Source organism: Leptidea sinapis, chromosome 42 (assembly GCF_905404315.1).
Source record: "Leptidea sinapis chromosome 42, ilLepSina1.1, whole genome shotgun sequence".
Classification (NCBI taxonomy): domain Eukaryota; kingdom Metazoa; phylum Arthropoda; class Insecta; order Lepidoptera; family Pieridae; genus Leptidea; species Leptidea sinapis.
The window spans coordinates 2,650,919-2,767,612 of NC_066306.1; the positions used below are offsets into that span (position 1 = coordinate 2,650,919).

At 37.1% G+C, this 116,694-nt stretch overlaps 4 protein-coding genes across 6 annotated transcripts; 2 read left to right on the plus strand and 2 right to left on the minus strand.

The window, feature by feature from the left end:
* Window positions 1-8,932: 8,932 nt before the first annotated feature.
* LOC126976761 (zinc finger protein 271-like) lies at window positions 8,933-33,693 on the plus strand. Its single transcript, XM_050825326.1, has 13 exons — window positions 8,933-9,196; window positions 10,237-10,371; window positions 11,600-12,079; window positions 14,263-14,396; window positions 14,969-15,266; window positions 15,896-16,029; window positions 17,089-17,163; window positions 24,583-24,712; window positions 25,785-25,921; window positions 27,657-27,747; window positions 30,452-30,565; window positions 30,831-30,944; window positions 32,032-33,693. Exons 1-13 carry the CDS (start codon window positions 9,086-9,088, stop codon window positions 32,266-32,268), a joined length of 2,190 nt encoding a protein of 729 aa, XP_050681283.1. The 5' UTR covers window positions 8,933-9,085; the 3' UTR covers window positions 32,269-33,693.
* Window positions 33,694-35,958: 2,265 nt separating this feature from the next.
* LOC126976828 (sideroflexin-1-3) lies at window positions 35,959-68,615 on the minus strand. Of its 2 annotated transcripts, none has more exons than XM_050825453.1 (9): window positions 68,460-68,615; window positions 62,464-62,617; window positions 58,791-58,945; window positions 57,212-57,329; window positions 56,105-56,180; window positions 45,023-45,108; window positions 41,785-41,915; window positions 40,955-41,139; window positions 35,959-38,153 (listed from the first exon to the last, which is right to left on the minus strand). In XM_050825453.1, exons 2-9 carry the CDS (start codon window positions 62,613-62,615, stop codon window positions 38,094-38,096), a joined length of 963 nt encoding a protein of 320 aa, XP_050681410.1. In that variant the 5' UTR covers window positions 62,616-62,617; window positions 68,460-68,615; the 3' UTR covers window positions 35,959-38,093. The 2 variants fall into 2 exon arrangements, with proteins under 2 accessions (XP_050681410.1, XP_050681409.1); XM_050825452.1 differs by having other exon boundaries at window positions 68,456-68,615.
* A 340-nt stretch (window positions 68,616-68,955) lies between these two features.
* On the plus strand, window positions 68,956-92,604 carry LOC126976812 (isocitrate dehydrogenase [NAD] subunit beta, mitochondrial). 2 transcript variants are annotated; one of them, XM_050825421.1, is made up of 9 exons: window positions 68,956-69,124; window positions 70,096-70,185; window positions 73,475-73,567; window positions 74,437-74,553; window positions 81,561-81,768; window positions 87,484-87,647; window positions 89,316-89,525; window positions 91,194-91,330; window positions 92,012-92,604. In XM_050825421.1, exons 1-9 carry the CDS (start codon window positions 69,083-69,085, stop codon window positions 92,109-92,111), a joined length of 1,161 nt encoding a protein of 386 aa, XP_050681378.1. In that variant the 5' UTR covers window positions 68,956-69,082; the 3' UTR covers window positions 92,112-92,604. The 2 variants fall into 2 exon arrangements, with proteins under 2 accessions (XP_050681378.1, XP_050681379.1); XM_050825422.1 differs by having other exon boundaries at window positions 70,096-70,152.
* Window positions 92,605-95,516: 2,912 nt separating this feature from the next.
* On the minus strand, window positions 95,517-108,749 carry LOC126976840 (uncharacterized). Its single transcript, XM_050825467.1, has 4 exons — window positions 108,391-108,749; window positions 102,260-102,515; window positions 100,790-100,909; window positions 95,517-96,606 (listed from the first exon to the last, which is right to left on the minus strand). Exons 1-4 carry the CDS (start codon window positions 108,591-108,593, stop codon window positions 96,514-96,516), a joined length of 672 nt encoding a protein of 223 aa, XP_050681424.1. The 5' UTR covers window positions 108,594-108,749; the 3' UTR covers window positions 95,517-96,513.
* Between the last annotated feature and the right edge of the window lie 7,945 nt (window positions 108,750-116,694).

Sequence of the window (116,694 nt, forward strand, 5' to 3'; positions counted from 1 at the left end):
CAATTTTTTAAGGAGTTATCATTCAGGTTGATTATATTTTATTATTATTAACTGACACTAAAAAGTAAAAAAACTACGTTTAAAAACACCCGCTTTCAATAACTGAAAAAGTATAAAAAAGTTATAGATGATAGTCAAGCGAATAACAAATCTTCGTCCACCGGTAGGATGCAAAAAATAACACATCTCATCCCAGTATGTTGACCTATGGTGCCACACACTGCAGAAGCCTAAAAAGAAGTCGTGGACAGATCTCCCCGCAAGATCGATGGTACGTGAGCCCAGTCATTTGGCGTGCTTTGCGTTGAAATCGACTAGAATCATGATATCTGCAGTGGGGATCTGCTCCAACACAGAATCTGTAGCCATTTGGATGTGCGCAAAGAGCCAGTTAATCTCTGGGTAATCACAATATGCGAACTATATAGTCATGCGTAGATTCGCGGTAAGTGTAGCCAGAGAACGAATAGGTCCTTTCCTTCAAGGGTACTCAGTACCTCCACCCTAATGTAAACGCACACACCAGCCCGTGGTAAAAAGGAGTGTTCCAGTTTATACCCCTGGTAGCAGAGATAAGATGTACCAGCCAGAGAGGATATTACCTGTATCTGGGTTAAAACGAGTAGGACCGGATCCTCCGCCTCCATATGGAAGTGGCAGGCATTTATAATTTAGAATAGAATAAAAATTTATTGATAACAAACCACCACCACACAAGTATTAAATAACAAACCAGAATGAGTAATAAATATTTAGAACTAACTAATAAAACCAATTACATAACACAATTTATTACTAAAAACGAAAAAGCAGGGACAGTACCTGCGGCAGTGAAAGTCATCAAATGGAGCTAACTCAGTAATAAGTTGCAATGGCCATGGCGTGGCGCCAATGCAGCATTGGTTTTCAGTAGCCCCAACATTATTGAGTCCTGGAGTAGCAGCGACTGGTATTTTTTTTAAAGTATAAATAAATATATACTATATAATAATAATAAATACTGCCTGTATTTATATAATTTCTTTATTTTAAATCTAAAAAAATAAATGAAAATGAACGTAAGAAGAAAATCTAAATGTACGGTTGGAAATTGTAAAAATATGTGGTTATTAATAATAAATGTTAAAAATAATAAAAATTATGGTATAAGATTTATAGGAGGTACAAGCAGTTACACAGGTTTATAAATGTCACTAAGTATGTAATTTTTAGTTTTTAATTTGAAATTTTGAATTGTATTACTTAGTTGAAGTGGAGGTGGTAAATCATTCCAGCACTTGGTGGCTTGATGCCTAAAACTTCCCCGAAACGCAGCAGTGCGGTGGCTGGGAACAGCTAATATACGAAAAGTGGACCTCGTATCCATATTCAAAGCTTTATTCTGTACAAGCCATTCTAACTTTTGATATAAGTATGCTGGTGTTTTCCAAGCAATTACTCCAAAGAGTAATACAGCAAGGTGTAAATGCCTTCTTCGGTCTATTTTTAGCACTTTTGCCTCTTGAGGCATACCTCTATTGAGGTATGCCTCAAAGAGTCCCCGTAGTCACGTTACACTATGGTGTAGGAATATTCCAACAATATCTAGCGCACGCATTCTGCACTCGCTGTATGGCGTTATTAGTTTTAATAAATAGTCACGGGCCAAAAACAGTGTCCATATAATTAAATTTAGAAAGGACGAGAGAATCACACAGTCGTATGCGTGTTTCTAAGTTTAAGTATTGTCTTAATTTAAATAACACCTTAAGACGATAAAGGCAATTTTAAATTCTTAGGTTTATATATTTCTCGAATCGTAGATTTTCAACCATTATTTGACCCAAATTTTATGCTTCATGCACAGGTTAATTTTATTATTATTAATTTTTATATTAAGATTAAGCACGTAAACATCGTCTCTGTTGTTAAAAAGCGTTTTGATTTAAATTCACGGAGTAATTTCAGTATAATTGTGTTTTTTTAAGAAGTTTAACACCCAATACCCAACTACAATTAGTGTGGACAAGCCAATTAACTAATCAACAAAATTTTCAAGAGAAAAACGGAGCGAAAGGTGCATATAATTAAACAGTGAGTATTTGGTTAAACAAGTGCATATATTGGTATTCACTACCGGTATATATTTAAAAGTGAACAGAGATTTACATACAAAAGTGATTTTAAAATATAATTAAGTTAATTATTCTGAATGACTTGCAAATTCTTACATACTTTTATTGCCTACGGTGTCATCTAGCGAAAACACTCGTTACTAGCTTGTTCGCAGAGTGATCGAACCGATTAACGATAATTCAAAGCGAGCTTGATATACATACTACAAGAGGGCGCTGATTAGATCTTTATATTTCACAGTAATCTTCACTTAATATATTTGCTATGGATACCCATCAAAAATGCGCTGGATGCCAAAACAACCTACCTAGAAGAGAATTTTTAAAATGTTTAAGTGTAAGAGTAAGTATGACCTCGACTGTGCGAATATATCAAGTAAGTTTTTCAACATAATGGAGCGAAAAGAACAGTGGTGCTGTCCAGAATGTAATAACAAAAGACCAAAACAGGGCAATATTAACACCCCTGTCCGTAACATAAGCACGTTTGAAGAAAGCTCACAGGATGGCCATACCACTGTTGTTACCAAACAAAAGTTGGACGATAACATCACCCAGCGAACAAAACCGAGGGCACAGCAATCAGCAACAGTTCATACAACTACAACTGGAGACCAGACCAACCTTGAGCAATTGCGGGAGTTCATGATAAGTGAATTGAACCTACATCTTAGTGACTGTTTCACACCCAAATAATACGCATTAGCGACGCAATCTCCTCGCTAACTGACACAATAAGAGAACAAAACGCACGAATACAACATCTAGAAGCGAGAGTCTCGGATTTGGAAAATAGTTCGCCACAAAATATATTGGCTCTCGAAGACACCATAACCCAACTGTCTTCCAAAATATCTGAACAAGAGCAGGCTTTCCTATCCAACGACATTGAGATTGCGGGTTGTCCGGAATCGGATAGCGAAAGCCCAGTCCACATCGCTATGATTGTTGCAAATAAGATAGGTGTAACTCTCGATGAGAGAGACATTGTCAGCGTGGAGAGAGCGGGGCCGAAGCTAGCGAACGGAATGGACCAAAGTCCGCGTCGAGGGCGACCGCTAGTCGTGCGGCTGGCTCGGCGCGGGCTGCGCGACGCCATGCTGCACGGAAGGGCTGCAGCTGCCGGGGCCTGCCGTCGCGGCTCCTGTACCAATTTATATTAACGAGCGTCTAACCAAGCACAATCGGCTTCTCTTCCACAGAGCTCGCATTCTAGCCCGTGAGCTTAAATATAGGTATGTATATTGTATGGACGCGCGAGGGCAAAATATATGTTCGACAAGAGCATTGAAAAGAACGTCACAGACTGTGTCTTGATAATGACCTTATAAGGGTTTTTGGGAAGAAATAATATTTGATCTTTTTTGTCATCTAATAGATATCATGTTACTATGCGTAAATTACTATAATTTTAATATCACATATTTTCACCATAATTTTAATATGATTCATTTCTTGTGTCATTATCAATATCAAGGTAAAACAATTATAAGGGTGTATGCATGCATTGCACTGACTTTACTCGTTCACACGTCAATGTTACTATTATTATGTCTAAACTACATTAATTTTTGTTGTGAACATCAAAGTAAAACAAATAAAACGTTGTATGCATGTGCAATAGCACTGACATTGTTCTATCACACTTCACCCACACTCACATACATACTGCCATACATCCAAACAATGCAACCAGTCACCATCGCACTGTATATCTGTAAAACACGCGCTCAACATACACTTCCCGCTCTGGTTATCGATACACATAGCCGAGCAGCTATAAAACAATACAAGAAAACTTTACATAAGTCACAAACTATTATTATAATTAATTATCAAATTACCTATGGCTAACACACCTAAGAAATGTTTGAAGATAGGACTATTGAACGCTAGATCCCTAAATACCGGTTCGGATGAATTGTTTATAAGCTTCTCAAACTATCAACCTGACATTCTCGCTGTAAACGAAACTTGGCTTAAGGAAGATGAAGCATCAATTGCCCCCTCTGTGCCCAACTACAGTACTCCGTACAGCCCGGAGAGTGTAAGTGTTAATTCCGCGCTAAATGCACTCAGTGAAGCTGTCAATCTAATGGGATATTGCACTTACACCTGTTTGTTTGGTGACTTGAATATCAATTTTTTAAACAGTGCACTACCACATACCAAAGACCTAATATCCTTCTGCTACCAGCATAATCTGCATCAACTAGTTCAAAGACCGACTAGAACTATAGATGTCACAGAAACACTAATTGATATTATTGCTATAATGCTATTGTAACTTTTGTACTTCATCCAGACTTGCACTAAATAACTTATAAAGTTTTACAGTGAATAAAGATTTTTGACTTTGACTTTGACTTATTATTTTAACTGACACCCTGACACACTGATCTGAGTGATCATGCCATGGTTTTAGAGTTCAACATCAAGAAACCCAAATTAAAAAGTAAAAATCTAAACATAAAAGATTTCTGCGTGATATTGATGTTGAATCATTCCTACGCGACTTACACTCAATCCCATGGTACACAATTCATAATTTAGACAGTGTTGATCAAATGATTAAAACTTTTAATATTAATATTATCACTCTGTTTGACTTGCACGCACCTCAAAAAAAATCAATGTATAAGGACTTACCCCGGCCGTGGATTACGGATACAATCAAATTCATGATGAAAATTAGAGAGGAAGCTTTTATAAAAGCACGTGCATCTAAGACAGATTCAGCAAAAAATTACTACCGTACCTTAAAAAATTTTGTAACAGCGTCTAGACATAGAGAAAAAAAAGCATTATTTAACCATTCCATCAATAAAAACATAAACAACCCCGACCTGCTTTGGAGAAACCTGAAAAACACTACACTCATTAATAGTAATCCCGACATTAGTATACCAGATTATTACCTAAACGACCCTGATAAAATCAATGCACACTTTCTTGGTTTGCCCCTAAACGATAGTCATGATATTATTAGAGTCATACAATCCAATACTAGCATAGATCATTGCCAGCAATTTGAACTAAAATTAGCATCAGAAGAAGAGGTACGTACAATTATTAATAATATTAAAACGAACGCCATGAGAATTGATGCACTGAACATTGATATGATTATCCTAACCTTAGATGCAACACTTTCCAAAATAACCCAAATAGTCATCAAAACTTTATCCACCCATACCTTCCCTACTACTTGGAAAAGTGCACTTATAACGCCTATACCCAAAAAAAATACTGTTACAGATTTAAACGATTTGAGACCAATTTCTATTCTACCAGTACTTTCAAAAGTTTTAGAGAAAGTGGTTCTCAACCAAATGACAGTATATTTAGAAAGCCATAATTTTATTCCAAAATATCAGTCTGGGTTTCGTAAAGGTCATGGCACTGAGTCGGCTTTGTTACATATAACCGATGACCAAACTGAGGCCACAGACATGGGATATACCAGTATAATGATACTGCTAGATTACTCCAAAGCATTTGACTGCGTACTCCCGGAACTACTTTTGAAAAAACTCGAACACAATGGTTTCTCTTTTAACACCTTCAATGGTTTCGATCCTTTCTATTGAATAGAGAGCAAAGGGTAGTTACTGAGGGAATGGACGGACAGAAGAGGTACTCGACTGCTATGCCAGTACAGAGAGGTGTTCCCCAAGGCTCCTTATTGAGCCAAACCCTATTCTCCATTTTTACCTCTGACTTACCTTCACAGATTCATCACTGCAAACACCATCTCTATGCAGATGATACACAATTATACTACTCATTCCTTGCTAAGGACGTAAACGAAGCAATTATTAAAATAAATAGTGATCTCAATAACATTTATACCTGGTCAAAAAACAACTGCCTCAAGATAAATCCCTCTAAAACACATGATAATCATCGGAAATAAACATAAAAAAGAAAGTGTGCTGAACTGTCAGAGCAAAATTAAAATAAACAACACTGATATAGCAATAGTCGAGAATGCGCACAATCTTGGACTTATCTTGGACGGTGAGCAAAAGTATGTGCAACATATAAATAATAAAATAAAGACAGCTTTCTTTAAGTTAAAAACTTTATACAAAATAAGGCCTTATATCAATGAGGAACTTCGTCATCGGTTAACTGAAGCTATCGTGTTATCCCACTTTAATTACTGCAGCAGTACTTATGGTCCAAGACTAAATCAAAATATGGAATCAGCTATACAACGGGTGCAAAATGCTTGTATACGTTTTTCTTATAATATTCCCAGACGTGAATTCATAACCCCTTATTTAAATAAGAAAAATATACTTAATATGAAAGCTAGAAGAGAACTACAATACGCATGCTCAATTAAAAAAATAATTTATAGTTAAAAGCCAGAATATCTGTTCGAAAAACTGAATTGGATGAAAGATACACGCAGTTCTACAAAATATTTACAGTACCTAGACACAGAACTTCACACTTTAGAGGTTGTTTTAGATTTCTATCAGCAAGTATATAGAATGATTTGCCTCCCCCCCTCCGAGGGAAAATGAACTAAAACGACAACTTGCTGGTGAAAATTTAAAACACTCTTGCTTGAAAGATTTAAAACTAAAACACTTTTTTTTGAATCTCCATATTATACACACCATACACACACACACACACACATACACACACAAACAAACAAGACTATAGCAAAGAGTAGGGATAGATACTTATGACTATAGTGTGATATATTCTGAATATGTAATATAAATATGTTAGATATAGTAAGAATAAATAGTATGATAGATTTTAAAACATAATTATATGAAACTAAGTATATGTATAATTACAACATTTGAAAGTTTATTTTAAATTTTCTTGGTGATTAAATGTGGACGTGGACTCTAATAGTTCCCTAATAACACCTCAGGGAGGGGGGCGGCTGAAAACCAGCGCTGCTTGGAGTAATGTACGCCGAGCAGCAGAAGCTGAGCCGCTACCTTTTGTTTTCACTTTAATTTGTAATCTGTAGCATGTAAGTTATTCTGTATTTTTTTTTCATTGAAAACAATAAATGTGATTTGATTTTATTTTATTTATTTTAAGATTGTATCGCTTAATTGTGTTTAAGCCATAAGCCACCGAAAATCATATATTTTGTTTTAGCTGGGTTGAGAATTAATGGGTTTTTCTCTGACTACTTATAAATATCGTTCAAGTCGGAATTAATTAAATTTATTGCAATAACTATGTCGTGAGGATTAAAAGATAAATATAGTTGAATGTCGTCTGCATATATTTGATACTTACAGTGCATTATATTTTGCAATGTCCACACTATACAAAATAAATAAAAGAGGGCCTAATTAAAACCCTGTGCAACTCTTCTTTTAATGTTAGTACAATTGGAATAGCGATTTCTACCATCTTCTTCTGTGATTACGACTTTCTGAGTTCTATGACTAAGGTAACTATTAAACCATTGTATAGTATTTTCACTGAGTCCATAGTAGGCAAACATAGTAGGCATTTCATAGCAATAGAGTTAAATTTAAGGTGTCAAAAGCATGAGAATAATCAAGCAATACTAAAATTGTTACTTTACCCATATCCTGAGCTGGCAGTATGTTGTGCACTACATCTAAGAGTGCGGCTGTGGTACCTCTTTTCTTTCTGAATCCGGATTGATGTTCTGGAAAAATTTTATAGGTTTCTAAATAATTAATTAATTGCATAAATACAATTTTTTCAATTATTTTAGAAGGGCAAGGAAGAACACTAACGGGTCGGAGGTCTTTAAAGTCATCGGGGTTGTCTTTTTTGGCACAGAACGGATAATAGCATGACGCCATAAGTTTGGAAATGTGTTAGTTTGGAAGGAGACATTTATCATTTGTGTTAGTACGGATAGTATTTTAGGCATTGTCAGTAGTAACATGTCAAGTGATATATCGTTAATACCAATCGCATGGGATTTAAGTCCATAAAGAGTTTTACGTACTGTATTATCATCAATCTTTTTAAATTCAAGTGTTGTATTACTGTGTCTGCGAAATTCATATTAAGTCAGAGTTGATAATGTCACATGGCCAGTGCCTTGAATTTGAAGGAAGTGGGAATTGATTTTATTTGGATCATTAAGATGATGAGGTAAATTACAAATTTTATGTTTTAGCCTAATGTGGCCCTTAATATGCTCTCACAATATTTTCGGTTTTTTAATGTTGGAATTTATATATGTGTTAAAGTATACTTGTTTTTCATTACGCAGTGCTTGAGGAACATTTCGTTTCAAGTCCTTATAAAACTGTATATGTGCCACATTATTAGTTTTACGCGCTATTTTATACGCTTCACCCCGACTTTTCATGATTAATTTTATATTATACGTTATCCAAGGGTACTGAATATTTCGAGTAAATCGTGTGGTAATGGGTGCATAAAAATGAAACAAAGATATAAAAATATACTAGTAAAATTGAGAACTACATCACTTACGTTATTAATTTAAGTAAAATCGAAGCCCCATGATGTTACAGTTGTCCACAGCGAATGTGGAGTAGGATAATTTGAGCCTCTTAGACTGTTTGTCCTGAGTCAGCACAGGTTTGTCTACTCCAAAGTACGCGGGCTCGGGCATTTTCCAGGGCTGCTTAGTCTGGTATCGTCTGTTTTTAAAATAATAGGCTAATAATATAAAATAAAATGTGAGATTAGTGAAGTGTGAAATAAAAAGCATAAAAATTAATAAACATGAAAAACTTGACTTAAGGGTCTTATTTACCAGGTCATAAGATTTAAAAAAAATTGACTGTTGTTGTCAAACAAAAATTGTTCTATTTCAAATTTCACATCTCAATAATTCTCAATCTCAAATAACTTTTCATTACCTACTGCTAATAAATAATAATGCTATTGGTGTAAATAATCTAAATTAACTGAGTCCTGTATGTGATCTCTTGTGGCATACCAGAGAGTTAATAAACACAAATAATATTACCATGTTCACAGCTCTAGAGGCTTGTTTAGTCTGCTTGAGTACCGATGTTCAAATGGTCAGTGTAAATGTTGGCAAGATAAAGGATCACTACAGCATGATTTCAGGATTAAAGGTATGTTAAATAAATCTTTAATTTGCCCTTTTGTCAAATAATTATAAATCAACCTGTGTTACGAAAATAGGATTAACAATGTGCAATAAAAGATGTTTATAATCATTACGATAAGCTCTTTATTCTTTTTATTATTGTTTTAAAATAATTGTCTTTAAATTATATCTTTAGTGTTAAAAGCTCAGCTATAAGAGTTAGCCTTACCTTCTATATATTTAATTCAGATTAAAAGGACCTAACCAAATGTCTATGTTAAATGAAACATGAGCAGATAATATTACATTATTATCTCCTCATGTTTCAGTTGCTAAACTGTATGGGAAAAAATATTAGATGTTAAAAATTCAATGTCAACAGTTAAACATGCACTCCTTGCAATGTACTTTTCAAAATAGTTGGATCCCACAAACAGAACATAAAATAATTAGAGATTGCAGTTGTGTAATATTTATTATGTTAATATAAAAATATAATATAATAAAGGGTATCTCTTTATGAATGAACTATTTCATATACACAATAAACAAAACATATATAAAATCTTGGGATTCCAAGTTTGCAGAGATATTGATTGATATACCCAAAAAATACAGATAAATTGATATGTCTCCCTCCTACCTTTAGATAGATAAATAGGGGGTCCGGCCCGCACACATATTAGTTAAGCTGTACAGTATCCTCATCATCCATCATCATCATCAGCTGGAAGATGTCCACTGCTGGACTCCAATTTCTACCCCACTGGCAATCTGTCTGTCGAACTATTTGCCCTGCCCATTGCTACTTCAGTTTTGCAATCATTTGGGCTATGGCGACGACTTTGATCCTATGGTTCTCCAAGGGAAACTCCGAGCATAGCCCTCTCCATTGCCTTCTGAGTAACCCTAAGCTTTTTCATCAGCTGTACAGTGAAATATTAACATACTATACACTAATTCACTCATCTACTCTTTTAATAAAGTACAATAATTATATGAGATTAGTTAAGTTGTTTTTAGTGCATTTCTGGAAATATAAATTCATGTACATACTTATTGCAGATTCAACAAGGCAAAGGTTTTCCAGAGTTCCTTTGCATAGGATGTTTGAGTTATATTAAAAAATATATTAAATTTAGGGAAAAATGTCAGAGGGCACACTACACCTTGACCCAAATATTAGAAAAAAATAAAGAGGTGAGCCAATTTTTTTTTTTCATTTAGATTTTAGCGCTTTTGTGGAATATTATGAGGGAGGGTAAATTAGGAGTGAAGCATCAACCTAAAAGAACATAATTTAATATGTGCATAGATTGAATAGGAGGACCCCGAGGTCCTCGGGACAATATCCAAAATTGTCCTGGAGCGGAAGTTCGTTCCAACATTCAGTGAGGATGATATTTAAATATGTGGTGTGTTGTCACTGTGTAATTTGGCAGCAGATATCAGGTGAAATAGCTCTTAAGAACTTTGCTCTTGATAATTTCATTAGAAGACACATAATGAAGCTACATTTATTTATAATTAACAAATTACATAAAAATATCATTATTCTTGTACATATATAAACTCATTCGTAATTATGTAAAAAGAAGCACAAGCATGCAGGTTCTACATAATATGAACAACATGACAAAATTTAAGATTACCCTCAAAATTAACAATAGAAGTATAATACTGCATATGACATGGTGGTCTGTCATTATAATTTGCTGTTATATATCTTTGCGTCCATCTAAATATTTTTGCCAATATTTGTAAGTTTTGTCTGTATAAGGCTTAGACCACATTACGGTTTTTTCCCGAGAGCGGTTAACCACTCTAATCGTGAAACCGCTCGAGACGCTCAAACCCGAAACCACCCATGATTTTTACAATCCATCTTCAGGATTTCAAAAGAACAGTATGTGATGTTGCTTTGATACTAAGAAACGGAAAAAGTAGGCGATAACAAAAATTCGGTCCTTCCACTAACTAGCCGTAGATTTGAGAAAGGTTTCTTCCATAGGAAATATAATATTTTAATGGAAAATCCATTCGGATGTCAGTAGCCGATAACTTCGATAATATTTTTCACAATATAGGACTATACATCACCTTTGGTTAACGCATGGTGCGTGTCTACTCACTAAGTTCTACGACTTACACATTTTGCGGCCGCTTTTTTTTTGCGACAATTTTGTAACATCGGCCGCTTGTATTCGTTTTCTTGTTTCATAAACTCACACGGCTAAAAACCGCTGCGATTTAACCGTAGTGCGACTGCCGTAGACCTAACAGATGTTATGTCAATTTTTTTTTTGTATTTTAAAGTAATGGTGTTTGTATGTTTTATTAATGAATTTAGAGACCTGTTTTGTATATAATATATCTATAAAGTGATAATATTGTACTTGAACATAATAGACAACTCTATATTTTTCAGATAACTAAGCCATTATTAAAAGCAATTGACAGAAAGCGACTGAAAATTATACCACCTTTGTCATATCCAAACCTAAGGGGCTCGAATGTTCATTATGAGAGTGTCCAATTTAAATGGATCAAGGCAGTCCGGTTTCCGCCACAATCAAATGATATACCTGTGATGCATTATAATACTTTTCAAACAAATGATACCATGATGTTAAAGCAAAATGATTTATCTGATGCCCATGAGAATGGCACTTTCGCAGATGAAATCCCTGATAGTATTTTCGATGACTGTTTCGACACAAGTAATGATGCAGATGGTTCGAAATTAGATGAGGAGTATGCAAATACTGTGCCATTGTCAAAGAACGAAGCGATGGCTGCTGTAGAGATATATAAGATGCTAGGCCATGGTAGCTATCAATGTCAAGTTTGCTGTAAAAAGTATGCAGCTGAAGAACAGTTAACCACACATGTGCGAATGCATGATCCAGTAAGTAGGATCAAGTACTTCTTCTCGGTTGATTTTTTTTATGACAATAATGGACGAGATGAGCAGGACGTTCAGCTGATGGTAATTAATACACTCTGTCCATTATAATGCAGTGCTGCACAGGATTCTTAAGGGACAGAAAAATTCTAAGTGGCACTACAACTGCGATTGTCACTTTGAGACATAAAATGTTAAGTCTAATTTGCCTTATTATTTGCTTATACATTACTGCTTCTCGGCAGAAAAAGGTGCCATTTAGGTACCCATAATCTAGCCGGCATCCTGTGCAAAGGAGCTACTGGTCCAAATGCCCTTAGTCGCCTCATACGACACCCTTGGGCCTGAGATTTCCCTATTATTTCTATACCCCGGGGAATCACAGGGCAAATGCTCTTGACAGAGTGGCCACGGTTGTCAATAAGTTCGGTTAAAGGTAGATGTAATGTTTCTCACAATTTTTTTGGCATCCATTAGAGGTTATTCAAGAACATACACATATGTATGGACCGTCTACATCAGATTTATTTTTGTTGCTCTGGAGCATTTTCGACGTTCCACATGATGTAGTGCCTTCCAAGTTACTCTTACTTTGTATTACTTATTTATACGGGATTACACTTGGGCAGATAAACATTGCTTGATATCTATTTCCTTTCTTAGGTAACCTACTAGCTTATACGACAGACATTGTTATAATAAATTAAATGAATTTGTCAATAATAATTCATAACATCAAGATTTATTTCGTAAAATATGCTCAGTGTTGTTATAATGAAATTGTTTCACAGCAGAACGGTCAATAAATTCTCTCATACAAAATATGTCCATACAAAAAAAATATTGACACTAACAATAATTATGGGAAAATAACAAATATTAACCCAAATTGAAATAAAAACTATCGTATCTCTCAAGTTTGACTAAACTGCAGTCCATGAACTAATAAATCTGTTTATTACTTTAGGAGTTCACTGGAAACAAACATCACACTGGATTTTTATATATTAATAAGATAATAATAATGAAACTTGTTTAAATAATATGTCAAGATAGGGTCATATCTTATTATTATTATATTTATCTTGCTGCTAGACGTCAGTTGAAGACAAGCCAGGTTTATTACTTCTATTCTATTCTTCCTACTGTGGCTTCTGTGGAATATATACCACAGATTTGCCAGAATCACGTTAGATTAGACTACCAAGCTTTGAGTATGTGTCTTCTAAGTTTAACGGTAATAATCGGTGTTCAGATTACATAAAGTTTAATTTTCTAATAATATCTGAAACAAATAATATACATGCTTGTAAGACTATAAACGACAAACACAAATAGAAATACTTAAATAATTAATTAATATAAGTACTAAATAATATTTACAACTTAATCTTATTTATTTTAATATATTTACACAAAATATTTACAAAAGGAGTGTAAACTAGGGAGAGGAGACATTTAACGGAGGTTGGACGGGGGACTTCAGCAGGTATATAATTGTGCAGAGAAGATTGCATTAAGGGACAACTAAAGAATAAATGATCCATGTTTCCCTCATCAAGGCCACAATCAAATAGAGAATGATCCCTAATTCTAAGTTTAGGTTTATTACTTTGCCTTACACTCGCGATTTGTATGTCACTTTGTGTTAGTGTGTGTGCATTGATCACAATAAAGTTTAACAACCTCAACTTTTTTCGCCGTTTTTACAGCAAGTTTTCAAGTCTATGTAACCATATAAATCTAAATAATGTATAATATACAATGTTAAAATAATATAGTAATAATATGAAATAAAATACAAGGTGATCATTTTTAACTGAGTATAAGTTTCTTAGTTAAGTATTTCTTAGCACTTTTTGAAATTTGTATTGCATTATTTTTACATTTCTATAAGCTGTAACAATTACACCTGCAGTAATAAAAATTTAACTAAACATAATATTCAAATGTTTTGAGTTTTCTTTAGTGTTAATTTTGCCAATATTTGTCTTCAAACAATTCGACACGTGTTTCGCCTCTACACGAGGCATCCTCAGGACATGTTGACTCGCCAAAATCTCTGTGTGAGTGAGTCTCGTGCCAGATTTAGGCGGATAATTATGGATTTCCGCAAAGTAACGCCTACTTTAATAAATTTTCTTAAACATAATACCTATGTTATTTTTATATTATGTTGATTTTAGGACTTAAGTGGAAACTTTTATTGTGACCTGTGCCAGTGTTTCTATAAAACAGAATTTTTACTCACCAGTCACGTGGAAACTAAACATATGTACAAATATTTATGTACCAAGTGTCAAGAAGTCAGTTTTGACAAGTATGTATAAAACCTTATATTTTTTGTAAATGTTTATAACTTTCATTCTTACGATATTCATTCCTATAACAATAAAAATATTGTTTCGTATAAAAAGATCCTGTACTATATCTTGAGGCGTATATTGGTATCAAGTAGTGGGAACAAATAAATATTGATTTTCAGGAAATAAGCCCAAAAAAAAGTAAAAAAAAATATTAACGTACTCAATTATAAAAGTTTGGACTCCTCTGCCTGCGACCATTTTCATTTTTCCCCGCCCACACACTCATTTCATTCATGTACCCCGCGAAGGTCGTGCGGGCGGCGGCAAACATCTAAAGTTTTGTGTTAATAATAAACATCGGCCGCCTTATTCGTTTGAGCCGCTGCGCCGCGCAGCTGATGCTCGCTATACGCCATTGGACCGAGTTCAGGGCGATGACCTTAGCTTACTGGTAGAATAAATAAGTCAGACGTTCTGAAGATTTTTGAAAACATTTAATGCGAAATGTTCTATTTATCGTTTTAATCTTCATATGCGTGTCAGTTTTCGTACAGGTTTTTTTAACACAGTGTATAAAAACTTACAGAGCAACTGCTAAGAAACATTACCTAGTAGCCCACATTGAAAAGCAAACTGGACCCACGACAAAAGAAGCTAAATGCAGCAAGAAAAGAAATTTGTTAAGGGTTAAGAATAAGAAGAGATTGAAGTTGCCGAAAGATTTTCTTGTCCGTACTCCGATCACACAGGAGGAACAGTACGACTTGATAAGGCAAAGGAAACTGTCCAAGAATTATAAAAAGTCAATGTTTAAATGTGATTATTGCTACAGAGGCTTCAGAGAGGTTGCCACTTATAAGAAGCATATGACAAAACATGACCCGGTAAGATTGTGCATGAGTTGACTACTGTCTTGTGTCTTTCTACGGACAGTTGATTCTATAGCGCACGCGGCGGGATTTGAGTCGTCGGGCTATAAATTATTGTAATCAGTGTCTCGCTCGCATCATCATCGCTCATTTTAACAGTGGTAGGCTCCTTTGCACAGGATGCCGGCTACATTATGGGTACCACAACGGTGCCTATTTCTGCCGCGAAGCAGTAATGTGTAAGCATTATTGTGTTTCGGTCTGAAGGGCGCCGTAGCTAGTGAAATTACTGGGAAAATGAGACTTAACATCTTAGTTTAAAGTGACGAACGCAATTGTAGCGCCGTCTTTTCGAGAATCCTGAGCGGCACTGCATTATAATGGGCAGAGCGTATCAATTACCATCAGCTGAATGCCCTGCTCGTTTCGTCCCTTAGTGCCATAAAAAAACTCATAGGGCTTATGAAGCGTCATAATGATGTGCGTAACAGCATGTATCGATATAGTATTAAATGCATTTTTTACCGATTTAAATAATGTATTAATTATAAAATAACACAATAAAATATAATCTTTAATACATCCATAATCTAAATTTGTACCCCCCCCCCCCCCCCTTTCTACAATAGATGTGTAACTTGCAGGAGGTGTCCGGTAGTTACCAGTGCGACATGTGCAAGATCTACGTGACCTCAACCAGGCAGATGTACAAACACATGTCGCTGGCGCATCTCAACAAGTACTCCTGTCGGATATGCAACTTTGTGTGCTTCTGCAGGTGAGGACACTCATAGTATTACTAGGACTATCATCTATTGTAGATACAATTTTAAAAAATATCGAAATACGCCTAATTTTTAACCGACTTTTAAAAAAGGAGGAGGTTCTCAATTCGTCGGTTTTTTTTGTAATGTTTGTTACCTCAAAACTTTCGACTGTGTGAACCGATTTTGATAATTCTTTTTTTATTTGAAAGCTCGTGTTTCCCGTGTGGTCCCATTGTAATTGTGGTCCAGATCTGACAGTGGCGTCCATGAGAAAACCATAAAAGTCTAAAATTTGCTATACATACGTATAGCAAAAAGTGGATGATAAATTTACGAATAACTCAATATGGCGCCAACCGATTTCGATGATTCTTTTTTTATTGGAAAGGATATACTTCAAAGATAGTTTGGTGAGAGTTCGGTTAGGTTCTGAATACGGAATCTATGACAAAGTAACGGAAGTCTCTCTCAATTCTTAGGAGCAAATTAACTATACTCGGCCGAATCTTTTTTATGATATCCGGATATTTAAGTCATCTATCATAACATAGTTATGGTCAAGTAATTGTCGTAGTCGAATATGATGATCAATGGGACTCCTTAACGACTTACAGTAAGGGTGCGATCTGTGGCAGAATTTCTAACTGTCTGTAATCAAAATGAAAAGCACTTACGTTCATTGCTGCATTGAAAATTTTTGTATATCGACACATATTTAGATAAATTGTTAGTTAGTGTACTTCAAATTCACTAAAAATCAAAAAATAATAAAAAAATTTTAACAAAAAAAAACAACTTTTTGGAGTTAGTGTCCTTCCGCCGCGACAGAAACACAATAATGTTTACAAATTACTACTTCACGGTAGAAATAGGCGCCGTTGTGGTCCCCATAATCTAGCTGGCATCCTCTGCAAGGGAGCCCACTGGTTTCTACGGGAGTAGCTTTGCCTAGTGTATCTGTGTTCTGTAATATTATCTGATAAAATATTTGTGTATAAATAGTAAATAGATAATGAAAATGTAATAAATAAGTTTTATTATTAATTTATATTAATATATCTTTGTTACAGAGGTCAGGCAAAAATGCATTACAGGTGGCACAAGAACGTAACATACCCGTGTCCACACTGTGATCAGAACTTCACGTGAGTATTAACTGTAGCATTCGACCTCGTGCTAACATAATGATGGCGGTACTTAACATTTTAATGGGTATTGGATGGGATTTTATTTATTTATTTATTCAGGAACAAAACAGTCTTTTACAAGAGTGAGTTACAAATATACATATGCTAGAAGACAAAACAGTTCCATAAATTAAATACTTATTATGTTTACAATGGACAAAAATGCAAAACAAAAAACAACAAACAACATAGATATTTTAAACCAAAAGTAAAAAACTACAAAATTACAATGTACAAAACGAAAATTTAGACAGTTATAAGAGTATAGTTAAGAACAGGACATAACAATAATGATTTTATTATTTAGAGTTATTATTTTTTTAAATTGAGTATAGTATCACCTACTATTTTCTTATATTTTTGTATATTGAATGAAAATATATCAATTTCAGTAAGATGTTTATTGTACAAACTACAAGAGCGCCTCACAAATGTATTTCCTGCATAATTGCTTTTATAAGGTGATACATAAAATGTAATCTTAGAACGAGAGGAGATTCGCGGTGTTATAAATTTAATTAGATTTAACAAGGATGCTGAGACAAGCTTACTGTTAATAATTTTAAATACAAAAATTTCTCGAAATAATTTCTTCTGTTAATTAGTGGGGATATTCTGTGCCTTTGTAACGCAGTGGCATAATCGATTTTAGTAAGTTAATCAGTTAATTTTAGCTCATCACCATCATATAAGCCGAAAAACGTCCACAGCTGGACAAAGGCCTTCACAAAATATCTGCACTATGATCGGACCTGCGCTGCCCTCAGCCAACGTATTCCGGCGATGGTGACCAGATCGTCGGTCCATGTGGTGTGTCCGTCAAGCTATGTGCCCTGCCCACCGTTACTTCAGTTTAGTAATCATTTGGGCTATGTCGGTGACTTTGGTCCTCTTCGGATTGGCATCGACGCGACGTTGCCGAATAAAAATTACTGTAGTAAATATTAAACTGTAGTCTTTATCCTCTATACTCTCTACCCTTCTATTAGACACATATTACCACTTTCATTCACACGTGTCTCCCTTCAATTTTTATTAAATACTAACATGGTAGCTACTAACTCTTTTGTTATTATTATTGACACGGGAGTGGGTCAGCGTTTGGAAATAATACTCCGCTTATAGGAACGAGTCTTTATTTGCGTTCACTTTTTCTGAACTTGCACTTCGCCGGTCTGCCGCTTGTCTTGTGCCGCTGTGGGCGGCGGTACCTTCAACGCGTCACACCGCACCGAACACTAAGTCTCTTCTATATTCTTCCTCTTGGAACACTTCCACTTTTCACTACTTCTTCTTTTCTTCTTCTTCTTCTTTACACTTTTGAGTCAGAACTAGAACTGCCGTAGGCCACGCTTAGTACGGCTTATATACCCCGGAATCCGTTCTATTTTCAAAATGATTCTCCCATTCCATCTTTAAATTTAAATTGTACTAGAAAATTCTTTTATCTATTTTTATCCTACTTACCCTTTTTTTTTGTTCGATTTGATCCTGAACTTACTAGAAATTTCCTTTAACTTTACAAAACCCAAAAAAATCCATACACTGGTAGGTATCGAACCCGGGTCTACAGCGTCTAAAGTAAACACTTTTCCGCTGAGCTACGAGTATTGCTGACGGAGCTGTTAAAATTAATAATGTCTTGAAGTCTGACAACTCTCGTCATATACTTCGAAGGGTTGCTACGCAACACTGCCCCCTCCCAAGACATGATCGTCCCGATCATCGTTGCTTCCGTAGTACTTAGCTACCCGATCGACATGTACGATTTTCGGGGGACTTCGAGGGGTACGCTGGATCCTGAGAGTCACATCATTTATCCTTGTGATTACTTTGTATGGTCCCTCCCAACTTGGTTGGAGCTTCGGAGACTTCCCCTTTCGCCTTACAGGATTGTGTAACCAAATCAGGGTTCCCTCTTCAAAACTAGGAGTATTAGCTCTTTGATCGTAGCGGGTCTTCATCCGTTCACTTGCCTTAAACCCAGTTGTTCTAATTTCCTCGTAGATGTCAACCATCTTTTTCCGTAACTCATCCACATATTCTGTTATACTTTTCGGAGTATCCGGTGGACAGCCTGAGAGTAAATCAGCTCGCAATTTCAATTCCCTTCCAAAATTGGCTTACGCAGGAGTCACCGTTATCGTCTCGTGTATTGCGCTTCTATACGACATAAGAAACAGTGGAATGTACTCATCCCAGTTATCCTGATGACTGTCCACTACTTTTGCCAGATGTCGCTCCAATGTTTGGTTAAACCTCTCCACCATCCCGTCCGACTGTGGATGATATGGCGTAGTTCTGGTCTTATGGACTCCCAAGATCTTGCAAACTTCTTGAAATACTTGTGACTCGAAGTTCCGCCCTTGGTCACTGTGCAACTCCAAAGGCACACCGAATCTGCAGAAAACTTCATTCACCAGCTTCGTCGCAACGGTAACTGCTTCTTGATTCGGTAGAGTAAATGCTTCCGGCCACTTCGTGAAATAATCCATCACCACCATTATGTAACGGTTTCCAGATTTGGTGACTGGGAACGGTCCGGCCATATCCAGAGCTACTCTTTCCCACGGAGCCTCAACATTGTACAACTTCATAGCTCCTCTGCTCCGGGTCTGAGGTCCCTTGACAGCAGCACAACTCTTGCATTTTCGGCACCAGCCTTCCACATCATCACGGCAATGCAACCAGTAAAATCGTTCTTTAATTTTTGTGAGAGTTCTTCTTATTCCCAAATGTCCACCTGAAGAACCATCGTGATAAGCTCTCAGGATCTCGTTCACCTTCTCCCTGGGAACGACCAGTTGCAGATGGCAATCCTTTCCTTGCGGGGTTTCCCATTTACGGCAGAGCAACCCGTCATGCATCACCAAACTGTTCCATTGTGCCCAGAGACTCTTGGTAGCCGTACTGTGTCTAGCCACTTCAGACCATTTTGGTTTAAGTGATCCACTTGCTAGCCAATGTAAAAGTGGTTGAAGATCCTTATCATTTTCCTGAGCTCTCCTCATTGCATCGTTGCTCCAGTTCTCGTCGATCGAATCTGTTCTGATCAGCCGGATCATAAAATTCTCTTTCTCCTCCTGACGAATGCAATGTTTACATTCCATCGGACAAGGTCTTCTAGATAACGCATCTGCATTTCCATGACTTTTTCCTCCTCGATGCTCGATTTCAAAGTCATACTCTTGAAGTTGCTCAATCCATCTGGCCACTTGTCCTTCCGGATTCTTGAATTCTAGTAACCACTTCAAGGCGGCATGATCAGTCCTTACGAGGAATTTGCGACCCAACAAGTACTTTTTGAAATGTTGTAATGTCTTCACCACGGCCAGTAACTCCCTACGAGTAACACAGTAGTTTCTCTCCGTCTTTGATAAAGATTTGCTAAAGTATGCAATTACAACTTCTTGATCTCCTCTCTTCTGAGATAGTACTCCTCCAATTCCGGTGTTGCTAGCATCAGCATCCACAATGAATCTTCCCTCTGTGTCAGGATATCCGAGGATAGGTGATTCACATAGTCTTTTCTTCAACTCTAAGAAAGCTTGTTCGCATTCTTCATCCCAGGAAAAGGCTCTTTTCTCCTCCGTCAGTCGATGTAAGGGCTTAGCAACATCGGAAAACCCTTTCACAAAGCGTCGATAATAAGAGCATAGTCCTAGAAATGCTCTCACATGTGTCTTTTCTGTCGGCGTCGGCCAGTCTTTGACAGCACTTATCTTGGCAGGATCCGTCGCAACGCCTTGCTCCGAGATAACGTGCCCCAAGTAATTCACCTGACGTTGAAAGAAGGAACATTTCTTTGAACTCAACTTCAAGTTGGCACCCTGCAGTTTTGTGAGAACTTTTTCGAGCTTCTTAAGATGATCTACAAAACTTCGTCCCATAATGATTATGTCATCCAAGTAGACAAGGCAGGTTTCTCCCAACATACCTGCCAGCACATGCTCCATCAACCTTTCGAAAGTAGCTGGGGCGTTGCATAATCCGAAGGGCATTGTTTTGAACTGCCATAACCCTTTTCCGGTTGAAAAAGCCGTCTTCTCCTTGTCTTTAGGGTCCAGATCGACTTGCCAGTAGCCACTTTTCAAATCAAGAGAACCACGTCATGCCACAAAGTGAATCTAATGTGTCATCGATTCTTGGCAATGGATAACTGTCTTTCTTAGTTACATCGTTCAAACGCCGATAGTCCACACAAAATCTAGTTGATCCATCCTTCTTCTTCACCAGAACCACTGGAGAACACCATGGACTCGATGACGATTCTATCACACCATTTTCTTTCATATCCCGAATCATGTCTTCCACTTCTTTTTCACGTGCAAACGGAATACGTCTTGGTCTTTGCCGTATCGGAACATGTCTCCTGTGTCGATCTCGTGTTTCACCAAACCAGTTCTTCCGATGAGAGCAAAATTCATTGAGAGCAAAATTCAAAGAAATTAACATCTTGACTGTTGCTTCTCAATATATTCTTGATAATGTAATGTATGTTCATAGGCACATAAGTGAATTTGCCAGAAACTGTCATAACCATAATGTTAACACCAGGAACAGACATAAACTGATGATGCCTACTACTCGGCTTAGTCGAGTTAGTAAGTCTTTTGTGGGGCGATGTATATACTTTTACAACAAGATCCCAGAAAGTGTTCAAAACAAAGGTGTTACGTTATTCAAAAGAATTGTTAAAAAACGTTTGTGTGGTAAAGGTTACTATAACATAAATGACTTTCTTAATGATACCACAGATTGGGAATGGAGCGACCGCCCTCAGGCTATTAAATAATAAGTTTTATTGTACAATATTACTTTGTAAATGTTACTTTAATTGTAAAACATATTTTTGATAAAAAAAAAAGCCCGCTGAGTTTGTTGCGCCCATTCTTCTCAGGCCTGAGGCATTCACTTTGGAATGGGTGGTAGTTTTTTTTTTGACTTTCAATAAGTGATTTCACATCCTATTTTGAATAAAAATATTTGAATTTGAATATTTGAATTTGAATTTAATGGCCCCGTCGTTCTTCGAGAACATCCCGGCATAGCGTAGCAGGAAATTTCTCGCTTTTATTAACTGTAGCTTGGTTAGATTGTCCTTACAGCCATCCAGAAGTTTCTGTATGTTCACATCCTGGCTTGCAGCTACGGTCTTCCTCCCTTCTTCACACTTTCTTAACCAAGCTATCTCCTCACAACCTCCTATCACTGTTCCTTTCCTAATGATTTGCTTGTTCTCATGAGGATTAAACACGGGAACCATCGCAATTTGGGAGTTTCCCACAACAGTCCTGGCTGGGATCCATTTCGTGTCCTATGTCTCTCTTTCTATTAAAGCGCATTTACAAGGTCTTCCTCTGTCGTCTCTTGGCAGGACTACCGGGACTAGGGTCTGCGATCTCGGATTTAAAGTAGTGTCTCGTAAGCACAACACTTTCCCAAAAGTTCCGCCTTTTATTGGAATTTCTTCACCTTCATGCTTCAATACACCATGTTTCATGTTAATCGTACACTGATAATTTCGAAGAAAATCCAGCCCAATGATGCAGTCATCTGTGATATCCGCGATTACCACTTTTTGCCAGTACAACGTATTACCGATTTTCATGGCCACGATCTTCTCTCTCTGGACTGGTATGCGCTGGCCGGTAGCTGTTGTGAGTGTTAAGTTTGCATTTTCTCGCATATGTCGTCTTCCGATGCTCTCTAGTCTTCTCTGGCTAACGACTGTACGTGAGGCTCCCGTATCCAAAGTGAAACGGCAAGATTTTCCATTTATCATTCCCTCTATAACTAAAGTGTTTCCGTCACATGTCTGCTTAACGAAGACTTTGGGGCTTTGCTTCTACCAGCCAGCGCCCACCCCACTGCCCTGGCCTTTTCTAGTTTTCCTGCTGCTCCAGCGGTGATGTTGAGACCGCTGCATCCTTGCGTTATGCTCTCACGCCTGGGGCAAGTGCTCCTAATGTGTCCTCGCTCTCTACACCATAGCATACTGGGCTATACTTGCCTTCGGCTGGAATCTGCTGGTACAATTTTGCGGAGTCTCAACGCCCGAGAATCGTGGCGAACCGCTTCCACTTCCAACGCATGTGCCACCGCTTCCTTCAAGCTACTATGATGGCACAGTCGTACGGCTGCTCTTACTTCGGCGTCCCGTATTCCATCGATGAACACTTGGAGCAACATATCTTCTATTGCAGCTGGCGACGACTGATATGCTTTACGCACTAGCTTCTCAGCTTCGACGGACCACTGCTGCAGAGTTTCGTTCTAACAAATGTTCGAATTCCTTAAAGTTTATCGTTACCATAGACTAATATTTTGATTTTTTTACGATGTTAGTGTGAATGAAATATGTTCAAACCTAAACATTATCTGTGCTATGTTGCTGTTAAGTGACAAAAGTCAAAACATAGTTTAGGCGCTAAGGACCATGCCAGACTCTGCACAACCAATTTGGTATCATTTACACATAATGTAAATGTTAAAAAATATGTAATGAATATAATATGACCATTTAAATTGAAAAAATAAATAATACAAAACTTGCGGATAATAAAATGTAAAAAAAAGTAACTCAACCCTTCTCGTCGACTTCCTATTTCTCAGGCGGGTATTTGCATTATTTCTACGCATAAAAAATCAACAAAATGACTTAATTGACTTACTAGTAAAAAAAACCTGTTGAATGGTAAATCACAGATAATTATTTCATTGATATTTATTAAATATGTATATTGTATGGCAAATATAAATATAAATACAACTTGAAACGATATTAGCATCGCCAGCCTAGAAGGTGTCGTTCAGATTATCGTAAAAGTGACGTTTGATTATTTGTGAAGTTCGTTTCGTTTCGAATATTCGTTTCTGACATTTTCAACTAAGAGTAGGTTTACGACCGATAATATCGAAAAATGTTTCGTTCGTTCAATCATCGTTTCGACATTGAATACGATGTAACTAAGAGTAGGATTAGACACGACTAATGCCACGATTTATCGAATATCGATTTTAGGAGCCCCTGACGTTAGCTGAATTGTCGACATCCGGTCGACGAAGCCATTAAATAAAAAAATAAAACGAATGGCTTACTCCTAAAAAAGGAATATTTCTTTACTTATGAGATAAAATTAATTCACAGTCTACCTTATTTTGCAAACAAATTAGTCAACCGAGGTGAGCGGGTGTGGATACTGTGCCACGACTACGTCACATCACTATACTGCGATGCTCCCGCTATTTACACCACGCCCCAACTGCAACTCGCGAGATAACTGTATTTGCCTTCGTTCACCGCAAACAAAAAAGGAATATAAAAGTTTAAAAATTTGTAGATATCCAATGGGTTTATTGACACTAATATTGCAGGAAGCTATCAACGCGGCTGACCCATATAAGAATCAAACATCCGTCCACCAACATCTGCAATGTGTGCGGACACAGTTTCGTGAGTGACACGGGCCTGTACTGCCACAAGAAACTGGTGCATACTAAGGAGGTCTGTATTGAATTACCTGCTCAATAAACCTGGCCTGGCCTCATCGGTTGTCTAGCAACAAGAAAGTACGATACGTCCTATCAATTTTTAGTTGATGTCCACTTGCTACTCTTGCATATCCGCATGTTGTGTAAAGAATATGCGTGTTGATTGGTATACAGGAGAAGAAGTGAAACTTCCTTAAAACATAATATAGTATTTCTACTATTAACAACTTCACAGAAATTGCGTAGATAAGGCTTAAGAATAATTATAAAATACTAGCTGACCCGACAGACGTTGTTCTGTATATTATATATAAATAAAATAATGTTTTTATATGAATTTGTCAATAATATATCATAACATCAAAAATTACTTCGTAAAATATGCACCCTGCTGTCGTAAGGAAATTGTTTCACAGCAGAACTGTCAAACCGTGCGTCAATAAATTCTCTCATAGAAATTATGTATGGACCCTTCAAGGAAAAACAAATTTGTTGTTTTTATTTAATTTAGCAGCATTTTCCTATTTATTTATTCCTTTTAAACCTTCCCTGGACTTCCACAAATAATTCAAGACCAAAATTAGCCAAATCGTTCCAGCCGTTCTCGAGTTTTAGCGAGACTAACGAACAGCAATTCATTTTTATATATATAGATGTACGTATACATAATATTTTTAATTTCTTAGTGTGTTTTTTATTTTACAATTTTTATTTAATTTGTATTTTTGTATTTGTTTTTAGAAATAATAATGTTTACTCGATTTACAGTCATATTTATTTATACTTGCCAATTTTAATAGATTTATATACATTTACTGATACGTACAATCAAAAAGTGAGATTACCCTCAAATAACTATTAAAATAAAACTCACGTGTTGGATTTATCAGACAAAATATATTATCACTCTCACTTTTACTATAAATTCACTTGAATTTGAATTAGTCTTTTTATTTTATCACTTTCAAACAAATATATTGTTCTTTAAGTCACTTTACTGAACATTGATAAAAAAACAAGATGGCGCGTAACCGAAAATCGGCATTGATATAAAATGTCTCTCATACGTCGAATGCGTTTTTCAGGAGATCGAATGGAGCGAGTCACAATGTATCGAGAAGACGAGTCCCCTGTACTGCGAGGCGTGTCAGGTTCAGTTCCGGAACGACACAGCCTTCGCCACGCACTTCGGTAGCTCCAGCAAACATGCTGACACCAATATGTGAGTAACACAACACACATAACATTCATTTGAAGTTTTCGAAGTTATACTTCCTTAAAAAAAGTGTGTGTACTTATGTATGTACACAAGAAGTTGTACTTTTTTGGCATAACAAAGCAAAAAACATTAAAATTATTTATTGTACTATTCTACGTTAATTAATATTGTAAAAGTCTTGCAAAGACGGCTTTGACAATTAATAATTAAATAACGAATACGGCTGTATGGGCTTGAACCCTTTGCCTGTCCTAATAATGGACGAAGAATTTAAAAAATAAATAACGCAATATGCACATTATGAATGATGCAAATATCATAAAATTTTAGGAACCAACTTCACCCTGTTACTTTTGTGTTACAGTGATGCGCGCGCATCTTATAATTACACTCTCATAATTTTTTTATAACGCGCCTACAGAAATATAACTTCAAAAAATGCACACGCACACCGTCACGTAAATTCGACACCCTGACGTTAGCTGGTCAACTAGACCATTTGTATCATAGTTCAACTACCAAGCATCTTGTAACTCAGATGTCTACTGAACCAATCAATGGACGAGAACTAAATTTTTATACAAGTTTAAAAATAATTTATTAATATTTAAATACACGTTAGTTAACTAAATTATGCGGTATAATAATAATTTAGTTATTTATCTGGTTCACCAACACATTATACTCCATTACTGGCCTATAAAAACTAGGATACCGCAGTCGCTCGTCGTACCGCATCGCTGCGGAGTATATTCGAGCGAAGAGAGGTAAACTAAGTCTGTGTACAAAAACAAAACAAAATTAATACAAACAAGATTTGATCAATCGGCTCTATTTTTAAATAAATATAAATAGCGCGTGCTAATTTAGAATAATTTGTAAATCATGTTGTTTGTTTTTAATTATAATAATTGAATCAAGTTGAAATTCAAAAGTCTGTCTCGAAAATAACTTAATTTTTTTTTTAAATTGGTCCAGAAATGGCCCAGAAACAATTTAACCCAGAAATCAATTGGAGTCACCCGGTGGGATCTCCGCTCAATAATAAAACAAGTATTATTTATGGTGTAAACCAAATTACAGGCAAACCGGCATGCATTCTTGAGTTGCTCAAGTGCGGGGTTGAAAGTTTACAACGAAAAATAATTAATGTTAAATTATTGTGCTAATGTAAAAGTGAACAAATGAAAAAATAAAAAACTTAAAATTAAATTTTAGAAATAAATCAAAACAAAGCCTAAGTTATGTTGTTTCAGCACTGATAAATTAATGCATTATATTTTCATGTATTGACAACAAATAACAAAAAAACAACCGACTTCAAATACACTATTCCAAAACATTAGAAATAATATGCACTATAAAATATATAAATATTCCTTGATAATTTTCAATTACATAAAACCAGAGTGAATACAGTTAAAGAAGGAATATAGTGCAAAGTGCTGTCACCATACAATAAATAGACATGTAAAACATTGATATTTAAAGTCAAAGTTAATGTGTGGGAAATTTAAATTAAATGAAGAGCCAAAAGAGCTTCATTTACAAATATATAAAAATAATAAACACCGATTATTACCGTTAAACTTAGAAGACACACACTCAAAGCTTGGTAGTCTAATCTAACGTGATACTGGCAAATCTGTGGTGTGTCTACCACAGAAGACACAGTAGGAGGAATATAATAGAATAGAACACAAAATTGGAATTTTTAATGTTTAAAACTGTTTTTCAGCTCAACAAAACAGACTAGCAGCAGTGCTAAGACGAAGAGACGCGGACGACCTCGAGCTGTGGACACGGTGTACGGGGCCACGTGTGAAATTGTAAGTATCTAGTGTTATGTAGGGTTCCGCAAGTCTATAAGATAAAAGCTTATAGGTTACACATTATATATGCTTTAATCTTTTTTTGTGGGAAATTCGAAATTTCGATTTTGCCGGACCAATCACGATATCCCACCGATGCCTAATTGCCTGAAAACATGGCTACGGCGATATTTACTGAAATTGAAACCTAGCTCGAGATCTCTAAGGCGGTATTTACTTAAATGAAAACCTAGCTAGATCTATTTAACGTCCTCGAAACCCCCTGTATACCAAATTTCATTAAAATCGTTGGTGCCGTTTCTGAGTTTCAAATTATGTATACATATATATACAAGAATTTGCTCGTTTAAAGTTATAATATATATATATATATATATATATATATATATATATATATATATATAGATTAGATCTATGGTTCCTTAAGCTGTTAGATGTATAAGAATGTTTCCATATAATTATACCAGATTATACCTACTATTGTTTGGGACTGTAATAAGGTTTCCCTATAGGAGTTTTTGTTCGTTGGTTTTGGTTTTTGGCTCGTTTAATGAATTAATTTGGAGTTCTTTGTGGACAATAAAGGTCGCCTTTAGGCAGAAAATCGACACCTTCGAAATGTTTCTGTACTGAAGGAGCGGAAAATAGAACGCAATCTGCATGCAAAGAATAGTGCGATACTTTGGCCACAATAATTTGGAGCGTCTTATGGTAACAGGGAATGTAGAAGGAAAGAGACTTAAGAGGCCGGAGTCCCATACGGTGGTCTGACCACATTTCCAAAGAGCTGGAACTGCCAGTGAATGTTGCAATAAATCAAATCAAATCAAATCAAAATCAGTTTATGTCACGGAAATGACACTTATGCATGTCAAAATCACCAAAATCAAAGTCAATACATCAGGAAACGGAACGCAACCAATGGCGACAGCTAGTGGACAAGATCTGAAAGAATCACGATCCTCAGCAGTGAGGGAAACGACTGAGAAGAAGAAGAATGAATGAAATTATGTAGGCACTGCAATCAACCATTCATGAGGGGAGAAGTTAAATGCACTCCACTAACCCTTGAACACTCCCACACTACTTAGGTGGCGGAGGAACAGCAGATCCAACGGTCTTGACTGGTATGGTCTTGCAAAGTTTGGATGAATGATAACGTAGATACCAGCATTGATCGTCCACACTGGTGGAGAGTCATGAAGGTTGTGGTAGACTTGATGACCACAGGATATCATTCGGAGTAAACACGGCTTACAGATGTAATGATAGCGACCACGCCCAAAGAAGATGTAAATATTATGTAATACAGCTTGAGTGAAAATTGAAATTTAGTTTAGTATGAAACGTGCAATCATTTGATATTAGTTTGAAATAGTAGTAATTACAGTACGGCGATTGACGACGAAGTATAATCCGGCTAAGTTTGAAAGCGAACAGTGGCTTAAAACGTAGTGGATTTCGGCTATCGCCGTTTTTTTATAAGATTATAGCCGTCATCTGTCAATCTATCAATGACTGCACGTTTCATACAATCGAGTGAATCGCTTTTCTCTTAGAGAGTTTCGCTAGGCTGCCTCTGCCCGCTTGTCAATCCAAGCGCGGCTTGTGTCATCGGCTAGTGGAGTACGTAATTACCGTCATGATTCCTAATAAAAGGCATAAAGGTATAAAAGGCATTTATTTTCTCAAAATTGATTCCTTTAGAATTCTTTTTGATGTCATTTCTTATACTACTAGATACTACTACCGCTTCGGAAACAAATGGCGCTCTGAGAGAGAAGAAGCGGCGCAAGAAACTCTCCCAGCATTCTTTTTTTTTGCGCTCTTTTCAATAAAAATATACAATATTGTACAGTCGCTATAAAATAATCACAATCTAGTCCCAGGCTGTCCGATCATTTAGATATTCAGCAGTGGAGTAATAGGATTTACGACAGAGCCATTTTTTTATAAAACATTTAAATTTATTTATAGATAATGCCTGAACAGTGGCTGGGACTTTATTGTAGAAGTATATACCTATATATACCCTTAAAGCTATTATGTATTTTATGAAGCCTACTAGAATTAGTTACAAGCAATCCCTTATTTCTAGTGTTATAATAATGAAAATCACTATTAAGAGCAAAAAAACTAATAAGATCAGTAAGTACCGTACAACTATTATTCCGAAGTTTCTCCTTTTCGCTACTAGTATAAATCCGTGTAAGTGTTTGTAATGTGGTAATAACAGGAACATACATAAACTTATAATGCCTACTACTCTAGGAATATTATGAATTAATAACTAAGTAATGTACGATGTGTGTATTAGTAATAGTGTAGATAACTTACAAATTAGGTATAGTTTATATTATAATATAGTCTAAGAGCGTAAACTCGCCAACAAACTGTTGCAACAGTTTGTTGGCGAGATGTAAAATTGAAGTACCAACTGTGTATACTTTTATAATTAAATATATATATATAAAAAAAAGTTGAGTTAGTAAGTGTTTTGTGGGGCGATGTATATAACGAGATGGATGTAACGAGATCCCAGATAATGTTCCCATTCTTCTCAGGTCTGAGGCATTCGTTTTGTTATGGGTGGTAGTTTCTGATAACCAATAAGTGATGCCACATCCTATTTTGAATAAATATATATTATATTGAATTTGAATAATAGTTAGCTAATAAAGCAAGTGTATTATTATTGCAGTGTCAGAAGTACTTGTGTAGCGACAGTCAGGCTCGCAAGCACTACGAGAGTGAACACCCGGGCTCGGAGTACACCAAGCGGTACATGTGTGACATCTGCGGGCACATCACTAAGGTACGTCACTTACTGTTGATACATAACTTATTGTCTTTCTGAAGGGTGCCGGAGATAATGAAATTACTGGGCAAATGGAACTTAACTTATGTCTCAAGGTGATGAGCGCAATTGTAGTGCTGCTAAGAATTTTTGTGTTTTTCAAGAATCCTGAGCGGCACTGCATTATAATGGGCTTGGCGTAACCGAACGTCCTGCTCGTCTCGTCCCTTATTTTCATAAAAACCACAATGAAATTGGTTCCACTGTGCCACGTTTGTTCCAGCAATATGCTAACCTCATGGTACACATGCGGCGCCACACGCAGGAGAAGCCGTACGCGTGTCCGCACTGCGACCGCCGGTTCAGTATGGCCAACAACCGGGACCGCCATCTTGTTGTGAGTCATTATTGGTTTATAGTTATTTGTGCAGCTGTTGTGTAATAAGCGGTATTAAAACACGAATGTGGGATAATAGTGTCACATGAGTGTTTTAGTACATAATTATCAACAGTGGCAGACTTTATCTACACCCATTTTATGTAATGTTGTGCTGAATTTGTGGGTGTAGATGAAATATACGCAAAAGCGAGCTATAATATAAAAGGTATTTTTACCTTAACTTGTTTACAGTGTATACGGATTGATGCATCTCCTGCAGTGCGTTACTCTTTTGAGATTTTTATTAATGAACTAGTGGACCCAACAGACGTTGTCCTGTACACACGTTTTAAATTTGAAAAATCGGTCCAGCCGTTAGGAGGAGTTAATTAACATACACATGAACAGGAGAATTATATTATATGAACGGAATTGAGGATCTAAACGAATCTCAAATTCACTGAAACAAACAAAAAAATCATCAAAATCGGTCCAGCCGTTTAGGAGGTTGTTCAATTGTGAATCTAAACCATCCTCGAATCCCCTTGAACTCACACAAAAAATTTCATCAAAATCGGTCCAGCCGTCTAGGAGGAGTTCAGTGACATACAACGCACACAAGAAATATATATATAAAGATTAATATAATGATAATACATAAAGTTAAAATTTAGAAAAGAAGGACGAACGACCGTACTGGTCACCTGATGTTAAGTGATCACTGTCGACCACAATCTCTTGCAACACCAGAGGAATAACAGGGGCGTTGGCGGCCTTTGAGGAAGGTGTACACGCTTTTTTTGAAGGTCGTATCGTCCCGGAAACACCGCACAAGGAAGCTTATTCACAGCTTTGTAGTACGTGGAAAAGAGTTCCTTGTAAACCGCACTGTGGATGACCGCCACACATCCAGATGGTGGGGATATTATCCTAATTTGTGGCGTGTCGTGGTGGAATTCAGCGGCAGGAATCAGATGAAACAGCTCCCGCGTAGAATTAGCGTGAGTACGTGTGTGTTTAATTCTTAGTATGCAGGTTGAAGCAAACTTTCCTTTGGTAAATATGATAATTGTTTGAGATTGGCGATGGTTTCTGTATTCTGAAGGTACATACTGGTGAGAAGCGCTACGAGTGTCAACATTGCAACCGTCGCTTCACCCAGAGTAGCGCGGTCAAACTGCACATACAAACTGTCCACCTGAAGATACCGTACGCGCCCTGGGACAAGAAGAACAGGAAGCGGAAGAGACAGACGGACAGCGGCACGGTGCTCGAGCAGCAGAAGATAGTGGCCGACCCCATGCAAGACTATATCAACGCGTACATCACTTATAACGAGTGACGTGGCACAGACATTCTACTAGTGGGAGGCTCCTTTGTACAGGATGCCGGCTACATTATAATGATGATATGATATGATAACACAACGGCGCCTATTTCTGCCATGAAGCAGTAATGTGTAAGAATTATTGTGTTTGGGTCACCATAGCTAGTGAAATTACTGGGCAATGAGACTTAACATCTTATATGTCAAGGTGACGAGCGCTATTGTAGTGCCGCTCACAATTTTTTGGCGTTTTTTAAGAATCCTGAGCGGCATTGCATTATAATGGGCAGGGCGTATCAATTACCATCAACTGAACGACCCGCTCGTCTCGTCCCTTATTTTCATGAAAAAATCTCTAATGGCCTTACAAATAAATTTGGCATAAAGTTACTCCTGAGAATAAACCAAGAATATGCAAAATGTTAACTATATCGCTGACAACACTGACAATACAATGATAATTCTGAATTGTAAACATTTTCCTTATTCTTGGTTTATTCTCAGGTGTAATTTTAAACCAATGTTATTTGTCGGGCCGAAGTACTGGATAATAATTACTAATATTTTCTCTGTAGGTTTAATAAAATTATAAGTATATTCTGGCACAACACACCATCATTTCGTAAGTAATAAAACGCTTTTTATCTAGGATGAAGTATTAACTGGATTTACCATACGCGTACATCCAAAAGGGACTAAAACCGGAAAAAAATTTAATAATTAATATATTTACTAGTTATTCCTGATATTGTGGAATTCGAATTATTGTAAGAAATACTTATCTAAAAGTAATTTCAGACGTATTTCTTTTTATCTAAAAATATTACCTACGTATGAAAAAGTATGTTTTCTTATTTATGTTAGTGTTTTTGTATATTAAAATGTTAAGTCAATACAAAACTTGACCACAATATTGCTGTCGTCATTTTTATTCTTAACACTTTGTATATATCGTAATGTCGTAATTGCACGATGTATTATTATGAGGTTGACACATCCAGGTGTATACTTCATCCTAGATCTTTATTGCAGTAAATGTAGTATAACCTATCTCTTCGATTGGATGTGGAATTTTTCGTTATAATCTATTGCTTGTTAGAACATTCCATTGACTTTTTGCGGTTTACTTTAGTATCGGTGCACAATTTCCTTGTAGGTAGTAATCTGTATGATAAGTTTTATATAATGTTAATAAATAAATGTATGTATAAATAATGGTTGGGAGGCTTTTTGCGTTAATATAATAGAGTATATTAAATAATTAAGTATTATTACTAATAATATTTATTAGCGTGTAACGAAACTTAAATAACCGATTATTGTGTATACAAGTATATTTAAATTATTTTTCTGTGCAATTTGCTTCAGAATTATTTTACTGTCTAGATTAACATGTTTATGAAAGAAATTAGAATAATATGGAATGGAATATTATATTGTTGAGAGGTTCAATAATAATTAGTATCAATTATTGTTATTTTGTAATAAACTTTGAGATAAATATTTTTCTTATATTTGCACACAGATGTTTTTTTGAAATGAAGTTACGAAACGAGTAAGACGCTCCGAAAACTTGGTGATAAGATGACATTCACTGTATTTCTGAGCGGCCCCGCGATTACAATCGTCACTTCACTATAGTTTTTTTTTATGAAAAAGAAGACCAAACGAGCCGAGATAGGTGTCACCTGGTGTTAAGTGATCACCTTTAAGGAAGGGGAACGCGCTTTTTTTGAAGGTACCCATACCGTATCCTCCCGGAAACTCCGCACAAGGTAGCTCATTCCACAGCTTGGTTGTACGTGAAAGAAAGTTCCTTGAAAATCGCACTGTGGAGGACCGTCACATATCCAGTAATTATTAGTCACGCCCTTCAATTAAAACATCATCCTGTAGAAAGAAGCTGTCGATGGATATGACGTCACACAGGTCCTGCCGAGTCGTTATTGTTCAGTACAATGACGTTCTATACACATAGCGACATATTTGGCAGTCTGATAGCGGAACGGTAAACTTAAGTTGCTGCTTATTGACCAAGCATATTTTAAACAACTGGAGTGAATGCGGTAATGTATAGATATAGATTGTCTTTCTATACGCTACTTCTATTTTTAGGGTTGGGTAAAGTTTGTCCTAAAATCGGATTTGGCGGGTTACACAAAGGCATTCATTTAAAGGGTTAAAATATTAACGCATCTCTGTAATATATGACTAGAGATAACTTTGATATCGAGCTGAACAAGCTCAAAGAGTGATAGTAAGTGATCATCTCTGCCAAACATCTTGAAACACCAGAGAAGTCAGAAGAGTGTAGTCGTGTTACCTGAATACAAAGATACTGGCGAACCAATAGCTCCTTTGCACAGGATACCAACTAATTTATGGGTACCACCAAAGAGTATAATAATATATAGGGCAAAGAGAGCCCTCTCTACGCATTCTTCTTCTTCAGCGTTACACTCTTGTCAGAGTGGTCGTGGTCGTCACGTCGAGGTTAGTGGCCTGTTTCACAATGCGACGCCACTCGTCGCGAACTGCTGCTCTTCTCGTGCTGCATGCAGAGTACCGTTGACAGCTTGCCTCATCGGTCCGTCCACCTCATCGGGGACCTGCCTCGCGGTCTAGTGCCCTCGACTTTACCCTGCACTATTAAGCGTTCTATGGAGTCGCTTCCACGTCGCGATACATGCCCGAAGAAAGTGAGAATGCGAGCTTGTACGGTAGTGGACAGTCTCTGTTCGATGCCGAGCTCCCGAAGAATGGACTCATTGGTTCGGAGATCGGTCCACGATATACCGAGCATTCTTCTCCAGCACCACATCTCAAGAGCATTGATCTTTTTCTTCTCACTTTCTCGTAGGGTCCATGTCTCAGCAGCGTAGAGGAATATGGGGAATATGAGAGCCCTTACAAGTCGCATCTACGCATTATCTACTCTACGCATTATGAGCTGTCTATTTGAAAACTAGCGCCATCTGGAGATTGGCCCCGGAAATAACTGTATATAAGCTCGATATTATTAAATTCATTTTTAATGTTGTGACGCAATTAAATAACTAACTCTACATTTTAATGTAGATATTACAATTTTTTACCATGTTGAAATTGCGAGTAGTTAGTTATTTGATTTTGCCACAACATAGAACAAAAAGGATAGATTTAGCAGTGTAAATATGCAAAATGGAACACGAGAGCGACATTCATGCGCTAACGCTAGAAGTAGCCGCCATTTTATGACCAGTGGGCAGTGACACAACTAAAGAAAGTTGAAAGGTTAAAAAGCTTTCATTTTCGGGCCAACTAACAGATGGCACTACAGTCTTCTGAAAACGTCACTATAAGGCGTCTGTCCCACCCCTGGGTACGACAACGGCACCTATTTCTGCTGTGAAGCAATAATGTGTAAACATTGTGTTTCCATCTGAAGGGCGCCGTAGCTAGTGAAATTACTGGGCACATGAGACTTAACACCTTATGTCTCAAGGTGACGAGCGCAAGTACCGCTCAGAATTTTTCAAGAATCCTGAGCCGCACTGTATTGTAATGGGCAGGGCGTATCAATTACCATCAGCTGAACGTCCTGCTCGTCTCGTCCCTTACTGCCATAAAAAAGAAAATGAAAGTTTAATGAAACCAATATTTTATTTATATTTTGTCGTACATTAATAACCTATGACATGTAAGGTTATGAAATAAAATCCAAGATGTATTATAAACATTTTATTGCAGATTCTCACAACTCTTAACATTGCAACAAAAACACAACACGATTATTGTCACCGTTACTTCCCATCAAATAGAAACTTCAATCAACTTTTTAATAAACAACAATCACTCTAACGACAACAATTATATTACTAGATTTATAAATAATTCTTTTACCGACTCGTCAGGTGGAAATACTTCGAAACAAGCCGTTACACTAATTTAAAACACATACAATATATTGTACATAAGCCAGACGTCGATATGAATTATGAATATCCAACATTCACTTTCAAATGTAAGAAGGGTTTAGTAATAAAAAAAATTGAAATGGACGAAATAAAAATAGAAATGAAATACGTATACGTATACTTTTTATATTATATAAATATTTAAACTCTTCATTAATGAATAGAACAGTAAAAGAGAACCTTTTATTTGGACTCCATTAGACCATTATTTCGGTATGCTCGACGATGCAACGGTAATGTCGCTATAACATAAAGGTCGCACCCCACTCATACCACACAGCTACGTGTCTATCGCATGGTTCTACTTCGAATTGCGATGATCGCCTGCAGCCCACATCTTTTCGAATCAAACTCACTCGGTAGCAGTACCGATCAAATATTTTCTTTATTAATTATGTTACATTAATTCTTAAAGAACACAATCTTTACAAATAAACTTAACCACGTTTAAAATAAATAAACAAAGATACCTTTATTTTATTGTTCATTTATAACCCGCGGAAACGTTAATATAAAAAAAATTGGTTGCCTGTAAAGTCGGTTCGTGGACGATAATTTTACGTCATAAGAAAACAACTTTTATACGATCGTTTATAAGAGTCATAATAATTTTTTAATCAAAATTGTACCATAACCTATTATTACTTCACTCGCTGACCAATGCTATTCCTTTTAATAATCAACGAAAAAGATCCCTCACAAGCCGAACGTTTAGATCAAGGAACTTATTTGATCTATGGTTTAGGCTGATCGCGCCTCTCTATCGCTTGTGCCGCGCTCTCGCTTGCACGCTCGGCTCAGGGGGAACAGTTTTTCGTACAGACGGCGTTCATCGATTTATATGACGTTATTATAAATCATAGGTATGTACAGAAGACTCACGCGCTACGAAAGACACGTTTGTCCCCAGTGCTGACCAAAATGACGATTTCGCGAGTAACCTTCCAACATTAATTTGATAAGCTAAAGAGATAAATAACCCTCCCCTAGCCTAAAACTCTTTTAATAGTCAACAATTAATTTAACAAATATTTCTTCTTCTGTAGCTGGAATCAGCTCTAGTGCGGGACAGCCCTATTATTGTCATCATTTATTTGTTTATTCAATATTTACGAAGTTCTGTTGAAGACTAAAACTAAAAATTATAAACAATTTAATAGTGAACCATAATTTATTAACTTGCCAAATAAACTGACATTTTGTTTTCGAATCGAATATTTTTACATTTTTCATATTTTTACTTTAGTTAGAAAAAAATGTTTTTTTGTACGCATTTTATTGCTAGCAACTTATTGTAAAACAGCTTCAATCAAAACATATTATTTTAGCTAACACTTATTTTTAAATATAATTATTGCACAATTTATCAGATCAGACCTATTGCATAAAGTCGTCCTCACAACCAATAATGTTGAGCGGTAAAGACCTTTACAAAATAAATTAAAACTATAAAACATGTTAAAATATATAAAAAACAAAATCATTTAAAAATAAAAATCTAATAAATAGCTGCATAAAACTTTCATGATAAGAAATGCATCGTAAAATATTGTATAAAATATGGATGGCGTAATACAATAGTAACAACAAGTAAAATATAAAATAAAGGCAAAAGGGCTTCAGTTATCACACATTTCTTGTGCGGTTGTTTCATGTTGTTCACATATTTAATTAAATCCAAATTAGTTGTACTGTACTCTTTTCTGCTGAATAAAAACTTTGTGATAAACCATTTAAATAATTATCAAAATGCATTATCTTCATTTGGAATGTTCGGATTAAAGCTCAAATTAATTCCATCATTTTATTCGGTCTAATTGCATGTTTAATTGACGGCTGTGTTTTATTATAGACCCTATATTCGCTAAGTATCGCACTAGCAACTTATAACCCCTTGTTGAACACAACATAATCTTCTTTCGGATAATTTTTCTTCATAAATTCCTGCAAATAAAAACAATAAGTTTATATAAAACACTTAATAGTGTAGTGTAGGAGTACAAGGAGTGCGGGAGAGGACTTCTCTAATGCAGACACAGCAAGAGAGAAAAGGAAAGCGAATCTATTGCTTCTGAAACCTATTTTGATTGATAGTATTTAAACACGATTCATATATTATTGGATGCAACACCTTACAAACTAATTTATTTGTATATTACAGCCATTGTAAAATACAGTATTGATTGAAAAGAGTGGCCGTTGAATTACAAAAAATACAAAATCATTTATTTTGCACTTTTCATGTACAAATTAACATTTTATACTGACCCCCACACTAGGCGTTGCCTGTCTCGTGCGGGAAATAGTAGAATTAACAGAAAATAAAGATATACAAGCGGCTAGTGACAACAAGCTGATTACTAAAATTTAAATAATTAATAACTGTACAAGTATTAATTGTGTGTATATGTAGGTGAAAGTGTGTGTATTGTGTATATGTGTATTTTTTAGGATTGTACTTTAAGAAAAATTTCAGTTTCCATATAGGATAGTTGTATTAATTATTTTGATAGAAGTTCTTTAGCCTTGAAGATGCAGTGTTCTTTAAATTTACACAGCTGGACCAAATTATTATTAACCTGGGAGTACAAAAATGTTGGAAAGCGACATGCAAATGCAGTTTTGATAGTAGTTATGTTACTGTTAATTACTTGTATGTACTTCTCACGAGCTCTATTTTTTTCGAACATAATATGGTAGATTCAGTAATTTAAAAAATTATATTTATAGTGCCGATTCAAAAGCGCTTACTTTAAGCCTTAAAATAAAATAAATATTGTACGATATTACTGAAACTATAACTATATATTCTCCAACTCCATCCTGAACACTGTATCACGACAAGAAGATACGACTCTATCTATCTAACCTATAGAATATTATTATTAGCGTTCTTATTATTGGAAATATAAATTGGTGACGTTTTGAGAAAAGTAAAGGTCCGAAGCACACGCAACCAGCGAGCATGTATGAAAAGAGTAATGAATGTAGAGGAAGCGCATTCTAGACGTAAGTGGCATTCTATTGTCTGCCTGCCCGGACGGGAACAAGGAGTGAGTATGTGTGTGTGTGTGTGTGTGTGTGTGTGTGTGTGTGTGTGTGTGTATGTGTGTGTATGATATGTGTGTGTGTATAATTTAACCTGTAAGGCTTTGTAATAGACACTACATGAATTGTATATAGTTTATAGTATTAATTTGCAAAATAGAAATGCTGTAAATAATGCTTAAATAATTAAATATAGAAATTACTTAATGTCACAAAAATGTAAAACCTTTCCAACGAAGACAATCAAGGGCTCCATTTATTAATGTCACTGCAGCTGTATAAATAATGACGTCGCAGTACATAATACCGCGCCCAAATGTGAGGCCTTAAAAGTGTTCGCGTCGGTTGATTTTAACAATTTTATAGGGAAGAGTTACTTTGGTGGAGTTAAACAATGTTTAAGTTATACTTCTTTAGGTGGGTTATGAAAAAATGATGAGAGTGAAATTTAAGATGCGCGGGCATCACTGTAATACAAAAGTAACAGGGTGAAGTTGGTTACCTAAATTTCCTGACGTTTGCGTCATTCGTTATTTTTTTTGGTTTTTTTTCGTCCATTATTAGGACAGGCAAAGGTTTCAAGCCCATACCAACGTCAACCAACCATGTCAACGTTGTCATCGTTGCAAGATTTTGACAAAATTGTTCATTCTACAAACGTAGAATAGCACGAGGGATTCAAATTCAAATATTTTTATTCAAAATAGGATTTAAAATCACTTATTGAACGTCAAAAACGACCACCCATTCAAAAGAGACTGCCTCAGACCTGAGAAGAATGGGCGCAAGAAACTCAGCGGACTTTTTTTTTAATATAAAATATGGATTACAATGTGATATTGTACAATAAACATTTATAATTAAAGAGTCTCAGGGTGTTCGGTTTATTCCCAGTCCGTGGTGTCATTAAGAAAATCGTTTATATATTCTATAATAACCTTTCCCACACAAACGTTTTTTAACAATTCTTTTAAATTTCGTAACACATTTGTTTTGTACATTTTCTGGGATCATATTGTAGAAGCATATACATCTCCCAACAAAAGACTTACTAACTCGACCCAACCGAGTAGTAGGCATAACAAGTTTATGTTTGTTCCTCGTGTTAACATTATGAATGTCACAGTTTCTAGAAAATTCCTCAATGTGCTTATGAACGTACAGAACATTATCAAAAATGTATTGAGAAGCAGCAGTAAAAATGTTTATTTCTTTAAATTTTTCTCTTAATGATTCTTTTATTAGGTTTTTTTTTTAATTAAATTTTTCTTTGATTAGGTTATGAATCGCGCGAATAGCCCTCTTCTGCAGCACAAAGATGGTATTAAAATCGGCCGCACTGCCCCATAATAATATAAAAAAAATTAAGATTTTTTGTTGTTATGCCAAAGAAGTATAACTTCTTGCGTGCATACATAAGTACTTCTACCATAAGATGCAGCGTGTTTCGGAGACGGTTTTAGTACATGTTTAAGATGCGTCGCAATCATCTATATTCTTGTGATTTGGTTATGGCAATTTATAGCGCCGACGGTTAACTCTAGATAGAGAAATACCATACACAAGATTATTAAGCCATAACTGATTGCAATTTTAATAATCATATGTTTTACTACGCACGCACTAATACATGTTTGTTGGTGATAACCTACTTATCCGAAACCAATATTTTTGCCATAGAAATACCTATATAGTACCTTTGGTCCCGGTTCCAGGCTGTTCACAGGGTAGCTGGCCCGCTGGTCGAAGATGGCACAACACAGCGGAGTCGCGAAGGTGACGCACAGACCCACTAGGAACAGCTGGAACGGTATCACGGCCTTGGGTCGGTGGCAGAACAGGCCTCTCTGAGTCGCTATGTTGGTCAATATAGGCGTGATCGCTGAAATAGTTTATATACACATTACACAGGATGTAAATTATTCCACAACTTTTACAGATATAAGAAAACTTTAAAAACTGATTCGAAATTTTGATATTAAATAAGTAGAAAGGTTTTTGTTCGGTCATTGCAAGGTTTTGTGGGTAGATTTAAATTCATTCTTCTGACTACCCTCAGCTTTTTTGCAATGAAATGCAACGCACCGGTTGGCCGGGCGCGTCCATAGTAGTCATAATAAAAGGCATTTATTTTCTCAAAATTTATTTCTTTAGAATTCTTTTTAATGTAATTTCTAATATACTAGATACTACTACCGCTTCGCAAACTAACGGCGGCTAACAAATGGTGCTCTGACAGAGAAGAAGCGGCGTAAGAAACACTCCCAGCATTTTTTTTGCGCTTTTTTTTTTAATCATTTATACAATATTGTATTGTCATTGCTATTGCAATAAAATAATCACAATCTAGTCCCAGGCTGGCCGATCTCTTAGATATTCAGCTGTGGAGTAGTAGACTTACGACGGAGCCATTTTTTAATAAAACATTAAAATTATTTATAGATAATACCTGAACAGTGGCTGGGACTTAAAAAGTATAAGTGTAAGTAAAAGTATGTTTGTAAAAATACTTGAAATAGACACTCACTCATTCCCGGCAACGCCATGATAACCCTGGAGATGCACACCAGAGCGATGCCATAGCGAGCTGCGGCTTGAGATTCTCCCACGCGCTTGCCGTCGGGCGGCGCGAACACTGGAGTTCCGTTGATCAGCTCACTGAAACAACAACAGACTTTTAAAACGAGCATAAAAGATGGTTCCCCAGTGGGAGGCTTCTTAGTACATGATGTCGGAATTCTATATGAAGCAGTTATGTGTAAGCATTATTGTGTTTCGGTATAAAGGGCGCCGTAGCTAGTGAAATTACTGGGCCAATGAAACTTAACATCTTATGTCTCAAGGTGACGAGGGCAATTGTAGTGCCACTCAGAATTTTTGGCTACTTCAAGAATCCTGAGCGACACTGCATTGTAATGAGCAGGGCATACTGTCGTGCTCGTCTCTTCCCTTATTGGTATAAAAAATTAAAGTGATCCCAATTTGATCATAACTAAAAGTTTTTAGAGGGTGAGTTTGTGAAACGCGGGGAAATAGTACGGGAATAGCCAGAACGCACTGTCTGCCTACTGGGGAAAAATATTAATACCATCCATGTGCTGCTGAGGAGAACCTAGGTCCTAAAGAATCATTGAGATAGAAACTTACAGAAATTAACATCTTGCCTGTTGCTTCTCATACATAAGTGAATTTGCTAGAAACTGTCATAACCATAATGTTAACACCAGGAACAGACATAAATTTATGGTGCTACTTTTACGTTTGTGGGACGAGGTATATGCTTTTACAACGAGATCGCAGAAAATGTTCAAAACAAATGTATAACGAAATTTAAAATAATTGTTAAAAAATGTTTTTGTGGTGTAGGTTTTTCTATAACATAAATGACTTTCTTAATGATACCATAGATTAGGAATGGAGCGACCATACTCAGGCTATTATTCTTTCGCCCGTTCTTCTCAGGTCTGAGGCATACTTTTTCACGAATGGATTGTAGTTTTTGACTTTCAATAAGTGGAGGATAGAGGATTCTTTTGGCGGGCTGTATCGTATATACAATTACAACAAGTACTTAATAAAAACCAAAATGTGAATTAATGGCCGCCACGGAAATAACATAACAAATATTTTAACCACAGTAGTATTACTACTAAAATTCTTGTAGAATCCTACAAAACCCTTCAATTTATCCATCTCGCAATTTTTATTAAGGGTGTCGCTACAATGGCGACATTAAATAAACACACGGGTAGAACTATTACCAGTGGTAGGCTCCTTTGTACAGAAAGCCGGCTAGATTATGGGTACCACAACGGCGCCTGTTTCTGCCGTGGAGCAGTAATGTGTAAACATTACTGTGTTTCGGTCTGAAGGGTGCCGTAGCTACTGAAATTACCGGGCAAATGAGACTTAACATCTTAATGTGTCTCAAGGTGACGTGTGCAATTGTAGTGCCGCTCAGAATTTTCGGGTTTTTCAAGAATCCTGAGCGGTACTGCATTGTAATGGATAGGGCGTATCAATTACCATTAGCTGAACGTCCTGCTTATCTCGTCCCTTATTTTCATTAAAAAAATACCTAATACCATTTCGTAACAACCTGTAAGAAATCTAGCGGCTACGCCTAGCAAGCACTGACCTTCGTGCTGTTTTATGCGACCACGTAAGGGTTATCTAAAATTTTGTTTGCTATGTATATACATATATGTTATTTGTTTGTTTGAAAATTTCAATTATTTATTTTAAATTTTAGAATTATTTTTTTACAATAAGGTTTATTTATATATTAAGGTAAAATTTCCCAAGGTTTTAGTGGATTTTTAAATCTTTATACTCGCATTATTATATCTTTTATACTAGCATTGCAGAATGAAATTATTGACCAATTTTATTATTATTCCTTTTCATGTTTGACTGTCACACTATTTTATGAACCGTCCAAAAATTAAATAACTGCTTTGAGTGTTTTGTGTGACACTGTACAATTAAACAATTGATAAATTTTCTTATTATTACTTTTATTTCCATTTTTTGCTATGGCTGTTTTTACCCACCGCCGAAAAATAAAAATAATGCCCGTTATTTCCTTCAACATATGATAATAACTGATGTTTGAATAACTATACGAATGATTGCTCACTGGGCAATGGAGAGGGCTATGATCGGAGTTTCCTTCAGAGATCGAAACAGGCACAAGAAGATCCGTGGGAGAACCAAACTCACCGATAAAAAAAAGAAAGTTGCGAAAGTGACGTGGCAATGGGGAGGGCACACACCTTGAATGGCGACCACGTAATGGAAGACGTAGTGTTGTTTGACTACTAACATTTTTATAAATTATCTACTCACCAACTAATTATACGATTACCTCTTCAGAAAATAGTAGGCAATACTTAACACCGAAGTAGAAAATTTTACAATTTTTTTTATTGCTTGCCAATCTATTAAAACTGTGTATCTTTAGTACCCTCCCCGCCACCGTGGGACGGTCGCGCACGAAGTTGTTGTATCCGGATATTTAAGTCATCTACCATAACATAGTTATGGCTAAGTAATTGTCGTAGTCGAATATGATGATCAATGGGACTCCTTAACGACTTACAGTAAGGGTGTGATCTGTGGCAGAATTTGTTACAGTCTGTAATCAAATTGTGAAGCGCTTACGTTCATTGCTGCTTTGAAAAATGAAGTATATCTACACATATTTAGACAAATTGGTAGTTAGTGTACTTCAAATTCACTAAAAAAATATTTTAACAAAAAATCAAATTCTGAAAAAAAAAATTAAGCCACTTCAAAAACACTTTTTCAAAACAATAGATATAATATACACTAAAAAGTATAAAATAATTGCGTATTTTATACAATCTAATTAATTAATCTAATTCTAGTTACGATTATTGTAATTTTTGGAGTCGGTGTCATCCAGGATAGGTTTGTAACTACATACAGGTGAGATGTGCTTGAGTTGTGAGGCGAGAGGCGAGAGCGAGTCGCGGCGGAGGGACACCGATTCCAAAAATGACAATAATTAGTCAACGTAACTAGAATTAGATTAATTAATTAGATTGTATAAAATACGCAATTATTTCTATACTTTTTAGTGCATATTATATCTATTGCTTTGAAATAGTGTTTTTGAAGTCGGTTGTTTTTTTGTTAATTTTTTTTTTCATATCAAAAAGGTCACCAATAGACAATCGCGTTCTACAGAGGGCTATTGTTAGCGCTGGTATAAACGAAAAAAAAGTAGTAAAACTCCTTACAGACTCCGCATCATTGGGATGTTGATAAAGTTGGCGCCGCAGACCGCAGCGAACGGCACAAGGCGCGCGTAGATTGGATTCATGCCCTGCAATAGATTAAGTTCAGTTACATTTAGGGTTGCCAGATACAGGCTTTTCGTTTCCGGGACAATTCAAGGGTTACGAATGCGGTCGGAAAGAAAAATGCGCAAATAAATGATTTATTTTTAACTGACTTCAAAAACGAGGTTCCCAATTCGATCAGTATTTTTTTTAATGTATGTACAACGACTACTCGGAGATTTATGATACGATTTACGTAATTTTCTTTTAGTTCGATGCGGAATAGATGCCATTTGGTCCCTAAAAAAAGTCTGGTAAATTTTTTATATATTTTGGCACCGACTTAAACCTATCAATAAATATATATAATAGTATTTTATTAATATTAAATTTTTATTAAGTTTTTTTAAACGTAGTTTTTTTTTGTAATTAGCTGCACTTGTAATATTTTACAAACATATCTGTATGGGAAAAACCTACATGACTCATACAATGCAGCGTATTTTTAAAATATTAAAACAAAAATTGAGCACTGCACCTCACGTTTACTCATCATTCAAATAAGAATTTTAATCATTACATAAATCTTTGGTAAAAAATCAACATAAATATTTGTAGAAAATTAATTGAAGAAGTGAAGAAAATAAAAGAAGTTACTTTGCGAAATCCATAATTATCAAAATGATTTGAGTTTTCTTTAGTGTTTATTCCGCCAATATTTGTCTTTAAAGAATTCGACACGTGTTTCGTGTAGAGGACACGAGGCATCCTGAGGACTCAAAAGACTTCAGTCTCGTGCCGACAAATATTGGCGGAATTAGCACTAAAGAAAACTCAAATCATATTGATAAATGTTTGTAATAAACATCTGGTATGAATACAACTTTAGTTCTTATCAAGACATATTTAATTAGAAACTTAAATTAAAAATTGAGATTGCTTGCTTGTTCATTCGGTCGCTCAGAAAATTAAACTTTGGTAGAAAATCATGATCACAATTATTCTCTGATTGATCGATCGATATAATTGATCTATCTATATATATAAAAATGAATTGCTGTTCGTTAGTCTCGCTAAAACTCGAGAACGGCTGCACCGTTTTGGCTAATTTTGGTCTTGAATTATTCGTGGAAGTCCAGAGAAGGTTTAAAAGGTATAATATATAGGAAAATGCTGCAAAATTACATAAAAACAACAAATTTGTTTTTCCTTTGATGTGTCCATACATAATTTCTATGAGAGAATTTATTGACGCACGGTTTGACAGTTCTGCTGTGAAACAATTTCCTTACGACAGCAGGGTGCATATTTTACGAAGTATTTTTGATGTTATGATATATTATTGACAAATTCATATAAAAACATTATTTTATTTATTATATACAGAACAACGTCTGTGGGGTCAGCTAGTAATAAAATAAATAGTAGTTAAAAAAACTTATAAAGTTTATAGAATTTTTAATTTGGTTTATTAATAAGATTTTTGGTAAACTTGCACTTAATTTTCATTGTTGAATTAAAAATTCTCGTTGGTATTCGAAATTTCCTAATAATTAGATAAATCCGTTAAAGATAATGGTTGAAATTTTAAATAAACATCAATTCCTGCTATATAAAAGGGTTTTACCAGTGGGAGGCTCCATAGCACAGGATGCCGGCTAGATTATGGGTACCACAACGGCGCCTATTTCTGCCGTGAAACAGTTACGTATCTGTAAACATTACTGTGTTTCGGTCTGAAGGGCGCCGTATCTAGTGAAATTACTGGGCAAATGAGATTTAACATCTTATGTCTCAAGGTGACGAGCGCAATTGTAGTGCCGCTCAGAATTTTTGGGTTTTTCAAGAATCCTGAGCGGCACTGCATTGTAATGGGTAGGGCATATCAATTACCATCAGCTCAACGTCCTCCTCGTATCGTCCCTTATTATCATAAAAAAAAATATAGACGATAGATGAAAATGATATAGATTAACAAAAATATTATTTTCCATATTGAAAAATGGAATATTTTTATCAAATTAATGTATTTTCATCGGTCGTCGATAAATCTACGAAAGTTGGACGAAATCTGGCCGTTTAAAGTGGGTCAAAATCACGCCCAAATGTGTCGGTTACAAACATACATACATACAGGTGAAGCTAATAAAAAGCGTGTACAATATAGTGTTAGGTACCTACTCCGAAATCCGTGACTAAACAGTGTAATTCCTGAACTCGGGACAAGACACGTCATTTCGGGACAATCCCGAAATACCCGGCCATCTGGCAACCCTAGTTACATTACAACAAATCAAAAGATAAATTCCAATATTTTTTTCCAAACAGTGATGCTAATAACTGAGAAGGTTTAGTTGGTAGTGCTCATTCTGGCTCCGACTGAGCAAACACAACATCAAGGCTTAGTTTTTCCTACCTTTATCGCATAAAAACAACAGTTATTAATATGTTTAGTTATGAGTGACATATCGGTTACTACCTATAATATCTTAATGTATTCTTCGCGTGAGAGGACCCTGGTCCTCCGCACTCGTCCTCCGAGCATCCTCGAGAGAAAACCGCTTATTTATAAGCTCACGGAGATGACTTCAAGTACCTTTTTTATGACAATAAGGGACGAGACGTTCAGCTGATGATAATTGATACGCCCTGCCAATTATAATGCAGTGCTGCACAGGATTCTTGAAAAACCGAAAAATTCTCTGAACGGCACTACAATAATTGCGCTCATCACCTTGGGACATAAGATGTTATGGCTTATTTCCCAGTAATTTCACTAGCTACGGCGCCCTTCAGATCGAAACACAATAATGCTTACACATTATTGCTTCACGACAGTAGTAGGAGCCGTTGTGGTACCCAAAATCTAGCCGGCAAAGAAGCCTCCCACTGGTGAATGCCCTCAGTCGCCTCTTACACGACACCCTTAATCCTGGGACTTCCCTATTCTTTTTATGCCCCAGGGAAGTACAAGGCAAAACTGTCTAAGTGATAATGCGATACTGCTCAGAATTTAAGATCAACGAAAATGATTGGCAGGGCGCATCACATATTACCAGATGTCCGCCTTACTTATCTCGTCACATTTTGTCATAAAATAAATATGAATATTACGTAAATTGGTTTTACCGCACTATAAATAGGCGCACGCCCTCTGGTGATAATGACATTATTTACAGTACATTATTCACACTTAACACGTCTGATCACGTGGAAATGTAACAACTAATTCACAACAAACAAGTCCATCTCGCCTTGTATTATTATATAATTAACATTATCATGACACGCAAATAAGGGACGCCATACATGTACCGACACGATTTTCCTTGAAACAGCACTGTGGAGGAACGCCACATCCAGATGGTATTCATGATATCTTACTTTTTGGCGAGTCGTGTGAAGGTGGAATTCGGCGGCAGGAAGGTGGTTTTATATTAGCCATTTTTGAAAATCAAACTTTGAAACAAACTATATCTATATATCCACAGTATTTTAAAATCAAAATCCAGAATTAATGCGCACTAAAGACTGGATAAAGCACTTTCAATTCCTCTACTGTAACAGCCCGCAAAAGAGGAGGTGATCACTTGCCTTAGGTGATCTAAAAGTTCGCTTTTCCTTCTATTCTTAACAATTCAACATCAACGATGTTCTATCTAACGATTGAGTTTAATAATAAAATAAAAATAGTAAGCCATTTTATTCCGAACTAAAAAACATTTAACATTTGAATAACCAATAATCTTAAGCTGCAAAGTATAAACTATAAAATGTCTCTCAGTTCGGCGTGCCGATTGGCAAAGATTTTCACTCTTTTCTGTTTTGGGCAACTCTTCTCCAGTTAGGTCCTGCTGTCAATTTTATTTCATCTTCCCAACTTGTGTGCTCTGTCTTCCTTGTTTTATTTTGCCATCTCTTGAGTGCCATTCTGTAAGACTTTTGCTCCATTTCCCCACTTTTTCTCGCATCATGTCCTGTCCATCTCTAACGATCGAGTTTAGTCTAATTTCGACCAATTGGGATGTAACTACTGAAACCGTATGCAAAGAGCGGGAGGCGCGTGAAATTCAACGTCGACGAATAAGATGTATCTAGAGAAGCATAGAAAGCCATCAAGATATACTCTCTCCAAATTATATTATAAATTAATCTATACATCCAAGAAAAAGGATGCTATCAATTTTATTTTTCTCATTTCGATCTGATCAACTTTATTGATATATTGCGTATTTACCTAAAATGTTTAAAAAGTTAAATTTTTTATTTGATTTACGTGAGTATCCCTCTATTTAATAAAAATAGGTTTATCTTTTAAACTATGGAACGCGTTGGATTTGCCGCAGTCTACGGTCTTCAAGGTCACCGCTCTCATCAGGATCATTACACGAATCGGAGGTTAATAACAATAAAAAACTTAATTTAATTATTTCGTAAAAAATAACTTAAATAAATGGCAAGAAAATTGAAAAGAGCGCAAAACCGCTTCTCTCTCAGGGTGCCATTTGCTTACGAAGCGGTAGTAGTATCTAGGTAAAATTCTAAATGAATCGATTTTGAGAAAATAAATGCGTTTATGCCAAATCGGAGGTTAATAACAATAAAAAACTTACTTTAATTATTTTATAGAAAACAACTAAAATAAATGTCAGTAGTTTAATTTGATTTTAAGATTCAGTCATCCTTTAAAAGTAATCTTATCCATACACAAGCCGTAAGTTGAAAGCTTAATTTATAATATGAAAAATAAAACACCAAAAAATTTTCAAATTAAGTTTTACCTATTAAAAATAGCGTTGGAAATATTGCAGTAGAAGGCTTAATGTTGAAAACGTTCGAAAAAGCATATTATTATTTTTTCTACTTTTGAATTACAGTAACAAGATTTTGTTTCGTATAGACAGGGCTTTATGATATGTCAAGTAAATATGACGTCACGCTCCGGCCCACATCCCACAGATAACAACAAATCACGACGAATATATAATTGATATTATGATATCTGCTAGTGTCATTTCGCTATTTGTACCTTAACAATCTGACATTGAAAACTATTTGTTTTCTACATTTCCAATCTAATCGTCATTTTGTGTAAAATTATAAATCTAACGTATACGGAAGGAGAACGATAAGTCAATGAGTACAAGTTGCGACAAATGTCTGAAAATTTTACGTCTAGAGTATGTAGGTAATATCGTTCTAATTTTACAATGAGAAATAAAATTCCGAATGACCGACATAGATTTAGAAAAAAAAATAAAGTTTATAAGAGGGGAATTGAGAGAAGTTATTTGGGGCTAAGAATTAAAAGGGAAACTTAGAAACATTACATTGAAAATATGTTTAATGAATTGGAAACAGCAGGAAAAGTGCAGCGAAAAATTGTAACTAAGTGATAGGTACAAACGAAATTTACTAAAGGAGGCTTTTGGGTTTTACCGCTAACGGAGATCCTTATATCGACTATAAAGTGTTAAGTGAATAATATATGCTATACATAATTTATAAGGGAATAACTAAATATATAAATATAAGGAAATAAAGACATATATAAATACAATATTATTTTTTCAACATGGCAACACTCTTGGATAGTGATAGCTTCGTCACTCTTTAGTCTTTGCATAAAGTGATGCATAGTGATCAATCATTATGACGTAGAATTTCCTGTTGCTACTACCTACTTAATGAATTGGCGTGCCTTATCTTACTATGATAAAAGGAATTGTTGAAACAAATAGGGTGTTTTTTCAACAAAACTGTTTCTAATTCGAAAGGAATGTTATAATAGAACGATAATAACAGGTAAGGCGATATAATAATATAATCTTTGAAAGTAATGCTTTGTAGGTAGGTACCTATAATCTTAATCAACAAGATAATAAATATAAGCCATTATAACCAAGCAAAATTGAATTGTTCTGATGCGATCATGGATCTAACAAATTTACAACAGTAGCTGGCCTGGTCGATCTGTACGATGTTAAATCGCAGACCGCATCGATGCTGGCAACGATGAAACGTTTCTTAGAGAATCACAATGCTGATGATGATGCGGAAGTCAGAAGGTACGAATCGGAACTCTTTTAATAAAACAACAGATAAAACTATGAAGTTAACTATTTAAATACTAGACGTTAGTAGAAGGGTTAAGTCTAATTAGAATTGTCATTCTGTCTAATATATAATTCATCATCTAAGATTTACGTTTTATTACTAGGTTTACCAGTTCGTAATTTATTAGTTAAAAAAAATTAAAAGCCAAAAGCCTTCTATAAATTTCCGAGCTATAGATACTCTAAAGGTCAAATATGTGTATGTACACTTGTTTGACGTTAACGATAAGTTATAAAGATATAAAGCCATTCTTTTTATTGCCAATTCCCTACTTATAGACTCTAAAGACTTAATATGTCTGGATTAGCAAAATCGTTTTTCTATACCTAAATAATCACCTAGTTTGATTATTTAGGAAGTGGTTAAAATAAAAGACACAACACAGTACAAGCGTAGATTAGAAAACAAAGCTTGTACTTTTTCCAAATTTAATAATAGCTTAAAAGTTATATGACGCATTAATAACGATTTTTCGCTTTAAAATTCGAAAAATTCGAGAGTATATTGTACTCAAGCGATTGACATCAAAATAAATATATTATTATAAGATTCAGTGCGGAAAAGTAGTGCTGGAAATTTCAATATATATACTGAAATTTCCAACAGACTGCATGGCTTCATCTATCCTGTTCGCACATTTCGGGACCGCCGAGATAGCACTACGATTATTGAATACCTACCAACGTAAAAAAATGTGTGTAACATAATCCTTACTTTCTCGCTGGTGATCTATAAGTACACATACATTGCGTAAGGCTTGTTAAACATACAACGTGTCAGTCAAGATCACTTTATCAATGTGTACACAACTTATATTACTGACACACCTCTGTGACGTCGCTGCCTTTCCTCTGATTTTCGGCAATTGTTATCAAAGTTATCATTGTATTTGATTATTTAAATATCATTTAAGGTTGAAAGGAAATTTAAGACAAAATGTTTTGATGTGAGATATTTTCCATGTTCAAATCGTTGGTAAATATTTTTTCTTTTTTATTTGGACACATACATGGTTAATAATACAGTTTACATGGTTTTGACCTTCATTTATATAGTTCCAATGAACCATCCTGGACATATTCAGGTTAGTCATTTATATAAATAAAAAACAACAAGGGTCCTAAAATAGAACCTTGTGGGACCCCATGCGGACTGCCAATCCCCGATGACTTTTTTCCGTTCATATCAACGTGATGGCCCCTTTTACACAAACAAGATTCCATAAGGTTGAGTGCCAGACCACTACGGTGTAGTTACACACCCGAAAACACCACAACCGAAGCTTCATGAGCTGTCGCACCCAATCAAAAGCCTTGGACAAGTCGCAGAATACACCTAAAGCATTCTGCGAATTCTCCCAGGTTTCAAAAATATTTTTAATCAGGTCGATTCCCGCGTTTGTTGTTGATCAACCACGCGTGAAACCAAATTATTTCTTTGAAATCAGATATTGATATCATAGAAAAAAAAAAACAATTGATGTAAAAAAGATTGTTTTTAAAAAGTCTGTTTAGGTTTACCCATATCTTTTATTTAAAAATTTGTCCTTCCTCTATTACGCACGAAAGTATAACCCTCATGCATTAGACCAGGTATTTTTTAAATGGTTCTTAATAATTTTATTTTAACTTATTGCTTTTGTTTTATTTGTCACGTGTTAGTCACGCCACATCTATAAAGCTGCAAAGTTTTTGATGTTATGTGAGACGAAATAATCTAATATATAAAACTCTCGTGTCGCGGTGTTTGTAGTTAAACTCCTCCGAAACAGCTTGACCGATTCTCATGAAATTTTGTGTGCATATTGGGTAGGTCTGAGAATCGGACAACATCTATTTTTCATCCCCCTAAATGTTATGTTAAGGGTAGTCCACCCAATTTTTTTTTTAATTTTTAGATGAATTATTTTTTTTTATTTTTTTTATGATACAACTTTAAAAAATACATACAACTTGAAATTTTCACCCGATAAACACCTATTTTTCTATCGCGATTTTTATATTATTCTGTTACATCCACAGATCCGCAATAGGGTTGCGAGATGGATTTTTTTATTTATTACTTTATATGGCAATACAACGTTTGCTGGGTCAGCTAGTAATTATATATATTATTATTACTAACACGGCCTTGTTTTTCAGAACATATTAAAAGCCGACAAATAATTAATCAATAGATCTAAATTATGTCATACAAATTATTTTCGTAATCGGCTAAAACTTTCATCGGTTTCCTAGATAAGTTAAATAAAATAATAATTAATAAAGATAAGATAAAAGAAGTTAAATAATATTAGTAGCGTATGAGGGCCGAAGACGATGATAAGTGATCGCCGCTACGAACGGTTTCTTGCAACATCAGCGGAATTAAGATTAATGTTGTATGAATTTAATAAAAGAGTAGAAGTTTAAGTGGGATTAGTTTTTGATGCTAGCACAATTATATAATGATAGAAACTAGCTGACCCGGCTAACGTTGTTTTGCCACATAAATTAAGTACCCCGTGCCATCTCAGTTGCTTGAATGAATTATTTGTATTGTGAATATATAAGTATTCCTAAGTCTAAAAAATATAGGTACCGGATAAGTAATCACCAACATATCATATCATAAAACCTTAATAAAACTATTTGTAACGGTTGACGGAATTAAATCGGATGACGGAAGCCGGATCTAGTGCGTAAAGTATCAAATTCAAATACGCGATTGAGACTTTACAATACTACTATACATTGCGGCGCGACACCGAGAATTAATCCTAGGTTAAAGGGTTACCTTTCCCTGGGGCGTAAAGAGAATAGGAGAGTCCCAGGCCCATGGGTGTCGTAAGAGGCGACTAAGGGCTTTTTAAAAGTGGGAGAGTCACGCTGCCGTCTTATGACCTCAGCACAAACGGGCCAGACTCGTCCGGGTCAAAATCGGCGAGCAGCTTTCCAGTTACCCGACCGGAAAACGCAAGTTCTGGTCGTTGTCGATAGCTGCTCTTGGTAACTTCAACCAGCCGTCCCTGCCGCCGTTGCACATGAGGAATGACACCCTGGCCCATACGGCAAAAGAGAAAGCCTAATGTGCGCTCTTTTTGCCTCCAACTCGACTCTTGACGACAACGGAAAAACACCGCCGACCATCCCGCGGTGTCAGAGCTCTATGCCTGTAGTACAGTTCAGACAGAAAACTGTTAGGCGAGCTCTGTTTTCGTTGGACGTCAGAAAGTCGAGCGCACCGGATGGTATTTCTCCAATCGAGCTTAGAACGTGTGCCCCTGAGTTGAAGCCGGTGCTAACGCGTTTATTCCGGCACTCTTATTCAAAAGGCGTAGTCCCTGACTCATGGAAGTCAGCCCTTGTCCATCCGATCCAAAAAAGGAGACAGTTCGGATCCGGCAAACTACAGACCTATTGCTATACCTCCCTGCTCTCCAAAATCATGGAGAGCATAATCAACCGCCAGCTCTTGGTATACCGAGAGGTTCAGGACCTTCAACTTCCTCACTGGGCGCAGCATACAGGTCGTTGTCGACGGATATTGCTCGAACCCGAAGTCCGTGAATGCTGGAGTGCCCCAAGGCTGTGTGATATCGCTTCTGCATATCAATGATATGTTGGAGGTGTCCAATCATTTATATGCTTATTGCTATGGAGACGACCATCATCGACCAGTTCCGGGAGAAACTTGTGTCTTCTATCGAGTCCTCTCTTGAGAAGGTCCCAGAAGACTCAAGTTTGCGCGTTTACCACTAAAAAAACCCCATTTGTCGTATCACCGCCTTTCGATAACACTTTCCATTCGCTAAAGCTTTCGATAAAGCTTCGCCTAGTATGGAATACTGGGTCTCGAAATCGCGTCCGATTTATTTATTGCCAATTACCGATTGCCAATTTCATGGTCATCTGGAGGGCAAAGCCAAATTAATAGAGCATGGCAATACTTCAAGCCGGCCCACATTCTAGCGCTCTACAAAGCGCAGGTAAGGTGTGGCCTTCATAGAGTATTGCTGTCATCTCTGGTCTGGCGCACCCCAGTATCAGCTCGAACCCACATTGTCCTGGTCAAAAAAATGACCGTGGTGCTACAAATAATTTCACCCCGAATATGGTATATAACTTTAGATAGGGGATGATAATTTTATTTTCATTCTAAAGAGTCCCATGAAAAATATAGAAAGCAGATACTAATTTGACGAAGCATGCTGGAGCAAAACTTCTTAAAGTTGATTCCACTTAGTATATAGTCTAAATTAATGCAGTTCTGTTTTTATAAAATGACCCGAGTGAACTCGTATCAATATAAACTTACATTCGAATAACGTGTTAACACTACTGTATTACAACAGCAAGCGTCTTAGTAGTAATCGGAGTGAAAGCCCCGCTTTATCTTATTCGCCACCAATTCTTTTACTCGCAGCAACAAATCAAACAGCAGATGAGATTAAACAGGAATCCGTGTGTACTGCTGCAATGGCTCAGAGTATATCTAATCGGACAGTAAAAAACCCGCTGCGACCCTTGTCGGATCTATTGTACCCATTCTTTGTACCAAATTCTATGAAGCTGTTTTGACAAGCAAATTTTGTCCTTAGGGGTGAAGTGAACTCCTTTTAATGTGTACTGCAGAATTATTATTTGAACGCCCAACGTGATGCGGTTGAAATTTCGAAAATTTTGCGATTTTGACCATGACTGTAGTCCTTAACCTTTGTAGGTCTGGCAGTTATATTCACACCTAGCTGACCTGGCAAACGTTGTTATGCCATATAAATTATATATGTAAACCTTCCTTCAGCTTCAACGAATCTATTACAAAAGATTTCATTGAGATCGGTCGAATAGTTTAGGAGTTATTAGGGAACATACAAACATACATTCTCTTATATATATATATATATATATAGATTACCAAAATAAGCAGCAATATAATACGAACCTTAACTTTGCTGTTGAGGTATAAGGCAGTGCCCAGGGCACCACTGCATGCCGCGCAGTATGATCCTATAAGGTGTCTGAAACAAACAATAGTACATTGTTCTACGAAAGGAGAATTTTAACGAATCCTACTAGGATGCAGTTTGTAGAACCAATACACTCGAGTATAGGAAATTGCTTTTTCTCCCGAGTGATACATAAGTATTATACTAAACCTAAAGGAAATAAAAGCTAAATATTTTAATTATACAAAATCGAATTACAAAGAGTTAGCAGTTTTATGTTTTGGAGATCTTCGAGTTCAAAATTTAACTAAAACACTATTTTTTCCATTTTTAATCCACAATTACTTTTGAATGAATGAACTGATTTTCACGCGGTTGGTGGCATTCGACGCAGATTTTTGAGTCTCATAAAGAATCTTTGAGATTCAATTGATCGAACTCAGAATTTCGAAGTTATTCCGAGAAACATTTTTTTCGGTTTTCTTTCGTCAACGATAACTCGAGAATGCATCAACCGATTTTTGCCGGCCTGGTGGTTGTTTAAAATCTACTGGTGCAAATCAGTCGAGATATGATGAAAACTCGATTTTCGAAAAACGAGCTACAGCCAATAAATTCCCGATTTTTGAACATTTTCAAGCGGGTAGCATCGAGTCCATGTAGTAAAAAAAATAAAGGCTAAAAAAGAAAATAAGGGTCGTATATTTGCCAACTAAAAGTTACTATGAAAGTTATGGTGCTCCCACACTGCTGTTATAAATTTTTTACAAATATTTTCTGAAGAACATTTGAACAAAATGTTCTAAAATGTTGTTGTTTCATGTTGGGCAATGTTAGTAACTATTTCTAAACAAAAATGTTAGTTAAGAATTTGTAACAAATAAAACATTTGTGATAGTTTGTACGCATAATTATAACAGTAGGGTAATTATGGGCCCTAAATAGAAACAGTTACATGCCCCCCCGCTTGATTAATCCGGCACTGCCTGCAAATATAACTCGGTGGTACAAAAAGGCGCCGCTATAGTAACCATCTATTAAACAGATTGCAAAGGAAGTATCCAGTGGTATTTTAAATACATGTATAGCATAAACCAACTTACGAAGCTGACATAGGTGCGTCTCCAGATCGGTTGGTGTAATTGACCACCGCATTGAAGGTTTGATTCACCCATTGCCAGAACACAGTGGCCGCTGTTGTTTTATAGAATGTTATCATACCTACGAACAAACAGCTGTGTTACTAAAAGTGTTCTATTGAATATTTTTCATTAACTAGTGAAGGACACAGGTCTAAGAAAACAAGCACAATTTACTTTAAAAATAACGTACTTATAGAGGTTTTATTGTAATTCGTATTTTTTTTACAACTTTATATACTTTTGATTTAAAAGGCATAAAAGGCATTTATTTTCTCAAAAATGATTTCTTTAGAAATATTTTTGATAATAATTATTGTGAATTCGAAGCCAATTTGGTTTTGCCCTCCGGATGACCACGGAATTGGCAATCGCTCGAGATTTCGAGACCCAGTATTCCGATACAAGACGAGACTCTAAGGAAGGTGTTGTCGAAGAGCGGTGATACGACAAATGGGCCTTTTTTATATAATAAGTAGCTGACCCGGCAAACGTTGTGTTGCCATATAAAGCATAATTCACGCGATAGTTTTATAAGTAATAAAATATTGCCTATATATATATTGTACATCATTTTGTTCTATTGTCAATAGTTTTTGCAGCGCACGCAAAAATAGGTTTTCGATTTTACACCTTCTGTTACAACATAGCAATTTTATTACGGATCCCTAATTTTGAAAAAAAAAACATAGCCTATAGCCTTCCTCGATAAATGGACTACCCATCACTGAAAGAATCATTCAAATCGGACCAGTAGTACCAGAGATTAGCGCGTTCAAACAAACAAACAAACAAACATTGCAGCTTTATAATATTAGTATAGATAATAAATGCGAATATGACAAATGTTTTTTTTATTCGCAATTATTATTATTAGGGGGGTATTTTGCCATAATCGCCACGCTTGGCAGGTGGGTTAGCTATCGCAGTAAATGTTGCTGCTTCTCGGAAGGATGCTGCTGCCCATCCCCCGTTCTATGTGTCCATTAGTCGCCTCTTACGACACCCACGTGTGGAGATGGGGTGGTGCTATTCTGGTGCGACACCACACACAAAAGCCGTTAGGGCAGTAAAGTCCTCAAATGGCGACCCCCACAAGAATGACCGACGATCTGGTCAAGATCGCCGGAGTACGTTGGATGAAGGCAGCGCAGGACCAATCGTCATGGCGATCTTATATGATAAATCTTATAATAAAAAAAGAGTGGCAATGAGTTTTTTGCTACTTCTTCTCAGTGGCTCAACCCTTGACGAGGTATCGGTGGATTCAATAAGAAAAAATATTTTTTTGACATTCATAAGTGTCATTTCCGTGACCTACATGAATAAAGTTATTTTGATTTGATTTGATCTTTAGGGGAAGCCTTAGTCCAGCATTGGACGTCTTCGGGCTGAAATGATGATGATGAATATGATAAAGTTCATAACGCCAATCAATCAATCAAATTATACACTATTTGTAATCTGCGTGAATTATAGTAAATATAAAAATGGAATAGAAACTTGTCTTTTCTTACAACAATATGAATCTTGTATAACTCACAGCCAGTGATGATAGTGTTCATGGGCGCCTGTGCCGCCATCCGACCGAGCACGAACATTCTCTCGCCGGTGTCGGGATGGTGCGCGCTATCGTACAGGTACTTGGTGGCCCACAGCTTGTCTTCATCGTAGCCCGGTGGTAGCTTACGGGATTTTCTGCAAAACAATAATTATTATTAGGTGCTATCCATAAATTACGTCACACCAATTTCATGATATACTTTCACTCCTCCCCCGTCTTAGTCATAGCTGGTCACATTTGATATAACTTTTTTTTATGACAATAAGGGACGAGACGGGCAGAAAGTTCCGCTGATTGTAATTGATACGCCCTGCCCATTACAAAGCAGTGCCGCTCAGGATTCTTGAAAAGCCCAAAAATTCTGAGTGGCACTACAACTGCGCTCGTTTCCTTGAGACATAAGATGTTAAGTCTCGATTGAAGTTCTCGATAAATATCGATTAATTTCACTAGCTACGGCGCCATTCAGACCGAAACATAGTACTGCTTACACATAACTGCTTCACTCCTCGAACACATCCAAATGGCTACAGATTCCGTGTTGGAGCAGATCATCAATGCAGAGATCGTGTTTCTTGGCGATTTTAACGCCCACCACGCCGAATGGCTAGGCTCACGTACCACCGATCGTGCAGGGAGTTCTGTTCACGACTTCGCCTTAGCATATGGTCTGACGCAACTGGTTATTGCGCCAAAGCGAATCCCAGATGTGCAAGATCATACACCTTCACTGTTGACCTCACATCCGGACGGCTACCTAGTTTCCGTTGACCCTCCTCTGGGATCGTCGGACCACTGCCTGATCCACAGCACCGTGCCGATCACGCGCCTCACACGGCCCCGCTTCTTAGGATGTCAGTGTCATCAGTGTAGTCCAAAAATTATGGAAGGCGGCTTTAGTGCACCTGATCCCTAAGAAAGGTGTACGCTCAGATCCGTCCAACTACCGCCCCATTGCCATTACCTCCATTTTCTCCAAAGTAATGGAGTCGATCATCAACCACCAGCTCTTGGGATACCTAGAGGGGCACCAGCTGATCAGCGACTGCCAGTACAGTTTCCGTCCAGGGTCGCTCAGCTGGTGATCTTCTTGCAAACCTCACCCATAAATGGGCGCAAGCGGTTGAGTCGAAGGGAGAGGCGTTGGCGGTGAGTTTGGACATAGCGAAGGCCTTCGATCGGGTGTGGCATAAAGCGCTTATAGCGAAACTGCCATCCTATGGGCTTCCCGAGAAGTTGTGCAAATGGGTCACTAGCTTTTTGGCTGATCGGAGCATCAAGGTTGTTATCAACGGTGCATGCTCCGACTTAAAACCCATAAACGCTGGTGTCCCGCAAGGCTGCGTGCTATCCCCTACGCTGTTTCTTCTGCATATCAATGATATGCTGCAAATCAGCAATATTCATTACTATGCAGACGACAGCACGGGGTATGGTTTTGCAAAGTCTCGGAATGGGGCCGACAAAATTTAGTCCAATTCAACCCCAAGAAGACACAAGTTTGTGCGTTCACCACTAAAAAGTCTCCCTTTGTCGTATCCTCTCGATTCAAGATCACTCCTCTAACTGCCACAGCCTGTATTGGCATACTTGGCGTCGATATATTGAGCGACGTTCAGTTCCGTGGTCACTTGGAAGAGAAGGCCAAACTGGCCTCAAAAAAGCTTGGTGTACTCAGTAAGGCGAGACAGTACTTCACTATAAGCCACCGCCTGCTCCATTATAAGGCGCAAATTCGTCCTCACATGGAGTACTGTTCTCACCTCTGGGCGGGTGCTCCCCAGTACCAGATTCTTCCATTTGACCGCATACAACGAAGTGCGGCTCGAATCATCGACGGTCAAATCATCTCCGATCGGCTTGATTCTCTAGCATTGCGTAGAGATGTGGGTTCTCTCTGCATCTTCTACCGCATTTATCACGGAGATGCTCAGAGGCGCTGTTCGGGTTGATTCCAGCGCCCGAATTCCACCACCGGACATTACATGCAAAGAACCATCCGCATCACGTAGCATACTCCCACCTTAAAGGCAACGCATTTCTTGACACACCTGTTGTTGCGGATGTACATGGGCGGTTGCCTCACCTCTCCCCATCCCGTGAGCTTCTTGCCCGTTTGCCCCCTCTCATCTAAAAATAAAATAAAATCACGACAGAAATAAGCGCCGTTGTGGTACCCATAATGTAGCATCCTGTGCAAAGGAGCCTCCCACTGGAAATACAAAGTGTGATGTTACATTTTTTGCAATTTTACAATTAGAAATTTATTACATTATAACACCATTTAAAGTCATCTTCTCTGCAATTATTTTTCAACACCTCCCACTTGTCACACCGGCCCCTTGTCACAGGGCCGAAAGGAGTGGTAGGCTTTAGTGACCAACGTAACAAAAACTTGGAATTACGGACACGACCGCGCCGATTTGAATAATTATTTTTGTATTTGATGGCCCGATTTCTTGATGTATAATGTAGGCTATCCAGCATCAGCTTCATCGGGGACAACCGAGTTTGAGATCAACACTTACTCGAGTAATAATATTGAATTTATTGAAACGTCGATATTAGTTGGTGCCGCCCCGACTCTCAAGGGCTATCTTTAAACGGGATACCACGGTGGCTCAAACAGCCCCGTTATCGTGATGTGCGTAAGCTACCAAACTGGACACTATAGTCATGACGCGTCCGACCTCGTCGCGCCACCAAATGGTTGCATAACCAAATAGACACCAGATGAGTTACTCTTTATAGAGCTGCATACATTTTGTTGGTAGCGGCGACTGGTTGCACCGCCGAGGTGCCTCGGTGGCAGATTTATGTATCATGTGCCAACGGTCCGAGTGAAGCATCGACCGTAAATCTTGGGATTTCTTGTTCAACTCTCAGATTATGGCAATGTAGTACTTATCACTGTTTTCTATCTGTCCTATTACTCTTTAATCACCACGTGCTCCACCGCGATACAGTATACATATTTCCAGTGCCAGATTAAGAACCCTTGATCTACATCGGAAATAATCGGTTACCAAGTCACCGACTTGTCTATGTTTCACTTTTTCGTGACATCAAATAAATGCAATATACCACATATTAATCAGTTTTAATCAAAAAATTACGTTCAGACAGAGATGAGCGGGTTATTATGTTGGTTTCCATTGCGCGGGCCCGTAGCAATTGCTACTATCGCTATGGTATTAATGCCGCACTACATATATCACGAAAATAACGTGTGTTGGACATTCTACTTACGCATAGTTTATTACGTGGGGCTATAATAGCGACATTAAATGAAAACAGTGTATTTAGATAGATACATTAGAGTATCTAACCTTCATCGTAAAAAAAGAATTCTAAAATTTAAAGTAAATAATTTATTTTTTTCAAATTTTCAAGTAATATATTTAGGAAACAAAATTTTAATCACCCTTACTTGGTCACTTAACACGGCACGAAGTAGGTCAGTATCTACTCTCTCGGCTACTAGCTTTCTTACAGGGTGTTCCGAAATAATATTATGGAAAATTGATATATTTAGGTGAACTATGTATTTTATTTTTGAATATTTTTTTATGATGACGGTTAAGTAGTTCACACGCTGTATATTCAAAAAAATTCAGCCAATGTATATACTTAGTAATATAAAAATGCTTACTTAAACCCTTCGACAATCCTTTTGGCCTCGTCTAGTTCTTTGGTTGACGCGAACGCGTTCAGTGGATTCGTCAGTTGAAAGAAATGCTTAACTCTGCCCATGTACGTACTCTGGTCATATCGGGGCTGCGTCAGATCTATCACTTTAGACATATCTGGAAAATAGAGGTTATTTACAATTTCTCCCATTTACATTTACCATTTTCCATTTACGGTTGCTCCTTTGCACATGATGCCGGCTACATTATGGGTATCATAACGGCACCTTTTTCTGCAGTGAAGTAATGTGTAAGCATTGGTGTTTCGGTCAGAAGGGCGCCATAGCTAATGAAATACCTGGAGAAAGACTTCACATCTTATGTCTCAAGGTGATGAGGGCAATTGAAGTGCCGCTCGGAATTTTTGGTTTTTCTAGAATCGGCCTATCAATTACCATCAGCTGAACTTCTTGTTCGCCTCGTCCCTGATTTTCATAAAAAAAAATCTGAATCCTCAATCTTTTCATGCATCCCGGTTACCCTGGGCAGACTAACAAATACAGGTTTCACCCTAAACTTAGTATATACCTAGTAGCATATAGACAGGTTGCTAGCGAATGCGTGGCAAATTTTGATTTGTCAATGTGTGCGTTAGATTTTTAAAATAATAAGGAGTTATAACAAGCGTGACTGACTGTTTACGACTTGTCATTCAAAATCGTGAAGTTTGGTAGCGATCGGAAGAACCTCTTTCTTTTTGAAAAGATCGCTATGAAGGTAGGTACCTACAGGTGCAGGTACCTAGGTTAGATCGAAATACAATCATACTTAGACATTACTGTTTCACGGCAGAAAAAAGGCGCAGTTGTGGTACCTACAATCTAACCGGCTTTCAGTGCAAAGGGGCCTCCCGTAGGTAATAGTCCTTATAAAAAGGATAAATCCATCTTTCCATTAACATTCACTCTAAAATATGTGCAGCCAATCTACTTTCGTCCACCCCCTCAAAGTACATGTCAAAAAGTTATATCAACATTCGTTTATCAATAACTATCAATTGTCAATACTGTTAGACATAACATGGACATTGTTTCAAACATAATATTATCATAATAAGTTCCTGGTGTGAAAAACACTTCATGTGTTTTCAAAAACTACTGGATGCAGATCGCAGGTACAATATTGGGTAGTATTTTTTGTTTATAACTAGCTATTGCTCGTGTCGTCGTCTGCGTGGAAAAGATGTCCGCATATAGCGTCACAATGTGTATTCTATAATACTTATGTTGTCGCAAGCTGTAAGATTTTTTGGGATCAAACGCCATCACAGCAAAAATAAAATTTAAAAAATCTAAAAGGTGAGCTTGCTCAGCGCCAGCAAAGTGGTGAAACAGACTTAAGTATTAAATACTCGAATGGAATTCCAAAAAAGATTTCAAAAAACGGCAATTGATATCGGAACTACCAACAAGCGAACCACTAACCTACCAGATTACTCACGATTACGGTAATGTATTAATGACATCCTTTTCACTTAAATTTTATTATGCAAATGTTAGAAGTTTATTAAAGTCAGGTAAAATAGAGGAACTAAAATGCATCATTAAATCTTTTAAATATATTATACATTTAATATTTCTAACGGAGACCTGGATAAAATCGGAAACTGACGCAAACATATTGCAAATCCCGAATTACTCACATCTTTATAACTATAGGACTGATTGCATTGGTGGAGGAGTGTCAATATACATACACAATGATTTATCTTACAGACTTACGGAAGAAAAGTATGTCGATGGAAATAATTTTTTATGGATTTATTTAGAAAAATGCTGCTCAAATATTGGACTTGTTTACAGGCCGCCCTCAACTAACATTGAAAACTTTTTTGAAATTTACTCAATGCAGCTGGAACAAAAGAAAAGATCAATAGTTTTTGGGGACTTCAACATAAATATTTTAAATAAAGACCGATGCAGTAAGAAATATAAATATATATTACAAGAGTCAGGATATAAAATACTTAATAAAATACATAGCCAATATTGTACTAGAGAAACAACAACATCTAGTTCAATCCTGGACCATGTCTGTACAAATACTAACAAAGATTTTCATATAGCCATAATAGATTCACCTTTATCTGATCATAAACAAATTTATTGTGAATTTAAAAATTTCAAAAAGGAACTCAAAAAGAAAATTTAATATGAAGCAATAAATTATGATAGCCTCTGCAAGGATATGGCTGAAAATAATCTTCAGATGATCACGACTACAATCAATTAGACAACAGTCTAATTGATTGTAGTCGTTAATCATTAAAAGAAATATTGAGAATCATAAAACTAAGTTCAAAGTACAAAATTCACCTCAAGACGACTGGATAAATAAGCAAATATTAGATGAAATTAGAAATCGTAATATTTTGTTTAAAATTAAAATTTAAAACAAGATACTAATAATATGGAACTAAGGAATGAATTTAATAATATAAGAAATAAAATTGGAAGTAGTGTTAGGGACACTAAAGATAAATATTATTACACAACTTTTGTGAAGTGCTTTAACGAACCGAAAAGAATGTGGGACCTAATTCACACTTTTGCAGGCAATAAAACTAATACTGGTAGTGCTCCCCCTAAACTTATAGTAAAACATATACATTCATTACTCTTAATACATCCCTACTAATATTATAAATATGAAAGTAAGTTTGTTTGTTACGTTTTTACGCCGGAGGTACTGCGCTGATTTTGATGAAATTTGGTGCAGCGACAGCCTAGAGCTTGGGAAAGGACATAAGGCTACATTTTATCCCGGAAAAATCCATGGTTCCCGCGTGATTTGCTAAAAACGGAAATTCAAGTGGATGAGCTAAAACTATTCCAATAGTAGGTTTAGTTTGCCATAGCAATCTTTTTCGACATAAGATTCATATGATATGTTGGGAACGGGAGCGAAAACGGGAACTAGAACTGTATTTTTAAAAACCTTTTATCTACGCGGACATAGTCGCGGGCACCAGCTAGGCTAGGTATAATTTGTACACTTTTGAAAACTTATCAATTTTGATACCATCGGTTCAAGACACTACCAAGAGGCCTTGTTCTAAACTCAGCGATTTTTATCCTCCCTCTACAGTTTCCACCTTAGTGGCTAGTGAAATTACTGGGCAAATGAGACTTAACATCTTATGTCTCAAGGTGACGAGCGCAATTGTAGTGCCACTCAGAAATTTTCTGGTTTTTCTAGAATCCTGAGCGGCACTGTAATAGAAAGGGCGTATTTATGTTGAGATTGTCATTAACAAGTGAAATAGTCCACATAAATAAATACATTAGATAATTTATACGTCTAGATAGAGCCGATGCAATCAGGCCAGGATTATTACTTTAGTGTGCGTGACAAGCTACGTCTTACACTCGCGATTTGTATGACAGTTTGTGTTAGTGTGTGTTCATTGCTCAAAATAGATGCTAGCTGTCAACCTCAATTTTGTTCGACGTTTTCACAGCTGTCAAAGTCTATCTAGACGTATAAATGATCTAAGATAGATACATGTATCTTTTTCCCACTATCAAATCTACCCCTAAGTACATCTTTGTCATGAGAGCCCCCTTAGCAACGCCCTTACATTTATAATATCTGGACGACGGAGCCTTGCTCGGATTTTTAAGAATGTACAAAACTTGTACCAAAAAAAAACATTAATAGGACATCTGGATTCGAACCGGGGTCCTTTGCTTTCCGGATCATCCAATGTCCCATCTGAGCTATTACAGTCTTGTATATAGTAGCGAAGTCTACCTTTGTATTCTAATGTTATTGTAACTGTTTTTTGAGAAAACACGGATTAAACTACATTTTTTTAAATTGAAACCTAGCTAGATCGATTTATCACCCTCAAAACTACCTGTAGGTATACTAAATTTCATTAAAATCGTTGGAGCCCTTTCCGAGATTCAGATTTATATACAAGAATTGCTCGTTTAAAGATTGTTTTTTTTTAACTGCCCCGCCGCAGTTATTCGAATAATTCCAAAGCCAATAGATATTATAATAGTTAACTTGAGTATTCATACGTTTAAAACTACGTCAAGTACGCACGCAAAAAATACGAGTAATAACGTATTCAAATTAATTTGCAAATATTACCAAATCCATTGTGTGCGACGAATTAATTACACCCGCGGCAACGAATACATTTTCATCCATCTACACTTGTAAATAAATCGCTTCTATCTAATCTAATCTATTTAAATAAATACTAAAATGTTTCTAAACAAGAAAATATTTATAATATGTATTAGGATTACTTCTGGTCAATCTACTTAGTCTGGCCATAAATACTGTTACAATTGAAAAATAAACAAAATATTACATTTGAATTTGGAATCTGTCATTTTTATAATATGTTCATTGACTTTTCTCATTTTGGCGCCAATACATTGTACAATATTTTGCGATATTAAAATGGAGTGGGGTGATAAAGAGAACCGAATCGGTGTGATTGCATTACACAAAGTAGGTAGCCAAATGCAATTTTTAAAACTCTCAATACGCTGGGTATTAGTAAAATGTTTGTGTACCGAGCTATTAATAGGTTGGAGGACACCTCTTTTGCTTGTGACAGAAAAAGATCTGGCCGTCCACGTAGTGTTCGTACGAAAAAGGTGGTCAAAGCACTAACGGAAAGAATTCGAAGAAATCCTGTCCGAAAGCAAAAGATGTTATCTCGGGAGATCAAGATAGCATCTAGTCGCGTATTTTAAAAGATGACTTAGGACTTGCAGCCTATAAGAGACGTACTGGTCATTTCTTATCTGATAATTTAAAAAAGAATAGGGTGGTAAAATTGAAACAATTACTGAAGCGGTACGCACAGCACAATTTTGATTACGATTGAGCAACATTTAAAAAAAAAAATGAGCGTATTTATGCACAAAGCTCTAAGCTACCCAATTAGTCGACAGAGTGCAACGTGGGCATTTTTCCACTTCAGTGATTGTTTAGTGGGGTTTAATTATTAAAGGAGTGACTGAGCCATACTTTTGTGAAAAAGGTATCAAAACATCGACATACAAGTTTATGTAGATACCATTATTGCGAAGGTAGTGAAGCCCCTTAACAACACCGTGTTCAATAACCAAGAATGGTACTTCCAGCAAGACTCGGCGCCGGGACATAAAGCTCGGTCTACGCAGTCTAGAATGGAAACGAACGTTTCGGACTTCATCAGAGCTGAAGACTGGCCGTCGTCTTATTCCGATCTAAGCCCGCTGGATTATGATTTATGGTCAATTTTAGAGAGTACGGCTTGCTCTAAACGCCATGATAATTTGAAGTCCCTAAAACAATCCGTACGATTGACAGTGAAGAATTTTCCCATGGAGAGTGCGTGCTTCTATTCACTTCAAATTATCTTTTTATATTTTAATTTTTTATATATTTATGTATTAAAATAACACTCTGTAAAAGTAATAAATGTTATTTGCAATAGATAAATTTTATTACTCTTTGTTTCAGTATTTATGGAAATACTAGGTATATCTCTATCTGTGCTTTTTTTTTTAAAAAAATACGGCCTTCAAATCTTACTTCTTATTTTTACTTAAATTTCTTTATGTATTTTGGTAATATAATAGTACAAGTAGTGTAGTTATCTAAGCATTAATTAATAATAAATAATAGTTAATTACATCTAGTCTCTAGTAATTTTTCTTACTCCTTATCTCCCAGTACCCTGACCTATTACCCCATCTTATCTCGTCCGTACTAACACTCTTATGCAAAATGAGTTTAGGGTTACGCTATGGGGCTTACGATCAAAAAGTACATCAAGGAATATACTAATTTGAATTGAGAATTATATTCACTTTTGATTATGGGATATCATACACAACCAAAGGTAGATTTTAAGTCAATAATAAATATTACAATCGAATTTGGTGAATACTGTTACATAAATTATTAATGAAATAAAATTATTAACACATAAAATGTACTTACTTACTTAATTTATACAGAAAAACTGCCTGTACTTCCAAAAATATTTTTGTATATGATTAAATTAATAAATTAAACCTCAGCGACACATTTTTATCGTTTCTTTCCACTTTCTAATTTTTATTTGAATTGTTTTATTTGAAATGTTGCGCCGTCACAAAGTCTGCAATTTTATGACACCAAAATCGATTTCTTCCGTCTTTTCAGAAGAGTTACCAGTTATAAAAATAAAGCAACATTAAAGATATTTTTCGAGCATTGTACTCATTGACATTATTTAAAATTGTCATTATTAATTTAGTCCTGCAAATTTTTTATTGTTTTGAAAAATAAAAAACCTGTAAAAGTTATAATTTAGGTTAGGTACTCGTTCGGTTCATAAAACGTAGAAGTTTCAGTGTACGATTTATAATAATATAATCTGTCAAAAGGTAGCTAGCTGTGTCAACTGTCAACTGTTAATTGACCAGTCACCATGTGTGTTGACACTTGTCTGTTGCAGTCACAGTCTGTGGTTGTCAGCAGTTGTCACCCTTCCTTACAGATTTGGGTTTTTAATTTTTCATTCTAAAAATAATTTATTGTAAAGGTTTGCCTTTTCTCATAGTTAATTTCTGAATAAAACGGAATATGTCTGTTATTTCGAGAAATGTTTTTCGTGCCTTAATCCAGGTAAGCGTGACACTTGATCACAAATTTGAAGACAAATATAATTATAAATTAAATTATCTACTCGAGCTGTTTCGTAACAAATATTTTTATTTATTTCGTATAACTTACTATAATCTTTTGTTTTATTGTAATGAGTGGTTTGTTCTCGTATTAAGGTATATTTTACGCGTCATAAGATTATTTTATTTTAAATGTCTATCTTCTTATGTGACCGTTTGTGTCAGGGAATTTGCAAGTTGATAATAATTAGTCCTTCCTAAATGAAGGAACCGATACGCCACTTAAGTTGTATGAATAAATAATCTTTAAACAGGCTCATCAATCTTTTTGTTGACATTTTTCTTTTATCGAGTCGTTGTTCATTTTTATTCAAGACACAATATATATTTTTAAATAACAGTAATAATTTATTAGTAAGTATATCCATATTAACTATGCAAATTTTGCACCAGTATTGTGCCGTCCAGTATAGCATTGTAGCATCAGGTTATCCATGGATAAATTCCGATCCTAGACAGGTCTAACTGTCAACATAAATTCAATCTTTAGTAAGTTTTGCAATAGGAAGAATTGATTATTATATACAGAGTCCTTAGCTCATATTTTGATGGCCAACATTAAAGAAAAACTTACTGTATTAGAAATATAATATTCCAAGTGCTCTCTGATTAATTTGAATAGTACCCATAGAATCAGGGAGCTATGTTTAATTTATAACTATATCTAATGTCTATGTAAGTGAGCAATCTGTGAGCTTGCACACAGTTCCTATGTTTGACCTATGGTTGTTTACCATTTATCATAAATTATATTATTGAATTGACAAAGTTTATGTTTAAATCAGTTGTCAAGCGAAATGCTAGGATTTCTCAAAGAATCTAAATGATACATAATTATTTTAATTGTATGCAGTTTTCATTTGTGCATATTGTAAATATCTCTTTGATTTTGACATCATTAATTACTTTCAGGGATCACAACATATGAACAAGGGTTTGCACACGACTGCCGTAAATAGTGATAAAAATGTATGTTTTGCACCACAGTCAATCAGTACCCTGGTGAGAATACTAACTTACTAATATTCACTTTTAGGTGCTAAGAGCACACATCATAAAGTTAATAATGTTACAATGAAGGATATCACTTTTAAATTCACTGTTAGGAGCCCTAGTCTTGAGTCTAGACTGAGTATGCTACAGTATGGAAAGGCTCATAACATGATCATTAAGAATATTTACAAGTGGGAGGCTCCTTTGCACAGGATGCCGGCTAAATTATGGGTACCACAATGGCATCTATTTCTGCTGTGACATAGTAATATGGAAGCATTATTGTGTTTTGGTACCAAGTAAAATTACTGGGCAAATGAGACTTGAATCTTAAGTTTCAAGGTGATGAGAGCAATTGTAGTGCCACTCTGTATTTTTGGGTTTTTATAGAATCCTGAGTGACACTGCATTGTCATTACAATAGCAAGAGCAGGGTGTATCAATCACCATCAGCTGAACATCCTATTCCTCTTGTCCCCTTATTGTCATAAAAAAAAAAGTTATAACTTGATGAGCATCAAAATGGCAGCCCTCACTGGCCTGTAATATTGGCTTTATTACTCCAGCCTTATCTAACTCTGAGCCGTAGCACAAACACCTGCATTACTAGCTTTCAATAAATTTTTAGGTTTTGTAATACATGCAATATTTAGTATGTAGTCAGGAGATAACCATATTCCTTGATATATAAATACATATTCTGACATAAAAGTTTGGTTCTACCATGATAGTACTTTTATTTTTCAAGAAGTTCTACTTTATTAATTGAATGATTAAGATATTCATCAGGTCTACAAAGATGATGAAAGCTCAACAGAATCGTAAGAATGTAATAATCAATAAGTGCATGTTATATGTTATATATTATTTGGTGGTGTTTCTTCACCATTCTATTCAATTCAAAATTCGTAATTACAACAAAATTACAGAAACATTTAAATATAATCTTCCCAAGAAGTTAGTGTAATACTTAAAATATTTAATCACAGTTTACAACAAATGTGTGAAAACAATTTAAATTGTAATTTGTATATATTAATTGGAAATATAGAATTACATATATTACTAGCTGACCCAGCAAACATTGTATTGCTAATTAAAGTAATAACAAAAAATAATTAAATTTTTTTGGGTTTTACAAATAAATGACTACCGATTCTTAGACCTACCAAATATATAGTACATAAATATTATATAATTTATCATACTTGTATATAATTACCGTCTTGCAACCCTATTCCATATCTGTAATGGAACATATGTGGATGAAACAGAATAATATAAAAATCGTGATTTAAAAATAGGGGTTGATTGTAGATGGGTGAAAATCTTAAGTTGTATGTATTTTTTCAATGCTGAATCATATAAAAATAAATAACATAAAAAAAATATTTTCTCCTTATCATTCAGGGGTATGAAAAATAGATGTTGGCAGATTCTCAGACCTACCAGATACGCACAAAAAATTTCATACAAATCAGTTTAGCCATTTTAGAGGAGTTTGGTAACAAACTCCGCAATATGAGAATTTTATATATTAGATCATATTATCAGTAAGGACAGTATTTTGTTAATATTTACTGTCCTTACTGATTTTTTAAAATATGGTAAGACGTGATTTGTATTTTAATTTTATTTGTAGCTAGTGAATATACTGGGCTGATTTGATTTATAAATTCTTATGTCTCACTCAGAATCTTGGATGTTTACACTTTGAAATAATTCTAAATTATTATACAATCAGTTTAAAGTACACTACTTCTTGGGTTCAGATATTGGCTGTATAAGGAATTGGCATACTTTAGGTAAAAGAATGGAATGGATGCATGTTTCAGAGCAAGCATATCACAATAACGTTAATTTAATTAAGGTTTTGCTATGTCCTTAGCATGACATGGTTGTTAAGCATTCCTACCACTGCCTTTGTGTTGTCCAAACTTATTAAATAACTTTATAATGAGTTTTAATAATTTTAGGTAAGAAATAAGGTAAGTAATGTAAAATGTTAAGAATTTATATTTGCTTCAGTTCAGGAACAGACAGGTGAACATTGCTTTGAAGTTAATGTCTAAAGACAGATGAACATGATATTTAATTGTTTACATCGTTCACACTGGCTCCACATATATAAAATTGAAAAAAAAATGATAAAGAATCATATTATATGCCATATATAGTTTAGGTATTCTTCGCTGGCTTATGTTCATTCTGGTTCTTTGTATATGGACAGTGACTAAAACTTTAATACACTTCTGGTGAAGTGCACTAATTATAAAGTCTGTTGGAATGTTATAAATATTGCCTCTTAAAGAACTGTGCGAGTCTTCAATCTATTGGGAACATTGCCGTTATTGCTGCTATCAAAGTTAAGATATAAACCTGATATGTGGTGTATCATTATTATAGATAAGCCACCCAGTGACTAGTTATGTTTTTTAGAGTCATGTAATATCGACCTCAAGGTACCTCTCATATGGAAGGTCCTGGTTTAATTCACCAATAGAGGACGAGTCTACACTTGTATGATGAAGTTAAACATTTTGACTAAATAATACATACATGTGAACAAATTTATTGAACAAATCTCGGAAAGGTCAGAAGTGCCGCTCAGAATTTTTTAGTGTTTTTCAAAAATCCTGAGTGACACTGCAAAGTAATGGGCAGGGCGTATCAATTTCCATCAGCTGAAGGTCCCATACTCTCATAAAAAAACCCAAACAGTTACTTGTAGACTAAAATAAAGATTTCTCAAGATGAGAGCAGTCATTTGACGAGAGCAGCCTTTTAATTTAATAAAATCTTACATAATGCTGAATACCTTCAAGATTGCATTGAATAATAATAAAAAAAGAAAAAAACCTGTGAACAAATGGAGGTGAGGAGTGGACAAACTACCAAGTTAAGACAGTAGGGATGTTTTAATATTAGCTGACAATGATATGCCATATGATATAGTTACACCTTTGAAGAGTGGTTCACCAAAGAAGAAAATTCTTCCTACTGTGCCATTGTTACTACCAAGCTTTGAGTATGTCTTTTATAATTTTAATAGTAGTGATTGGTGCTAAAGATTGAAATAAGTTTTATCTTATTATTTTATAAGTACCTGGAACAAATATACATGCTGTTAGAATTTAAAGGGCATACACAAATATAATTACTTAAATTATTGAATATAAGTTAGGTATTCATGATATTTTCAATTAAATCTCAACTTTACATGTTTTGATTAGGGTTTTAATTAGTGTTTGTGTAAATGTCATTTCTGCATTAAAATATTGTCTTGTTATATTGACAGCAAGCAAGTAAGGAGGGTCACATTAAATGCACTCTGATCCCTGGTGATGGAGTCGGGCCAGAGCTTGTCTACTCCGTTCAAGAGGTTTTCAAGGTACAAATAATAGGTTATAGGTTATATAATATTTATATTATAATGTTTAAAACTTTGATCAAATTTATACTAAATTAGAGGTCAGAGAAATAGATATGAACACTAATAAACATTCAAACAACATCTTATTAGTATGGTCCGACTAAACGTGCGGACGCGCATGCCTTGGTAAGCTTTTAATAACCGCAGTGACAGTAAGGTTTCAGAATGAGTGTCTTTCTCTTGGTAAGCACATGGCACTTTCTATTTTACGGTATTTAAAAATCGTTCACCAGTGGGAGGCTCCTTTGCACAAGATGCCGGCTAGATTATGGGTACCACAACGGCGCCTATTTCTGCCATGAAGCAGTAATGTGTAAGCATTACTGTGTTTCGGTCTGAAGGGCGCCGTAGCTAGTGAAATTACTGGGAAAATGAGACAGAATCTTTGGGTTTTTCAACAATCCTGACTGGTACTGCATTGTATTGGGCAGGGCGTTTCAATTACCATGAGCTGAACGTCATCCTCGTCTCGTCCCTTATTTTCATTAAAAAAAAAGTTATTATACGCACTAGTCGAAACTAAACCTTAACAGTTAGTTACATTTAAGATTGAGTTTAAAATACTTTATACATTACAATATTTTTGGATTCGTTTATTTTTTTTATATATTATTTATTATTCTTCAATGTTTATACAGCTCATATTAACCAATTTAACCAATGGTTGAAAAGATTATCAATTATTACTGCCACCAGCGCCACCAATCCGGCACCAACGGAATTATATTCGTCGCAGTGGGCACGTCTTTTATGAGTGAAAATGTTATTTTTTCTCTTTTATATATCCTATCTATAGATGAATAATGTATTTAAATGTATGTCAACAGGCGGCGAGTATTCCGGTCGATTTTGAGTCGTTCTTCTTCTCTGAGGTGAACCCGACGCTCAGCGCGCCGCTCGAAGATGTCGTCAACTCCATTGCAAACAACAAAATCTGTATTAAGGTAACGACACCACTTACATACTTATATGATCAGGTTAAACAGCTCTTCGGAACACTCCCCGTGATAAATGCGGTAGAAGACACACAATGAAGCGACGTCTCTACGCAACGCCAAGAGATCCAGCCGTTCACAGAGCACTGAGTCCCCGACGATTCGAGCTGCTCTACGTTGCACGCGGTCAAATGGATCGAGCAGATACTGGGGTGCGCCAGACCAGAGATGACAGCAATACTCCATGTGTGGCCGGACCTGCGCTTTGTAGAGCGCTAGAATGTGGGCCGGCTTGAAGTATTGCCGTGCTCTATTGATGACGCCCAGCTTCTTCGAAGCCAATTTGGCTTTGCCCTCCAGATGGCCACGGAATTGGCAATCGCTCGAGATTTCCAGACCCAGTATTCCGATACTAGGCGCGGCTTTAAGAGAAGTGTTCTCGAAGAGCGGTGATACGACAAATGGGGTTTTTTTAGTGGTAAACGCGCAAACTTGAGTCTTCTGGGGGTTAAATTGGACAAGGTTCAATTTACCCCATTCCGCGACCTTCTCGAGAGAGGACTCGATAGAAGACACAAGTTTCTCCCGGCACTGGTCGACGATTTCCCGAGAGAGACATGCATGGCCCGTGTATACGGCATCACCAGTGCTGACGTCTGCATAGCAATGTATGTTGGAGGTGTCCAACATATCATTGATATGCAGAAGAAACAGGAGATAGCACACAGCCTTGGGGCACTCCAGCATTCACGGGCTTCGGGTTCGAGCAATATCCGTCGACAACGACCTGTATGCTGCGCCCAGTGAGGAAGCTGGAGGTCCACTTGCACAAGCTCTCGGGAAGCCCAAATGATGGACGTTTTGAGAGGAGCGCCTTGTGCCATACACGATCAAAGGCCTTCGCTATATCCAGGCTAACTGCCAGGCCTTCCCCCTTGCTTTCAATAGCCGCCGCCCATCTATGTGTTAGGTATACCAGAAGATCACCTGCCGACCGTCCATGGCGAAAGCCGTACTGTCGGTCGTTGATCAACTGGTGACCCTCTAGGTATTCTAAAAGCTGGCGGCTAATTATGCTCTCCATGATTTTGGAGACCAACATTGAAGCCCACTTAGCTTATTACAAAAGTCTCCGAAACACGGTTTACACTGCTATAAAAAATGAAAAATGGCATACTATAACACACACATAAACAAAAACATACGTAATCCTCAATTCCTTTGGCAACACATAAAAAATAATTTAAACATTAATAGTAAAAAGAGTGATATTATATTGCCTGATAACTTAAAAGACCCAAATTTAATAAATAACCATTTTCTTACAGTGCCTGGCAATAAAAATGTTACTGAAAAATATATAAACTTTTACAAGAATCACAAATTTAGGGACTCCACCTTGAGAACTGTCACAGAGCGTGATATCTATAAGCACATTAAATCACTAACCTCAAACGCAACTGGACATGATGGTATCTCACTTGAAATGGTTTTAGCTACACTAGATTACACCTTGCAAATAATAACCAAAATAGTGAACACGTCAATTTTAACTAGTACTTTTCCAAGCAAGTGGCGTCAGGCCATCATCAAGCCTATCCCAAAAACAAATAACCCGAATAACCTTAAGGACATACGGCCTATCAGCATATTACCATGCCTGTCTAAAATATTAGAAAAAGTAGTTTCTGAACAACTGAGAACTTATCTGGAATCAAATAACATCTTACCAGATCTGCAGTCCGGGTTTAGGAAACAGAGAGGTACCGCGACTGCTCTCAATAACGTAGTTGATGACATTTTGACTACTCAGGACAAAGGAGAGGGTTCAATGTTAGTGCTTCTGGACTATACTAGGGCATTCGACTGTTTAAATGTATCGTTGCTTCTGTCCAAGCTATGGCTCACCTCTTCGTAAGAAAAATCCTATATTGGTAATTTGATAGTGCCTACTGAATAATATATATTTTTGATGTTTATTTCTACTTTATTCTTGAATTATTTGTATGATAAGGACACATTTTAATTATGTACTAGGTCAGGATCACTGTTTAAGCATAGGTAGTATTGAAACATAATGAATACGAAAGTATAATGATTATTTTTATTACATCAAAACTATAAAAATAATTAATAGGTCTGTACAGTTTTACCTAAACAGAATTTTTGAATTTCGAAGTTACCATAAGCGAAATTACTATGTAATACGTATAGATGGCGCTAACAAGTAACACGAAAAATATACGCTTCGAAAAATACAGTGGCTAGTATATTATCACAGATAGTATTAAAATAACAGCTAGTATTTTGTAACAGGTATTTGTCACTGTTACTTTCGAGTCACAGTCACCGTCATACCTAGTATTGCATTTTGCCTAGTGCGTCTCAACTTCGCTTTAGAGTACTATTTTAATGGAATTAGAGAACCAAATCCCGCAGGATATAGATTCCCTCTTCAAAAATACATTAATAAATTAAATAACATGTGTTTCAATTATGTATATCTCCGCCATACTAACGAATACGGAAAAGCATTTAATAGCGCGTTGCTGTTACTATATGTAAATGTACACAGCGCCATCTAGTTGGTATCCGGTTAAACAAGCACGGGCACTCCCTCAATTCATTTGTACTATAGCTCGTTGGCCTGTCGTAATCAATTATTTATTATTATGAAATCACACAAATTGCAAGTCTTGAATACGCCTTTTTTGTAGCTGCTGACCTACAGCTGATAAACTTTAATTATTCATTATCATTACCATCAACGCCGTGTCATTAACCGTAAGAACAAATCTATTAAAGCGAATGTTTTGCGAAGCGAGTGTTATTTTAAACAATTTTAATTGTAAGTTTACTCAATACTAAAATATTCCTAGTATTATAATACTAGGATTTTTTTTTTTTTTGATTCGGCTTATATTATGTCGAGGTTTTGTGTTTATTGCTAAATTAAGGCAATGATTGTTGAGGATGACGGAAAACATAAAGCCAGCTGATAGCTTTCATTTAAAGCTTTGAGTAATAAAAAACAATGTTTTGTAGGAATGATTCTCTTTTATAGCTCTACATCAAAGTCTGCGATGGTATAATATGTCTATCTTTAATTAAAATTATTTTTAAGTATCGAGATATTTTAAATAAAATAATAATCAGCGAGTACAGAACCCACGTTGTGACACGTTTCTAGTTGTTCTGTGGTTCTTCGTGGAATATTATTTATTACTCAAAGATTAGCCCGTACTAATATCGAAGTACTCGGAACGCTTGGCCCCGAGTAAGTAGAACATTTTCGCTACTATCTTGATTCACGCCTGTTTGGCGCAATTCGCGTGCAGGGATGTTGACACGGTCCTACGAACAAATCTACAAGAGACACGTAAACTTCTGTGAATAATTTGTGATACCTTTTTATAAAAAAAAAAAAATAACAAAAAAACAACCGACTTCAAAAACACTATTCCAAAACAATAGATATAATGTGCACTAAAAAGTATAAAATAATTGCGTATTTTATACAATCTAATTAATTAATCTAATTCTGGTTACGATTATTGTTATTTTTGGAATCGGTGTCCTTCCGCCGCAACCCGCTCTCGCCTCTCGCCTCCTCACGACTCAAGCACATCTCACCTATAACTATATATGTAGTAACAAACCTATCTTGGATGACACCGACTCCAAAAATTACAATAATGGTAACTAGAATTAGATTAATTAATTAGATTGTATAAAAATACGCAATGATTTTTATACTTTTTAGTGCACATTATATCTATTGTTTTGGAATAGTGTTTTTGAAGTCGGTTGCTTTTTTGTTAAAAAAAAAATATTTTATGATTTTTAGTGAATTTGAAGTCTAAATATGTGTAGATATACTAAACTTTTCTACTCAGCAATGAACGTAAGTGCTTTTCAATTTGATAACAGACAGTTAGAAATTCTGTCACAGATCGCACCCTTACTGTAAGTCGTTAAGGAGTCCCATTGATCATCATATTCGACTACGACAATTACTTGACCATAACTATGTTATGGTAGATGACTTAAATATCCGGATATCATAAAAAAGATTCGGCCGAGTATAGTTAATTTGCTCCTAAGAATTGAGAGAGAGTTCCGTTACTTTGTCATGGATTCCGTATTTGAAGTAAAGGATATTCTAATAAAAAAAGAATCATCTGTTGGCACGATATTGAGTTATTCGTAAATTTATCATCCACTTTTTGCTATACGTATGTATAGCAAATTTAAGACTTATGGTTTTCTCATGGACGCCATTGTCAGATCTGGACCACACGGGAAACACCAGCTTTCAAATAAAAAAAGAATTATCAAAATCGGTTCACACAGTCGAAAGTTTTGAGGTAACAAATAAAAATAAAACCGACGAATTGAGAACCTCCTCCTTTTTTGAAGTCGGTTAAAATGTCAGTTAGGTACTTATTAAATTATATCATGAACGCACACAAGAAAACAATGTCATCTTATATATAAAATTCTCGTGCATATCGGGTAGGTCTGAGAATCGGCCAACATCTATTTCTCATACCCCTAAATGATAAGGTTCACCCACCCCTAAATATATTTTTTTATTTTTATTTTATTATGATTAAGCATTAATACATACAACTTCAAATTTTCACCCATCTACGATCAACACCTATTTTTGTATCGACATTTTAATATTATTCTGTTCCATCCACAGTTCCGCAATAGAATTGCAAGATGGCAATCGAATATAATAATTATTGTACGATAAATTTTATTTACGATATATTTGGTAGGTCTGAGAATCGGTCGTCATCTATATTTTTTCACTCCAAAAGTTTTAACTAATGTTTTCTTTTATTATATTACTAGCTGCCCCGACAGACGTTGTTCTGTAGATAGTAAAAAAACAACTGTTTTATATTTCAAAACATCAAAAATTATTTCGTAAATATGCTTCCTGTTGTTAGAATGAAATTGTTTCACAGCGGAACTGTCAAACCGTGCGTCACTAAATTCTCTCATAGAAAATATGTCCATACAAAACAAATATTGAAAATAAAAATATTTATGGGTCCCAAATCGAAATAAAAACTACCCTATCTCTCAAGTTGGACCAAACTGCACTCCATGAAGTAATCACCATTAAAATCCGTTCATTACTTTAGGAGTCCATTGAGGACAAACATTGTGACACGAGATTTATATATATTAAAATTAAGATTATTCATGTAAGTCGACTTCAAAAAGTCACAAATTCATTACATATACGTTTCTATAATAAGGTCCCTATTGACATTCAGAACGTACCTTGAATATAAATCTGTGCTAAAGAAAAGGTTGTATACAAAAGGGTACTATAAAATATCTGAATATCTGGATCTAAAGAACCCTTGGGACTGAGCTGCTGGGCTGTTACATGTCTGTCTCAGTTTGATAAATGTCATTATAGTTATATAATTTAAATATTAATATTGTTTCTGTTTTTTAATTTGATAAGAATAGAGTTAGATTTAAGAGTTATGTAAATTGAAACAAAATTGTAAGTAGAGGCATTTAGTAGATAAGTATTGCATAATATGTAGATGAACATTGTTTTGTTATTCGGTAGATTTCTCGTGACAGGCATCTTCATGCTCGCTTAAATGCCTCGGCTTGTGGCGGCGACGTGGGGCGGGTCGTTCCCTTCCCTAAAATATGGTCGAGGGAGGCGATGGCTGGTCCATGCGTCACGATCGTGCACGGGTGCTACTCGTGGTGGCTGGATGATCTTGTTACCGGGAGGTCTGCTTGATGAGTTTTTTTTTATTATTATTTCCTTTAAAGTTATTATTCATTTTATTTTATGAAATGCTCACATAATGCCTCTATTTATTTACGGTATGTGTGGGTTGTTGTATCCACTACTTATACTCAATAACTCTTGTGTCTATAATTAGTATTAATTTACTTTTTTTCTTTTTTGACTTACTCATGTAAGCTTTTCAGTTTTTGACATTTGAGTATTTTTGTTGCGTCACTTTGCATATATTGTAATTGAAATGATTTGTAAAACAATTAAAATGTAAATAAATCTTGACTTAAAAGAGTGGCAATGAGTTTCTTGCTACTTCTTCTTCATTAGCTCAACCCTTTACGAAGTAGCGGTAAAATTAATGAGAAAAAAAATTTTTTTTTGACATTCATAAGTGACATTTCCGTGACCTACATGAATAAAGTGTTTTTGAATTTGAATTACTTTATATGGCAATCATATCTTAATCTTTTTATTGGAGTTTACTCCTTAAGAATCAATTTTCATATAAGGCGCCCGGTATGAGAAAAATATGGAAAGTATAATCTATTCATCAAATTTGATAGTAACGTTTTTGGTGCGCATTATTTCTCGCGCACCTTTCACTTTTCAGTTGGTGTGACAGTCTAGACGCTCGGTTCCTATTTTAGTTGTATTACAGTGATACGATAGATGATAGCAAAAATCATTTTACTTTTCTTGTATTTTGAATCTTTATTATATTATTAAAATTGATTTATTTTTATACTTTGATAAAGTTACAATTCATACATTAATATGACATGTATTGTATATATAAACATGTGTGCTTTGTATTTATTAAATATTGAATTATGAATATATGTAGTTCATACAAATTTATATGAGCTGTGCACATATTTAAATGTTTAATTTAATAAAGACAATTTTTAACCTAACATATTATTTTATTTTTTACTTACGTTTTTATTAGCTTCTGCTGTATGTCTGTTTGTGACCGACTCCATTGGACTTGATTTTGTTTAGTACCTGTTGAAAGACAATCGTTCTTGAAGATATAAACTCCAGTCGTGCGTCGGAGCCGACACACGCTTCTTTTTACCAAAACTTTTGGTTTCGAAACGTCGGGTTGAGTAAAATAAAAATGTAACTTTTACGCAAATATCTAATGTAAAAACAGTTACAATTACACGCGTTTTAATCCTTAAAAGTGTTTTATTTAAAAGTAATTAAATAATTTTAAATTTTTCAGGGTATCCTGGCGACACCAGACTTCTCCCACACGGGCGAGCTTCAAACGTTGAACATGAAGCTGCGCAATGCCCTGGACCTGTATGCCAACGTGGTGCACGTGAAGTCCTTGCCCAACGTGAGCTGCAGACACAAGGATGTGGACTGTATCATCATCCGGGAACAGACCGAGGGGGAGTACTCGGCGCTCGAGCACGAGTCTGTACCTGGTATGAGGCTTTCATTAAATGTTTTCATTTCAGAACTGACTTGCCAGTGGGAGGCTCCTTTGCCACAGGATGCCGGCTAGATTATGGCTAACACAACGGCACCTATTTCTGCCGTGAAGCAGTAATGTGTAAACATTATTGTGTTCCGGTCTGAAGGGCGCCGTAGCCAGTGAAATTACTGGGCAAATGAGACTAAGCATCTTATGTGTCAAGGTGACGAGCGCAATTGTAGTGCCGATCAGAATTTTTGGGTTTTTCAAGAATCTTGAGCGGCACTGCATTGCAATGGGTAGGGCGTATCAATTATCATTAACAGAACGTCATGCTCGTCTCGTCCCTTATTTCCATTAAAAAAAAAGTGAATAAAACTTCTTTAGGGCTATATTTCACCGGGACACCATGCGACACCTGCTGTATGTTGTAAAAAAAGTTTAAAAGAAAAAAGAAACAATGGTGGTGTGATCTTTATTTAACCTTAGCATTTTTAAATCTTTATCTGATGAGGAATTATCCTAAATTGGTGGTCTTAACTAATGTAATTAAAAATGTATGCACGCAAGAAATTATACTTATTTGGCCTTACGAAGCAAAAATCATTAAAATGATTTATTCCTTTTTTTTAGAAAGAAAAATTTGGTAAAAATTTTGCCAACGATGGCTTTGACAATTACGCCCTTTGCGTATACTAATAAAGTACGAAGAAACCAAAAAATAATGTATCGTAGTTTATTTATAAATAAAAAATGTGTGTGTGTCTCAGCCTCGACGCACGACTGGAGTTTTTATCCTCAAGAACGATTGTCTTTGAGCAGGTACTAAACAAAATCAAGTCCAATGGAGTCGGTTACAAACAGACATACAGCAGAAGCTAATAAAAGCGTAATTAAAAAATAAAATAATCCGCTAGGTTAAAAATTGTCTATTTTCGTGAAATGCGCTATATATACACTCCATATTAAATTAAACATTTAATTATGTGCACAGCTCATATAAATTTGTATGAAATATATTCATAATTCAATATTTAATAAATACAAAGCACACATGTTTATATATACAATACATGTCATATTAATGTATAAATTGTAATTTTATGGAAGTATAAAAATAAATCAATTTCGATAATAAAATAAAGATTCAAAATACCAGAAAGTGAAAGGTGCGCGAGAAATGATGCGCACCAAAAACGTTACTATGCCATTTGATGAGTAGGTTTTACTCTCCATATTTTTCTCATACCGGGCGCCTTATATGAAAATCGAATCTTAAGGAGTAAACTCCAAAAATAAGGAATGTCACAAACTTTAGAAAATTTTAGGAACCAACTTCACCCTGTCACTTTTGTGTTACAGTGATGCGCGCGCATCTTAAACTTTCATTCTCATAATTTTTTCATGACGCGCCTAAAGAAGTATAACTTCAAAAACAAAATACAAACGTGCACTCACTCGTGTTGTACGCCATGAGGTGGCCGCGTTACTGGCGGTCTAGCGGCCGAGTGAGTGAGACACCGTTCTATAGCGATAACTTAAAAATAAATAATAGTTTAAAAAAAAAAACTAAAGAACACGCTTTATATAAAATTCAACTAAAAATAGAAAATAAATTTAAATTGAAAATAGTGTAATAAATATTATATATTACATTATAAAAAAAGCGTGGTATGTAGAAGAATAATTATTTCAATAATATCTTAAAAAGCACCCCACGCTTTTTTTTATAATGAAATATATAATGTTTTTTTACACTATTTTCAATTTAAATTTATTTTCTATTTTTAGTTGAATTTTATATAAAGCGTGTTCTTTACTTTTCTTTTAAACAATTATTTATTTTTAATTTTTTAGTTAATTTTTGTAGATTGAATGAAGGGATTTTAATATTTGCGAATAAAAATATTTTTGTTATATTGAAAGATCACTTAAATCAGCTAGCCCGAGATCCCCGAACTAGTTCTTATAATAATAAGCTTAGTTAAATCACGCACTAATAATTTATAATAGAAATATAAATTCACCGCCATCTATTCACTTCTAAACGAATTAGATACTTTAATTTTGTCTTGACATGTCGCGCGTTTCCTTTGTAGTTTACAATAAATTACTAGATGGCGCTCATTAGTGATATACTTATTTAAAAATTATATAAATTAACAAAAATCATATTTTGCAAATTGAAAAATTGAATAATTTTATCAAATTAGTGTAATATCAACGGTCCTCGATAAATCTACTAAGTCTCTCGTCGTATTTCTTCGCTGCGGAGTATATTTGAGCGAAGCGAAGTACAACTATGTCTGTCTACAAAAACAAAACAAAATTAACCCAAACAAAAACAATAAAAATAATCTTTTTGAATTTGGCGCCATATTTAAACACTAGCTGACCATGCAAACGTTGTTTTGCCATATAAAGTATAATTCACGCGATAGTTTTATAAGTAATAAAATATTGCCTATATTATAGCCTGTACATCATTTTGTTCTATTGTCAATAGTTTTTGCAGCGCACGCAAAAATAGGTTTTCGATTTTACACCTTGTGTTACAAAATAGCAATTTTATTACGGATCCCTAATTTTGAAAAAAAAACATAGCCTATAGCCTTCCTCGATAAATGGACTACCCAACACTGAAAGAATCATTCAAATCGGACCAGTAGTATCAAAGATTAGCGCGTTCAAACAAACAAACACTGCAGCTTTATAGTATTAGTATAGATGAGGAATTAGCGCCTTATTTGGTCACTTGAGAAACTTGTGCTGATTTGCAAAGTCGTATCACTCTCGAATGATAGCAGTGTTACAATTAAAACATATTTTTTTTTTTTTTTTTTTTTGCGCCCAGACAAAGGGAAAGGGCTACCCTCCGGGATTACGAAGGGAGGGAGGTGGTGAATGCTCATGCATACCAACGCAGCCTAAGGCTGCGTTGGTTATGTGGGACTCACGTAAGAACCTAAGTGCCTACCCACTAAACACCACCTGAGGTTGGCTTTGGGCAGTGTGCCCTCTAAGCCTTCATCGAAGGCGACCATCTCTCGGGGAAGAGAGGCGCAAGCGGCACTCCCTAGGGAGTGTTCGCTGGGAATGCACAGAAGGTGCTGTCTAATAGAGACTTGGCGACATCAGAAGGATGATCACAAGCGGGAGGTGAGGCTACATGTATCTGGTACCTGTCAATCCAGGTCAGACGAAAGATTGAGAGAGGAGGAATTTAAAAATAGTGATTTGTTTAGATCGAGTGATACGCCCCTAGGCTTCACTCGTACCGCACTATGTGGTAAGCGTTAAGCGCTTTAGGAATTACAAGGAGGCCACCAAGTGGTGGTGCTCCGCCAGCGCAAAGAGGCGCTCCTTGGAGGACTTAGCCGTCCTGAGTTTCCGTGCCAGGACGGATATTTCTTTAATGTCGACTTCGCCTAGTGAGGCGTAAATCTCTTCCAGGTCTTTCAGGGTGCTTTGCACCTGTGATTGAGCCTGGGGAGGTACTGCCCGCCTGGGGCCACTGAAGGTGGCCGGGGCGGGGCGGGAGTAGACATTGAATGCCTGAGAGGGAGGGGCTGATTGTCTCCATGAGGTGGAGAGTTGGGGCCCGACAGTTTTATTCCTCATATGAGGAAAGTGGGATTGGGTGAGGTTAGAGGCCAGAGGTGGCCTTTGTTTTGGCGGCCTGGAAGTCTGCTTATTAGCAGCCTTCGGGGCGGAACGAGGGGCACAAGGGCATCCGCGATAATTCGCGGTATGGCCCTCCTGCCCGCAGAGCACGCATGCGGGAGGTGTTACCTCTTCGCGAGTGCGTTTGCACTCTTTGGTGCTGTGGGGTTCGAGGCACTTTACGCACCTGGGAGGAGCAGAGCAGTTTGCCGCTGCGTGGCCATACATCTGGCAGCGGTGGCATTGACCGGGGAACCCCCGCTTGTGTGGGGCTTCCACACGTATGTTGGAGAGCCCACATATGGTGAACTCTCCTTTGAAAAGTTCCCTGGCTGCAGGGACGTTAGTTTGGATGACTAACGCTAACGGATATTTCTTTCCGGTATGGCTGTACATTTTATGTACAGCCTCGACCGGAAAGCCTTTCTTGACAAGGTCCTCCTGTATGAGCTCATTAGAGAGCTCGTACGGGAGGCCTCGGAGGACAGCCTTGACCTTGCGCTCTTCCGGGAGCGCATAGGTGTGGTAAGGCACGTTGTTACGCGAGAGGAGGAGGGTGAGGTTGCGGAAGTCGTCCGTGGTCGGTACGACTATGCGTATTGCCTCACCTGTGTTTGAGGCACGGGTGTATCGCACCTTGTGATCGGTGCAAAGTTGGGCTACATATGTCCACTTTGCCTTATCACGGAGAAAGATAGGCGGTGGAGGCTTGTTGCTAGGGTGGACGGGCGAGCGTGTCGCCGGTTTGCAAGAGGAGGGGACCGAGTCCGGGGGTAAACTAATGTCGAGGGACATTAATGGAACCGGGTGGGAAGAGGAGGTTGAAACCTTGTCAGACGCGACGCGCTTGGCCTGACGTTTCTTTCTGGACTGAACCAGTTGGAATGAATCGTCTGAGGGACGATAGGGACGGAGAGAGGTGTCGAGTACGGAACCAGTGAGAGTTCCGTTATCTGATTCCTCCGAGGAGGAGTGGACTGGCCGCTTGCGGCCGCAGGAGGCGGAGTCGGAGAACTCCATGTCCTCGGAAGTAGGTTTGTGAGCGGAGGGCTCATCGGGGGACGCGGGGGAGTCAGCAAGGGGCTGACTTTGAAAGTTGGCCGCGGAGGAGATGACGCTATCGACCAGCGACTGGTCGAATTTGGCATTTGCGGCTTTAATCAAAGCCGCAATCTGGACTGCGAGGGCGTGGCGAGAAGCATCATCAGCCATACTGATGAAGCCTCCCCGCCGAGAGCAGGGAGCAACGGGGGTCGGAAGTGGCGCGGCTATCCCTAATGGTTACAGCCGCGAACCGTCACCCTTGGGAAAGCCCAAGTGCAATGGGATCGGGTCGTCCGGTTTCTCTCAGGTCAGGAGGCCTGAGAAACGCACCGGGTCAACGTTAGCCGAGTTAGTTGTCACCGTTAGGTATCCTTCAGCTCAACCGCGATGGCACGCAACTCACTTACTACAATAAAAATTGCTGTAATCAAGCTGCGGGCCGGAACGAATTCGACGTAACCAGTCGAACTTGGCGTAGTATACGTACTCGTACCACACGTAGCGGAGCTGCGTAGCGTAGCAGTGGGCGTAGCGTGGCGGCGTAGCGGAGCGTGAGCACAGGCGCGTGAAGTAGTCTGCTCGGCGCGGGGGCCGAGACGAGAATTAAAACATATTGTTATTTGATTAATCGGCTCAATTTTGAAATAAATATAAATAGCGCGTGCTAATTTAGAATAATTTGTAAATCATGTTTGTTTTAAATTATAATAATTGAATCAAGTCGAAATTCAAAATTCTGTCCCGACAATTTTATGCGCTATAAGAATTTAAAATTTTACATAACCGGTCCCAAATGGAAAATTGGCACCTAGGATCGTTCGACGAAGTGGAGGACATCGCCTTTTATATATACCTTTTATATGTACCATCTCCGCTTGTCACTACAACACGCTGTGTCAATATTCAGATGTTTAACTATTGCGTTTGACCCGCTCATGGACAGGGGAGTCTTACTAAATGGCTCCCGTTGGTTTCAGTTCGGGTACGGAACTACAAAACAATTTGAATTAACTTTCAGGTGTGGTGGAATGTCTGAAGATCATAACGGCGGCTAAATCGGAGCGTATCGCTAAGTTTGCGTTTGATTACGCCGTGAAGATGGGACGGAAGAAGGTGACTGCTGTCCACAAAGCGAACATCATGAAGCTTGGAGACGGGCTGTTCTTGAGGAGCTGTGAAGAGGTGAGTCGGTTGCTTTTGGTTTGAGAAGTTTCAACTATTTTTAAGGTTCCGTAACCAAATAATGGCAAAAAACGGAACACTTATGGATTCGTCATGTCTGTCTGTCTGTCCGTCTGTATGTCACAGTCACTTGGTAAGTATTATGTGAACCGCATTAAGATTTTCACACAAAAATAGAAAAATAGCAATAAAGTTTGGGGGTTCCCCATACTTTTCATCAACCCAATACATATCTATGGATAGGTCTTCAAAAATGATATTGAAGTTTCTAATATAATTTTTTCTACACTGAATAGTTTGCGCGTGAGACACTTGATAAATGATAAAACTAAAAAATATATTATATACATTACCATGCAAACTTCCACCGAAAATGGTTTGAAAGAGATCTAGTAAGTAGTTTTTTTTGGATATGTCATAAATCGTATTATCAATAACTTAATTGAAAAAAAAAAATACACTCTTATTAAAACATTGATCAAAGTTACAACGAACTACAAGACCTTTTGTAATATTATATTACTTGCTGCTCTACGGAACCCTTCATGGGCGAGTCCGACTCGCCCTTGGCTGCTTTTTACTTTTTTTATTTTTTATTATAGATTAAGATATTACAGATTTACCCCCTTATTCATAATAGTCTGCTAACTTAAAGCATTGCTAATTCTCACTCTGTCTTCTTCTATTCACCTAAGTCAGAATGAGAAAAAACACTCCTTAGTGGCTGTTTAAAGTTAGCGGACCATTATGAATAAGGGGGTAAATATTTATCATGTTATTTAGTTAATAATTGATATGATATTCAAGTATTCATTATTCATCGTAGTAATAGACTATTTTTCCATTTTTTAAGAATATTCTAAAATGATCGTAATGATTCGAGTACCAACTGGTATTCTTATTTCTTCAAAATAATTCCAATTTATGCTAAGATAAATTGTTTTAAAGTTAAATGATAAATAGTCGCGCCAAAAAGGGAGCCACAATGATCGTGACGTCATAATAATATAAACAATCAAACGTCAATTGTGCGGTGCAATCTTCATTGATTTTTCTATAAATAAAATGACTTTTCATGGTCCGTATCATTGGTGTGTTGCTAAAATGAAATTGCCCTGGCTACACCAGTTGCATCGCTATTTGCACACTAAGGCAGAACAGAACAGGAAATGTTGACACAGTAACACAATTGCAGTAATGTCAAACAACAACTAAATTCCAAAAACCCTTCGGTGACACAAATTTAGGAAACGAAATGAGAGTATACATGTTTAATTTATTGCTAGAGTACCCACTTGATAAAATATCAAACAGTTGATAAGGCATAGTTAACGTTAACAAACAGGGTGATGAATCATACAGGTGGGCGGTTAATTGTGTCTGTGAGTATATTATAATATTTTATCTACACCCATGCCTTAAATCCTCTATTAAAGATTCTGAAACAGTTAGCTTATTGCCAACATTAAAACACCCAATGTTCTAATAACCATTACATCATCCAAACGAGTGTTGTAATGTTGTACTGAATTTCATAACGACACTCCTATTTTTGCATGTGTATTTACCACACTCGGCTTCGCCTCGTGAGATAAATACACATTCGTGTTTTAATACCCCTTATTACACAACAGTTGCATAAATAACTATAAACAAATTTGTCAACAGATCGCTAAATTGTACCCCCGCATCCAGTTCGAGAAGATGATTGTCGACAACTGCACCATGCAGATGGTATCAAACCCGAACCAGTTTGACGTGATGGTGACCCCCAACCTGTATGGGAACATTGTGGACAATCTGGCGAGCGGGCTAGTGGGGGGTGCAGGTGTGGTCGCCGGCGCTTCATACTCCGCAGAGTGCGCCGTGTTCGAGCAGGTGAGTACTTTGGAAGGACGTGACCCCCAAACCGTAGGGAACAGTTAACAATCTAGAAAGTGGTCTGGTGGGGGATATGGGCGATATTGCTGGCGCTTCAGGCTACACAGGGCGTGCCGAGTTTAAAGCGGGTGTACTTTGGGTGGGACGTGACCCACAAACTGTAGGGAACAGTTAACAATCTAGAAAGTGGTCTGGTGGGGGATAAGGGCGATATTGCTGGCGCTTCATGCTACACAGGGCGTGCCGAGTTTAAAGCGGGTGTACTTTGGGTGGAATGTGACCCACAAACTGTAGGGAACAGTTAACAATCTAGAAAGTGGTCTGGTGGGGGATATGGGCGATATTGCTGGCGCTTCATGCTACACAGGGCGTGCCGAGTTTAAAGCGGGTGTACTTTGGGTGGGACGTGACCCACAAACTGTAGGGAACAGTTAACAATCTAGAAAGTGGTCTGGTGGGGGATAAGGGCGATATTGCTGGCGCTTCATGCTACACAGGGCGTGCCGAGTTTAAAGCGGGTGTACTTTGGGTGGAATGTGACCCACAAACTGTAGGGAACAGTTAACAATCTAGAAAGTGGTCTGGTGGGGGATATGGGCGATATTGCTGGCGCTTCAGGCTACACAGGGCGTGCCGAGTTTAAAGCGGGTGTACTTTGGGTGGGACGTGACCCACAAACTGTAGGGAACAGTTAACAATCTAGAAAGTGGTCTGGTGGGGGATAAGGGCGATATTGCTGGCGCTTCATGCTACACAGGGCGTGCCGAGTTTAAAGCGGGTGTACTTTGGGTGGAATGTGACCCACAAACTGTAGGGAACAGTTAACAATCTAGAAAGTGGTCTGGTGGGGGATATGGGCGATATTGCTGGCGCTTCAGGCTACACAGGGCGTGCCGAGTTTAAAGCGGGTGTACTTTGGGTGGGACGTGACCCACAAACTGTAGGGAACAGTTAACAATCTAGAAAGTGGTCTGGTGGGGGATAAGGGCGATATTGCTGGCGCTTCATGCTACACAGGGCGTGCCGAGTTTAAAGCGGGTGTACTTTGGGTGGAATGTGACCCACAAACTGTAGGGAACAGTTAACAATCTAGAAAGTGGTCTGGTGGGGGGGGGGGGCCTCATTGCTGGCGCTTCCTACTTCACAGAGAGCGCCGAATTCAAGCCCGTGTACTTTAGGTGGGACGTGACCCCCAAGCTGTAGGGACCATAGTGATCACATAGCATTTGAACTCGTGGGGGGCGCAGCATCCTGGGGTAGTGATAGTGCTAAACATGAAGAGTAGCTCCAATAGTAATTATATTTTAATACAATTTGATTAATTTTGTTTGCGGGTCCGAGTCCCGTATCGTCCATGAATTTTGGTTACTAATTTAATTTGTATAATTAATACCAGAAGTGGCTATCACTGTAAAAATAACAAATTGTTTATATTTGAAAGATGGATATCTTGAGATGAGTCATGATTGACTTGAGTCAAATTCCTAGTATACATATATTAGGGTTGAGCAGGTTATCAACTGTAAAGTAGATCCTGTAGATGAAGCCACAACCTGAGAGTTGAACAAGATGTTTGTCGCTCGAAAGTTTGGCTGAGTTGGTAAGAGCGTTCGGACGGGTTCGAGTCCCGCATCGTTCATATATCTAACAGTACCTCTGGTCCAGGGTGCGCGCCACATATTCTCGGGCGCCGTGGGTAAGAACATCGCCAACCCGACCGCCATGTTGCTGTGCTCGGCCAACCTGCTGGCTCACGTCAACCTGCACGCCTACTCCAAGATGATCAAGAACGCAGTCAACAAGTGAGTTTACTCTCATGTCCCTACATTGTTAAATAATATAGCACATACTAGTGTATAAACAATCTATATACAACTGAGCCAATGTCTCGTAGTGTATTGACATCTAGTCTATTTTATACATGTGTTAACAATCACTGTCACTGTCATAACATCGACAGTATAGTACAAGAGCAGTATGACCGCAAGTCTCTAATTCTTGAATTGTTTTGCGGACTTTAGACTTCCGTACTTGTACTATTTTATATTCTTTGTATATACACTGCTGTATTGGAGATAGATGTTGTATAATGGGTATTCCGCCTCGAGTCACAAATAGGTGCTGTATATGTATATGGAATGGCAAGAGTGGACGTGGAGTTACAGAATAGCAGGTTATTACTAGCGTATTTATATTTTATAGATAGGTTTTTATAGAAATTATTCAACATTTTTGTGTTTGATTGATTTTATAACCGATCTTTTCTCAGCGGACAGTAAATAAGTTTTTAGTTTTCAGACTGTTAAATAGCCTATTGCAGTATAATAGGTATGTAGTCTCAAATCACTGAATGTATCTATATATATTATGTTTTCAGAATTAAATTCACACATAGGCGCTAGATGTAATATTAGTAAACATATATATAAATCGTCTGTGCGTATGTTTCTTCACATATTCATTAACATTTCTTTGACTTTCAGAGTGTTATCAGACAACAAGGTAAGAACTAAAGATCTCGGAGGCCAGTCGACCACCAAAGACTTTACCAACGCCATCATTCATTCACTCATTCACACATAATTGTTGTTTGTGTTCATGAACATTATATGAAAATTTTACTAAGGAAAAATGATTTTATGAATATGTAGCTTAGAACAATTGATGAACATTTGCAATTTGTTTTCTTAAAACAATAATTAAAAGTGTGAAAAATAATTAGATTAATTATCCATAAAGTGTTATTCTGAGACGAATATTTTAGGTTATGGAACGGTATTTGAATAACCGCCATCTTCCTTTATTGACCAATCACAGGTCTGCTAATAATAAATCAACTGACTGACTTACAGTTAGTTGTCAACCAGAACATTCAGATTAGACACAATTTTTGATCCTTTATGGACATAAACAAATCTATCGTACTGTTTTCATATTTTTATTATATCATATTTATATTATATCATATTAGTTAAGTATAATTTATTGAATATTATATTTAGATATTATGGTCTGTTTTTAGTAGCAGTATTATTCGTTGTTGTTACCAAATGTAAATAAAATTACTCAATAGCTATCGATTTGTTTTTATTCCATTAAAATAAACTAAATTGTCTGAATCTATTATTGACATTTCATACCACGCTTTTGATTTAAGATACAAAGGTAAGTAAATGGTGAATGCATTGCATTAGAATACTGTTGTTAATGGTTGTGAAGTAAACTAGTGTCGAATACTCGATGCCCGCGGGGTACCTACTGTTACTACTGCACAACTACTTGTAGCATCGCAGGCACCGAGCGTTTGGAAAAACTAGAATAATTACGTTTTGTAATTAGCGTTAAATAAGTGATAAACGAACTTATATCCCACCCGGTGTTAAACATATATTATGTCCTTAACAGATTTAATGTTATAAAGAGTCGTAATACATTAAAATGAGCGTTTTTCCTTACGTCAAAATTTATTAGTTTTTCTTTTTTTTTATGGAATAGGAGGACAAACGAGCGTACGAGTGTTAAGTGATCACCGCCGCCCACAATCTCTTGCAACACCAGAGGAATCACAGGAGCGTTGCCGGCCTTTAAGGAAGGTGTACGCGCTTTTTTTGAAGGTACCCATGTCGTGTCGTCCCGGAAACACCGCACAAGGAAGCTCATTCCACAGCTTTGTAGTACGTGGAAGAAAGTTCCTTGAAAACCAAAAAACTCCTTTCTTAGCTAGATGGCGCTGTCATACTTTAGCAATAACTCTATTGAGTAATGAGTATATTTTATTCTGTTCATTATTGTCTGAATTTCGATTCTTTGATTAAATTGCTGCTCTAATATCGTGTTTTTCTTTGGATATATATTTAAATTGACGACTAAGGAGTGTTTTTTGTTTACCGATTTCTGTTTCTGCTGTACGACTAATTGTTTCCTTACTTACTACAGACTAGGGTTAGACACTTACGTAATATATACTAGTAGTAATTAGGTCAAATTAATGAAATAACAGAGCAAGTAACAGAATATTATTAAAATATGATCTGTTTGACGTTAATCATTGCTTTGAATCAGGAGGGAATTTATATGGGTCGTTGGAGCAACGCCATCTAGCGAACCTTTCAGAAACAAATTTGAAAAACGCACGTTGAGTTTCACCAAAAATGTGGAACGTATGTGTGGTGGATCTTTCAGTGAGAGAAAAAGGTTAGAAATTCGTTGAATTTTTTTACATGCAGTGCTAACTAGACTGCAGACATACATTATCCGTTATAACAATGTTAAAATGTTACAGCGGTTTAAAATGCATTTTTATATTGGAGCGCCTTAAAAGAAATGGCAATATATATTTTTTATGAAATTACGGGAGGAGACGAGCAGGACGTTCAGTGATAGACACGCCCTGCTAATTACAATGCAATGCCACCCGGGATTTTTGAGAAACACGAAAATTCTGATCGGCACTACAATTGCGCTCGTCACCTTGAGACACAATGGTCTGTCCCTTGGTAACTCGCAAGTCGACGCAAAGAAAGGTATATGCTGTTTACCTAGAACGAAGAATTATTATGGTGAACGAGCTAGAAGGTTTCCTGTACCAAAACTGTTAAACATTATGCCTTGGCATATCAGAAATGAGCCCAATACCTAAAGTGAATACACAAGGAACATTCTAGCACATTTACTAAAAAATTAAGATGAAAGCCGGAGGTAACTTTAATATCCGTATAACTTTGGGAGCTGATTTCTGCCTTTGGAGGTCTGTATTTGTATTATTATTATCAAAAGAAATTTGTTACTGCTGAGATCATTAAACGCCACTACCTCTGTTTATAGCTGAATGCGCATACTGTGAAGTGCCAAACAAATAAAAACTACTTGTTTATCAAATGATACTGTCATATTGTTTTTATATAAGAGGGGGCAAACGGGCAAGAGGTGTCACGGGATGGGAAGTCAAGAGATGTGTTGCCGGCCTTTAAGGTGTAAGTATGATCTTTTCTTGAAGGTTCCTAAGTCGTATCGGTACGAGTAAACAGCAGCCGGTAAATGATTAATTGGCTGTGCGTGGCAAATCTCTTGCGAGACGCGCGTTTGTCGATTGTCAGACGTCAACGTGATGCGGGTAGTATTATTTCGCATTTTGCCGTAATGTCCGAAGGGAGCACAGATATCTTCGCACACCTTTAGACCTCCACATAGCCCACGGACCGAACGAAACGCAGCGGCAAAGCCGCTATTTCACGCCGGTTTTGTTATGTGGGAGAGTGGTATTTCTCCGGGCGTTCCGGCCCCATTCGGTGGAGACCCTTAGGACTCAACATAGCACTACCACTAAACTGCACCAAAAAAATTGTCATTGACATTAAGTGTAGTGAAGGAAAATGAAAGGAATTACTTGATATAATTATTGTTATCGGTAGCTATTGTCGACAGGTTACTTATGAGGATAGAAATTCAATTGTTAAAAACTTACGTATTAAAAAGAATACGAAAATTTCACAGAAATTGTTAATGCACTGCATTACTCATTCAAATAAGATTATAGACATTCTAGGACGTAAACTTTTGTTTCTTATAAAAGGGACACACGAGCTAAGCCTACGAGTGAGCCGTTGCAGTAATTTATCAACTTCTGTACTATTGTCACAATACAAGTAAGTAATAGAACAGTAGTGTAACTCAGTCGTCTCCTTGAAATTTATACCTACGTCAGGGCAGAGCGCTAGGGTTGGTACATACAAAAATATTGAACACGCGGGCGACGTTGCGCAGCTAAGGCTTTGGTCGTCTATTTTACGCCGTACGCGACATCCTGTTACGCCTGCGTCACAATGCTTACTATAGAAACGTATTGTTGTAGTCTCTTTCACATGTCGTACGCGGCATCCGAACACCGTGCGCCGCGTCTCTAGTCATTTCGAACCATTGCAGCGTGAAGGTCGTCGCTCGCATCGCACAAAATGATAGGGTTTGATAAAGGAATAGACGAGTTGTTGATTGAATCAGTAAAATGTTATAATGCAGTGTATGATAAAAGTGATAAGAATCATAAAAACAATATTTATAAGCATCAATATTGGGAAAAAATTCGTGATAAACTAGTAACAAATATACCATAAAAAGTTTCACCAAATCCATCGCGAAAACACAACCTACCACACGTGACCGCTCGCGAGAAGCCACTGAGCCACCTGCGTCACGCCAGACGCCATTGACCGCCGACGCCGTGCGTTGCGTCCAGACGTTGGAAGCCACGGAATTGAACGTTGACGCTAACGCCAGACGCCACGTACGGCATAAAATAGAAGACCATAGCCTAATTTAACTCGTACAGCGACAAGTCTCGGCGGCGTACGGCGTGACACACATTAGTTTTGTCTCCCCAAGATTACTTAGCGGCTGTGTAAATTATATTGTATATGTTTGCGTGCGTCGATTCGGTCGCACTAGTATAAAGTTAAAATACTGTTTCTATTACTGTATTGTGCTACCGTGTAGTCGTTTAAGAAAAGCGTCGGTGTCTTTACGGTCCTATGAGTAATCTATACTCCTAATATAAAGAGGAAAGATTTGATTGTTTGTTTGTATATTTATTTGCATTGAATAGGCTCCGAAACTACTAAACAGATTTGAAAAATTCTTTCACTCTTAGGAAGTTACACTATCCCCGGATGACATAGGTTATAACATATTTTCAAAAAAATTAGGGATCCTTAATGAAACACCAATAATATAACCCAAGATGTTAAAAAATATCTAAAATATTACTTTACACCGCGTTTGCTGAGAAAAGTATTGATGATAGAATAAAATAATGTACAACGTCTTTGCAGAACACATCACTATTTTCAAAAAGTGTCGCGACAGCATATTATACATTGTAAGTGTTATTTTATTTACAAAAAATATTGAAATGTCGCTATTATGTGCTCAGTCCTGTATGTACGCGAATGAAGACGCGGGGTATCAGCTAGTATGATTATATTTGTTGAAGTCAGTCGAACGTCCCCGGTTGTGGTATAACTCTTGGAGTAGCCAGTTTCTTAACACGGTCGGTTATTACATACTTCAGAGCATTAGGGGGCACCTGAAATTAAGAATAAGTTAGGACGACCTGTTATAGTTATTTTTTTTTATGGAATAGGAGGACAAACGAGCGTACGGGTCACCGGTTGTTAAGTGATCACCGCTCACAATCTCTTGCAACACCAGAGGAATCACAGGGGCGTTGCCGGCCTTTAATGAAGGTGTACGCGCTTTTTTTTGAAGGTACCCATGTCGTATCGTCCCGGAAACACCGCACAAGGAAGTTCATTCCACAGCTTTGTAGTACGTGGAAGAAAGCACCTTGAAAACGGCTGTGGAGGACCGCCACACATCCAGATGGTGGGGTCCTAACTTGTGGCGTGTGGTGCGAAGGTGGAATTCGGCGGCAGGAATCAGGTTAAACAGCTCTTCGGAACACTACCCATGATAAATGCGGTAGGAAACACACAATGAAGCGACATCTCTACGCAACGCCAAGTGATCCAGCCGTTCACAGAGCACTGGGTCCCCGACAATTAGAGCTGCTCTACGTTGTGCGCGGCCAAATGGATCGAGCTGTTACTGGGGTGCGCCAGACCAGAGATGACTGCAATACTCCATGTGTGGCTGGACCTGCGCTTTGTAGAGCGCTAGAATGTGGGCCGGCTTGAAGTATTGCCGTGCTCTATTAATGACGCCTAGTTTCTTCGAAGCCAATTTGGCTTTGCCCTCCAGATGGACACGAAGTTGGCAATCACTCGAGATTTCGTTACCCAGTATTCCGATACTAAGCGAGGCTGTAAGGGAACTGTTGTCGAAGAGCGGTGATACGACAAATGGGGTTGTTTTAGCGGTAAACGCGCAAACTTTGCAATTTACCCAATTCCGCGACCTTCTCAAGAGAGGACTCGATAGAAGACACAAGGTACTCCAGGTACTGGTCGACGATTTCCCGAGAGAGACCTGCATGGGCCGTGTATACGGCATCACCAGTGCTGTCGTCTGCATAGCAATGTATGTTGGAGGTGTCCAACATATCATTGATATGCAGAAGAAACAGCGTGGGAGATAGCACACAGCCTTGGGGCACTCCAGCATTCACGAGCTTCGGCTTCGAGCAATATTCGTCGACAACGACCTGTATGCTGCGCCCAGTGAAGAAGCTGGAGGTCCACTTGCACAAGCTCTCGGGAAGCCCAAATGATGGAAGTTTTGAGAGGAGCGCCTTGTGCCATACACGATCTAAGGCCTGCGCTATATCCAGGCAAACTGCCAGGCGTTCCTGCCGACCGACCATGGCGAAAGCCGTACTGTCGGTCTTGATCAACTGGTGACCCTCTAGGGATTCCAAGAGCTGGCGGTTGATTATGCTCTCCATGACTTTGGAGAGCAGGGAGGTAATAGCAATAGGCCTGTAGATTGCCGGATCCGAACATCCAATATAGGATAATGTAAATTTATACAATTTATTACCATTTATGAAATATTTAAACTAGACTCCCAACCACCTATTAAAAGGTGCGGAGCGGTTGGAGCATTGTATATACGTATAAATTGTTATATATAGATAACATTAAAACATTCATTCAAATAAACACCTTGTTTCGTGGCAGAAATACTCAAAATCTATTGTATACGCTCTTTAGGCTAGGACGTGAACATCAGGCAAGAATATTTTGTTTTAGCATTTGAAATATAATTATTTAGCATAATGATGAAAAACATCAAGTTACATATTTTTTTTAATTTAAAGGAGAACGAAAATCGATCCTTTTTAAGTTTGGATATGCTGTTATTTAGACAGTTTTTCACTGAATACCTTCCCTTTGCGTGGCGTTGTGATCAAAGCGCGGTCGAAACACAACCGAACGAACGCGTAGGCAGCGATTTGCTTCAGATAATTTTTGAGTGTGATTATGAGTCTAATTGTTTATTTAAGGACGCGTTCTCAAAACAGAGAGGTATCGAATCGCACCACTACACTGACACCACTCAAACACATACACGTACTTAAAGTTAGTTGCGGGAATGAAATGAATTTGATACTTTAGCAAGTTTGAATTTTGTTTTTTTTTGATACCTATGTATTTTTGATAATTGTTTGATGTATTCGTTTAGTAGAACTTTAGATGGCAATTCGGTCGCATAACGTCGTGTGTAGTAAACGCAGTTTTTTTTTAAATCCAAGATGGCTGCCGCACAAAATTATGATTTCAACAATATGGGTATCGTATCCGAGGTTCTCGAGGGTGCAGAGAACGATTTTGGGATCATTTTTGAAATCCAAGATGGCCGCCGCGCAAAAATATGATTTCCACAATATGGGTATCGTATCCGAGGTTCTCGAGGGTGCAGAGAACGATTTTGGGATCATTTTTGAAATCCAAGATGGCCGCCGCACAAAATTATGATTTCAACAATATGGGTATCGTATCCGAGGTTCTCGAGGGTGCAGAGAACGATTTTGGGATCATTTTTGAAATATAAGATGGCCGCCGCGCAAAAAAATAAATAAATGACACCCATGAAGAAAATATTGTAGATTTCATAGGCGCCATCATGTATTTCGATTTTGACCCGATATTCGTAATTGTTGACCCCAAAAACCATGAAAATGACACCCATGATGAGAAGTTGGTGAATTTCGTAGGCGCCATCTTGAAATTCGATTTTGACCCGAAATTCGTTATTGTTGACCCCGAAAACCATGAAAATGACACCCATGAAGAGAAGTTGGTGAATTTCATAGGCGCCATCTTGGATATCGATATTGACCCGATATTCGTTATTGTTGACCCCAAAAAACCATGAAAATGACACCCATGAAGAGAAGTTGGTACATTTCATAGGCGCCATCTTGGATTTCTATTTTGACCCGATATTCGTTATTGTTGACCCCGAAAACCATGAAAATGACACCCATGAAGAGCAGTTGGTAAAATTCATAGGCGCCATCTTGGATTTCGATTTTGACCCAATATTCGTTATTGTTGACCCCGCAAACCATGAAGAGAAGTTGGTAATTTTCATAGGCGCCATCTTGGATTTCGATTATGACCCGATATTCGTTATTGTTGACCCCGAAAACCATAAAAATGACACCCATGAAGAGAAGTTGGTAAAATTCATAGGCACCATCTTGGATTTCGATTTTGACCCGATATTCTTTATTGTTGACCCCGCAAACCATGAAAATGACACCCATGAAGAGAAGTTGGTATATTTCATAGGCGCCATCTTGGATTTCGATTTAATATAGACCTTATATTTAGAGATGAGAATAAATCACTAATTCTTCAAAAAAATACAGAAACATAATTTTTTGAAAATCTGACTGCGTTCAAAATATGTAAAGTATCAAAGACAGTATTGTAGAGCTTATAAAAAATATGTTCGTACAGCGATCTTTCCGAGTACGAGCTGCTGCTTACAACCGACACAGTGTCTACCCACGACGGCGGCCGAGCGCGGACTGACGTTGTTTCGATAGATCTCTGTGTGCAATGCGTACGGAGGGACAAAATAAAATAACCCTTAATACCACACTTTAAAGCTCATGCTTATCAGAAAAATATATGAAATTTAGACGATTCATTTTTATTTTTTCCTGAGATTATTTATAACATATTCATTAATTTATTTCCCGTTTTTTTGAAATTATTATATCTGTTATCCTTACGTAATTTTTAAAAGACAAAATTATGTAAATAGTAGCAGAAAACTGATCCTGAATGAAGCCCCATTTCGTCAATTTTGTGTGAAGAGGTAACGGATAATCGTTTTTACGACATAAAATATCAAAATTTTAAGGCAAATATTTCCCGCTAATTGGAGATAAAGAAGTAATCTATGTGTGGCAATTTTTAGTTTTGTTAGATTTAGTTTCATTTCATCACAAACTCTACCGAAAAATATCTTATTTTTGTCGGATTCGTAAACTCGTCCTTAACATATAAAAGTACAAAAGTGGTAAACCTATCAATAGGATTTGTTTTCTTATGATTCGAAGTGACGAGACATCATGTGATGGTAAGAAAATTTCCATGGCTTGCCCATTTAACGGAGGCTTCTACCAGTATTATCAAATATTCCGGAATATTAATGCGTTAGCACGTGTCACTTGTCACTTTTTACTTAACAGTGTACAAAAGAGACGACTGACTTTTTTGTCATGCATTCACGTGGCCTAAATCAAGCATGAACCCGAAAAGTTGATGATTCACTCTAAAATATAGGAACTTTACCTTAACAGGATCTCGATACCAATCTTCCTGTGACAGTCTTTTGTATATTTTGAATTCTGGTAAGCGGCTTATGTGATTGAGCCTGGGCAATAATGCTTCTAAGGGCATACCTCCACCACGCTAAAAATATGCTTTGATTTTATATAATATATTAACTATCAATAGAGTCGTTATAATGTAGGTAATGTAACTAAACACATTGGCGAACTTTCTTGAAATGGAGAATTCCACTAAGTCGTTCAAATCACTTGAAACTACGAGAGTATTGCTTATATACCTTTTTTATGGAAAAGGAGGACAATAGTGATCACCGCCGTCTCTTATAACACCCGAGGAATAACAGCAGCGTTGCCGGCCTTTAAGTAAGGTGTTCGCGCTTGTTTTGGAGGTACCCATTTATTGTCCCGGAAACATCGCACAAGGAAGATCATTCCACAGCTTTGTAGTACGTCGAAGAAAGGTCCTTGAAAACAGTACTGTCCAGATGGTGGGGATAATATTCTAATTTGTGGCGTGTCGTGCGAAGGTGGAATTCAGTGGTAGGAATCAGGTGAAACAGTTCTTTGGAGCACTCCCCGTGATAAATGCGCTAGAAGACACATGATGTGACTACGTATCTGCACAGCGCCACGTGATCCAGCCGTTCACAGAGCACTGGGTCCCTGACAATTCGAGCTGCTCTGCGTGGCACGCGGTCAAATGGTACAAGCTGATACGGGTCAGACCAAAGATGACAGCAATACTCCATATGTGGCTGGACCTACGCTTTGTAGAGCGCTAGAATGTGGGCCGGCTTGAAGTATTGCCGTGCTCTATTAATGACGCCCAGCTTCTTCGAAGCCAGTTTGGCTATGCCTAATCAAATAAGACGTATACTAGTTTTTATTATGCGATTACTGCAGTAATTACCTCTTCTTTGTCATGTTGAAGCCTAAACAATTAACGACATGTGTCGTCTACACAAAAGAGGCCTTCGAAATGTGGTGTTACAAGACGTTTCCACGTATGTCATTGAAAGAACGGATCAAAAGCGAGAACGCTCTTCATTTGATGGCAATTGGATAAACTCAAAGCTCTCAAAGAAGCTGCAATTATTTGGCCATATCATGCGTATAACCAGATAGAAGGCGGAAATCATATCTGAAAAATCTGAAATATTGATTTGGATTGAGCTAGAGATCCCTTTTTCCATTCTGATACGTCCAAGTATGCTGATCGCCAGCCTCCACTGAGAAGAAGGCTCATGAAGAAGAAGAAGGAATATTAGATTACCGTCCCAGCTCAATTTATCAATTAAGCGCTGCGGATCAAGCACCAAATCAGGGAAGCCCGGAATCAGGGCAAGTTGTTATCTTCACTCTTTTTGGCCTCTTTATATTTACGAATCAAATGTTTACCGCTATAGGTATAGCTTAGGCTTACTAAAAATTCAAACAAAGAAAACTGGTAACCCGTAGATCATAATATTACCTTAATCGGTGGCGGTCTAAAGTCCTTTTTCGGTCCAGCGATCTGACTGATGTAGTCCATATGCTTTTTCCAATCAGTCTCCGACCATCCCCGCTTCTTCTTAACGTCTTTGGTTTCGTTTTTCTTTAGGTCTAAAACACAGTTAGCCAACTTGGAGTAAATGGTCACGTTAGCAGCCTCGATCATTTGATCGATTCTTTCTATGCGTTCGGGGCTAAAGCGGTGCTTGTACATGCGTTTGATCAAAAGAAATCGCCTGAAAATAAAAAGAAAAAAAAAGAGAAATAAAATTAAAAAAAAATGAAAATAATAAACATAAAACTTGTATTTTCAGTTTTACTTTCCATTATTTAAATATTTTCCTTTCCATAACTATACGACTGTATGCTTTTCGAACTCAAACCAAAAGATAAGAGGTAACATTTGATAAGGCCTTCTCAGATTTAAGAATTCGAAATAACGGCTTTTAAGAAGTGGGAGAGTCACGCTGCCGTCTTATGACGTCAGCACAATCGGGCCAGACTCGTCCGGGTTAATTACCACACTCGCACAGAATACCGGCGTGAAGTAGCGGCCTAGTGCCGCTATGTTTCGCATAGGTTAGTGTCGAGGACCGGAGGCCATCCCTTACGGGGGTAAGGAGGTGGGGATCTCCTCCCCCTCAACAAAATATGAGAGCGGTCCATAAAGAGATATTACCCCAGGAGGGTACCGGCTCTACCAGAGCCGGAGAATCCCTCTCCGAGCACTCTCGCTCGGGCTGCCCTTCGTATTCTGGGTTGGGCACAGAACCGCGCATGACCGAGGACAAACGAGGCAGAAACACCACGGCACCCCGCTCCACGCTCAACGTGGACTTTTGCAATATCAGGGGAATTCACTCCGGGCGATCTGTGCATAATTTTGCATTGGCGTATGGTCTGTCCCAATTGGTTGAGTCGCCAACGCGGCTCCCGGATGTGGATAGCCATATGCCGTCCTTATTAGATCTTCTGCTGACTACACATCCCGATGGTTACCAGGTCTTTGTCGACGCCCCTCTCGGAACGTCCGACCATTGCCTGGTCAGGAGTGTAGTGCCTATCCGACGCCAACGTCGCAGACCACCAGCGACCCGCCGCGTTTGGCACTACAAGTCAGCAGATGGGGATAGGATGCGTTCCTTTTTTGCATCCTACCCTTGGGGCAAGGTTTGTTTCCCTTCGGATGATCCTAGTGCCTGCGCCGTTGCAGTAGCCGATGTGATACTGCAGGGCATGGATATTTTTATACCAAGCTCTGTAGTACCGATCGGTGGCAGATCACAGCCCTGGTTCGATGCATCAGTTAAAGCAGCATCTGACTGCAAAAAACAGGCGTATCGAACTTGGGTTGCGGCGCTGGGCACAAAGGATCCGAACTGCAAAGTTCTTAAGAGGAAATATAACCGTGCCTCCAGATTTTTTAAGCGGCAAATCGCCCGTGCGAAGTCTAAGCACGTCGTCAAAATCGGCGAGCAGCTTTCCAGTTACCCGACCGGAACACGCAAGTTCTGGTCGTTGTCGAAAGCTGCTCTTGGTAACTTCAACCAGCCGTCGATGCCGCCCTTGCACATGAGGAATGACACCCTGGCCCATACGGCAAAAGAGAAAGCCAAGCTCCTGTGCGCTCTTTTCGCCTCCAACTCGACACTTGACGACAACGGAAAAACACCGCCGACTATCCCGCGGTGTCAGAGCTCTATGCCTGAAGTACAGTTCAGACAGAAAACTGTTAGGCGAGCTCTGTTTTCGTTGGATGTCAGGAAGTCGAGCAGGCCGGATGGCATTTCTCCAATCGTGCTTAGAACGTGTGCCCCTGAGTTGACGCCGGTGCTAACGCGTTTATTCCGGCACTCTTATTCCAAAGGCGTAGTCCCTGACTCATGGAAGTCAGCCCTTGTCCATCCGATCCAAAAAAAAGGAGACAGTTCGGATCCGGCGAAGTACAGGCCTATTGCTATCACCTCCCTGCTCTCTAAAATCATGGAGAGCATAATTAGCCAGCTTTTAGTATACCTAGAGGGTCACCAGTTGATCAACGACCGACAGTACGGCTTTCGCCATGGACGGTCGGCAGGTGATCTTCTAGTATATCTAACACATAGATGGGCGGCGGCTATTGAAAGCAAGGGGGAAGGCCTGGCAGTTAGCCTGGATATAGCGAAGGCCTTTGATCGTGTATGGCACAAGGCGCTTCTCTCAAAACTTCCATCATTTGGGCTTCCCGAGAGCTTGTGCAAGTGGACCTCCAGCTTCCTCACTGGGCGTAGCATACAGGTCGTTGTCGACGGATATTGCTCAAACCCGAAGCCCGTGAATGCTGGAGTGCCCCAAGGCTGTGTGCTATCTCCTACGCTGTTTCTTCTGCATATCAATGATATGTTGGACATTGTGTCTTCTATCGAGTCCTCTCTCGAGAAGGTCGCGGGATGGGGTAAATTGAACCTTGTCCAATTTAATCCCCAGAAGACTCAAGTTTGCGCGTTTACCACTAAAAAAACCCCATTTGTCGTATCACCGCTCTTCGAGAACACTTCTCTTAAAGCCGCGCCTAGTATCGGAATACTGGGTCTCGAAATCTCGAGCGATTGCCAATTCCGTGGCCATCTGGAGGGCAAAGCCAAATTGGCTTCGAAGAAGCTGGGCGTCATCAATAGAGCACGGCAATACTTCAAGCCGGCCCACATTCTAGCGCTCTACAAAGCGCAGGTCCGGCCACACATGGAGTATTGCTGTCATCTCTGGTCTGGCGCACCCCAGTATCTGCTCGATCCATTTGACCGCGTGTAACATAGAGCAGCTCGAATTGTCGGGGACTCAGTGCTCTGTGAACGGCTGGATCTCTTGGCGTTGCGTAGAGACGTCGCATCATTTTGTGTATTCTACCGCATTTATCACGGGGAGTGTTCCGAAGAGCTGTTTAACCTGATTCCTGCCGCCGAATTCCACCTTCGCACGACACGCCACAAGTTAGGATTTCATCCCCACCATCTGGATGTGTGGCGGTCCTCCACAGAGCGGTTTTCAAGGAGCTTTCTCCCTCGTACTACAAAGCTATGGAAGGAGCTTCCTTGTGCGGTGTTTCCGGGACAATACGAAATGGGTACCTTCAAAAAAAGCGCATACACCTTCCTTAAAGGCCGGCAACGCTCTTGTGATTCCTCTGGGGTTGCAAGAGAATGTGGGCGGCGGTGATCACTTAACACCAGGTGACCCGTACGCTAGTTTGTCCTCCTATTCCATAAAAAAAATCAATATAACGCGGGTGAGACAACAACTGCAGCTCCAACTAAAGAACAATAGTATAAAACTAAAAAATCAGGAACACGAGGAGAGATTATTTTCTCCTCCAAAACATAACCGAGATGTAATAATTCTGTGTCGGATTATTTTAATTTCTCCGCTTATTGTTGTTGGATTTATTTATCAGGCTTCTATTTGCGTCGTATGTGTTTAAGGCGTTTTTAGTACTGTTAGCACTTAATCTTTAAAAAAATAAAAACAGAAAACACAGATAATGACGATATTCATCTATGCTGCTAATGTTTCCTCGCTACGAGCTACATGGCAGCATAATCAAAGAGGATTTAAATACTACGGAATAAGAGGCGGGTTTGCCTAAGTAAAAAATTTAATTTAGTTTAGTATGAAGCGTGCAGTGAAATTTGACATACGTTTGAAATAGTAATTACAATATGCCAACGAAGTATAACCCGGTTAAGTTTGAAAGCTAACAGTTGCATAAATCGTATTGGATTTCGGCTATCTAAACATAGATTTTACAAGATTATAGCCGTCATCTGTCAATATATCAATGACTGCACGTTTCATACAATCGAGTGAATCGCTTTTTTCTTACGGCCGTTCCCAATATTCAGTCTATCTCTTACTTGAGAAAAAAATCGTAACTATCGTTAAATTTTCTGTCCCAATAAACTTATCGACGGTAACTCACCTTTATCCCGGACAACGTATAAGCTTACCAGCGATAGAAGTTTATATTATGGAAATTGCAATAATAAGAATGACTTTTCGGGTATATTGGGACAGCTTCAGATTATTGACAACTAATTACTGACAATAGAAGGTAGTAATTTATCTCTATCTGTAGATAGTATATTATTGGGAACGGCCGTTAGAGAGTTTAGCTAGACTGGCATCATTCGATACATCGTATGATTCGTAACTTGTAATATTTAATAGACGACTACATAAGTAGGAAATAATGTTATTTTTATTTTTGAAAATGTTAATGAGTTAAAATATATGGATTAGGACTCAATTAATACTTTTTTATTTAGGCACAGTAAAAGGTGTCTTTGCTGTAAAGGTACACATAGGAGGACAAACGAGCAGGTACCCATGTCGTATCGTCCCGGAAACGGACCGCATAAGGAAGTTCATTCCACAGCTTTGTAGTACGTGGAAGAAAGCTCCTTGAAAACTGCACTGTGGAGGACCGCCACACATCCAGATGGTGGGGATGATATCCTAACTTGTGGCGTATCGTGCGAAGGTGGAATTCGGCGGCAGGAATCAGGTAAAACAGCTCTTCGGAACACTCCTCGTGATAAATGCGGTAGAAGACACACAATGAAGCGACGTCTCTACGCAACTTTGTTATGGTATTCAAGAAACAACCTATCACAATTATCGAATGGGAGATCTTTGCACAGGATGGCGGCTGGATTATGGGTACCAGAACGGCGCCTATTTCTGCCATGATGTGCGTGAAATAATTGCCATGTGTATGTGTAAAACTTATTGTATTTCAGTCTGAAGGGCCACGTAGATAGTGAACTTACAAATGAGACTTAACATCTTATGCCTCAAGGTGACGAGCGCAATTGTAGTGCCGCTCAGAATTTTTGGGTTTTTCAAGAATCCTGAGCGGTACTGTATTGTCTCGTTCCTTACTTTCATCAAAGAAAAATCTAATATTAGAAGCCCTTAACCATAGTAGTGGCCAGAATACCTGCGTTATTTTGTCGAATATATGATGAATATTTGTATATACAGGCTATATAATGAATAATCGGCTTTTTTTCATTGAAGAGGAAGACAAACGAGCGTACGGGTTCCCTGGTGTTGGGTGATCACCGTCGCACACATTCTCTTACAACGCCCCACGAATCATGAGCGTTGCCAGCCCTTTATAAAGGTGTCCGCGCTTATTTTGTAGGTACCACCCATGTCGTATCGTTCTGGAAAGACCGCACAAGGAAGCTCCACAGTTTGGTTGTACATGGAAGAAAGTTACTTGAAAACTGCACTTATCGAGTATAATGATAAATCTAGATGGCTATGAAATATTGGATAGGTGTTCTATAATAACTAAAATTAAAAGCTATAGCTAATAGGTAGGCACTACATTTATATAGAAAATAATAATACTTATCTATACTAATATTATAAAGCTGCAGTGTTTGTTTGTTTGAACGCGCTAATCTCTGGTACTACTGGTCCGAATTAAATGATTCTTTCAGTGTTGGGTAGTCCATTTATCGAGGAAGGCTATAGGCTATGTTATTATAGGGATCCGTTATAAAATTGCTATTTTGTAACACAAGGTGTAAAATCGAAAACCTATTTTTGCGTGCGCTGCAAAAACTATTGACAATAGAACAAAATGATGTACAGGCTATAATATAGGCAATATTTTATTACTTATAAAACTATCGCGATAGTTTTCGTTTCACAACGTTTGCCGGGTCAGCTAGTAATGAATATATTGACACACTCTTGCATACATTATCCTGCTCCAAACTATGAATAATAATAATCCGGTTATTTATTATATATATTAATTTGTTGTTGTTTGCACACAATAGTTCAATTCTGGACGCGGTGTTAGTAGGACTATATAAATGGACCCCCCTCTCTAAGTAAAATAATATTATGTTTCTTTGTAATTACTTATCGGGAATCCATATTTTTTAGACTAAGAAATACCCATATATTCGCAGTACAAAAAATTCAGTCAATGACAATTCACCATAGAGCGGGCGAAGGGTACTTAATTTATATGGCAAAACGTTGCTAGATTTTGGTTGCAAGATTTTTTACAAGGCATTGTTTAGTGTGTCAGTAAAACTTTAGATTATAACTAACCGCGTATAAGGCCAGGCAGCATCATTTACTCTGTCGTTGGGAGGAGCGCGGATAGCAGATTTCCGAACGCCATACGGCGTTAGAGCCGGCATACCCTCGCCAGTGTCAATAATATACCTCCTCGGTATGCTCAAGCTGTTGAGCCTCCTGTTGATTTTGTATGGAAACGTTCCGGTCGGTGGATCGTACTTCGGCTTGCCCATTTTGTTGTTTAGCTATTCTAAGAGTTATACTACGTCCATGCTTCGGTTTTGGTATTACATATTAGTTTAGTCCATTTTCGCACTGCATTTTGGGTTTTGGATTTGGTTGATACGAGGTATTTTGATGATATTATAGTGACAGTTTTTGTTTGTTTTTTTATTTTTAATACTAGAATCCAAAAAGGTTGTATCATTTTGCATTCAAAACGAAAGCCGATGTGATAATTCCAGTGGACAGACCACAGTTTGCGTATTACACACAAAAAATAAATAGACGAAAATTCTAAAAACTGTTTTAGGCCACGGTTGTATAAAATCAACGTACCTGCCTACCCATGTATTGAATGTGTAGAGAAATTTGATTTTTGGTCTTGATACTTATAGTATTTCACGTTTAAATCGTACCTAAACCATCGAACTGATCTGGGTTGGATTTCGGCTGGGTAAGTAGGCATAGGAACTCCTTAATAGAACTATTCTAATTTCCAGCTGGGTATGGGTTTATTGTCATTTGTCATATAGTCATGACACGTTGTTCTGTACATAAAAAATAAAATACTGTTTTTTTATGAATTTGTCAGTAATATTTCATAACATCGAGAATTATTTCGTAAAATATGCCCCCTGTTGTTAGAATGAAATTGTTTCACAGCAGAACTGACAGCCCGTGCGTCAATAAATTCTCTCAAAGAAAATATGTCTATACAAAACAAATATTTGAAATATAAATAATTATGGGTCCCAAATCGAAATAAAAACTATCCTATCTCTCAAGCTGGACTAAACTGCACTCCATGTAGTAATCCCCATTAAGATCCTATCATTAGTTTAGGAGTTCACTGGAAACAAACATTAGTACACTCAATGATATTATATACAATCAAGAGGTAGATATCGCACTAGCGCGCGCAAAATGTTGAAGACAAATTCAGACAATTGTCGTAATTTCATTTAGTCGGCTAATAGCAGCGAGCTAAGCGGAACGTTTTCGTGGCGTGACAATAATAATCTAAAATGCCAACCTGTGTGTTAAGAAAATGTAAAAACTATGTTTGCAAGATATATCAGAGTGAAGGTATTTCATACCATACGAAATTATATAAAAGAACGTCGTATTTGTATTTTATCACGATTTTATTTCTTATTTACAAATAAATCGCAAATTATTAAGGTGGTGGTTCGAGCAAGATATGATGTCAACTGCAGCGCAACAAGGACAAATAGTATGTGTCATAGATTAATCAACCACAAGTGAAATCGCAGAATACATAGCGTTCGTAACCGCTTGATTGCGGAACTTGAGTTTTCTTGTTAGTTAGTGAGCGTCTTTCTTAAATAATATTATGATGATTATTTAGAGACTGAGCGTTTGGCGATTAAATAAAACAACTGCTTGACTGTGAGGAATATGTGGAAGATATATGGAAGATATGTGATTTATTAAAAAGTTACATGATATATATACAAAATCCTTAAAACTAGTTACCCAATCACAATTGTTACTTAAAAAATATTTACAAGTTCAGAAAATACACACCAATACTAAAGCTAATACATTTTAACCAATAGTAAAACGTTTCATTCAATAAGAATTGAGAATAATATTATGTGTTCTATCTCGCTCTAAAACTAATGCTATCGCAGTTTGTGTAAGCTCGCGTCCGCGAACCTCGATCATACGATGTCAATGAGCAAATTGCACCTACCCTGTTGCTCATTGATTAAAATTGCATCAATAGCGATCGACCCCCGAGGCTTCACTCGTCAGTCGAGTCCGCTCGGCCTTGCTGTGCGGTTGTGTAACGCGGAACATATGACTGATCACGTGAGTATATCTGCGGTCGTCGAGAGAAGATACGATGCTTGAAACTTCACTGAGATGACTACTGGTGATCTGTATGATTCTATGAGTTGATGTACAGCATTATGAAATGGTTCTTATCAGAGCTAATATTACGTTATATAAAATAAAATGTTCTTGTCAGAACGAATCTTTCGGCATACGCTTATTACAGTTATTATGCACGATTACTATTTCTACGATCTATAATTCTACGTTACAAGTTAGATATTAGACATTTGTGTTAATTGATATTATTGGTTGTAGGTACAGCTACAATTATAATAAGTTCTGGCTTTCAAAGTCTTATAATAAAGGTGGTATAGAATGAGATTAGTAATAGCAGGCTATTTGATAATTTTATTAGTACTTAATCTTGGAATGTATGTAACGTACCAGGAGGTCTACTCGCAAAATCGACAACGACACATTTGGAACGATACGATAATACTCCGAATATACCGTAACTACCCTGTCAGCTGCGGGATGATCAAGGTAGTATATTTCAGGACAATTTAGGAAATGATGTAAAAAAGGCGTTGTTGCAGTGAATGTAATACGAAATTTAATATTTTTTAATAAACAAGTACGTATAGCTGAGCTATCAAACTACAAAAACAAGTTTTAGGGTAGGTAGCGGACGTAGACAGTAAGTGCTATGTGCTTGCGTAGGAGTTTTTTCAGTAACACTGCCCTTATATATCTCTTGCTAACTGCAGAAGAATCAAAGGATCATTTTCTGTTTCTCCCATTATCTTATGGTAATAAACCCTCAACATAAATACATTAATAAATAATATAATAAACAAGAAATAATAATTGTAAACTTATAACTTTTTATAATCGTTAGTAAAATTGTAAAAATGGAACCCTTATTGTTAATACATTTCGGTTTTGTTTTGATATGTCGGTATGTTTTTTATTATTTTATGTACAAATAATTTAAATCATCATTCTATATACTATAATCAATATTATTATTTTTTTAAATCAATAACACCTAATTTACTTGATTTAAATGTAGTTTTACTACTTTATAACTTTTATTACATGAACTCATGAATTAATCGTATTTTAGGCATAAATCACGGTGTACGGTAAAAATCATATCTGGTAAATGATTCTGTGTTTTTGCCATGCAAATACGAAGTATTATACGCAAATTAGACTTATCTCTTTTTCACTTGCGATAATTGCATTTACTATCCTTCTTTGACGTGTAATCCTAATGTAGTCTGCTATTCCAATGTTAAATTATTCATGTGTGCATTTGTGTATCATTTACAAGCACCGAATGTTGTCTAGGTAACCTATCTATACTTTTAAATACCATTGAGTACACTAGATTTAGATATATTAAGATACTCGTAATATAACAAATTTCATAAGTTCGACAACAATCATGCATCATTTACTCGAGCGTTGTTTTAATTCTGTTGCCTAAGCAGTGTAGGTACCTGTTAGAATCATATCAGTCTTTAACTGATATCTAATTGAACATATGAATTTATATATATAATATGTACTGTTGAGCGCCTGTATGGGGTAGATGTGAGGGTAGAGCCAAGAAGAATCGTCTCATATGAGAGAAAAGTTGAAAAAGTGTCCAGCTTATGCTATGTATAACAGTTCAAACAGCTTCTACAATGGCGCTGGTGTAGGCACAAGGTATGGTATGAAGTATGGTGATAAAAAAATTTAAATTTGTATCGACTAAAGTAGTTAATTATTGAAAATTTCTACAACTTACGTTGTACAAAATAATGTAGTACATAACCTTATAAAATTATTATACGGAAACGTGAACCTACAGCCTATTAAGAAGGTGGTAAGCCTTTAGCCTACGCACCTTCTTGGTAAACGAACGATATAATAGTCAAATGTTTTATGTGTTGACATCTGTCTGAAAGAATTAGGTTTCGATTCTGTATTTGTTTCATATTATAATTATACATATTATAAATATAATATTATACTCGTGTTTACTTCCACTCAGTTATTATTTCGTTAATATGGTAGCAGAGCGTGGTTAGATTGGCATAGTTCTAATAATTTGACAAAATTGGACCTGCAGTCAAGATGGATAAATCTATTGCAGAGGTTTCCAAAGTTCGAATTGGGGATTTAGATGCCAAGAAATTCAATACGTGGAAGTTTAGAATTTTCATGGTACTAAAGGGGGCTACCAGGGGTAAGAGATGTGTTGGAAGGAAATAAACCTAGGCCAACATTACTGCCTAATGCCACATCAGAAGACATGGCGAGGTATGAAAAAGAAGTACAGGAATACAATAAGCTCGAGAGCGTAATTTCCGTCCTGTTGATGTCAAATCTGCAAGATGACATACTAGAGAAAATGAAGCACTTCAATTACTCGCTCAAAGATATGTGGGATGAGTTACACAGACTATTCGGAGGTTGCACAGTAGATAAAACCTACGAGTTGTGCCAAACTTTCTTCTCATACAAGAGAGACACTACGCATGATATGGCAAGTCATATTTCGACGCTCAAGTATTTATGGCATGAACTACATAGGGCTCTAGACCTGGAAAAGGATCTGCCATATATTCTGTTAATCTACAAAATTCTTGATACGTTACCGCCGGAATACATGATGTTCAAATCAAGCTGGCTGTTGATGACGAAGAAGGAACGCACAGTTGATAACCTGACTGTCCAGTTTTGTTCTCATGAGAAGGTTCTTGTGAAAGTAGAAGAAAAAGATGAATGCAGAAGCAATGCTGACGCATTATGGGTAAAAACAGGAAGGAAGGTAGTCAAAGCTAACAGCAAAGAGGAAAGCAAGGTAGAGATGCGAAAAGATAAGAAAAGGTGCAATTATTGTGGCAAACTTGGTCACTTTGTAAAGAAATGTGAGAAATGGATAAGTGATGGAAGGCCAAAGAAGTCAAAAAATGACAATAAGAATGTCAACATGATCATCTTGTCCATAACTGGTAATGAAACAAAAGATACGATAAATAAGACAATGGAACAACAAATCACGTAACAAATAGAGACGATCTTTTTGTGGAGTTCAACCATTTCAAGAGCAAGCACACAGTACGAGGCGCTAATGGACAACAAATTCATGCAGTAGGGATTGGTACCATTAGAGCAGAAGCACATGTAGATGGTGAAGTACATCAGATTACCTTAAAGAACGTATGGTACGTACTCACCATAAGTCTAAATCTTTTCTCAGTCCTTGCGGCGCATGATATTTCGAATAAAAGCACATTTGAGTCAACACCAACAACGTGCATATTTAAGGTGAACGGTGTAAAGCGGGTTAATTGGAAAGAGAGAAGCATGGTGATCTCTATTGCCTAGTAATGAGATGTTTAAGCCTGCAGAAGTAAACCAGTTATCGACGCTGAACCTTATTCAACTTTACCATGAACGATTCGGCACATCAGAATAAGACGCGTGTTAAGAAAATGTTAGAAAAGTAACTGCACATCAAAACAGAGACTAACAAGGAAATTTGCGAAGGTTGCATTTACGGAAAATCCCACAGACTTAAATTTGGGACCAGAGAGAAGGCAACCCGACCAGGTGAATTAATTTGTACTACTACTTGTATGTTTGCGGCCCTTTCCCGTTCTCCTATGCGAAGAATCGCTACTTTGTATTATTCAAGGATGTCCATACTAAGTATCGTTGGGTATATGTAATGCGAGAAAAGTCAGAAGTCCACCTTAAGCTATTATTAATGCTAGCTGAAGTTAAGGCAGCCGGTGTGAATGTATAGAGATTTTGAGCGACAATGGAGGTGAATTTGACAATGATAAGGTTCGAGAAATACTGCAAAAAGAAGGTATCATACAAAGGCTGACGATGCCTTACACCCCTCAACAGAATAAAACTGAGCGTTAGAATAGGACTGTTGTGGAGATGGCAAGAGCCATGATGTACGCACTTGGAAAGATGCCAGCGCTGTTATGGGCAGAATTAATTCTAACGTCGGTGTATATCCTTCACAGAACAGGACGAGGACCTGATGGAAAGTCACCGTATGAATCCTGGCATAGCAAGAAACCAAGAATAAAGCACCTGCGTGTAATTGGAAGCACATGCTATCCTCATGTTCCAAAAGAGAAATGGAAGAAGTTGCACAAGAAGGCTCAAAAGGGTTTATTAGTCGGATATGACCATGATGAAGGATATCGAATTTGGTATGAGGAAAATCACTAATTGATTTGGTCACATGATGTCATTTTCAAAGAATATCCTCTCCTTGGGGAAGTAGAGGATTTGGAAGAGAACAAATTAGAGCCGAAACATAAGGCAGAAAAGCCAAATATGACAAACACTCAAAAGGATTGTAGCCAGTCACTCAGGATTTCAGTATGGATCTAGTAAAGACTTTGTTGTGGGGGAAGAATTAGTCAGTAATAATGAACGAGAACTCAATGGCGAAGGAGTTATCAATGATGAAAACACTGATACTGAACACAAGGGTTAGAGATGATATAAGGTATAAGGGGAACTTTTTTAAGTTTAATAACGGATTATCTACAAAATCGCACACAAAGAACGAAAATTAGTGATGATATAATTAGCTCTGATGCACCTATACTACAATTCGGAATACCGCAGGGAAGTGTATTAGGGCCAACTTTATTTTTAATATACATAAATGATTTATCTAACTTTACATTAAAAAATGGAAGGGTATTTTCCTACGCTGACGACACCGCGTTACTCTTTCATGGAAGCAGTTGGGCAGAAGTATTTTCCACAGCCGAGTTGGGATTAAACTCAGTGCTTAAATGGTTACAATTAAATCTCTTATCTCTTAATTTAACTAAAACAAATTATATTACTTTTGCCATTCGTAATTCTACACAGCCTAATAAGAGCATGAGATTAACTGCTCACTGTTGCAACTTAATAAGTCCTATTAATTGTAAATGTTCTCAAATAGAAAGAGTAAATACCACAAAGTACTTGGGTGTGATTATTGATCAAAATTTGTCATGGTATCCCCAGTTAGAACTTGTTGCTAACAGAGCTCGAAAAATGATGTGGATATTTAAACGCCTGCGAAATGTATGTAATAGAGCGCTGCTAACTTATATTTATAAAACTCTAGTGGAATCCGTTCTCCTATACTGTATAAGTGTATGGGGTGGTACCTTTAAAACAAAATTTCTACATATTGAACGTGCACAACGAATAATAATAAAAATCATATATTCCAAAAGTAAATTCTATAATACTAGCAAACTTTACCATGAAACATCACTACTTACAGTCCGCCAGTTATATATTCTGCAATGTATATTAAAAATTCAGAAACATAGAATCATTGACTCTTCCCTTACTTTGAAAAGAAACCCCTATACTGTCCTAAAACACAAAATCGTAAGAACAGAATTTGCCTCAAAACAATTTGTCGCACAATCCACCAATATGTATAATAAAATTAACAGATCCCTTAATATTTATTCACTTACATTTAGGGAATGTAAAATTAATGTTATTAAATGGCTAAAAACACTCAACTATGAAGATACGGAAAAAATACTTAAAAATTAATTAGATTAAAAAATTTGTAAACGGTTTCTAACTATAAGATATTATTTAAAAAAAAATGTATTATTATAAAACATAAAAATTAAAAGATTTACAGCCCGTTCACAAAATTTGCTCCTATGTATGAATTTATTTATCTACTTAAAGTACCGTATATATATATTTTTATATAGGTTTAATATATATATATATATTGTTAAGATGTTATATTTATGTAAGTTCCTATGTTTACGTGCATATATATATATATATATATATGTGTGTGTGTGTGTGTGTATCATAATATGTTTCAAAATCAGTAATAATAAGTAACTACAATGTTTGATATATTGTACATTTTTATTATAATCTTTATTTATATCAAAAAAAATGTTTGTACATGATCCTAACTCCCATGTTTATGTAGTCGTCCGGCTGCGTACCTGCGGCTAGCATGATGCTAATATAACCTGATCCACATTGAAATTAATGACTTATTTCGCGTGCGATCGCCCGGGCCGCCGGGCCGACTAGATGTTTTGTTTGTTTATAATCCAATTCACTTGAGTCAACAACTTCCTTACTTTTAGTTTTTAATATTGTTTTGTATAACTTGCAATGAGCGATTCTCTCCACACAGATTATCTAAATCTACCAGGAGAGTTTCATATGTGATTGTAAATGACTGTGTACAAATAAAGAAATTTTGAATTTTGAATTTTTTTGAATGATAAATAA

Bases quoted from the DNA above. Each gene is read 5' to 3' on its own strand.
- LOC126976761 (XM_050825326.1), top strand. From the start codon at position 9,086: ATGTTCACAGCTCTAGAGGCTTGTTTAGTCTGCTTGAGTACCGATGTT. The intron at 15,267-15,895 runs GTAAGATTGTGC...TGTAACTTGCAG, and splicing joins ATATGACAAAACATGACCCG to GAGGTGTCCGGTAGTTACCA. The intron at 27,748-30,451 runs GTAAGTATCTAG...TTATTATTGCAG, and splicing joins ACGGGGCCACGTGTGAAATT to TGTCAGAAGTACTTGTGTAG.
- LOC126976828 (XM_050825453.1), bottom strand. From the start codon at position 62,615: ATGTCTAAAGTGATAGATCTGACGCAGCCCCGATATGACCAGAGTACG. The intron at 45,109-56,104 runs GTTCGTATTATA...AATCTATTGCAG, and splicing joins ACCTCAACAGCAAAGTTAAG to GGCATGAATCCAATCTACGC. The intron at 41,140-41,784 runs GTGAGTGTCTAT...AAACTATTTCAG, and splicing joins CATGGCGTTGCCGGGAATGA to CGATCACGCCTATATTGACC.
- LOC126976812 (XM_050825421.1), top strand. From the start codon at position 69,083: ATGTCTGTTATTTCGAGAAATGTTTTTCGTGCCTTAATCCAG. The intron at 87,648-89,315 runs GTGAGTCGGTTG...ATTTGTCAACAG, and splicing joins TCTTGAGGAGCTGTGAAGAG to ATCGCTAAATTGTACCCCCG. The intron at 91,331-92,011 runs GTGAGTTTACTC...TTTGACTTTCAG, and splicing joins ATCAAGAACGCAGTCAACAA to AGTGTTATCAGACAACAAGG.
- LOC126976840 (XM_050825467.1), bottom strand. From the start codon at position 108,593: ATGGGCAAGCCGAAGTACGATCCACCGACCGGAACGTTTCCATACAAA. The intron at 102,516-108,390 runs GTTAGTTATAAT...TTTTATTTTCAG, and splicing joins GCTGCCTGGCCTTATACGCG to GCGATTTCTTTTGATCAAAC. The intron at 96,607-100,789 runs GTAAAGTTCCTA...TCTTAATTTCAG, and splicing joins GGTATCGAGATCCTGTTAAG to GTGCCCCCTAATGCTCTGAA.